This window comes from Mesocricetus auratus, unplaced genomic scaffold (genome assembly GCF_017639785.1).
Source record: "Mesocricetus auratus isolate SY011 unplaced genomic scaffold, BCM_Maur_2.0 Super-Scaffold_3006, whole genome shotgun sequence".
Lineage (NCBI taxonomy): Eukaryota > Metazoa > Chordata > Mammalia > Rodentia > Cricetidae > Mesocricetus > Mesocricetus auratus.
The window spans coordinates 14,814-158,992 of NW_024429181.1; the positions used below are offsets into that span (position 1 = coordinate 14,814).

At 36.7% G+C, this 144,179-nt stretch overlaps 1 protein-coding gene and 1 pseudogene across 1 annotated transcript; both read left to right on the top strand.

The window, feature by feature from the left end:
• The first annotated feature begins 14,647 nt into the window (after positions 1-14,647).
• On the top strand, positions 14,648-39,905 carry LOC121138817 (vomeronasal type-2 receptor 116-like). The gene is made up of 5 exons (XM_040741588.1): positions 14,648-14,941; positions 15,850-16,656; positions 17,354-17,569; positions 25,937-26,060; positions 38,977-39,905. Exons 1-5 carry the CDS (start codon positions 14,816-14,818, stop codon positions 39,903-39,905), a joined length of 2,202 nt encoding a protein of 733 aa, XP_040597522.1. The 5' UTR covers positions 14,648-14,815.
• A 15,129-nt stretch (positions 39,906-55,034) lies between these two features.
• On the top strand, positions 55,035-114,717 carry LOC121138812 (annotated as a pseudogene).
• Positions 114,718-144,179: the final 29,462 nt, after the last annotated feature.

Genomic DNA, 144,179 nt, shown 5'->3' on the forward strand with positions numbered 1-144,179 from the left:
TATTTTTGACCGCCTAAGACAAGTTGCACAAGATACAATGTGTGCTCTGATTATTGGTAAGGCTTGAAGGTCAAAGACTATGACCTAAGACAGACACAGTCATCTGACTTGTTGCAGAAACAACTGTATTATTTCATTAATTTACGAAGAGGGAATGGAAAGGACCCATAAGTGGGAGTTCATTCCATCTTGCCAGTGATAAATTCAAAAGAATGTTGTGTCATAAGTAGAAAATCCCTTACAAGTTATTTACATAGCATTCACATATCCTGTTTGGTTACCTCATTTACTCCTGTTTCTTTGTTCTTGATGTGAAGCTCGAGTGATTTAGGGATTTACTAATTTCACTACCAACTGGATTATTTCAGATTTTTCAGTGTGCCTTCTACTGTACATTAGTCAGAAACAAATAATGATCATTTCAACCCTCATACAAATGTCTGGAGGTTTTTATTCACTCCACTCCTCCATCGTTTCCTTATGGAGATTATTTACAGGTTGGAGCATCCATTCATTGATATAACATGAGACAACATACTTTCACTGCATTACCTTATCTTGTAAACAAGGAAATAGAGCCTTACAAAACACAGCTTAATTCAATGTATTAGGTGAAACATACAGTTAGAGGATTTAAATTTACTGTGCTTTATACAGCAAAGTGAAGAATTTACCACACACCCTGATGTTCTTTGAACAGAGTAAGTAGGTAAATCCACTTTTCTTTTTTTATGAGACAGGGTTTCTCTGTATTGTTTTGGAGGCTATCATTCCAGCCCGGCCTTGAACTCACAGAGATCTGCCTGCCTCTGCCTCCCGAGTGCTGGGATTAAAGGCATGCACCACCACCACCCGGCTTAAATCCACTTTTCTAGATGCAGTTATAGAATAGAACATATACTCAATGATTCACTGAGGAGTAAATATGATAGCAGTGGTGCAGTAGCACAAAGCCCATATTCAAAAGTGGAAACTTCATTTCTCAGTTAGGTGGCATATTAGGAACAAATCATTTCGGCAGGACTATTAATATTCTCAAATTGAGAACTAAGTGGATTGTATTGGGAGTGGACAGTATATTGATCTGTAGAAGTGTGTAGATGTAAACACATATGTAGATAAATCAAAGAAGAAAGAACCTAACGCACAGACTCTAAACAAATTTGAATCCACTGGTTGGAATTCTAGGATTTGAGAAATCATGACATTTCTCTCATTTTGGACAGGTTTTATCCAGCATGGAATTTAGTCCCATTCTTTTTCCTACTACACTTAGGATATCATCCCCTGATGCATTTGTTTATTCCAACCTCAATTTTTTTTCAAATGAAAACTTTTTAACTTTACTCTTGTGGACAAATTATCCATAGAAGACTTCGTCCCTGAGATCTTACTGCCTGCTGTTTTCATTGAAATTTTGGTGCCTCCAGCTACAGAAGCAAACGTACAAAGGTATTTTCTAGCTTGTTTATTCACCTCAGATGCAGAGCCTGAGGGAAGAAAGAGGTCTAGAATTATCCATGGCAATGGATGAGGTATAAGAAACTACTTAAAGTGATTACTTAGACTCCCTCACTCATCAACAACGCTCAAAGTACATGTGGACACAGACGCATAAGCTAAGTATGTACATCCTGGACAGTGTAAGATCGGGATCCATCAAACTTATATCTGGACAGACAAGTATATTAGTAGTATATTTTCTTTTGGTTATTGTTTTCAGGATCTTGCTTAATCCCTGTCATGTATGTGCCTATAGTGCTTCTCAGTGTTACTTTAGAATCAAAGACGATTTTCATCATAAAGGAGATGTGGGCATTGGTGTATTTTCCCCATTCATACTTACTATACAGGCAGCAAAATTCTACACTCGAATGTGCCATACAATTTTAATGACATTTATATACAGTAAGTATCTTTATTCATTTATCTTGTTTCAGACTTCATATTATATATGACACAGGATATAGATATGTAATTTCCATTCTTATTTTTTACATGAAAAATGAACATCTAAATCAAAACCCATTATTTACTTGTGTGTTACTCTTAATTTCAATTTTCTCAAAAAATTCAAATAAGGTGGCTTACAATGTATTGATTATTGCTTTCCAAATATGATATGTGTATTCTTGCAATCTTAGAAAGCCATGCCTTCACAGTCTCATTTCTCATATTAGGTCTTCAGAAGAGGAGTTCTTTTATAAAATTTGACTTGGGTCTTTGTGGCAATCTAGAACTCCATACATATTCCTGTGAAAAGAGGTTATTCTTAGAAATTCTCATCCTACACAGGGATATGATGATAGAGTCCCAAGTATGCATGTGCTAGATGTCACTGATTTAGAAGTAAGCACATCAGATTTAGAAGCTGGATTTTTTCTTTGTTATCAAAACATCTCTGCCTGTCATCAAGATTTTCTCAATTAAATTAATTATATGCTAATCTGTTACTCTCAGACGAATTTTTCTCCTACAAGATTGTTCTGTGCATTTCTAATAAATATTTATCTTCTTTTCATGGGAGTGTTATTTTGATACATTGATGTGATTTCAATTGTCAGAAATAAAATCCAACTAAGTTTGTGGTAAGGAAATATGTTTGTAACTACAAAAGGTTAAGAGTGTATCTTTCCCCCTTTCCTTTCTGTCCTCACAATTTACCATGGTACAACACCATATCAAAATTTTTATCATACAAGTTAGAGTACCAAATCTTTATGTATGTCATGCTAAAATTTTGTAGGTCTTTATTACTGTTTGAAAGTGCATATATGTTTTCAAAGAGGGAATTGCCATCTATATAAGTCTCTGTCCCTTTCCATCTTTTCAATTGTTTCTACAATTTTACATGTTTAAAGATAATCATCTTAATCATGAAGATAAAAAAACTTATAAGCTGTGGGCAGGAATTTTGCTCCACAACGTAGATGTTTGTGTGGTCAAAATTTCTAAATGGAATTAAGATTATTGCTATTGGAAGTGTTCATATAATATGAGGTATGAACATTAAAGATACATCAATTTCAATATTAATGTCAAATATATTTTAGGAGGAACAAGGCTTAGTTTATTAGACTGCACATGGAACAGACTTTACAAAGTGTTTTTACCACATATTTTCCAAAACAGGCATGCACAATCATGCCTGTGTTCACACATGCATGTGAGACAATATCCGTGGAAGGCAATACACACTTCCAACGATATAAGTGCAGGGATCAAACTCAGACCATACACAGCGCTAAGATTCTTCAATGTTTTGTTAGTTTGCATGTTCACACTCTGTTGTTTCGAAAATTTGGTTAAATGTTTGTCTATCATGTTGATTTTCTCAAAGAACCAACTGTTCGTTATATTTATTCTTTGTACGGTTTTCATAGTTTCTACTTAATTGATTTCATTCTTCAATTTGATTAATTCCTGGCATCTACTCCTTCTGGGTCAGTTTGCATCTTTCTGCTCTAGAACTTTCAGTTGTTCTGTTAATTCTCTAGTGTAACTATTCTCCAGTTTCTTCATGGGGGCACGTAATGCTATGAACTTGCCTCTTAGCTATGCTTTCAAAGGGTCCCATAATTTTGCCTATGTTGGCACTTCATTCTCATTGAATTCTAGGAAGCCTTTAATTTCTTTTTTATTTCTTCTTTGAATTGCACCAGGAATGGTGCAATTGCACATTATTCAATTTCCATGAGATTGTAGAGTTTCTGAAATTTGTGTTGTTGAATTCTAATTTTAATGCATTGGGGTCTGATAAGAAGCATGAAGTTATTCCAATGTATTGTACCTGTTGAGGTTTGATATGTTGCCAAGTATGTGGCCGAATTTTGAGAACGTTCCATGACCTCCTTCATAACTTTTTAAGTCTTTTTTATTTTTAAATATAAATTAGAAACACGGTTTCTTTACATGTCAATCCCAGCTCCCTCTTCTTCTCCCTCCTCTCCTCCCATGCCCACTCACCAAACTCACCATCTCCCTCTCCCAATCCCCACTCCTTTCCCCAGGGAGAGTGAGACCCTCCATGGGGGTTGTCCATAGTTTGTCATTTCATCCAAGGCAGGGCTTAGGCCCTGTCCCAACTGTCCAGGCTCCTTCTTATCTTTTAATTTATTTTATTTTAATGTCTAATTTGATAGATATTAGGATTGATACCCCTGTTTGTTTCTTGAGGCCATTTGATTGGAAAATCTTTTCCCATCCTTTAACTCTGATGTAGTGTCTGTATTTGAGGTTGAGTTATGTTTCTTGTATGCAAGAGAAGGATGGGTTCTGTCTTCAAATCCATTCTGTTAGCCTGTGTCTTTTTATGGGTGAATAAAGACCATTAATATTAAGGGATATTAATGACCACTGAATGCTCATTCTTGTTTGTTTTGAATTGTGTTTGGTGGTGGAATTATGTGTGGATTTCCACTTCGTTTATCTTTTGGCTGTTGGTAAGGTGGGACTACCTATTGCCTATGTTTTTTTTGGTTGTAGTTAACTTCCTTGGGTTGGTGTTTTTCTTCCAGAACTTTCTGTAGAGCTGGGTTAGTGAATATGTTGCTTGAATCTGATTTTTGTCAAGGAATATTTGTTTTCTCCATCTATAGTGATTGACATCTTTGCTGGATATAGTAGTTTGGCTAGCATCCATGGTCTCTTAATGTTGATAGAATATCCATCCAGGACCTTCTGTCTTTCAGAGTTTCCATGGAGAAATCAGATGTAATTCTGATAGGTTTGCCGTTATATGTTACTTGACATTTTTTTCTTTGCTGCTCTTAATATTCTTTCTTTATTCTTTATATTTGGGGTCTTGATTATTATGTGACATGGGTTTATGGTACCATATACTTTGTGTTCTATAAGCTTCTTGTACCTTCATTGGCATGTCTTTCTCTAGGTTAGGAAAGCTTCCTTCTATGATTTTGTTGACTATGCTTTTTGTCATTTTGAGATGATTTTCTTCACCTTCTCATATATTTACTAGGTTCAGAATTTCCTATATTTCCTGGACATTTTGTGTTAGGAATTTATTGGAGTTAAGCTTTTCTTTGATCGATGAATCTATTTCCCCTAGTGTATCTTCAACACCTAAAATTCTCTCTTCCATCTCTTTTACTCTGTTAGTTATGTTTGCACCTTTATTACCTGACCATTTGCCCAGCTTTTCTATTTCTAGCATTTCTGCAGACTGTGCATTTTAAATTTAACTTAGGAACAAGCTTGTTTCACATGTTAATCTCAGGCCCTCTCCATCCTCTCCTCCCCAAGCCTCTCGAACAATGTCCCCAGTCCCCCATCCAATCTCCACTCCAATCCCCATGGAGGTTGAGGCCCTCCATGGTGGATCTCCAGAGTCTGTCGTTTCATACAAGGCAGTGCATAGGTTCTCCCCCATGAGTCCAGGATGAGAGGGTATCCTACATTGCGGGATGGGCACTTAAAGTCTATTTGTATACTAGGAATAAATACTACCCAAGGCTCCATAGATTACCTAGACCTCCTAAATGACACCACATTCAGGGGCTCTGGGTCAGTCTCATGCTTTCCACACAGCTATAATTCTGGGAGTCAAGAGCTAACCCTTCTTCAGGTCAACTGTTTCTGTGGGTTAAACCAGACCAGTCTTAATTCATTTTTGGTTTTCTTATTGTCTCTATTTCAGCTTTCAACCCTTCCACTGTTTAAATTGTTTCTTGCAATTTTTGCTTTGTTTTGTGCCTCTCTTTCTTACATTTGTTGGATTTTTTGTTTGTTCTTCTATATGTTGCATTTTTTGGTTAGTTTTATCATCCATTTCTTTAAGGGATTTTCTCATATCATCTTCTAGGGCCTCTATAATTTTCATGAAGTTGCTTTTAAGGTCTTTCTCAGCTGCTTCATCTGCATGGTGCTGTTTAGGTTTGCTGGTGGAGAATCTCTAGACTCAAGCAGTATCATGTTGGTTTTTCTGTTGCTGGGTGTGTCTTTATATTATCTCCTATCCATCTTTTCTTCCAGAGGGTGAAGAAGGAATCTCTTCCTCTCCTGGTGGTTATGTGGCCATGGTTCTTTCTGGTGGGTGTGAGCAGGTCCAATATTGTGGTTGATTTCCTCTTGCATGGATGGAGGCAGTCCTAGTACCAGGGTCTTGGCAATCTTTGGGTATGCTGGACCCTGTAAGTATGCAATCAACAGGGTGTAGTACCAAGGTCTCTGGTGGTTCTGCTTAGGGCATCAGAAGGCAGATTGGAAGCAATCCAATCCTTAACTTACCCGTCCCATTGGTGGAGAGTGGGACTTCGAAGCTGGCAGACTTTGGATGGGCTGACTCAGGCTGGGAAGGGAGCTGCAATGCACAGCACCCTTGCTTGGCTACTTGTACACAGATCACCAGAAGGCAAGCTGTAAACAGGCCCAGGCCTATCTATTCCCTTAGGTGGAGAAAGGGATTATGGTGCTGGCAGTCTCTGTGTGGCCTGATTCCCATCAGGATGGGATCCACCATGAGCAGTGGTTCTTCTGCTGAGAACATTGGAAGCTAGGTTTGCATTTGTGTTTCCTGATCATTTACACAGATTTTACATTTCCATAATTCACTTGATTTGTGTTTTGTTTATTGCCCCTATTTCAGAGTTTGTGTCTTGAATCATTTTCTTCATTTTTGATTAAATTTCTTGGTTTTCCTCATGGTATGTTTTTGATATCTTCCCATATTTTGTTTGTCTATATCCCCATTTCTTTAAAGCATTTTTCATTTCCTCTTTCAGGGAATCAATTATCCTCAGAAAGCTACTCTTTTAAGGTGTTTATTTTCTACTTCATCTGTGTTGGGATGTTCAGGACTTGCTGTTGTATCACCACTACTTTCTAGTGATGCCTTATTGCCACTCTCCAAGGTCCCATAAATTGCCAAGGCCTCTTCTCTGACACCCACGTTCAGGGGTGTGTGTGTCTGAATCAGTCCCATTCCAGGCTCTCAGTCATCAGTCTGGGGTCCATGTGTTTCCCCTTGTTTAAGTAAACTGCCTACGTGGGTTTCAACAACCTGGTCTTGATTCCTTTGCTCATCACTCCTCTTTGCAACTGGGTTCCAGGATTTCAGTTCAGTTTTTTATCTGTGGGTGTCTGCCTCTGCTTCCTTCAGTCACTGGATGAAGATTCTCGGGTGGCATATAAGGTATTTATCAATCTCATTTATGGGGGAGGTCATTTAGGTTAGCCTAAATTCCAGTTGGTGTCATTTTTGTAGATCTATGAAGATCGTACTAGTGCTAGATCTCTCCTTCAACTTATAATGACACCCTCTATTATGGTATTTCTCATTCTTGTCTCCTCTATTCTGCCCTGGCTCAACCTTCTTGCTTCCCCGTGTCCTCCTCTCCCCTTGACTTTCCCCACTCTCTTTCTACCATCAATCTCTCCCCTCCCTTCCCTCCTGCTCCCAATCTAATTAGGAGGACCCTCTCTTAGGGTCCTTCCTGCTTCGCAGACTCTCTGGCAATGGGATTGTAGGCTGACAATGCCCTGCTCCATGTCTAAAATCCATGTGTGAGTGAGTATATACCATGTTTTTCTTTTTGTTACTGGGTTACCTCACTCAGGATGATTTCTTCTAGTGTCATCAATTTGACTGCAAATTTCAAGATACCTATTTTTTCTGCTGTGTAGTACTCCATTGTGTAGTATCACATTTTCTCTATCCACTCTTCAGTTGAGGGGCGTCTAGGTTGCTTCCATATTATGCCTATTACAAATAATGCTGCTATGAACATAGTTGAGCAGATGTCCTTATTGTATGAGTGTACATCTCTTGGGTATATGCCTCTGAATTTTCTCATTCTTGATGTTTTCCTTCTAATTACATCTCTAATCTTCTGTATTCTATCTGTATATGTCCTCAAACATGTTCCAACCAAGCCTTTCTGGAAATATAATTATATTGTGGTTAAATTCTATTCTTCAAATTAATTGTTACAAGGAGACCTAATGAAAAACAGCATGTTTTCCATATACCTTACATTATAAATATTTTTCATATAACATTTCTAAAACACATTGTCCCATGAAACCATGCATATTATTATGCAAGTATCTTGTAAAAGATTAGCAGAGTGTAAACATGCAATGCATTTTTGCAGTCATTAGTTTCTCTGGCAGGCTGAATCTCATTACAAAGACTTTAACAATTATCTTGAAATGGGATCTTATCAGTAATCATAAAGGAATCATAAACCCAAACTATTTTGCATGAAAAACAATCATTAAGTCCTACCTCAAAATTTAGCATGCATGTCTATAAAGGTCACAGATGGGTACAAGGAATTAATGATCATCTTTGATCATCTACCAATGCTCACAAAGAAAATATATCTTAATCTAACAAGAGGTCATTCAAAGGCTTTGTTTCAGCTATGGTATACACCAAAACCTAATAGTGCATATTGCAACACCAATATTAAAAGAATTTGAACCATTTGGGATACTGGGAATCAAATGTTTTTCTTAATCATTAACCTGAACTGCCATCTTTACAGCTCCTTTGAAGAAAATCTTAGGCCTAGCTGTATAACTTTCCTAAATTTATTTTCAATCATTAACCTATAATTAAACCAACATTTTTCTTATCAATTTGACTGTATAGCTTAGGAAGAAAACATCTTCATAATAATCCACAAATAAAAATGCTCACTAGAACAGAATGTTTGCATTAAATAAAAACAATATATTAGAGTAATTGGGATCTCCCCATAACCATTCACACTATGATAGATGCCAGGAAAAGATGGCAATTACAACATGTGATGATATAGCAGAAACAAAAGGCATGTGAAGTCTGTAGTCTTAAGGCCATTTCTATTCAAAATTGACTCAAGAGGGATACAGTTCTTGGTAGGTTGATCTTGAAATTCATTTACCACCTACTGCTCTTCTGACAAGGCCACTGGCACCCAATTTTGGAGTTAAAATCCCGTTTGTCTTTTGTGTCATGTGCAAACAGATGAAAATGTTTGGAGGCATCTAAAAGTTTGGGGACTCGACCAAATTCAGACTTTTAAAGACTTGAATGACTTTTCTATTGCCTTAGTCCTGATTAGGGGCTTAATTCTCCTATTTTGTGTGTGTGTATGGATGCACTGCAATTTCTGCAAACTCTGGTATTCAGAGTTTGGAATAAGTAGCTCCACCTAGCAATTTTAAAACATTTCTGTTTGCCTCTGTAATTGGAATCTGAAGAATGGCAGCAATCCTACTGAGACAGGCTAGTGGACAGAACTCTCACCCAGGGGAACTATTCCACCCTCCCTAAGTGCATTCTTAGATTCAGTAGGCTGTTGATGGAGGGCTGACTCCTCAGAAACTCCACATAAGGATCAAGCCTGTCTGAGAAGGTGTCAAGCGACAAATCAAGATGCACTACTTAGTGAGATGGGTGGAGGTAATTATTAGAATGTTTGTTCTCTGAGAGACCCTGAAAAGGAAACAGGAGATGGTTTGGGGACTGTGCCACAAGAAACATTCCACTTTGATTCCTTTGGGGATGGAGATGTCAGATTCCACCAACTCCTAGGCAGAAATTGATCAACGGACATCCTGGTGACATGGACCTTTTGGTTACACACCCCCTATGATATACTTCATCACTGCATTCTTCCTTTCTCTGAAGAAATTGGAGAATGCTTGTATCTTGAGGACAAGTTCTAAGATGTCAGAGGAACCACCAGAAAGTTGTGGGTATTAATCAGAAAATACTGCTTGGATGTGAATTTAAAGCCACAAAAAGTCTCTATTAGTTGGCGTGTGACTGTATTGCATGCTCAGGATCTAAGTCTAGCACTGAGACTCCTCAGAATGAGGTTGTAAGCACAAAATAATCATCTTGGTTGACATATTTTCATTTAAAAAGACAAGCTAGCAAGAAGTAGAACTACAGAAGTCAAAAGCAAGTTAGTATCTTTAGAGACTCTTCCAGGACTATGGACTTAATGGATACAGTCTTTGTTTTCATTCAGGCAGGTGGAGTTATATAGTTGTTGAGTTTGACAATCTGAATGGCACTTCTGTAATGGAATCATTTCCACTAAAATCTGGAGGATACTAAGTTCTGGAATCCAGTTAGACTAGGAGTACCCTAGAAGTTAGTAAGGATGTAGCTTCCAGTCAAATACCAGCTTGATATGTCCATGAATCACCTACATATTGTTTTTACTAATACCATCTTTCCATCAAGTTCTAGAACAAAGAACATATTTCAAAAATAATTTAAATTAAACATTTTATTAATACTTGGAAATTTTGAATAAATATGTCTCAGTCTTATTAATACTTGTCTCTTCCAAACAAATCCTCCATTTTCACAAATTCACCAACTCTCATGTCTTCTTTCTTAATTTGAAGAGAGTATCTTGCAACAGTTGCCATCATCCTCTGGCTAAAGACAATCTTTTGATTCCTCTTCCACAGTTTTCTGATCTTTAAGTGGACAGACTTTATTGTATTTGTGTAAATTGGAGATAGACACCCTGGCTTTGATTAATTCCAATCTTTTTATCAGTTAGGGCATCTTGTATTGAACTTTTTCTGCTACATAAAAAGTATCCTTAAACAGGAGCAGAGCTATATTTATCTGTGGGTATGAGGTTAATTTTAGTTTAAATTTAAAGATTTACTAGTTTAGAAAACTGGCAACGGAAGGTTCTCCTCCAAAATTCATAGTTCCTTCTACAGGTATTTTTCTAAATGTACAGGTACAGTCACAGACATGGCTTCTTTCCTATCCCAACATGACTTAATTCCAGTTAGGTAACAGTGAATTATCCAAGGCTATAAGTTTCATGATTATACCTTTCAGAATTATTTCGCGTTCAGTTTAAATGTGTTGTGATTTATTTCCCTTAAAAATGAATAGACTTTACTCCATTGTGGAACTGGTATGAATTCTGTAAGTGTCAGGGCCAGGCAAATTTAGGAAGGCTTCCTGGTAAATCCAGATTGATCCTTTCATATAATTTCTAACGTGTGTGTCATCTTCAGCAATGGTATGTTACCTCTTTTACTGGAAGGCATGCATGGCATGGGTAGTAGCCTATATCTTAAAGGGAGGTCTCTACACATTCTCTAAGACAAAATTTCAAAATGGATTACATGCCTGACATTAGGTTTGTTTGATTCTTTATACTTTTATGATATTTGGATGAAACCTTCTTTTATATTTTGAGACTTTGACATTAAAATGAGAAATCTCAGAGGGCAAAAATGTTTCAGGTACATATGTGATTACATGAATTCAAACCCCCAGAAAGTTTATTAGTACACAACTGTAACCTAGAAATAATGTGGAGGAGAGAAGTCGGATACACAAGAATTCTTTGAAATAGTAAACAGAGAATATCCATGCATATGCTATGGAAATGATACAGAATTTTTGGAAGGAAAAGTAAAGCCAGAACTGAATGTGGAGGTTTCCTTCTGTCTTGCACTCATAACATTTAATATTCAAATATTTTAACGGACAGTGCCACACACACAGTGAAACACACACACAGTAACACACACACACAAACACACATGATACACAAGTAACATAAAATCACATAGGGAAAATATTGTCAAATATTAAGAACCAAAGTCACCCAGTGATATTCTTTCATTAAAATATTACCTTGTAATGCAGATTAATTTAATTAAGGAATATTTAATTTCCTCTAAATGTAGAAAGCAAAAAGGAAGAGCAATGCAACAGGAAATGTGTTACTTTATGAGATTGTTTTCTTTATTTTCAAAGTCTGATGGGGGAAGTCCTTCAGTGTATATGTAAATAACGCACTATTGGCCAATAGGGAAGCAAGATAGGTGGAACTGGGTATCAAGGAGGATTCTGGGAGGAGAAAGTCACAGTGCAGGAGAAGTAAGAGGTCTGAACTCCTTTATACCGTAAGAGAAGACCACATGGGAATACTCAAATCAGCAGTTATGGGTTAATAATTAAGTCAGAGTTAGCCAAATGAGAAATAAGCAATGGCCAACAGCTTCATAATATAGTGTTCTGTGTGTTCATTTGGGACTTTTCTGCTCTGGGACCAGGCTGGCAGAAAAAAAGGAACGTTACACAATGGCTCCCAGCATTGCTTTCAAGAATTTCCTTGCATATCTAACAAAAGTTTAAAGAGTATTTTAGAAACAAAAGGACAGTAACAAGCACGGCTTCTTGGTAGCAGCATGTTCTCAGGTGGGCTCTGTTTTGCTAGAGACAAGCAAAGACTTGCATGATCAGTGCTGGTGGTAAACTTATGGCTGCCTTCTTGGAAAGACAGCAGTTAAAACAGCCACAGTTGTTAGCAGATAACAGACATATGGCCAAAAACACATACAGATTTATAGTAAAGTCAGATTCAGATGACGTAAAACTTTTAAAAGGTTTACAGTGTGTTTAAGAATATACATACATAGGCTTGAGAGAGGAAATGTAACAGGACCATGGCTGGGCTGTGGTAGCAGACACTCCTTTAATCCCAGTACTCCAGAGGAAGGTGGATTTCCACAGAGAAACCCTGTCTCAGAGATAAAATAAATAAATACATGTAAAAGAAATAGAGTAATAAAAAAGCAATGTAAAGATGAAAAGTACAAAGAGAGTCTAGATACTTTATACTATTGTGTTGCTTTTGAATTGTTTGACTTCTAAGGAAATAGTAACAACTACTAAAACAAATGCTACTAAATTAATCCAGCTTATATATTTTGAAAATGCTTTGACTTCTAAATTTAAATATAAGGACAGGTTAGTTAGGAAATAGTTTTTGTGTTTGAAAAGAAAATGAGAGCTGCGGATTTCTTCCAGACTTCTATGGTTTCATGAAGTAAAATCCTCCTGAAGCAGTGTCTCCCACAGTCCAAAATCTGAAACAGTTGGGACAATACAACCATATACTTCATAAAAACAAAGACTTAGCCTGGTTTCTGTGTTTTGTCATAATCCCCATGGTAAGGACAGTGCCTCCAACTAGCAGGAAACATTTTGGAATGAATGACACACAAATTCACAAATATTGTTTATAAATTATTGTTTCCATTTAAATGGGGTTGCCTATAAATGGTTAATGATCACAACCAATCTCTTTTTAAGGTAGCAGGTTGATTATAATACAGAAATTAGTACTTTGCATTAGAATAGATTTTCATTTATTAATACAAATTTACAGTCAATTTTGTGATATGTACATTTCTCCTCTTGTTTAAGTGTTGTGTTTATACTGGCCTTTTAAAATGTAATGCATAATTAAATACAGATTGTATATAGTCACCTATAATAGTTAGAGCTTATAGTTATGTTTTCTAGATATACAGAGATGTACTTGAGATGAGTAGATATGCTTCAAACCTTTCAAAGACCTAGAGAATATGTGGTTTTTAAACAGTTTAGTGTTTTTCATGATAGTGAGACACCAGTACTATTGGTACAGCAATTATAACTGAGAGGATGATGGACATTGAAGAATTTTATTAAGGAGTTTGCTTTCAACCTGGCAAGTTTTGCCAATTGGGCATGAAACTGCTCTTACCTGGACTGTTTGACTGTTGCTCTATGAGCTGGACATAAAGCACCCACAGGAAAGTGACTTCTGATCCTGGACAGTAGCACATGTCTCCTGACTCATGACAGAGAATGACAGACATTTTGCAGGAAACAGAGAAATGACTGAGAAAATGCCAATGCAGATGGACAGTTTAAAATTTGTTGCTTTGCTGAGAAATCTCACAGATACACGGTGGTCTATGGGCTGAAAACAGATGCGCCAATATTACAGAGTAACTTCAGGTGACTATCCAAGTATCGACATGTCTCTGTCAATTTTAGTGATTATATATTATCTTTCTATGGTCTTTGATGGAGTTGAGGACAGATAGTAATAATCTTAGTTAGGATCAAAGATAAGTTATATATAAGACATTAAACTCACAAAGATTCGATAGATATTTTCTTTAAATCTTGCTAAATATTAATGAACTACATATTGCATTTGTAGATCTTGCTTATATATTGTACTCTATTAAAGTGAAAAAAATTTTATTCATACAGATAATAGAAGACGAAGGGGGAAGTCGTTCTTTGTATACATAAATAAAACACTGTTGGCCAATGGGGAAGTAAGTTGGGTGGGAGTAGAAATCAAGGAGGATTCTGGGAAATATAGTCAAAAAGCGACAGTCTCTATGTAAGAAGTGAGAGAAGAGGTCTGGACTCTTTTCTCTGGTAAGAGAACACCATGTAGCTATACTCAGATCAGCAGTTTTGGGTTAATAATTATGTCAGTGCTAGTCACATGAGAAATATAATTAATATAGCATCCTGTGTGTTCATTTGGGCCTGACGTGGCTCTGGGACCAGACTGGCAAAAGGAATGCACCTTACAATGGTCAAAACCTTCATAGTGGTTAAATACAAATGAAAATAAAGTGAGCTGTCATGGAACTTTCAATGTGAGAATACTAACTATAGGATTTTATTTAATTCTAACAAGGTACCCTAATTCATTGAATTCCAGTATTTATGTGAGAAAGTATAAATGTGGACTGTACATAAACACTAATATTTAAACTTGAAAAAAACATTGGTTTGAGCTGCAGATTTGAGTGATCTATGACATTCTCTAGTGTAAGTTTATTTTATTTATTCAGGTATAATTTTAAAAACTACCAGTTCATCTTAGCCCTGGTATTTGCCATAGAGGAGATCAACAGGAATCCCCATCTTTTGCCAAACATATCTCTGGGATTTGATTTTTATAATGTCCCTTATGGTGAGAAAGACGTTCTTGGAAATGCCCTGATTTGGTTCACAGGCATGCATTATCCATACACTAACTATAACTGTGTAAAGGAGAGGAAGTCAGCTGCAGCACTAACAGGACCATCATGGACAAAATCTGCTCATATTGCAACACTTCTTCAACTCTACAAATTCCCACAGGTGAGGCATCATATTTGAGTTACAGGCAGAACACTTTGCTGACAATTCAGAGGTTAGCTAAGTAAAAATGAGACACATGGATTACTTAGCTATCTGTGAGAAGTGTCTAGACCATTGGAGATGGATGCATAATTCAGTCACTATGAAAAGAAAGAATCGAATGGTTGGAAGAGACAAAGAGGATTGTGTAAAATGGAAGACAATTCATTAATTCACCAGAAATTCTGTCAGAGAGATTTCCCACTAAAATCATGATAAACCAAACTCCAGAATGATCACTTCCTTTTGAAGGGCATTGGGTGTGATGCCATTGTTTGAATCTTTGAATTAGTTGAGGACATATAGTTATCTTTGGGATTTGATTTTTATTATGTCCCAGACGGTGAGAAAAACATTCTGGGGAAACCTTTCATTTGGATCACAGGCCGCTTTAAACCATTCTCTAACTATATGTGTGTAAGGGAGAAAATTTCACCTGCTACACTAAAGGACCACCATGGGGAAGTCTGCCCATATTGGGATACTGCTTCAACGGTACAAATTCCCACAGGTGAGATAAAATATTTAAGTTATAGTCAGATCTCCATGCTGAAAGTTCAGAGTTATGCTAAGGTAAAAAAAGAGACATATGGATTGCTTAGCTATCTGTGGCAAATGTCTTCACAAATGGAGATTGGTCCATATTTTAGTCACTAAGAAAAGAAGAAAGGGAATAATGGAGGATAGAATGAGGATGAATTAAAAATAGAGAGGAATTTAGTAATTCAGTGGAGATTCTGTCACCGATATTTACCATTGAATTTGGGATGAACCAATCATCATGCTGATCATTTCCTTCTGTTCCTTTAGAATGGGCATTGTGTGTGATGCATTATTTTGACTCTTGTTCCTAACTGATTTCTCTTCAGCTTACCATTGGTCCATTTGATCCTATCTTGAGTGATCGAACTCAGTTTAATTCTCTTTATCAGATGGCCCACAAAGGCTCATCCCTGTCTCTTGCCATGGTCTCTTTAATGGATCATTTTGACTGGAACTGGGTTGGTCTGCTTCTTCCAGATGACCACAGAGGGACTGAGTTTCTGTCAGATTTCAGAAAAAATGTGGAGAAAACTGCAGTCTGTATAGCTTTTGTCGAAATGATCTCAAGCACATGGACTTCATTTTCCTACAGATTCTGGGGAAATTTAGGGAAGATCCAGGAATCATTGGCCAATGTCATCATCATTTTTGGGGACAGTGATTCACTACAAGGTTTGATGTTGAACCTAGGAAAACAAGTTTTGACATGGAAAGTGTGGGTTATGAGTTCTCAATGGGATGTTACCGACCATGATGATTATTTCTTGCTAGATTCATTCCATGGAAGTCTCATCTTTTCACTTCAACATGAGGAGATTGTGGAGTTTCCAAATTTTATCAAAACAGTTAATCCTTTTAATTACCCAGAAGACAATTACCTTCCTAAGTTATGGTTTTTGTTCTTCGAATGTTCATTTTCAGAGCTTAATTGTCAACTTTTGGAGAGATGTCAACCAAATGCTTCCTTGGAATTCCTGCCTAGACACATTTTTGATATGTCAATGAGTGAAGAGAGTTATAATACATACAAGGCTGTATATATTGTTGCCCACAGTCTCCATGAGATGAGTCTTCAACAAGTGCAAATGCAACCATTTAAAAATGGGAATGAAATGATGTTCTTTCCCTGGCAGGTAACCCCCAATCAATTGTATTATTGTTTGGGGAGATGTGACATTCTTGAAGAATTTGAAAATTCCCCATATTAGGTATTGCATATTTGAGCATTGTAATAAAAATCTAAGGAGAATCTTAATTTGTTATCTTATCTTGCAAGGAAATGCAGCTTTTTGTGTGCAAGTTGCTGTGGAATGGGATGGTAGTAGCAAATAGAAAATAATGTTAAGAATATTTAAATTGTGTCACAAATAGCCTTACAACATTCTCATCTTGTGAGATTTCATTAGAAAAATAAACATTCTCTCACTAACTGAACCAATGATGGCTCATTAGTACAAGGTACTAGTACATAAATGACTTATTTTCACTATTTAGTCATCAGTGTCCACCGTTTATTCATGGAACTTTGGGATCACCTATGCATGTAAGTAAAAGTGTATAACTTTTAAAAACAGGAAGTTGATATTTACTTCAATCAATACTCATTACTTCCTTTCCTGAGTTTATTCAGAAGAACATCTTGAGGTTGGATTTCTCTAGAGAGATAGAATGGCATCACCTTCACCCAGGAAACCCTTACTCATCCTCAGTGATACCTACATTAGAATGTTGACTGACACCAGAAATTATAAACAACAAGAATCACTCTGTTATCCATTTGTTGTCAACTGCTCACAACTACTTTAAAATATGTTCTTGCATCCCTTTCAGATTCACTCTTTCTTGAGGAATAATCTTGTCAGAAGCAACATGACTTTAGATTGGAAACAGGAGTTAGATGATAAGTATGACATTCTAAACTTTTGGAATTTTCCAAAGGGTCTTGGACTAAAAGTGAAAGTGGGAACATATTTACCCATTGCTCTCCAGGGTCAACAGTTATCTTTAGCAGAACAGTTGATACAATGGCCAAAAATATATTCAAAGGTGAGTTATGATTTATTTTGAAGGATTAAAATTGTTATATTAACACAGTATATCAGTAAGTAAAATGAAACCTGGTTTCTAATTCAAAACCCCATACTACAAAAGTACAAGTAGAGAAGAATGAAAAATCACTAGCAGTATTTTATTGTTCTCTGACTCCAAAAGATGATTTTTTAGGTTTAAATGTCTGATAATATTCAGTCATTCATGGGTTATTATTGACTGCTTGACACAAATTAGGTGTATCTGAGAAATGGGATGTTCAATCTCCATAGTTTGTCATAGGATAATGTGCTGGAGAAGTCTCTTAATTTACAATTTAATCCAGAAAACTATATAAAAATTACCTTTTCTTGCAATGAGCAAACAACTCATCAAACTGACTTTTGTAAAAAGAGTTTATTTTCAGTCATAATACTTGCCATACTATAGTCCTTTTTAGTCAGGAGAGATGGGAAGGATTCTGAAACAAGATGTGTCAATCAATACACTAGTAGTACAGAGAGAAAACTGGAATTGTGGTGAAGTTTATAAACGTTTAGAGATTCCCACGAGTGAAATAATTCTGCCATAAGACTGCAACTACTAAATTGTTCACAACTCTGTCTACAGTACCATTATTGGTGATACATGTAGTCGAATACCAGTATCTATATTTACCACTTTTCATTCGACCCAACACACAATGTCTATATTAGAATTCTATCTATATCATGGCCTTGACCCCTTTTTTCATCACTCCTCCATCTCTGAAACTAAATTCCAGGACTTTGGCTTTGTGCTTGGCTATGGATCTCTGTTTCTGCTTCAATCAGCTACTGGATGAAGGCTTTAGGATGGCATTTAAGGTAGCCATCATTTACATTAAAGGGGAAAGACATTTAAGGTAGCCTCTCAACTATTGCTTAGGGTACAGGTGGGAAAATTCATTTGGATCTCTGTATAATTACCTATATTTTTCTTTTAACCTTTAGTGAATCCCTCTATTGATGTGTCTCTTTTCATGCTCTCCTTTATTCCTCTCTGCACTTAATATTCCTGATCCCTCATATTCTACTCTCTCCTTCCTATTCTCCCCTCTGGCTTCTCCTACCTTATTCCACCTCCCTCCATACCCGCATTTGTTGTGGGGCTCTTGTCCATTTCTGCTTCAATGGGAGACCATTTATGTCTCCGTTATGGTCCTCCTTTATTCCCAGCTTCTCTGGATTATAGGCTAGTAATACTTTTCACCTGGTCTAGAAAACATACATGAGTGAGTACATACCATGTTTTGATTTTCTTAATATGCATGCTCTCTCTCTTCTTTAGGATAAAGACTTGTCTATATTGATTATTTTCTCAAGAATCAACTCTTTGTTTCATTGATTCTTTGTATTGTTTTCTTTTTTCTATATTTTTCCAGTTCAGCTCTCAGTTTGACTATTTCCTGGAATCTAATCCTCGTGGATGAGTTTGCTCCTTTGTGTTCTAGAGCTTCCAGGAGTCCTGTAAATTATCTAGTGTGGTTATTCTCCAGTTTATTCATGTGGTCACTTAATGCTATGAACTTTCCTCTTAGAATTGATTTCAGAGTGTCTCATAGGTGTGGTTATTTTGTGCCTTCATTTTCATTGAATTCCATGAAGTGATTGATTTCTTTTTTATTTCTTCCTCTTCCAGGAGTGATGCATTTGAGCATTGTTCAATTTCCATGAGTTTGTGGAGTTTCTGCAGTTTGTGTTGTTGTTGAATTCTAATTTTAAGCCATGGTGGTCTGATAAGATCCAGGGGGTTATTACAATTTTTTCGTATCTGTTGAGGCTTGATTTATTGACTAGTATGTGGTTGATTTTAGAGAATGTTCCATGCGGGGATGTGAAAAAATTATATTCTTTTGTGTTTAGATGGAATGTGTTATATATGTCTGTTAAATCCTATTGAGTCATAAATTCTTTTAGTTCCTTCATTTCTTTCTTAAGTCTCTGTCTCATAGTCCTGTCCAGTGGTGAGAGTTGGGTATTGAAGTCTCCTGATATAAGTGTGTGTGTGTGTGTGAGTGTGTGTGTGATTTAATGTGTGATTGGAGTTTTAGTAATATTTCATTTACCAATGTGAGGACCTTTATATTTGGTGCATAAATGTTCAGAATTTTTACTTCATGCTGATGGATGTTTCTGTGATGAATATGAAATGACCTTCTTCATGTCTTTTGATTAATTTAACTTTGAAGTCTAATTTGCTTTATATTAGGATGGCCATACCTGTTTGCTTCTTAGCTCCATTTGATTGGATATTATTTTCCCAACCCTTAATTCTGAGGTAACATCTGTCTTTGAAGGTAGGTGTTTTTCTTCGATGCAACTGAAGGATGGGTTCTGTCTTCATATTCACTCTCTTATGTTGTGTCCATTTATAGGTGAGATAAGATAATTGATATTGATGGATATTAATGACCATGGATTGTTGATTATTGTTTGCTTTGAATTTGTTTTTGGTGGTAGTATTATTGTGTGTGAGTCTTTCCCCAATTTCTGGCTTTTGTTAAGGTGAGATTATCTATTGCCTATGTTTGTGTGGGTGTACTTGACATCCTTGGATTGGGGTTTTCCTTTCAGAACTTTCTGTAAAGGTTGGATTTGTGCATATATATTGTGTAAATATGGATTTGTCATGGAATATTTTGCTTTCTGCAAATTTAGTGATTGAGAATTTTGCTGGCTATAGTATTCTGGGATGGAATCAGTCCTCTCTTAGTGTTTGTAGAACATGCATCCAGGACCTTCTGGCTTTCAGAGTTTCCATGAAGACAGGTATAATTCTGGTATATCTGCCTTTATATGTTACTTGTACAGTACCTTTGCTACTCTTAATATTCTCTTTATTCTGTATGTTTCCTTTTTTGATTATTTTGTTGTGAGGTAACTTTTTTTGGTCCAGTCTATTTGGTGTTCAGTAAGCTTCTTGTACTTTCATAGATATGTTCTCCTTCAGCTTGGGAAAGTTTTCTTTTATCATTTTGTTCAATTTGTTTTCTGCAACTTTAAGCTGGGCTTTTTCATCTTCTTATATACCTATAATGCTTAGGTTTGGTCTTTACACAGTGTCACATATTTCCTGGATAATTTGTGTTAAAATTTTTTTGTATTTAAGATTTTTGTTGTTCGATGAATCTATTTCCTTTAGTTTATCTTCAGCACCTGAGATTCTGTATTCTGTCTCTTGTATTCTGTTGGTTATGATTGCATCTGTAGTTTCTGTTCATTTATTCAGCTTTTCTATTTCCACCATTCCCTCAGTTTGTGTTTTCCTTATTGTCTCTGTTTCTGTTTTCAGGACTTGAACTGTTTGAATTGTCTCCTTCATTTGTTTGATTGTTTTTCTTGGCTTTCCATGCTGTCTTTATGAGATTCTTTTATTTCTTTGATTTTTGTTTGATTTTTCTTCCATTTCCCTAAGGGATTTTTCTCTTGTCTTCTTTGAGGGCCTCTATCATTTTCACGAGGTTGTTTTAATGTCATTCTCTTGTATTTTATCTGCGTTGGAATAATCCCTAGACTCTAGTGGTGTCATGTAAGTCTTTCTGTTGTTAGATGTGTTTTTATACAGTTGTACTCCAAGGTTCACAGCTGTCGACCACCTGTGATGGGCCTTGTTTGGTCCCATGGAGTCACTACAGTTGTAGATCTAGAGTAAATGAGTGTCCATGAGCTTGGATAAACTGCCTCTGTATATTTTTCCATTATGAATTACACCTCCATTTTCATATACACCTCTAACCTTCATCTTCTGGATTCCAAAAGCTTGTAAAATTTTTGGTTGTGGATTTCTGTGTCTGGATCCATCAGTTACTGAATGAGGAATCTATGATGATAGTTGATCTATTCATCAACCTGATTACAGAGTTAGGCCAATTTAGGAATCCTCTCTACTATTGCTAGTGGTTTTACTGGGGCCATCTCTCTGGATTCCTGGGTGATACACTAACACCAGTTTTCTCCCTAAACCCATTGTGGCTATCTCTGACAATATACTATTTCATTGCTCTTCACTCTATCCTTCCCTACCAGAGCCATCTCATTCCCTCATGTTCTCATCCTTCCTCCCCTACTACTTACCACCACAAGTTTTCTCTGTGTATATTATCTAATTTTCCTTGGCCGGGTATTTAGTGTATGTGTCCTTCAAAGGGTCTGCCTTGTTACAGAGCTTCTGTGGAGCTGAGAGTATTAGTCTGGTTATACTTTGCTTTCATTTAGTATCCACTTATGAATAAATACATGCCATGTTTGTCTTTTGGAATCTGGGTTACCTCACTCAGGAGGTTTTTTTTATAGTTCCATCCATTTGCCTGATAATTTCATGAGGTCATTATTTTATACCACTGAGTGGTACTCCATGGTGTAAATGAACCACATTTTCTTCGACCATTCTTTGGTTGAGGGGCATCCATGTGCCTGAAAATTTCATAAGGTCATCATCTTTTTACAGGTCAGTAGTAGTCACTTAAGAGAATGTACCACATTTTCCTTATCCATTCTTCATCACAGGGGCATCTGAGTTGATTCCTGATTCTGACTAATTTGAATATTGTTGCTATAAATGTTATTTAGAAAATGTCGTAATGCCATGATGGAGTGTCCTATGTTTAAATGCCCTAAAGTGGTACTGCTTGGTCTTGATCTAGGTTAATTACCAATTTTCATAGAAACTGCCATACAGATTTTTAAAATGACTTTAAAATTTTACACTCCCACAAGCAGTGGAGTGTTACACTGATTCCACATTCTTTCCAGTGTCGACTGTTATCAGTATGTTTAATCTTAGCCATATGAAAGGTATAAGATGGTATTCCCTGATAATTAAGGATGGTGAGCACTTCCCTATATGTCTTTTGGGCATTTGATATTTTTCTATTGAGTATTCTCTGTTATCTCTGTACCCTGCATTTAAATTGGTATATTTTTTTACTATATGATGTCTAGCTTCTTGAGTTCTTTATGAATTGTGCAGATCAAAATTCTGCCAAACACAAATATAGACAGGTAGACCAATGGAATTGAATTAAAAACCCTGATATTAACCCATACATGTATGAACACCTTATTTTCAACAAAGAAGCTAAAATATACAATGGAAAAAATAAACCATCTTAAACAAATTGTGCTGGCATAACTGGATGCTGGCATGTAGAAGAATGAGGATAGACCCATGTCTATCGCCATGTACAAAACTTAAATCCAAGTGGATCAAAGACCTCAACATAAATCCAGAAACACTGAACCTCTTAGAAGAGAAAGTGGGTGGCACCCTTGAAAAATTGATACAGGGGACAGCTTCCGGAAGATAACACCAGTAGGACAGACAGTGAGGTCAACGATTAATAAATGGTACCTCCTGAAACTGAAAGGCTTCTTTAAGGCAAAGGACACAGTCAGCAAGACAAAAAGGCAGCCCACATCTGACAGAGGGCTGATCTCCAAAATTTACTAAGAACTCAAGAAGCAAGTATCCAAAATACAAAGGGATCCAATTACAAAATGGGATACAGAAGTAAATAGAGAATTATCAATAGAGGACTCTAAAATGGCTAAGAGGCACTTGACAAAGTGCTCAACATCCCTAGCCATCAGGGAAATGCATATCAAAACAACTCTGAGATACCATCTTACTGCTGTCAGAATGGCTAAAATCAAAAACACCAAAAGCAAGACAGTTTAAGCTGGAGAGTTTGTGGTCAAAGGAGAACACTCCTCTGCTGCTGGTGGGAGTGCCAACTCGTACACCCACTTTGGGAATCAGTATGGAGTTTCCTCAGGAAAATGGGAATAAACTTAGCACAAGACCCAGAAACTCCACTCTTAGGTATATATCCAAAGTATTCACAATCATACAACAAGGTCATCTGTTCGACTATGTTCATAGCAGCATTATTTGTAATAGCCAGAATTTGAAGCAACCTAGATGCCCCTCAACCAAAGAGTGGATAGAGAAAATGTGGTATATTCACACAATGAAGTACTATACAGCAAAAAAAAAACCAATGGAATCCCAAAATTTGCAGGCAAATGGATGACACTAGAAGAAACCATCCTGAGCGAGGTAACCCAGTCACAAAAAGAGAAACATGGCATGTACTCTCTAATATTTGGATGTCAGACATATATCTGGGGAGTGCCAGTCTACAATCCCATGACAAGAGAATCTGCGAAACAGAACCTTCATTCAGTGGCTGATGGAAGCAGAGGCAGACTCCCCCAGCTAAACACTGAACTGAATTCAAGGAATCCAGTGACAGAGATGGAGGACTGCTGATAAAAGGGGTTAAGATTGGGCTGGTTTAATCAACTAACCTGACAAGGGATAGCTCTTGAATCCCAGACTGATGGCTGAGATTCCAACATGGGACTGATCAAGACCCCCTGAACGTGGGTTTCAGTGAGGAGGCCTAGGTAATCTATTGAGCTTTGGGTAGTAGAGTAGTGCTTATCCTTGGTATACAAATGGACTTTGGGTGCCCATCCAACAATGAGATGTGCACTCTCACCCTAGACTCACAGGGGAGTGTCTAGGCCCTTCCCTTGATGAAATGATAGAATATGGACACCCCCATGGATGGCCTCATCCTCCCTGGAAAAATAAAAATTAAAAAAATAAAAAATATTCTGCCAGATATGGATTGGGGAAGATCTTTTCCCATTCGTAGGCTGATTTTTTTTCTTGGTAATATCCTTTGCCTTATAGAAGCTTTTCGTTTTCAGGAGGTCCCATTTATTGATTATAGTGCTCAGTGTCTTTGCTACTGGTCTTATATTTAAGAGGTAGTCTCCTGTATCAATGTTTTCCAGCCCAATTTATCTTTTATCAGATTCAATGTGCCTGTATATACCTTGAGGCTCTTGACATAATTGGACTTGAGTTTTGTGCACGGCAATATATATAACTGCCTGTTAACATACAGTTATTCCAGCATCATTTGTGAAAGAGGTTTACCATTTTCGATTGTACAGTGTTGGCTTCTTTCTTAAATGTCAGGTATTCATAGGTGTGTAGTTTGATATAAAGGACTTTTACTCAATTCTATTAAATCACCTGTCTGTCTTGGTGACAAATCCAAGCTGATCTGATTATTATAGCTCTATAGTACACTTTGAAGCCTGTTTAGTTCTAACTTTAAACCATGGTAATAGCATATGACACAGTGGGTTATTCCAATTTTTCTGTATCTATTGAGATTTGCTTTGTAATTGAGTACATGGTCAATTTTGGAGAAGGTTCCATGGTGTGCAGTAGATGTCTGTGTCCTAAGCTGCAGCTCTCATTCCTCTCTCTGTTTCGTCTTTCTCAATTCTCTCTCTCTCAGTAGTATGTGCACTAGGTACCTGTGTCTCAGAGAGCTGTTGAACTCACTGTGCATGGGTGGGTTTGGGGAAAAGTGTATCTCATTGGAGAGCTGTTGGTCTAGCCTGCCTTCAGGAGTGTTTCCTGATGACATGGAAGTGTGGAAGACAGCTGTGGGCACTGGAGTCAGGTTTTTGCCCTGGGACTGAGGTCCTGGTGGATGTACGTACCCAGAGGGAAGTGGGTCCATCACTTCTCAGTCCTGTTTACAGTAGAATAGTTAATTTTTTAGTCCATGTTTTACAGTTTCAGTACATAATCAAATAACATTTCCTTTTTCTATGTATTTAAAGGGAAACTACTATATCGTACAGTTTCTATAAAGAAACAGTATATGTTTCTTTCAAGTCGTGACACAAATAAGTACATAGATAAAATAATCGAAAAAAGTATTTCTTTTACTGAAAGTGTTTAGATGCAGCACTTATCTTTGAAAATTTATTCCTTTGGAATCATGATGTTCCTAATGACACAATATTTAAACCAAAAAGAACCAAAATAGCATTTTTTACACTTTCCCATTCCTTCTGAGACAACTATCAATCAATAGTGACACTCACTTTTAGAGTGAAAACTTTAAATTTCTCTTTAATTTTACTGATAGAAATACCTGAAAATCGGCCTCCATGATGATTGTAAGTCCTGTCAAGGTAGTAAGTATGATTCACAATGATGGTGGACTTAAAAGTTTATCAGCACGTTATTCAGTACATAGAGACAGGAACTGTCTGAAAGGAGCAGTTGCCCTTCTAAGTCATGTTTTCATTGACATACCTGCTTCAAACTTGTCCCTACCTCATTATGCTCCAAAATCTCTAACACTGTAAAACTCTCAAATTAATCTTGTATAAGACATGGCCTTTTAAAATCCTTTCCTGCATTTGTAGTTATAAAGCTTTCAAATAAGTTATGTAATATACATATCCAGTATTATAAGGGTTTTCAATAAACACAGAGTATTTTTAACAGTGCTTCCCTTATTCTTAGATTCCCCGATCCGTATGTAGCAATAACTGTGCACCTGGATTCAGGAAAGTTTCCATTGAAGGCAAGGCTGTTTGCTGTTATGATTGCATTCTTTGTCCTGACAATGAGATTACTAATGAGACAGGTAAGCAGAAATCTTTTCTTTTTGGAATAAGTCTTCATTTTAAACAATTACCACATGTTGCTTCCCACAAACAAAGCTATCAAGACCTTTCTAACATAAAGGAAATGAGTTGTGAATGTTTTTCTTTCTTTTTTTACTTTATTACTTTAATTTTAAATACATTGCTTCACATATCAATCTCATTTCCCACTCCCTCTCCTCCTTCCACACAACCCCACCATTTCACACAGCCTCGCACGCTATCCCCATTTCCTTCCATATAGGTGATATCCAGATTCTGTCATTTCTCTCAGGCCAGGGTACAGTCACACCCCTAATAATCCAGGCTGAAAGATCATCTCTCTTTGTACTATGGACACACAAAGTACATTTGTATGCCAGGGATAAATGCTACTGCCCAGGGTCCCATAGGTTGCCCAGGCGTCCTCACTGACTCTCACACTCAGGGGGCCTGGATCTGTCCCATGCTGTCATCCCAGCTGTCAGTCTTGGGTCCAAGAGCTCCCCCTTGTCCAGATCAGCTGCCTCTGTTGGTTGACCAGCCCATTCTTTGCCAATTTGCTCATCACTCCTCTCTCTATGTCACTGGGTTCCATGGGTTCACTTCAGTGTTTAATTGTGGGTGTTTGCCTCTGCTTCCATCAGTCACTGGATAAAGGATCAAGGATGGCATATAAGGTAGACGTCAAGTTCATTATTAAGAATGGGTATTTTTATTTAGTCTCTCCACTATTGCTTACCTTGCCAGTTGGTGTCATTATTTTAGATTGCTTGAGGTCTCATTGGTGCCAGAACTCTCTTCCATCCTATAACTCCCTCTATTATGTTATTTCTCATCCTGTTCTCCCACTATTCTACCCCCATTCAACCTTCCTTTTCCCCCATGAGCTACTATCTCCTCCTCTTCTCCCCCTCTCTTCTTCCCACATCCCACCCCCTAAGCCTCCTGCCATGTTCCCAATCTGTTTAGGAGAACTTGACTCATTCCTCTTCTCGGGGTTACCATGCATATCTCTCTTAGTTTTTTCCTGTTTTCCAGACTCTCTGTCAGTGGAATTGCAGACTGTAACTATCCTGATCCATGTCTAAAATCCATATATGAGTGAGTAAATACCAAGTTTATATTTTTGTAACTAGGTTACCTCACTCAGTGTGGTTTCTTCTAGAGACTTCCATTTACTTGTGAATTTCTAGGTTCTATTGATGTTTTCACTGGGTAGTAGTCCAATGTGTAAATGTAACACAATTTCTCTATCCACTCTTCAGATGAGGGGCTTCGAGGTTGCTTCCAGATTCTAGCTATTACAAATAATGCTCCTATGAACATAGTGGAACAGATGACCTTGCTGTAAGAATTTGCATCTTTTGGATATATGCCTAAGAGTGGAATTGCTGGGTCTTTTGGTATATTGATTCCCATTTTCCTGAGGAATCTCCTTACTTATTTCCAAACTGGGTGTATGAGTTGGCACTCCCAACAGCAGTGGAGGAATGTTCCCCTCTCTCCACATCCTTTCCAGCATAAATTGTCTTTGGTGTTCTTGATTTTATCCATTCTGACAGGAATAAGATGTTATCTCAGAGTTGTTTTGATTTTTTTGATGGCTAAGGATGTTGAGAAAATTTATAAGTGTTTTTCAGGCATTTTATTCTTCCCTATTGAGAATTCTCTATTTAGTTCTGTGCACCAACTTTCAATATTTTGTGTTTTGGAGATTTGCTTCTTGAGTTCTCTGTAAATTTTGGACATCAGCCCTTTGTCAGATGTGGGGTTAGTGAATACCTTTTCCCATTCTGTGGGCTGCCCTTTTGTCTTGTTGACTGTGCCCTTTGCTTACAGAAGCTTCTTAGTTTCAGGAGGTCCCATTTGTGAATTGTCAATTACAGTGTCTGTGCTACTGGTGTTATATTCAGGAAGTGGTCTGTACCAATTCATTGAAGAGTATCTCCCAATTTCCCTTCTCAGACTTTCAGTGTGGTTATATTTATGTTGAGGTCTTTAATCCATTTATACTAAAGTTTTGTGTAAGGCAATAGACAGGGATCTATCTACAGTCCTCTGCATGTCAGTATCCAGTTATGCCAGCACCATTTGTTGAGATGCTTCCTTTTTTCTATTGTATAATTTTAGCTTCTTTGTCAAAAATCAAGTGTTCATATGTGTGTGGGTTAAAATCAGGGTTTTCAATTCTATTTGATATGTCTTCCTGTCTATTTTGGTGCCAATACCAAGCTGTTTTCAGGACCACAGCTCTGTAATAGAGCTTGAATTCACATATGGTGATGCCTTGTGAAGTTCCTTTATTTTATTGGGTTGTTTTGGCTATCCTGGGTTTTTGTTTTTCCATATAAAGTTGATTATTGTTCTTTCAAGGCCTGTGAAGTAGTGTGCCGGAATTTTGCTAGGAATTGCATTGAATTGTGATGAGTTTCTCTCGTTTCTCTCCATTTAGATTGATGTTAGCTGTTGGTTTACTGTATATTGCTTTTATTATGTTCAGCCATGTTCCTGTTATCCCTGATCCCTCTAGGACCTTTATCATGAAGGGGTGCTGATTTTTTCAAAGGCTTTTTCAGAACCTAGTTAGATGATCATGTGTTTTTTTGCAGTTTGTTTATATGCTGGATTGCATTGGTAGATTTTCTTGGATCTGATTTGCCAGTATTTCATTTAGTATTTTTGCATTAATATTCATGAGGGAAATTGGTATGTAGTTCTCTTTCTTAGTCGTGTCTTTGTGTAGCTTGGATACCAAAGTAATTGTATCAATCATATAAAGAATGTGGCAGTGAGCCTCGCATTTCTGTTGTGTGGAACGTTTTGAGGAGTATTGGAATTAGCTGTTCTTTGTATTTCTGTAGAATTCTGCACAACAGCCATCTAGGTCTGTGATTCTTTTGGTCGTGAGACTTTTGAAGATTGCGGAAATTTCATTAAGGCTTATAGGTCTGTTTAGACTTTTTATCTGTTATTGATTTAGTTTTAGCAAATGATATCTATCTAGGAAATTGTCCATTTCCTGTAAATTTTTGAATTTTGTGGATTACAGATTTTCAAAGTATGCCCTGTGGATTCGCTGGATTTCCTCAGTGTCCCTTGTTACATCTCCCATTTCATTTCTGATATTGTTAATTAGCATGCTCTCTCTCTCTGCCTTTTGCTTATTTTGGACAAAGGTTTGTCTATCTTGTTGACTTCCTCAAAGAACCAACTCCTTGTTTCAATGATTCTTTGCAATGTTTTCCTGCTTTCTACTTGATTGGTTTCAGCCCTCAACTTGATTATTTTCAGGCATCTACTCTACCTTGGTGAATTTTCTTCTTGTTCTAGAGATTCAGGTCAGCTATTAATTCTCTAGTGTGACTGTTCTCCAGTTTCCTCATGTAGGCACTTAGTGCTGTGACCTTTCCACTCAACACTGCATTCAGAGTGTCTCATAAGTTTGAACATGCTGTGTCTTCATTCTCATTGAATTCCAGAAAGGCTTTAATTTCTTTTTTATTTCTTCCTTTACCCAGGGATGGGACAATTGTGCATTGTTTAATTTCCTTGAGTTTGTAGGGTTTCTGCCACTTGTGTTATTCTAATTTTAATGCATGGTGGTCTGATAAGATACAGGGGGTTATTCCAATTCTTTGTATCTGTCGAGGTTTGCTATGTTTCCTATTATGTGGTTGATTTTAGTGAAGCTTCCATGTGGCATTGAGAAGAAAGTGTTTAGTTGGAATGTTCGATAGACTTCTGTTCAGCCCAGTTGGGTCATAACATCTATTAATTCTTTTGTTTCTTTGTTAAGCCTCCGTCTGGAGGTCCTGGCTAATGGTGAGAGCATAGTGTTGAAGTCTCCTACTACTAGTTTCTGAGATTTTATGTGCAATTTCATCTTTAGTAATGCTTATTTCACGAATGTGGGTGTCATTGTATTTGGGGCACAGATGTTCAAAATTGAGACTTCCTCTTCATGGACCTTTCCTATGATAAATATGAAATGTTGTGCTTCATCTCTTTTGATTGATTTTAATGTGAAGTCTAATTTGATAGATATTAGCAATGTTACACCAGCTTGCTTCTTGTGTCCATTTAATAGGAAAATATTTTAGCAACAATTTACTCTGAGGTAACATCTGTCTTTGATGTTGAAATATGCTTCTTGTTTGCAGCAGAAGGATGTGTTCTGTCTTTCCACCCTTTATGCTAGTCTGTGTCTTTTTATAGGCAAGTTGAGACCATTGACATTGAGGCATATTAGTGACCATCGATTGACGATTCTTGTTTGTCCTTGATATATTGCTAGTGCTGTTATTGTGTGTAGGTTCTCCTCTATTTTTCTTTTGGTGTTTCGAAAAGTGGGAATATCAATTGCCTATGTCTTTGTGACTGTAGTCATCTTGGTTGGGCCTAGGTTGTCCTTGCAGCACTTTCTTCACAGCTGGATTCATGGATAAATCTGGCTTTGTCATGGAATAATTTGTTTTCTCCATCTATGGTAATTGAAAGCTTTTTTTAGATATAGTAGTCTGGGCTGGATTCCTTGTTTCCTTAGCGTTTGTAAGACATCTATCCAGGATCGTCTGGCTTTCATAGTTTCCATTTAGAAGTTGGGTATAATTTGGATAGGTCTGCCTTCATAAGTTACTTTGCCATTCTCTTTACCTGCTCTTAATGTTTTCTCTTTATTCTGTTGGTTAATGTTTTCAATATTGTATGGCGAGGTGACTTCTATTTCTGTCGAGCATACTTTGTGTTTTGTAAGATTCTTGTATTTTCATAGGCATATCCTTCTTATATCCTACTTTATTTTAGGGAAGTTTAATTCTATGATTTTGTTGTACATGTTTTCTGTACATTTGAGCTGTATTTCTTTATATATATGTATATATATATGTATGTATATATATTATATTTAAATTTAAATTAGAAACAAGGTTGCTTCCAATGTGAATTCCAGATCCCTCTCCCTTTCCCTCCCCTCCTCCAGTGATCTCACACCAACGCCCCCAATATCCCTTATTTCCTCAGGGAGGGAGAGACCTCTATGGGGGTGTGCATAGTCTGTCATTTCATCCAGGGCAAGGCCTAGAACTTCCCCCAAGATTTCAGGGTGAGAGTGCACCTCTGATTGTTGTATGGGAGTCAAAAATCCATTTGTATACACAGGATAAATACTGATCTACTACCCAAGGCTCAATATATTACCTAGGCATCCTCACTGACACCCACATTCAGGGAGACTTGACCATGTTGGATACCCGGGCATCAGGCTGGGATCCAAGAGCTAACTCTTGTCAGTTCAGCTGTGGCTGGGTGTTCAAATATCCCAGTTTTAACCCCATTGGTCATCAGTGCTCCCTCTCTGTCACTGGATTCCTTGAGTTCAGCTCAGTGCTTAGCCGTGGGAGTCTGCCTCTGCTTCCATCAGCCGCTGAATGAAGGTTTAGTTTCCCAGACTCACTGGCCATGGGATTGTAGGCTGGCACTACCCAAATATATGTCTGAAATCCAAATATTAGAGAGTACATGTCATGTTTTCTTTTGTGACAGGGTTACATTGCTCAGGATGGTTTCTTCTAGTGTCATCCATTTGCCTTCGAATTTCAGGATTCCATTGTTTTTCTGCTGAATAATACTCCATTGAGTAAAAGTACCACATTTTCTCTATGCAATCTTCGGTTGAGTGGCATCTAGGTTGCTTCCAAGTTCTGGATATTGCAAATAATGCTGCTATGAACCTAGTGGAACAGACATCCTTCCTGTATAAATGGGTATCATTTTGAGTTGCTGGGTGTTGTGGTAGGTTTATTTGCATTTTTCTGAAGAATCTCCATACTGATTTCCAAGTGGCTGTATGAGTTGGCACTCACACCAGCAGTGGAGGATTGTTCCCCATACACCACAACCTCTCCAGCATAAATTGTCATTGGTGTATTTTATTTTTTACCCATTCTGACAGGAGTTAGATGGTATCTCAGAGTTGTTTTGATTTTCATTTCCTGGATGGCTAAGGATGTTGAGAACGTTCTCAAGTACTTCTCAGCCATTTTACACTTCTCCATTGAGAATTCTCAATTTACTTCTGTAGACCACTTTTTAATTGGATCCTTTGGTGTTTTGGAGAACTGCTTCTTGTGTTCTTTGTAAATTTTGGATAAATCTGGCTTTGTCACAGAATATTTTGTTTTCCCCATTTATAGTAATTGAAAGCTTTGCTGGATATAATAGTCGGAGCTGGATCCCTTCTTCCCTTAGCATTTGTAAGACATCTATAAAGAGTGTCAGATGTGGGGTTAGTGAATATTTTTCCAATTATGTGGGCTGCCTTTCTGTCTTGCTGACTGTGTCATTTGTCTTACAGAAGCTTCTCAGTTTCAGGAGGTACCATTTATTAATTGTTGACCTCACTGTCTGTGCTACTGGTATTATGTTCAGGAAGCTATCTCCTGTACAAGTTTGTTCAAGGGTACCACCCAATTTCACTTCTAAGAGGTTCAGTGTGGCTGGATGTATGTTGAGGTCTTTGATCCACTTGGATTTAAGTTTTGTGCATGGCAATAGACATGGATCTATCCACATTTTTCTACATTCCAGCATCCAGTTATATCAGCACCACTTGGTAAAGATGCTTTCTTTTTTCCATTGTGTATTTTTAGCTTCTTCGTCAAAGACCTGACATTCATACATGTTTGGGTTAATATCAGGGTTTTCAATTCGATTCCATTGGTCTACCTGTCTAATTTTGTGCCAATTCCAAATTGTTTTCAGGACTTCAGCTCTATAATAAAGATTGATGTCGGGGATAGTGATGCCTCCAGTAATTGCTTTGTTGAGTAAGGTTGTTTGGGCTATCCTGGGTCTTTTTCATACAAAATTGACTATTGTTCTTTCAAAGTCTGTGAAGAGTTGTGATGGTAGTTGTGTGGCAATTGCACTGAATCTGTAGATTGCTTTTAGAAGAATTGCCCTTTTTACTACATTAATCCTACCTATCCAAGAGCATGGGAGATCTTTCCATTTTCTGATGCTTCTTTAATTTCTTTCTTTAAAGAATCAAAGTTTTTGCAATACAGGCCTTTAACTTGTTTGGTTAGCATTACCCAAAGGTATTTTATGTTGTTGTGGGAATTGTAAAGGGTGATGTTTCTCTGATTTCTTTTTCAGCCTTTTATCATCTGTATAAAGTAGGGCTACTGATTTTCTTGAGTTGATCTTGTAGCCTGCCAATTTGCTGAAGGTGTTAATCAGCTGTAAGAGTTCCCTGGTAGAGTTCTTTGGGTCATTTATGTAAACTACCATATCATCTGCAAATAGTGAAAGTTTGACATCTTCCTTTCCAATTTGTATCCCCTTGATCTGCTTTTGTTTTCATATGGCCCTTGCTGGAACTTCAAGTACAATTTAAAAGGTAAGAAGAGAGTGGACAGCCTTGTCTTGTTCCTGATTTTAGCAGAATTGCATTCATATTCTGTACATTTAGTTTAAATTTGGCTGTTGGTTTGCTTTATATAGCTGTAATTATGTTTTGGTATGTTACTGTCATCCCAGATTACTCCAATTCCTTTATCATGAAGGGGTGTTGGATTTTATCAAAGGCTTTTTCTGTATGTAGTGAGATGATCATGGGATTTTTGTTTTTCTGCTTGTTTATATGGTGGAATACGTTGTTGGATTTTCATATGTTGAAACATCCCTGCATCCCTGGGATGAAACCTACTTGATTGTGTTGAATGATTGTTTTCATTCGTTCTTGGATCAGATTTGCCTGTATTTTATTGAATATTTTTGCATCTAATTTCATGAGAGATATTGTTCTTATGTTCTCTTTCTTAGTAGTGTCTTTGTGTGGCTTTGGTGTCAAGGTTATTGAAGCCTCTTAGAAAAAGGTTGGCAATGACCCTTCGACTTCTATTGCATGGAATACATTGAGAAGAATACTTTGAATTTCTGGTAGAATTCTGCACTGAAGCAGTCTGGACCTGGGCTTTTTTTGGTTGGGAGACTTTTGATTACTGCTTCTATTTCCATAGTTGTTATAGATTTATTTAAATTGCTTATTTTCTCTTGATTAAATTTTGGCAAGTGGCAGTTATCCAGAAAAGTGTCCATTTCCTTTAAATATTCAAATTTTGTGGAGTACAGGTTTTCAAAGTACGACCTGCTCAGGGTCCGTTTTTATGCCACTCCTTTTATTTCTGATTTGTTAATTTGAATGTTCACACTCCGCTGTTTGGTAGGTTTGGACAATGGTTTGTCTATCTTGTTGATTTTATTAAAGAATCGACTCTTTGTTGCATTGATTCTTTGTATTGTTTTCTTAGTTTCTAATTTATTGATTTCAGCCCTCAGTTTGATGTTTTTCTGGCATCTACTCCTCCTGGGGGAGTTTGCTTCTTTTTGTTCTAGAGCTTTCAGCTGTGCTGTTAGTTCTCTATTATAACAATTCTCCAGTTTCTTCATGTGTGCACTTAGTGCTATGATCTTCCCTAGTAGAACTGCTTTCAAACTGTCCCATATGTTAGGATATGACATGTCTTTATTCTTACTGAATTCAAGGAAGTCTTTAATTTCTTTTTTATTTCTTCTTTTACACAGGAATGGTGCATGTGTGCATTATTCTATTTCCATGAGTTTGTAGGGTTGCTGCAATTTCTGTTAATGTTGAATTCTAATTTTAATTCATGGTGGTCTGATAAGATGCATGGAGTTATTGCAACTTTTGTAACTGCTGAGGTTTGACTTGTTGCCAAGCATGTGGTCGATTATAGAGAAGTTTCCATGTGGTGGTGAGAAGAAGGTATAATCTTGTTTATGTAGATGGAATGTTCTATAGATGTCTGTTAATCGCAATTGGATCATAACTTCTATTAGACCCTTTGCTTCTTTTTAAAGTGTTTGTCTATTATTCCTGTCTCATGGTGAGAGTGTTGTTGCAGCAGGAGTGTATAGTGTGTTGGTTCCTGTCACTGGGATGGAAGATGCAGCAGTATACCCTATGCATACACATCTGTTCTAGTCCTAGTTCCATGGGTGGAGCAGGAAACTATGGTGGTATCTTGTATCCTGCCACCTCTACTTGGATGGAAGCCTCAGTGGCAGAACCCAGGTCCAGTCAGGTGGTCCGGAAATGGAACCTGGTTTACTTGGTCCAGTGGCTGGAGGAGGAGACTATGGTGCATTGGTTCCCAACACTAGGATGGAAGCCCCAGTGGTATACTCCAAGCAGAGGCACAGGCCTACATCCGTGGTTGGAGCTGGAGATTAGGCTGCTGGGGTCCCTTGCCATCTGCCTCTGCGATGGAAGCCAGCATGGCAGCCCCCAACCATCAGCTATCTTCTCTTATTTACAATGCAGAATGTTTATTACCATTTCTGGAATTAATCACACAAGGCATACAATTTTGTAATTCATTTTTATTTATGGACAACTGCAAGATAATCCTGTACTTTTTGTCTCATCAACATGTTTTACTTCCCCTCAAAATTTAGCACAAGGTAACAGGGTACCAAACTTTAATAATTTACTAACTCTATTTCAAAATTATTAGGATGCAGATAAGTGTACGATAAGTTAAACTGATGAGTATTCCTCCCATGCACCATTTTTCATATTGAGCAGAAGATTAGAAATTTGTGCTTCATGACTTCAGTCCACGGGTTTTTGACTGTACACCATAAATAAATTTCAAAGTTACCAGTTTAATGGCAATGCTTATGTATATCTCTATTGTTCTGCTCCATGTAACACAACAATAGCCTCAAGACAATTTCAACAATCTGTTATGTAGATCTCGATCATGAGCTAAGAGCTACTGTGGAATATAGAACCTCAACTTCAATGAAAAGGCATCTTTCTATGGGAAGAAATATCTTTAAAAATCAGTATTTATGCCAGGTGGTTTTGGCACACACCTTTAATCCCAGCACTCGGGAGGCAGAGGCAGGCGGATCTCTGTGAGTTCGAGGCCAGGCTGGACTGACAACCTCCAAAACAATACAGAGAAACCCTGTCTCGTAAAACCAAAAAAAAAAAAAGAATCAGTATTTTCATACCTAGTAATTTATAAAGAACCAGAGCTATAAAAATTTTGAATGTATATTTATTTTTGTATCTTTTGACCATTTCATATTATGTATTTTGATTATGCCTATGCCTTGATAAATGTTCCTAACTTTCATCTAGCTCATTTCTTGTTCTATTAAAACATGAAATAAATCTTTATTGAATCCTGTTTATGCTACCCAAATGTTCTTTGTTATGGAGAATCTGATGCATATGAACTAATTATTAGCAAAAGCCAAATACTTTTTTATATTTATTTTTAAATTTACATTTAGATTAGAAACAAGGTTGCTTCGCAAGTCAGTTCCAGGTCCTTCTCTGTTTCCCTTCCTCACGTGCTCACCCCCCAAACCTCCTAATGTCCCCTCATTTCCCCAGGGAGGGTGAGGCCCTCCATGGGGGTGTCCATAGTCTGTCATTTCATCCAGGGCAGGGCCTAGACCCTCCCCCAAGAGTTCAGGGTGAGAGTGCATTTCCCATTGTTGAATGGGAGTCCAAAGTCTATGTGTATATTCGGGATAAATACCGAATATTGCCCAAGGCCCAATAGATTACCTGGCCTTCTCACAGACACCCCCATTCAGGGGATCTTGATCAGTCCTATGCTGCATTCTCAGGCAGGCCACACTCTTAAATACAGAGGAATCTTCCTCTTTTTTGGTTTTTTTCAAGACAGGGTTTCTCCGTATTGTTTTGGAGGCTGTCATGGAACTTGCTCTGTAGACCATGCTGGTCTGGAACTCACAGAAATCCACCTGCCTCTGCCTCCTGAGTGTGGGAGTAAAGGAGTGTACCACCAAAGCCCAGCTGAATCTTCCTCTTATAACAGTAATGAAATAAATAGCTCGTTATGCAAGGGGAGTTATTACACAAATATTCCATACATGATATTTGATCGGGTCTAAGCTTTCCCAGGTAATATGTATGATGTCATACCTGAGAATTTATAAGTGCAAATGTGATCCAATATCTGTTATTGATTCTTCCTTTACAGTATTTCATTACATTTGACTTCCTATGTTGTTTCTGAAATTCTTCCATGAATTTTCCATGTTGAGATATTATAACTGTGCCCTCAAGCTGTCTGCCAAAAGTAACCCCACTTAAGGAATATACATATAAATAAAAAGGCATATATATGAACATATGGACATTACATATATATATATTATATAAATGAATAATATCTATGGATGTATATATTATGTGTTTATGTGCTATGTCCTTGTGTGTGTGTGTGTGTGTGTGTGTGTGTGTGTGTGAGAGAGAGAGAGAGAGAGGAAGATGTTGAGTGAAAGAGGGAGAGACAGAGAAAGAGAGATAGAGGGAGAGACAGACAGAGAGAGAGAGAGAGAGACGAGAGAGAGAGAGAGAGAGTTAATGCCCAAACAGATGTACACATGTATAATGGCACTTTTGTTTGTGGCAGTTTCATGAATATTTTTCATGTGTATTTAATAAGAGAGTTTCACTTACCCATACAATTTCCTTCTAATAAGTATACATAATAAAATTATTGGACCTAATTCTACATTGAAGCTGAAAAGATTACTGATTGTATTTTATGTAAAAATTAACCAGATCTTGAAACATAGATCCTCATTCTATATAATACATTTTGTGTTAACACATATCATATTTGTTTATTAAGGGATGGAACTATACATGTTGCTCATTCATTAGAAATTAGAAAACCAAAAGGAAATCAAAAATTCCATATGAAAGAAAGGAAATTACCGACCTTGAGGTATCTTAAAATTTTGTCCTGAGAAAAGTCATCTCAATGTGTCTCAATAGTGCCAGGAAGATGTAGAGAATTATATTTTATTCTGCTAAAGTGTATTTAAACCTTTGAGTTACTTTTAAGAAACGCAGGAGAAATTGACAGTGGAAATATAATATGTATAAATAAGTGTGCCTGAATTTCAAACAAAAGATGAATTTTCCAAACTAACAAGAGTTACATGTTATAGGACTCTTTTATTAGATTCTCTAGAAAAGTTCCAATATTTGTGACATTTCCTCAATAGTAATGACAAGTGTTCACCAGTGCACCTTTCAAATATTTGACAATGTAGTTATGATTATTCAGTAAAGATTCAACACAGAAGAAACAATATTTTAAACACAAAAATTATGAAGCTCAGAAAAATTTGAATCCTCACTTAAGAATTACACTTATGAAAATTATTTCAAAAGAAATTCTCCCTCTTTTATATATACATCTCCTGTGAGAATATAACATATGATGGGTATCCAAAATGAAGTCACTTTGTGCAATATAATGCAGTATTCAATTCAATTTTACCACAAATACACCAATAGAACAAAAGGAAGGGGAAATTCATAAGTGATAATGACATAGTATTAGTTTGATTAATATCACTATAAAGTAGATGGGTTTATAAGAAACTACCGAACATGTGATGACTTAAAAAAGGGACATCAATTTTCCTTAAAGTTGTGGACTCTGAAATTCTACACATGTTTCTGTAGATGCCTCCACAGCATAAATAGACTAGCGTAACTGAATAGACTCAGTGTGTATTAATATGTAAAAATCAAGATATAAAGAGCACATTGACTTGGGAAAGAATAGTGAGAGAAGTTTAGAGTAAAGCAGGAGAAATGAGGGCTGGGTTGTGTTCATACACCTGTATGTGCATATAAATAACAAGTGAAATATCTAACAAGGAAGACAGGTTGCATGAATTTGGAATTATTCCCTGCAGAATATTTATTACTTTGTTGCTAAGTAAAAAGGAAGGTAACAGGTAAAAAAGTCAAGTAACAGGGACTGTAAAATGACTTAGGACAAAAATGATCAACATTGAGTCATTATCACATTCATTTCTGAACAGATATGGATCACTGCAGGAAGTGTCCAGAAAGTCATTATGCAAACCCAGAGAGGACAATCTGCCTCGAGAAAGTTGTAAGTTTTCTTGACTATAACGAGCCCCTGGGGATGTCTCTCACAACTGTAGCTCTTTGCTTCTCTGTACTTTCAGCTACAGTTCTTGGACTATTTGTAAAGAACAGAGACACTCCAATTGTCAAGGCTAATAATAGAAGCCTCAGTTATACCTTGCTCATCACACTCATCATCTGTTTCCTCTGTACCTTTCTCTTCATTGGCTGTCTTACTACTACCTGCTGTATATTGCAGCAGATCTCTTTTGGAGGTGCTTTCACTGTGGCTCTTGCAACTGTGTTGGCCAAAGCTATCACAGTGGTTATTGCCTTCAAGGTCACTTTTCCAAACAGAATGATGAGGTGGTTAATGATATCAAAGGCCCCAAACTTTATCATTCCCATATGTACTATGAACTATCTTGTCCTCTGTGCAATCTGGCTAGGAACCTCTCCCCCCTTCCTTGACCAAGATGATCATTCTGAACACGAACTTACCATCATTATGTGCAACAAGGGCTCAGCTTTTGCCTTCCATGGTGTCCTGGGATACCTCTGCTCCTTGGCACTTGGGAGCTATACTATGGCTTTCTTGTCCCGGAATCTCCCAGACACATTCAATGAAGCCAAGTTCCTGTCATTCAGCATGCTGGTGTTCTTCTGTGTCTGGATCACATTTCTCCCTGTCTACCACAGCACCAAGGGGAAGGTCATGGTGGCTATGGAAGTATTCTCTATCTTGGCTTCTAGTGCAGCACTCCTTGGCTTCATTTTTGCTCCAAAATGCTACATTATCTTGAGAAGGCCACATATGAACACTCTTTGTCATATCAGGAATAGGCAATGTTCCAGAATGAATAACCTTCTCAAAACCTAGTTCATACTAGTCATAGTTCTTATTTAAGAGGTGAATTTGAAAGAATATTCCAGTTGATCTCTACTAGAGAATTGTGCTACACAATTATAGTATGGGTTTTATTTTGGAGCTATTAATTTTTCTTCCATTTGTTTGAGAACCTCTTAATAAGGGAGTTATTAAAGGCCTGAAATCCATATAACATTTTTGTACGAGTAGGACCTCATTGTTTTTCTGGACTTGTCCGAAAGCTTGCGAGAAGACCATGCTTTGAGCTCATCGAGATTTGCCTATATTTGCAACTGTTATTTTAAAGAATAAAGATGAACAACCGAAGGCCTGGATCATGATGGGAGTTTATATTCTTCTGTAATATAGAGTGTTAATATTCATTGTGTTGATTTAAAAAGCTTGAGATCTTAATGCACTCTCTCCTCCACTTGCAATAATCACATGTTTTAAATTGGGTAAAGTTTTATCTTTTAATCACTGCACTGAATTGTAGATTACAATTTTCTTTTTATTCAACTTTTAATATAACAGATTTTTACAAGAATATCTTGTTTTTCTTAAAACATCAATGCTCTTTACTAAATTATCATATTTCATTTGTGTTGTGTTATTATACAGAATACCAGATTTTCAAAATATAAATTTAATCTTTTATGAACATAATATTAATTCAATCCTTGAAAAATATGTTGCATCCTATGCTGTAATGTAGACTTCTAAGAGTTGTTTTTTATTACTCAATGCAAATGTAAATCAGAAAAAGTCATTCCTATATGGACCCCTTATTAAATTCCTGATGACATATATGACATTTACATCTGGTTTTCGTCTTGCTGATTACCCTCATTTATAGAAATTTAGAGATATTTTATCTGGGTGATTCTTCCAATTCTCTTGAAATCTTATGTATTGTCCATTTAAAGTCATGAATTTGTTACAACCTGCAATTTATTATTGCATGATAATCCAGAATTCATCATATTTTCATAAAAACTACTATATATTGATTGAAAGATTGTCAATTTTCACACAATTAAACAAAAGAACAATAAATTTTTGTACTGTGACTATAATTAATATTGTCCTTATTATTGTAACTCCTTTGCTTTTATGTGTATCTATTAGAGAAGGAACTTTCAAAAATAGTGTTGGTATTTGAATTTGAACATAATTCCTGACAACTGACTGGAAAGAGATTAATCATGTCTAGTTCTAGAAAACAAACATAATACTATGATCCACTGCAGTCTTGGATCTCAGAGGAGAAGCTTTAACTGTAAATTAAAAAAACTACACAATACTCCAAACAAGAGTAGAAATATACATATATAGTATAACCCAAATATCTTTTAATGAAGAGTAAGATATCCTAGCTTGTTGGCATGTCAAGCTATAATTATAATTGTTGCCGAGCTGAAGGAAATGTATCTTGACTTTTCATGAAGCCAGTCTGTAACTGAGGCTGTGAAGGGAAGGTTTTCTGTCTATCTACAACTCTTAATGGAAAGGTATCCGGACTTGTTGGGAAGTCAGGCTATACCTAGAGCTTTGAAGGGAAAATATCTTGGATAACTATCAGTGTGAGAGAAAACAACCTGACTTCACAGGAAGCCAGGATGTACCTGATGCTGGGGTCTGTTGGGGAAAGGTCTCAACACAGGATGTGGAAAACCTGATCAACTTTAACACAGGCATTGGTGCTGAGCTCTTCTCCACGCCCCTAAGACAGGTTCCTAGCATATATATTCATTTTCTCTCAAATCTGTTTCACCTGCCAAGGAAGAAATCATGCAGAAATGAAACAATATGCTCTGAATTGTTTAAAATTTTGTTACTTCTACTCTGCTCGCATAAGGGAGTTTCTCAGCAGAGATTCTGCCTCCTGTCTTTGAAAGAATGTCTCCACTAAAACCTTTTTCAAGACATTTATTTGGGAGGGATCAGTCCAGGAAAGGGGCTGCCTCTGTGTGCATAGAGAGGACAGCTGCCAACTGAACAGCTATAGAGCATTTATAGTGCATGTTGGTTAGGAGTTTTCCCAGGCTTGAGATTTTGAAGCAGGGAATTGATCAGATTCTGATACTCTTGATGATAGACATGGTCAAATTGACTATATTTCATTCTCAGGGCTCGTTCAATTTTCTTGTTCAGGGATTGGCTCGTTTTCCTGCTCAGGGATTGTTTAGTTTATGCACAGTTGGTCAGGAGAAGATTTGGCTCTGGTTTCAGGACTAAAGTATAAATATATCACGGACACTTTGTTTTTTGGCTGTATTCTAATGGTCAGCTTGGATTTCTTTCACTGACTATGGTTCCAGGAATAGGATGGCTTTCTTTCACTGCATTTGGTTTAAGGGTCAAGGTGAGTTTCTTTGCCTAGCCCCTCTATCATACATGGAACACAATTCCAAATGTTATGTTGACACTAAATACCCTCCTAAGGTTCAGGTTTCATTGACAAAGAAGAATCAGAAAGAATATAAGAGCCTGAGGACCATGGGTTTTACTATGAGATTATTTCTCTAAGGAATGTTATGCATTGTCCTTGAAAATGCATGAAATTGCACCAAGGTGACTTCATAAAATATGAGCTGGATGAACCAGGACCAAAATATGCATACTGGAGGGAATGGGAAAAATCTCATGAGACCTCAATATTATAAACATTACAGGGGGAAAAAGTAAGGCACATGGAGGAAGAAAAAGTATTCCATGGGCCAGAACATAATGTTCATGTATCATATGTTGTATATTATAATGGGAATTACATGCATACCTTATGTATATATCATATGTATACAAGTATTACTATATACATTTATATTCCAGAAATTAACTCAAAAACACCCTTATAAGTATTCATTCATGTATTAACAATTTTAAAAAACAGTCCAGGAGTTTACAAGAAGGAAAAATGGAAGAAAATGGAAGGGGATAATGATGTAATTACAAATAATATTTTCCATTAGTTGGCATTTAAAGTTGGTTTATCAATGCTGTACAATAAAGGAACTTCTGGAGGCATCACCATCTCTAATCTCAGGCTCTATTATACCATTACACTCCTGAAATCAGCTTGGCACAAAAATAGAAAGGTAGACCAAAGGAATCAAACTCAAAACCCCAATATTAAGACACACATATATGAACCCTTGATTATTGACAAAGAAGCTAAAATTATACAATGGAAAATATAAAGCATCTTCAAGAAATGGTGCTGGCATAACTACATACTGGAATTGACAAGACTGCAGTTAGACCAATGTCTATTAAAATTCACAAAACTTAAGTCCAAATGGAACAAAGAACTCAAAATAAATCTAGCAACACTGAACTTCTTAGAAGAGATAGTGGGAGGTACACTAGAACAAACTGGTACAGGAGATTGCTTCCTGAACATAACAGCCGTAGCACAAATACTGAAAATAACAATTGATAAATGGAACTCCTGATACTGAGAAGCTTCTGTAAGGCAAAGGATGGAGTCAATAAGACAAACAGCCACCCACAGAATGTCAAAAGCTATTTACTAAACCCACAACTGACAGAGAACTGATGTTATCCCCATTCCTCACTGTCTGTCATTTTCAAAGCCACATTGCCCTCAAAGGCCTCGTATGGATTTGCTAAACATCCATTTAAATACATCTTCCTTGTTATTTTGCCCAATTGCAATCAGGGCTACCTTGAGTCTTACACCATTGAGATGTGGGTAAGAAGAGGCTCAAACTTTTGCGGGAAATAATCACTAAATACCTGTGCTGACCCTCAATAGAAAATGCAATTACTTTTACATAATTTATGTGCTAAGCCTCTTGGTTTTCTACATGAAAGAGTAATAATAACCATGAAAATAGTGAAATTTATGTGGTCATGGTGGGAATACTCAGTTCACTGGTCTTCTAACTGCCCAGAAACAATGGTGTTAATTCATAAGATTAAATTTCTAAGATGTCTTGAAATAACTTCTGACACACACAGTCACAGAAAGCCATCCTACATGTAAAATGTATCATGACCCTCTAGATTGTTATAATGACATGAGGAAAGTCCTTATAGACATGCTTAATCAAGTTTTTCCTCAGTTATTTTTATGCTCAGGGACAAAAGTCACCATGACTGTTGTATTTCTACGATCATCAGCTTTGAATGTTATTTGTCCTATGTACATGAGCTGGAGATGAAACTTGGACTTTGTTGGTAATATATAAGGAAGGTAGCTTCTTGATAGTGACAAATGGAAGCATGGTGTGGAAAAAGTATGAAGTCCATAGTGAATGCACATTACTTACATAAGCATGATAATGTCATGTACCTCAATGCCTCAGGCACACAGGAAAGGCAAGCTCATCCCCTGTTTTTAAGATGGACATTGAATCTGTGTAGAAATTATCAGTCTGCACATTTTTATATAATTATTGTACATTGAGACTGTTATCCATAGAAGTCCCTTGTGAAAAGAAACTGTGCTCCTACTCTGAATTACATATAATAAATATGCTGAGGTTTGGGTTGCAGGTAACTCCATCAGATCACTTTTTCTCAGTGTTACTGTATCTGTGTTCATGGTTTCCCGCTTTCACCAACACATCAGTGAGATCAATCTCAACAATTTTTAGCCCATGGGTACAATGGGACTCAGGACAAATACTTTCACACAATATCCAACATACTGAAAAGAAAGTGGTATGCAGTGTGCTCAGATCAAAGAGACTGAGGTGGACATAGAGAGCAATGGATGAGGGGACAGGTATCATTGGGAGTCACAAAAAACTATTGTGGACTCTAAATACTTTGGTGTCAGAGAGAGATTATGTGTTTTCTTCAGAGTGGTAGTTGTTAAGGAACAATCAAAGAGTATACACCTCACTGAGAACTTTTGGGTGTCCACACCAGTCACTAAATTGTTTACCAGGTTCCCAGATTCAAGGTCAGAATGTTCCTGTGACTTGAGGAGTTGAAACCTACAGAACAATTTCATTGATATTTATATTTAAATTTGATTCATATTTCTTATTTACATTGTATTTTCTACTCAATGCAGCCTAGTGTGAGCTGAAAGCTTGTGTCCTCCTAGTAATGTTGCAGAGGAATGCAATGTTTTTTCTTACTTCTGAGGGTATTTGGGTCCATAAAAATGACTTAAGTTCAGAGAGCTCAAACTATCCTTGCTCTTTCAAGATTAAAGTGCTAAAAGCTCATATTTGTGAATGAAAATTCTCTTTATATGTGTCAACTTCTGATAGAAAGGTGAATTATGAGACATATGTATCATTTTAATGGAAAGCAATATTCTGTTTACATGATTGCCCACATAAAATATTTACTTAAATTCTATGTCATCCACAAAAGTTCTACTCTCTATGTTTTCTTTCTTTTCAGTTATCTTTGATGGGACCACAAAGAATCTATCATGAATACCCTGGATTGTAATTCCATGTCACCCCAAAATCTCCTTTCTTGAAGTAAAGTCTGTCTTATCATAATGGGATTGAGGAATTTTTGCCAACTTTTAACTACTCAGGCACAAAAGCAAGATGAATCAGAGGGCTAGGCTTGGGAAACTTGAAGGGAGTATTTGTATTACTCAAAAATCATTTAACACAAAAAGTGTTCTTTGCCTCCAGCCACATCAATGAAATTGTTCAAAATATAATTTAAAGGAAACTTCAGATGGATACACACTGACAATTTTTTATTTTAATGTGTGCAAATGCTTAAATAATTTCTTTAACAATGATTTTATTTATAAAATAAAAATTAAACAAAAGAATTTGAATAGTGTTCCCACAACTTTTGTTTTATTGAGAAGCCATATACATGGGATAAGAGACAGAAATTGAAAATACAGCTATCAATTGTATTTTACAGAGATTTAAATTATAACACAGGACACAGAAAGAACCAAGGAATGCAAACTGGTTCCTTTTCTCTGGATAACACAGGAGAACAACTCCAAACATTTTAAAAGTTGACACAGTATAAAGAGTATAGATATACTTGGGCTTCATTATCCCATGAACTCAATGGAAGGGTAAGGAAAATAACAGTCAATGTTTGTCTTCTACAAATTTTTTCATTCTCTCTCTGGCAATTTAGATCCTCGGTTTCTGTTTGTACAAACCTCGCCCAGATCTGAGTCCTCTCAATAACCTCCCTAAATTTCTTTGGATATCTTTTATTTCATTTTATGTGCAAGATTGTTTGCCTGTATCTGTATCTATGCATGTTCCATGGAAGCCAGAAGAGACTTTCATGTCTTCTGAAATTGGACATAAGAAAATTATGAACTACCTAGTTGATACATGGAATTGAACCAGGATATTTTGAGAGACCAGTCCTAATTCTTTTTTATTGTTTGTTTATCAAGACAAAGTTTCTCTATAAAACTATACTGGTACTTTCTGTGTAGACCAAGCTGGCCTAGAATTCACTGAGATCCTCCTGCAATTTACTTTCATGTGGTGAGATTAAAGACATGTGCCCCTGTCATCCAGCCAACCAAATTTCTTAATAATAACAAAACTCAGGAGCCCCAACCTCTTCATTCATACAAGAATTTTTTTAGAATACATAGTGAAAGAACTTCTCAAATGGTAATGCTGTGTTTACAGAAGTTAATTGCATTTTCTCCTCTTTCATCCATGACACAGCACAATGAATGACCATGTTGAAAGATGTTTTATCTTGACCCCCTGAATGTAGGTGTCAGTGAGGAGGCCTAGGAAATTTACTGAGCCTTGGGCAGTAGATCAGAATGCATCCTGAGTATACACACGGACTTTGGACTCCCATCCAACAATGTGAGATGCACTCTCACCCTGAAATCTTGGGGAAGGTTCTAGGCCCTGCCCTGGATGAAATGACAGACATGGACACCCCCATGGAGGGCCTCACCCTCCCTGGGGAAATGAGGGGATAATGGGGATGTTGGGGTGAGGGCACGGGAGGAGGGGAGGGAAAGGGAGAGGGACCTGGAACTGACGTGTGAAACAACCTTGTTTCTAATCTAAATTTAAACTTAAAAATAAATAATAAAAAAGAAAGAAAGAAAAAAAGAAAGATGTTTTTAATTTCAAACTGGTATCATATCTAAGAATCAAAAGAGGAAAGTATTCTTCTGTCAACAGTTAGATGAATACATTTTAATTAAAGTCATTTTTCACTCCTCTTAGTGATACTGTCCGAATGAAACTTTCTTATAGAATCCACAAATGGACTGTTTTATTCAAATGTAGTTGTGAGTAACAAATTCACAGAGTTCAGGGCATTTGATGCTGTGTTAATTCTACAAAAACAGGAGTATATAAAATTAAGAATGGCTGTCTGGTTCAAGTGTCAGTTTTCAGCATTATAGCATTTCCTGTGTTTGGAAAAGTATATTTAATTCAAGATTTACATTTTCACAAGCACCTTAGTTGATGTGCACTGTCCATGATTCAAACCTAGGGTAAAGGATTCAGGTGCAAAATCTTGGAGTACAGAAGACTAAACTATTATAGTGCTTTAAAAAAGTTAACACACAAGAAGGTTCTTTTTACCCAAACATAAACATTGGAAGTCTTTGTTATGTGCAGTCTTCATATTATTTGCTCTTTGTATTTTGACTCCCAAACTCCATTGGATGCATTCCAAGTGTCATTCCTCTTTTCATTACTGCAATCTCACATTCATGGTCTTATGGCCCCTAACAAGAACTAATGGGAGCCACCAGTGCTGAAGCTACGGGTATATGATTCTATGACATCACATCTCCAAATACATGAAATTAATTTTTCACTTTCAGTATCAGGGAGTACAAAACTTTTCATGAGGCAAGGGAAAATTTTCTGAGGATCTCTTCCCCAAGCTAAAATTCAACCTCTAATTGCTTTTTTATTTCACTTGAATTTATCTTTGGAGGAGAAGTAAAGCAGCAGCAAAGATGCAGTTATATTGTATCTGTGATAAGATTCACCATTGGTAACTTAATAAATGCCTCTCAGCAAAATCAGATATGAAAATTCAATCTAATGAGGTCATAGCTGCCAAAACATGTAAACATAGTGTAACTATTAATTTCAGTCACACTGTTTTTTTCTTTAATTTGGCTAGAATTACACAATAGAAATATTGTGATATGGTGCATTAAGGAGTAATTTCTCTTCTAGACTACTCTAATGTAACAAAGATAATGCTGAAGAACTGCTTGCTGGAAAAACTGCCCTAGATGTGGTACTCTCAGGTCTACAGCAAATCCTGCAGTCCTGTATTAGCAGTTCATCCTGACACTCACATCATAAACCCACAGTAATTATGGATGCAACCCTATCATGGAAGTGTTAATCTAAACAAAGTAGAGGGGTCATATGACATTTTATTGAGGAAGAAGTCACTTACATGAGAAGCCAAGAAAGTGGAGAATCAAAGGTCCCCATACTGCTCTCCAAGACACAACAGGAACACAAAAGGAGAGAGCATCTCATAATAGTCATCAACTCTGAGAGGTGTGTAGTAACAGAATCAGCCTTTTCAGAACAAAGAGCATTAGCCCATTGGAAAACTGGAAATGTGTCAATGGTATTGTACACATATTTTAAACTTCCAGTATCTGGAAAGTGAAACACATTCATTTGTGAAATTACATTTCTATGAATACTTTTGGGAATACTTCCTGCTTGTAAAATACACAGGTGGGGCAGTTTCTTGCTACTTCCTTGGCTTGTTGCCAAGTGATAGAAAAATCATTTTTTAAACCTTTGCTATTAACATAGTGTTTTTATGTCACTCTGAAGCATCTAGTACATTTTCTTTTAATAATCAATCAGTCTCATCATTACCTTTGCTATACATGTGAGTTCTATTTCTGATAGTTTCCTACAGTTGTATAAACAATGAAGTTATTTTCATATTGTCAGGAATAAATTCAGTAGTCTCAATGTGTAAGTCAACTCTCTCTGCATATTGAGAGTCAGTAACTAAATTGGGAGGCTCTGTAAAATCCATAAGTGCCATGAGAATGATGCACAAGTCTGACTTTTGTACAGAGTTTTAAGGGCTTTGAACTAATTTACTTATATTTCCTGGTTTATAATATGTTCTACCTGACTTGCTTGCATCAGTGTAGAACATGGGAACTTCAGAGATTGGCATTTCTCTTACAATATTGTTTTCTTTATTAATTTGATTCTCTCTGTTTTGGGATAATTGCTTTTAGTTGTTCCCAAAAAAATGTTACAGCAAGCCCTTTGTCAATATTCATTATCCTTCCATAAGGAGGAAATCTGTTCATTAGAAAAAGGTACTATAATATTTGTTGTGTCCCATAGAGTTAGTTGATGAAGCCTTAATTTTCCTTTAAAAATCAAATCACAGATCTTTTCTATACATATCTTCAGGTGGCAGAAATATCCAGTCTAGTATGATATCTTCCCTTTACATCAAAATCACTGAGGAGTATTCTCTAGATGGTAAAATATCCGGAATATTGTCTAGTTTTGGATCCATACCATCCACATGTGATTCTAGTAATCACTTTTCTACCAATCCAAATTATTTTTCAGCCTCATCTGATAAAACTCATGGACTATTTATTATTGTACAGTGTTGACTTGGCTATCCTGGGTCTTTTGTTTTTCCTTATAAAGTTGAGGATTGTTCTTTCGATGTCAGTGAAATATTGTGTTTGTGTTTTGATAGGGATCGCATTGAATCTGTAGAATGCTTTTGGTAAGATTGCCAGTTTGATCCTACCTATCTAAATGGGAGATCTTTCCATTTTCTGGTTTCTTTTATGATTTCTGTCTTTAAAGATGCAAAGTTCTTTCACCTGTTTGGTTAGAGTTAAGCCAAGATATTTTATGTTGTTAGTGGCTATTGTAATGAGTGATGTTTCTATGATTCCTTTCTCATCCCCTTTTTTGTCTATATATAGTAGGGCTACTATATTTATAGTTAATTTCATATCCTGCCACTTTGCTGAAGGTGTTTATCAGCTGTACATGCTTCCTGGTAAAATTCTTTCAGTCGCTTACATAGACTATCATGTCATTTGCAAATAGTGAAGGTTTGACGTCTTCCTTTCCAATTTGTATTCCCCTAATCTCCTTTTGTTGTCTTATTACTCTAGCTAGAACTTCAAGTACAATGTTAAAGAGATAAGGAGAGAGTAGACATCTTTGTCTTGCTCCTAATTTTAGAGGAATCAACTTTAGTTTCTCTCCATTTAGTTTGATTCTACCTGTTAGTATGCTATATATACCATTTATTATGTTTAGGTATGTTCCTGTTATCCCTGATCTCTCCAAAGCCTTTATTATGAAGGAGTGTTGGATTTTGTCCAAGTGTTTTTCAGCATTTAGCGAGATGATCATCTTGTATTTCTGTTTCAGATTTTTTTATATAGTGGATTACATCGATGGATTTTTGTATGATGAACCATCAGTGCATCCCTGGGATGAAGCCACCTTGATCATGGTGTATGAGTTTTCTGTTGTGTTCTTGGATTCAATTTGTCAGCATTTTATTGAGTGTTTTTGCATTAATGTTCATAAGGGGGATTGGGCTGTAATTCCCTATCGTGGTTGTGTCTTTGTGTAGTTTTTCTACTAATATAATTGTAGACTTTTAAAAAGAATTTGGCAGTGATCCTTCTGCTTCTTTGTGTGGAACAATTTGAAGATTATTGGAATTAGCTCTTCCTTGAAGTTTTGGTAGAATTCCACACTGAATCCATCTGGCCCCGGACTTTTCTTGTTTGGAAGCATTTTTATGGATGATTCTATTTCTTGAGGGGATATAGATCTGTTTACATCGTTTATCTATTCTTAATTTAATTTTGGTAAGTGATATCTATCCTGAAAATCATCCATTTCCTTTAAATTTTCCAATATAGTGGAGTACAAATTTTCAAAGTATGACCTGGTGATTCCTTGGATTTCCCAAGTGTCTGTTGTTATGTCCCCTTTTTCATTTCTGATTTTGTTAATTAGCATGTTCTCTCTCTATCCTTTGAATAGTTTTCATAATGGTTTGTCTATTTTGTTGATTTTCTCAAAGAACCAGCTCTTTGTTTCATTGATTCTTTGTATTGTTTTCTTTGTTTCTACTTTATTGATTTCAGCTCTCAATTTGATTATTTTCTGGGATCTACTCCACCTGGGTGAGTTTGATTCTTCTTTTTATAGACCTTTCAGGTGTTCTGTTAATTCTCTAGTGTGGCATTTCTCCAGTTTTTTAATGTGGGCACTTATTGTTATGAATTTTCTTCTTAGAACTGCTTTCAAAGTATCCCAAAGTTTTGGGTATCTTGTGCCTTTGTTTTATTGAATTCTAATATCTCTTTATCTCTTTATTTCTTCCTTTACACAGAGGTGATGAAATTGAGAATTGTTCAATTTCGATGATTTTGTGAGTTTTCTGCAATTTGTGTTGATGATGAATTATAATTTTATGCCGTGGTGGTCAGTCCGATAGGATACAGGGGGTTATTCGAATTTTTTGTATCTGTTGAGGTTTGCTTTACTGCCAAGTATGTGGACAACTTTAGAATTTTCCGTGCGGTTCTTAGGAGAATGCATATTCTTTTTTGTTTGGGTGGAATGTTCAATATATGTCTGTTAAACCCAATTGTGTGGTAACTTTTGTTAATTCTATTGTTTCTTTTTAAGTTTCTCTCTGGTGGACCTACCTGTCCAGTGGTGAAAGTGGGGTTTTGAAATCTCCCAGTATAATTGTGTGGGAGAAGCTCACAGAACAGGACTTCCTTTAATCAGATTAGTCATTACCCTAATTTTCATCATAAACATCAGTTGAAGAGAGGGAGGAGGGTTTATATAAATAAATAGTGTCAAAAGTATGAAGCTGAAAGCCATGGAAACAGTTCACCCAAGCTAATGGGAGTTCAAGGACTATTAATTGACAGATCTGGAAAAATCATGGCACTGTACTAGGCCCTATGAACATTCGTGACAATTATATGGTTCCTGGCAGGGTCACAAAACCTATCCCAGGTGCATGTACTGGCTTTTTATAGCACATTCCCTATGGTGGGATACAATGCTGTGCCTTGATAATGGATGGTGTGTCTGAGTCCTACTTATGTTAGCAGGCCACACTTTGTTGGCTCCCCAATGAAGAATTTCTTCCCTATGAGGAGTAGATAGAGGTGAGAAGTGGGAAGGTGGGATGCTTGAGAAGAGGAGGGAGAAGAAATGGCCTTGGTATGCAAAATTTTAAAAAATAAAAAAATAAAAATATAGTTCTAAATTATATACATAATTAAAATAACATGTAAAACTTGCATTGCAATATTTATTTCTCTTTCTTATTTCATCTCTCTGTTTCTGTCTTTGTCTCTACGTTTCTTTCTGTTTGTGTCTCTGTCAATCTCTTTCACCATTCATTTGCATCCCTTGCACCAAAAGATATTTGTAACAAGCATTTCTTTGACACTACAATGTTGCTTGAATGCACACAATATAAATATATTAAATAAATTCACATCTTTCCAGTGTATACCTGCAGTTCAAACATTTCATGAATACAATGGAATTTTATAAATGCATCAGTTCATGGACCCAAAGAGATACAAGGATATCCTACAGGAAAACAATTTTGTCATTTGCTTCATATACTTTGCTTTTATTTATGAACAATCACAGGACTGAATTTTATAAAAACAGACTGCACTTATTTCTTTTCTGTTTCAGAGAGATTTCAGACCATCATTTCAAAGAGCAAGCAGTAATAGCTCTATTGAGTAGGCTGATGAGAACTTACAATTTCCACTATTTATGTACTTAAAGATGAGGGTACAGAAAATGCATTGTATTAGTCTGGATTCTTTAAAGTAATAGAACAAAGAGAATTATTACAGATACATGCATATATTTATGGGATATAGGAGAGTGGTTTTCTTGGTGTGTTCCTGGCAGTAAAGCAATGGTTTTCTCGCACTGGAGGGGCTGAAAATGCATTCACAAGTGCAGCTCAGTAGGATCAGTGTCTAAGCAGTCAAAGGTTAGTGATGGAGTTTTTGAATAGTCCTGGAGAGTTGATGATATTGATTTGTGATGAAATTGTAAAGAATCTGATACTAATATGAGTGAATTTATTTCACAAGAGCAGTAGAGATTGACATGGTAGAAAGATATGGCCTGTCTTAAAATTGAATATTTTTGTTGATGTTTTGTTTTGTTTTGTTTTGTCCTATGCCCTAAGTCTGATGTGTTGCCAAAAATTGATTCATACATTTATGGCACATCTTTCTGAATTCAGCTGTCTGACTGAAAAAAGGTGTTGCAAATCTACCTCAAAATACAGCAGTTCCACTTTTATGCATATACCCAAAGGATGCACATTCATACAACTATGATATCTGTCCACTTATGTTCATAGAATCATTATTTGTAATAGCCAGAATCTGGCATGCAAATGGAGTTAGGAAGCACATTCCACATGGAGGAATGTACATGTCGGGTAGGGCCTAGGCCCTGCCTGGGATAATATTACAGACATTGCAGATCCCATATGTAGGGCCTTACCCTCTCTGGAGTCGAGTGGGGATTGGATGAGGGTTGGGGGGTTGGGGGAGGAGGGGAGGGAGAGGGAGTTGGTATTGACATGTGAAGCAAAATTGTGTCTAATTTAACTATAAAAAGGAAATAAAAACAAACCATCCTTAGTGAGGTAACATAGTACGCAAAAGACAAATGTGGTGTATACTGACTCATATATGGTTTTTAGGCATAGAGAAATGGATTACCAGCCTACAATCTGTACTGCCAGAAGATCTAGGAAACAAGGAGGACCCCAAGAGAAAAAATCATGTTCCCTCGAAGAACGCAAGAGTTACAAGGACCACTTAGCAAATTGGGAGCATAGCTTTGGGGAGGGATGGAGAGGAGGGAGATGGAAAGAGGAGAAGGGTAAAAGGAAGGAGAAGAACTGAGACAGGGGAGGAATATAAGTGGGCAAGAAAGGTGATGCCTTGTTAAAGGGGGACATTATAAGTTTGGAGAGATGTCTGGCACAGAGGAAAGTGTAGGGAATCTACAGGGATAACCACAACTAAGAATCTAAACATTGGTGGAGAGGCTGCCTTTGATGCCTTTCCCCAGTTATGAGATTGACAATTACCTTGATTACCATTCCTAGAGCCTTGATCCAGTACCTGATCAAAGCAGAAACAGGCACCTACAGCTGATCACTAAGCCATACTCCCAGGATCCAGTTGCAGAGTGGGAGGAGAGATGACCAAATGAACCAAGACAGAACTGGAGATGCCTGCAGAAAAAGTTGACCTGACCTAATGAGAGCAGGAACACCCTAGTTGTAAAGCAAGGAAACCATCATTGGATCAAACCAAACACTCTGTATGTGAGTACAAAGAAGGAGGCCAAGGTAGTCTTTGGAACCTCTAACAGTGGAGCCAGGCTTTATTGCTAGGTCACAAATGGACTTTGGGAGCCCTTTCCCTATGGATGGATACTATTACAGCCCAGTCACAGAAAGGAGGATATGGGCCCTCCCACAAATAATGTGATGGATTTTGATGATCACCCTTGGAGGGTTCACTATCGCTGGGGAACAAGTGGTAGGTGAGATAAGGGGTTAGTGGGAAGCATAGGAAGACAGAAGGGCAAGAGATTTGTGGTATCTATATGTAAATAAGAGTGCTTCTAAAAATAAAAAGGGGAAAATTAAGAGCTCATTCTGACAGGAATTTTATGGGATGCTTATGAGTCTTTGGATACAATGTGTTTAAAAAGCCTTATTTAGACTTTGATATAGCCAATTCCACATGATTCATCCTCTCCTTTTGCAAGAGATGCTGTAGTTGAAATGCATATGGATTGCTTAGCATTATCAGGCTTGCTCATAAACTCTTAATAAAGAGTTAGCTCAGAAGTGCATGGCATTGAGCCATGCACAACCATCTAATGCTCTTTGTTACAGAGGCTGGTGGCCAAGGACAGCTAAGGTCTTTTTGCCTTCAGATGAACTAAGACGGGTCACACAAGATATAATGTGTGTTTCAATGATGGGTAAGCATGGAATGTCAAAGAAGATCACCTAGACAGACATAGTCATCTGTCTTGTTCCAGAAATATAGGTATTATTTTATTAATTTAAGAAGGGGGAATGGACAGGTCATAAATGGGAATCCATTCCAAGTTGCCAGGAATTCAGGGAGCTGAAATCACATTCATTGTTCTTAAGACATTAGCTTACTCTCTGCACGATGTCCTTGCCTTGGTGATCAATGTCTCCTATATAAATAACAATAGACTTGGGTCCATGTGAGTTTCTTCTCATCCTGAAGACTGAATGGTACATGGATTACAGAGTACCTAAATGTTTAAGGGAAGTAATGACACTTTGCTGCTTATACATAATAATAGAAGTCTTCTGTCTTTTGTTCACACTATTGGTTGAATATATAAGATGGTATATGAATAAAAAATATGCATTCAAAACAAAAGAAAATATGTTGCAAGTATTCCTAATAGCTTTTTAGATTGCACATTTTGCAGTCTTGATTTATACAGAGCTTAACCACCAGAAGTCCATCATATGTCAACATGACACACAAATGAATCTCCTCTGTCGTGATTAATTTTTTATAAAAAGAAATAACAGGCTATGATCTTGAGCTAATATGATACAACAATCTTACATACAATGTCAAATTAATTATACATTTAAAAATAGATGGTGATGTCCCTTGAACAATACTTAGCCTTTTTTCATAAGTTTAGTACCTACTGATACATCAATAATTCCTATGACTCATGATAAATGCTCATGTATATGAGAATAACTGATATATATATATATATATATATATATGTGTGTATATACAAAGGGGTTCATTAAAAATCTCATCATTTCTGCGAATGTTCATGTAGATTTAGCTTGTGTTAATATACATATTATTGTCAAATTCATTATTTATTTCGCTCCAAAATAACCAAACACCTAAAATGGTCTTGTTCCTTTCTCTGCGGCTGTGATCTCTACTTCATCCCTAAAGTCATGGGGTCTGTATCATCCTGGATGGTTAGGTCTTAGTTTAAGTTTACCATAAGCATTAAGCTCAGAACATGGTAACACAGACAAATGTTCTAAAGGATCTCCTGTAATCTAGAGATAATCTTGCATAACTTCATTGAAGAAACTGAAATATTCCTCAGTAGTTTGGACCAATCAACTCTCTTATCGTAGCCTGTTCTCATAAGGCAATGCAATATCAAATTGTCTAGAGTGAAATATAAGATTCTAATTTAAATAAATATTTTCTGTGTCTCCAGGCAATAATACTAAAGACTTCTGAAAACAAATTTCTAGGACAGTAAACCATAAAGCAACTTCATCAATGTGTAATTTTTCTCTGGATCATTAGAGGTGATATTGAGTGTAAACATCCCAATTTCCATCCCATAATTTTTGATCCTTTTAAGATGGCTAAGAAAGAAAGCATAAGATATACTAGATGGCCATGCAAAGAGTATACTGCCTTCTGGAGACCACAGTCACAGCCCTCCATGTGAGTACCACTTAAATAGCATTTTATCTTTGAAAGGCCATTTTAACAATATAACAAGCTGACTGATAAAGAATAGTGGAGACCACATTAAGACTAATGGATTCCATTAATGATGGAGAAGTCCTGTGCATATGTCAATAAAGCACTGTTGGCCAATAGAGAAGCAAGATAAGTGGGACTAAGAGTTGAGGAGGATTGTGGGAAAGGAAGACACAGGCAGATATCATGTAGATGCCATAGAAGAAAGAGGTCCTGGACTTTTCTCTGATAAGAGAAATACTTAGATGGGTTAAATAATTAAGTCAGAGATAGCCAGTAAGAAACAAGCAAATGGACAACAGCTTCATAATTAATAAAGTGTCCTGTGTATTATTTCGGGACTGCAAGCATGGCAGAACACAGTCGGTTGGCAGGGCAAAACCAAAGCGGCTGACAAGGAATAAAACTATCTTCAAAAGAATAATAAAGGACTATTGTTGGAATATCTACCTGTTAATAGATTTAATTGCTAGGAAATGATGCTCTGGTAAAGTAAATGACTGCTTTAGTTTTCACATTGCCTACATCTAATAGCCATATGCAGGGTAACCCGCAGAGATTACTGGGAGTTTCCATTGCTCTAGGTTTCTAACTCATCATAGAAATGCCCACAGATTTGAGTTGTCCCTTCCCCAAGTACAGTCTGCATGAGATGGACATAATGCCTCTGCACATATGTTAGAGTTGTGTTGCTCAGTCTTCTTGTAGGATTCCTAAGAGTGGGATGAGGGACTGTCTCTGATTCTGTTACCTGATTTTGAGAACCATCTCTTACCAGTTTTCTTTATCTAGGTTTAAGATAAAAATGTACTACAGCTTACTGTAACTTGATGTAACATAGCTGGCTAATATTCATGGGAGGCTCACCTATATCTAAAGAGAAACAAGGTAGCGGTAGCAGAGAGATGTGTTGTGGAAGTGTGGAGGAAGGGAGAGCTAGAGAAAAGTAAAAGGGGGGAAACAGATTGGAATTGAAAAACAAAAGATAAATAATCCTTTAAACACATTAAGAAACGAGGTTGCGTTATCATAACGTGCATATGTTAGGTTTCATGAAGGTTTTAGAAGTTAGGTTTGAAATTTGCACTATGTTCATGACAGGACAATTCATAAATAGAATAATTATCTAGTCCATTGTGGTGAAACCATTTTTTTACTCTTTTAACTTTCCTCCTTTTATTAAAATAGATTCTTTTCTCATCCAATATAACCCAATTACAAATTTCACTCCCTCAACCCATACCCATCCCTTCCAATTTCCCTTCATATGATGATCCAGTTTATTTCTATCTCTCATTAGAAAATAATGAGTTTTCTATTAGAAAACTAAATAAAATTTAATGAGCTAAAACATCAAACAGAACATTGTAGGATTTTAGTGAAAAAGTCCAAAGAGTGTTGTGTCATAACTAGTATATCCCTTACTGTATACTTACACATTATTCACATACACTGTTTGATTACCTCAGTTCCTCTTGTTTCTCTGTTCTTGATATGAAGCACAAGTGATGTATGGATTTGCTAATTAAACTACCAGCTGGATTATTTCAGATGTTTCAGTGTGTCTTTGCAGCACATTAAGCAGAAAGATATAATAATCATTTTAATGCTCTGATAATTATCTGTGGATTTTTGTTCACTCAACTCTTCCATCCTTTCCTCAAGAAGCTTATATATAGGTTGGAGTATCCATTCATTGATATAACATGGGACAAATTACTTTCCCTGCATTAATTTACCCTGTAAAGTAGGAAATAGCACCCTACTAAATACAGACAGCTTCATTCTGTGTATTAGTGAAGCATACATTAAGAGGATTTAAGCTTATTTTGCCTTATACAGCAAAGAGAAGGATTTCCCTCATGTTCTCTGAAGAGAGGAAGGAGTTTAATTCAGTTTTCTAGATGCAGGTATGGATTAGAACATCTGCTCTATGATCGACTGAGTAGTAACTAGGAGAGCAGTTGTGCAGTAGCACAAAGCCCAGGATCTAACTAGAAAGTTCATTTCTCAATTAGTTGGCCCATTTCAATCTAAACAACTATTAATTTTCTCAAAGTGAGAACTTAATGTATGTATTGTGTACGAACATTTGATATTTATCAGTATATACAGGTAGAAGTAGGTACATATGTAGATGTGTCACAGAAGAAAGGAATACAAGACACAAACACTAAGCAAGGTAGAATCCAATGACTTTCTTTGGTTTAAGAAAGCATTATATTCCAAATAGTTGTTGGGTTTCAATCTAGTTTGTTGGGTATCACACAGCATGGGACTTTGTCACTTTCTTTTTCCCACTACACTTAGAATATCTACCTCTGGTGTCGCTTGTTTATATGAACCTAAGTTGTTTTTATATGAAAACATTTTAACCTCATATTTGTGGCCAAATTAGCCCAAGATGTCTTCATCCCTGAGCTCTTAATGTCTGTTGTAATCATGTATTGTGAAATCATTGTGCCTCCAGGTACAGAAGAAAATCTACAAATGTATTTTCCAGCTTGTTTTTTCACCTGAATACAGGGCCTCAGATGCAGTGCCTAAGAGAAAAAAGAATTCCAGAATTTTCAAAGGCAACCGATTAGGTATAAGAAAGTACTTAAAGTGAACACTGTGATAGCCACACTCATCAACATAGATAGAAGCGCATGTGGACACAGACACATTAGCTAAGTAGATACATGCTGGACAGTATAAGATCAGTATCCATCAAACTTATGTCTGGGAAGACATGTGTGTTAGTTGTGTATTCTTTTCGTTATTGTTATCAGAATTTTGCTTATTCCCTGTTATGTATGTGCATATAACTCTACTGAATGTTATTATAGAATCAAAGAAGATTTTCATCATAAAGGAGATGTGGACATTGGTGTATTTTTCCCAATTCATACTTACATCACTGGCAGCAAAATTCCACACCCATATGCATCATACTATTTCAATGACATTTACTTACAGTCAGTAATATTATTCAGTTATTCTTTTCAGATTTCATATGATATATGACCCTGGTAATATTTATATTCAAACTTCCATACTTCTTATTTTTATCATGAAAAACACTTCTAACCTAAAATACCTTGTTTAATTGTATGTTATTGTTCATTTCTTTTCTCAACAATGATAGAATAATGTTGCTTACTTTGTATTGATTATTGCTTTCCAAATATGATATTACTATTCTTGTGATCTTTGTTGGATTCCTTTGCAGCCATGTTTCTAATATTACATCTTCAGGGGAAGAGTGGTTTTATGACATTCTGATTTGTGTCTTTGGGGCAATCAAGAAGTGCATATGTACTCTTGTGAAAAGAGATTATACCACCAAGGACTCATCTTATTGTGGGATGTGATTGTAGAGTCATGAAGTCACATGTGCTAGATGCCACTGATTTAGAAGGAAGCAGGTCAGACTTAGCAATTGGGAATATTCTTTGTTGTCAAAACCACTCTGCCTGAAAAAAACCGCTCTGTCTGTCTTCAAGGTTTTGTAAATTGAATTATTTATTTGATGATCTGTTACTCTCAGACACATCTTTCCTTCTACAACTTTGTATGGTTGATTACTAAGACATTTTTACCTTACTTTCATGGGAGTGTTCATATGAAACATTGATATGATTTTGGTTGTCAGAAATAAAATCAAGCTAAGTTTGTGGTAGGGAAATATGTTTATTACTACAAAAGACTAAGAGTGTGCCTGTTCCCCTTTCATTTCTGCCCTCCAAATAATCCATGGTGCAACACCTCTATCAAATTTTTATCATATTTGGGTTCAAATATATATATATATATATATATATACCTAAAAGCTAAAAATTTTGTAGAGATTCTAACCACATAATTTCATACACACTTTTGAAAGTGTGTATATATTCATGAAGGGAATGTTCCCTCTCTCTACATGTCTGTCTTTTGCCTCTTTTCAGTTGTATCTGCATTTTTACATGTCTAGAGCTAGTCATGTTAATTATCAAGATTACAAGACATACATGCTGTGGGCAGGAAATTTGCCCAACTATATTTTTGTTTGTGTAGTCCAAATTTCTAAATGGAATTTATATTAATACTAACATAACTTTTCACATAAAATGATATATGAACATTAAAATATACATCAATTTCCATATTAACATAATTTTTAGGAGCAACATTACTTAATCTATTGGACTGAACATGGCATAGCCTTTACAAAGTACTTTTACCACAACATTTTTCTGTGCACAATCATGTCTCAGTTCACATCTGCAGGTAAGAGGCCATCTGTGGGAGGATGTACTCAACTCCAACCACCTATATGCAGGGATCAAATTCACACAATACACAGTTCTAGGATTCTTCCCTGACTGAGCCATATTTTTTCATGTGACAAATTGTGTTGTACATGTTGGCTGTTATCCATCCAAATTTAAATAGGCATTTTCTCTAGAAATGTATGAGAGGAAGAACATGTAACTCGCATTTACTCATAAATGTGGTTGGCTTTATATGTCAAATTAGAATAACCAACTCCACAAACATTTCTTATCTTAGTAATGTGATATAAATTCATGTTTCATATGAATGTTATTTTTCACAATTTGGATTTTAATGTTTTTTCTCTTCTATTTAAAACATATGCCCTTTGTGTGCAGTTTCATGCTTCAGAAGCAAGAGCATTTTCTGGCAGCTTATTTTAAATAATTTTGTAGTAGTATCCTTTTTAAAAAATATTGCTACCTTAATTATTGAAATTATAGTGTAATTGGGGCAGTTCTCTTTCCCTTCCTTAACTCTAAACCTTCCCACACAACTGCTTTCTACTTTTCAAATCAAGGCATCTTTTAAAATTGTTGTTACAAGAATGCATGTGTGTACATTTCCATGTATGTTACTAAAGAAAAATTTGTCAATACTATATAAAACTATTGCTGTGTATAACTTTGAGCATGACGATTTGCTATTGGATATTCAAGGCTTTTATTTTCCATTTAACACTGTTGACATTAACCTTGACATTAATTTTTTACCAATAGTTCATATTACAGGATTATGATCTTTCTCCCAGCCAGGTTGGTACATCTATCATTGTCTTCCTCAATCATATAAGTTTTAGACATTCACATTCATGAAACTTTCAGGAAAAATATCAATATTTGAACAAATACTGTGACTTTTGCTGATCAAGATCTATCAACATTGCTTTTAAATAATAAAAAAGAAGGGCTTAGTAACATTTTGAGAAAGATGAATATGTAAGCAATACATGTATTACATATATTTTCACATAAATATGTACTCTGAATTTTTCAGGAATTTTAAAATATAGAGAATAGAGATATAGAGCTATTAATTTTCCGGGGTGCAACTCATACATAGAAGGTAACCTTGCATGCTTTCCTGCATGTGTCCTCTTTCTGTGTACTAGCAGTGAAAATGGCTGCACCACAAAAATTTCATGATTCTGAGCTCTTACCTCCACTATTGCTTATGGCCACAAAACTGATCGGTTTCTTTTCTTAAATTGAAAGTCTGTGTGCCTTTCTTTTCATATTAATAGAGTTATCCTTGAATTCTCTCTGCATCCTTTTACGACGGTCTATGTGGACTGCATTAATATATTTCAAAAGTCCTGCTTTGGTGTCTATTACATTGTAGCCACTGTGGTTTGTTTGTGGTATGCTTGTAATCATCATTAGCACTAAGATCATATTTCTTACAGCTACTAATATTAGAATCTCTCGAAGAATTATAATGGGTGAGGGTATATTACAACACAGGCAGCTAATCAGACATAAACTAACTTTCCTACTGTAGGAATGTTTGGGGGGCTCTCACAGCAGTTAGTTCTGATGGCTGTTATTTTAAAATATCTTTTAAAATGAATCTCCATGTGTGACTTCCAGAAATTAAAGGTGTCTATTTACCACTGCATTCACATTCACTAATAATTCAAACACATTAGATTGATTTTATCTGATGAGATGACACATATTAAACTAACCAGTGTCACACTTTTAACTAGTATAATTGAATAAATAAATAATGGAATCTCTGATTTCCATTGGAAATTAGTTGAGAAAGTGCTAATAATTCCTATAAGACATTCGGAGATTTCTATGCCTTCCAATATATTAGTCCATCTTCTATATTTTCATCCACTGAAAATAATATAAATTATGAATTACAAAAATATATTCCTGAAGAGTCACAACTTGTAGTATTATTTCTTACCATTTTTGTCAATTTCTCAAGGTTTTCAAATTTGTGAAAATTCTTAAATATGTATGAAATATATTAAAATTCTAAATCAAGCCGGGTGGTGGTGACCCATGCCTTTAATCCCAGAACTAGGAGGCAGAGGTAGGCAGATCTCTGTGAGTTCGAGGCTGGGCTGGACCGATGGCCTCCAAAACAATACAGAGAAACCCTGTCTAGTAAAACCAAAAAAAATACTAAATCAGTTTTAACTAATATATAGGAGCTAGGAGTAAACTTTCTTGTGTATACAGAACGTGAAATGTTCATATCACAACATTTATGTATTTCGGTGTCTCATTACTTTCCTTGGCTTTGAACACAACTGAGTGATCATTCAGAAAATCTTTTCTTTAATTATTTTTACTATTTATTTTTTAATTAAAATTTAGATGAGAAACAAGGTTGCTTCACAAGTCAGTTCCAGGTCCCTAAAACTTTCCCTCCCCTCCTCTCGTGCCTTCCCCCCCAAGGACTCTCAATATCCCCTCATTTCCCCAGGGAGGGTGAGGCCATCCATGGGGATGTCCACAGTCTGTCATTTCATCCAAGGCAGGCCCTAGACCCTCCCACAAGAGTTCAGGGTGACAGTGCATCTCACATTGTTGAATGGGAGTCCAAAGACCATGTATATACTCAGGATGAATACTGATCTACTGCCCAAGGTTCAGTAGATTACCTAGGCTTCCTCACTGACACCCACATTCAGGGGGTCTTGATCAGTCCCATGGTGGACTGCCAGGCATCAGCCTGGAATTCAAGATTTAACACTTGTCAGGTCAGCTGTTTCTGGGAGTTAAACCAGATGAGTCTTAATCACTTTGGTCATCAGTCCTCCCTCTCTGTTACTGGCTTTCTAGGGTTAAGCTCAGTGCTTAGCAGTGGGAGTCTGCCTCTTCTTCCATCAGCTGCTGAATGAAGGTTCTGTTTCCCAGATTCTCTGACCTTGGGATTGTTGGCTGGCACTCCCCAGATCTATGCCTAAAATCCATATATGAGAGAGTACAAGCCATGTTTCTCTTTTTGTGACTGCGTTACCTCACTTAGCATGATTTCTTCTAGTGTTATCCATTTGCCTGCAAATCTCAGGATTCCATTTTTTTCTGCTGAATCATACTCCATTTTGTAAATGTACCAGATTTTCTCTATCCTCTTATTGGTTGAGGGGCATCTAGGTTGCTTCCAAATTCTGGCTATTACAAATAATGCTTCTATGAACATAGTGGAACAGATGACCTAGTTGTATGAACGGGCATCTTTTGGATGCCTAAGAGTGGAGTTGCTGGGTCTTGTGGTAGGTTTATTCCCATTTTTCTGAGGAATATCCATACTGATTTCCAAAGTGGATTAACAAGTTGGCACTTCCACCAGCAAAGGAGGAGTGTTCACCTTTCAACACATCCTCTCCAGCATAAATTGTCATCGGTGTTTTTGATTTTAGCCATTCTCACAGTAGTGAGATGGTATCTCAGAGTTGTTTTGATTTTCATTTCCCGGATGGCTAAGGATGTTGAACACTTTCTCAAGTCTCTCTCAGCAATTTTAGATTCCTCTTTTGAAAATTCTCTATTTAGTTCTGCAGCACACTTTTTAATTGGATCCTTTAGTATTTGACACTTGCTTCTTTAGTTCTTTGTAAATTTTAGAGATCAACCCTCTGTCAGATGTGAGGTTAGTGAATATTTTTTACCATTCCTGGGGCTGCCTTTTTGTCTTGCTGAATGTGTCCTTTGCCTTAAAGAAGCTTCTCAGTTTCAAGAGGGCCCATTTATTTTTTATTTTATTTTTTTAGATTTTACGAGAGAGGGTTTCTCTGTATTGTTTTCGAGGCTGTCGGTCGAGCCCAGCCTCGAACTCACAGAGAATGGCCTGCCTCTGCCTCCTGAGTGCTGGTATTAAAGGTGTGCACCACCACGGCCTACCGAGGTCACATTTATGCATTGTTGATCTCACTGTCTGTGCTAATGGTGTTAGGTTCAGGAAGCTGTCTCCTGTACCAATTTGTTAAAGGGTACCACCCACTTTCTCTTCTAAGAGATTCAGTGTGGCGGGATTTATATTGAGGTCTTTGATCCATTTGGACTTAAGTTTTGTGCATGGCGATAAACATGGATCGATCCGCGTTCTTCTACATGCCAAACTCCAGTTATGCCAGCACCATTTGTTGAAGATGCTTTCTTTATTCCATTATATATTGTTAACTTTTTTGTCAAAGATCAGATGTTCATACATGTGTGGGTTAAAATCAGGGTTTTCAATTCCATTCCATTGGTATACCTGCCTATTTTTGTGCCAATACCAAGCTGTTTTCAGGACTATAGCACTATAATAGAGCTTGAAGTCAGGGATGGTGATGCCTCTGGACGTTGCCTTGTGGAACAGGGTTGTTTTGGCTATAATCCGTCTTTTGTTTTTCCATACAAAATTGATTATTTTTCTCTCAAGGTCTGTGAAGGATTGTACTGGAATTTTAATGGGGATTGCATTGATCTGTAGATTGCTTTTGGTAGGATTGCTATTTTTACTACATTGATCCTACCTATCCAAGAGCATGGGAGGTCTTTCCATCTTCTGAGGGCTTCTTTAATTTCTTTCTTTAAAGGTTCAAAGTTCTACTTGTTTGTTTAGTATTACCCCAAGGTATTTTATGTTGTTTGTGGCAATTGTAAAGGGTGATGTTACTCTGATTTCCTTCTCAGCCCCTTTATCATCTGTATATAGTAGGGCTACTGATTTTCTTGTAGCCTGACCCTTTGCTGAATGTGTTATTCAGCAGTAAGAGTTCCCTGGTAGAGTTCTTTGGGTCATTTATGCAAACTACCATATCATCTGCAAACAGTGAAAGTTTGACCTCTTCCTTCCCAAATTGTATCCCCTTGATCCCCTTTTGTTGTCATATGGCTCTGGCTAGAACTGCAATACAATGTTGAAAAGGTATGGAAAGACTGGACAGTCGTGTCTTGTTCCTTATTTTAGAGGAATTGCGTTGAGTTTCTGTCCAATTAGTCTGTTGGTTTACTGTATATAGCTTTTATTATGTTTAAGTAAGTTCCTGTTATCCCATATCTCTCCAATACCTTTATCATGAAGGGGTGTTGTATTTTGTCAAAGGCTTTTTCAACATCTAATGAGATGATCATGTGATTTTGGTTTTTCAGATTGTTTATATGGTGGATTACATTGATGGATTTTCATATGTTGAACCATGCTTGCATCCCTGGTATGAAACCTAGTTGATCGTGGTGGATGTTTGTTTTGATGTGTTCCTTGATCCGATTTGCCCGTATTTTATTGAGTATTGTTGCATCAATGTTCATGAGGGACATTGGTCTGAAGTTCTCTTTCTTAGTTGTGCCTTTGTGTGGCTTGAGGATCAAGGTTATTGAAGACTCATCGAAAGAGTTTGGCAACGACCCTTCTGCTTCTATTGCATGGAATAATTTGAGAAGAATTGGTATAAGCTGTTCTTTGACTTTCTGGTAGAATTCTGCACTGAGGCCATCTGGACCTGGGCTTTTTTGGTTGTGAGATTTTGCTGACTGTTTCTATTTCCATAGGGGTTATAGGTCTATTTAAATTGCTTATCTGTTCTTGATTTAATTTTGCCAAGTAATAGCTATCCAAGAAGTCATCCATTTCCTTTACATTTTCAAATTTTGTGGAGTACAGGTTTTCAAATATGACCTGATGATTCTCTGAATTTCCTCAGAGTCCGTTGTTATGTCCCCTTTTCATTTCTGTATTTGTTCATTTGAATGTGCACTCTGTGCTGTTTGGTAAGTTTGGACAAAGGTTTGTCTATCTTGTTGATTTTCTCAAAAAACAAACTCTTCTTTGCATTGATTCTTTGTATTCTTTTCCTAGTTTCTACATTTTTTATTTCACCCCTCCATTTGATTATTTCCTGGTGTCTACTCCTCCTGGGGGAGTTTGCTTCTTTGTGTTTAGAAATTTCAGCTGTGCTGTGAATTCTCTAGTATAACTATTTTCGAGTTTCTTCATGTGGGCACTTATTGCTATGAACTTTCCCCGTAGCACTGCTTTCAAAGTGTCCCATAGGTTTGTGTATGTACTGGTTTCATTCTCATTCAATTCTAGGAAGTCTTCAATTTCTTTTTTTTTTCTTCTTTGACCCAGGAACGGTGCTTTTGCACATTATTCATTTTCCATGGTTTGTATGTTTTTTTTCCCATTCGTGTTGTTGTAGAATTCTCATTATAAATCATGATGGTCTGATAAGATGCATGGAGTTATTCCAATTTTTTTTGAAGCTGCTGAGTTTGGATATGTTGCCAAGTATGTGGTTGATTTTTGAGAAGGTTTCATGTGGTTGTGAGAAGAAGTTACATTCTTTTTTATGTGGATGAAATGTTCTATAGATGTCTGTTAATCCCATTTTGGCCATTATTTCTATTAGACCCTTTGCTTCTTTGTTGATTTTCCGTCTGATATTGCTGTCTAGTCATGAGAGTGGTGTGTTAAAATCTCCCACTATAAGTGTGTGGGGCTTTATATGTGATTTAAGTTTTAGTAATGTTTCTTTTATGAATGTGCATGCCTTTGTATTTGAGGCAAAGATGTTCAGGATAGACACTTCATCTGGTTGGATTTTGCCTGTGATGTCATCCTTCATCTCTTTTGATTGATTTTATTTTAAAGTCCGGTTTGTTAGATATTAGGATTGCTACCCCTGCTTGTTTCTTGGGTCCATTTGATTGGAAAAATTTTCCCAACCTTTAACTCTCAGGTAATGTGTGTCTTTTAGTGTGAGGTGTGTTTCTTGCATGCAGCAGAAGGATGGGTTCTGTTTTCGAATCCATTCTGCTAGCCTCTGTCTTTTTATGGGTTAGGTAAGGCCATTAATATTGAGGGCTATTAATGACTATTGATTGCTCATTCTTTGAGGTGGAATGGTTGTTTGTGGTGGAATTATGTGTGGAATTTCACCCCTTTGTTCTTTTGGCTGTTGGTAGAGAGGGATTCTCTAATGTATATGCTTTTCTGGTTGTAGTTAGCTTTCTTGGGTTGGATTTTTCCTTCCAAATCTTTCTGTAAGGCAGGGTTAGTGGATACGTATTGCTTGAATTAAGTTATGTCATGCAATATCTTGGTTTCTCCATCCATAGTGATTGAGAGCTTTGCTGGGTATAGTAGTCAAGGTTGGCATCCATGGTATCTTAGTGTTGATAGAATATCTATCCAGGACCTTCTGGCTTTCAGAGTTTCCATGGAGAAGTCAGGTGTATTTCTCATAGGTCTGCCTTTATATGTTACTTGGCCAATTTCCTTAGGTGCTCTCAATATTCTTTCTTTATCTGTATATTTGGTTTCTTGATTATTATGTGGTGAGGGAACATTTTTTGTGATCCACTCTATTTGGTGTTCTGTAAGCTTCTTCTACCTTCATTGGCATGTTTTTCTTTAGTTTGGGCAAGTTTTCTTCTATGATTTTGTTGAATATATTTTCAGTCCCTTTGAGGTTGTTTTCTTCTCCTTCTTCTACACCTACTATTCTTATGTTTGGAAGAGAAGACCTGGAGTCTGGCATGTTTGGCTCCCGCCAGTTTTGGAAGCTCTGTGCAGTTGCCAGGAGATCACCTGGTACTGGAACACAGGCCCAGATGCAGGGCTTGTTGTACTTAGTCCTGACAGAACAGCTGGTCCCCTGGTCTCCCTGGTTCCTCGGGTTTCCTGGTCTCGTTGGTAGGAGATAAAACCTGGAATCTGGAGTGCTTGGCTCCCACTGGGACTGGAAGCACTGTGCAGATTTTAGGCAATCCCCAGGCACTGGAACAAAGGCCCCTATGCTGGGCCTGTTGTAACTGGTCATGCCAGAGCAGCTGGTCCCCTGGTCTCCCTGGATCCACTAGTTTCCTGGTCTCATTGGTGGGAGAGAAGACCTGGAATCTGGCTGCTGCCAGGATTGGAAGCTCTGGGCAGTTCCCAGGCAATCCCCAAGTCCCAGAACACAGGCTCTGATGCAGGGCTTGTTGTACCAAGTCCTGCCTGAACACCTGGTTCCCTGGTCTCCCTGGCTCTTCTGGTTTCCTGGTCTCATTGGTGGGAGGGAAACCTGGAGTCTGGGGTGTTTGACTCCTACCAGTATTGGAAGCTCTGGGCAGTTCCCAGGCAATCCCCAGGCAGGAACACAGGCCCGGATGCCGAATCTGTTTCAGCTGGTCCCGCCGGAACTGCTGGTCCATTCAGAAAATCTTAATTTGATTGTTTTTCTCTTCTGTTTTTTACTTTTGGATTCTGACCAGAACCTAATTATTCTATGTGATGTCTTGGGTTTCATTTCTTTCTCTGAATTCATCTTTTTGGCTATGTGACATTTTCTCCATCTGTGTTCTACCTCCATGTTTGCTTGTGCCAAGCAGCATAAGCATGGCTTTCTTCTCTACTCCATTATCTTCTTCCATGCAAAATGTATGGCTTAATCCATACCAAACTTAATTTTTTAATTTTTAAACTCAAATATTATACAGTTAAAGCTGCAAAAATATTTCAGTATCATATGAACTGTATATAATTTTATGTACTGTATACTGGAAAAACAGAGATAAAATATAAACTGATCAAATTTCGTGATTAATGTTTCCATCTGCTTAGTATTTGGAAGCTTTGAATATATCTGTTGAATTTCCATGGATATGATAAAAGGGATCATGAACTATGAAGTCATATATATATATATATATATACATATATACATATATTATAATAGGAGAGAAAACCTGGTTTCCCATCCAATTTCTTGGTTTACACTATTGATTGCTTTTGTGTCAGTGTACCTTCCAGTACATGAAATTCTTGTATTTATCATTTTCTTGTTTCTGGCTGGTTTCTTGTTGATATCAATGTTTTTCTTAATTAATTAAGAACTTGAAAGCAGTTTGGTTTGATTATATTCACTCCTACCCTTAGTCCTTCCATATGTAGTCCTCCACACTAACCTTCTTATTCACTCAAGTTTCAAATTATTTCTTCTTTCCCCAAAGAGTTCTATTTATATATTTGAATTACACATAAGATGGCAGCCTATATGGTAGACCTACTACAGGTCAAACCGTTGAAATTAACTAACTGTAACAAAACCTATCCAATTCAAAATCTCCTCATCTAGTGGTAAGGTGTCACACATATCTTTTCTCCGTGCTAGTGGTTTTCCCTAACACGAACTTTTGCGGGTCTGAAGTCACAAGATGTGCATTCATATCTACTACTGCTTTGTGCTTTCCAGAAAATATTTTTCTTGTATTTATCTACAACCTCGGGAAGGTCACAGAGATTTCTGTGGCTGAATATGATACATATGCCACATCTTAAGCTCAGCAATACCTAGTGCCTTATTCTCTCCAAAGTTACCAGTTGAAGGTCTCTGTTAATTTATATGTGCTAAGAGAAGTTTCTTTGACAAGTGCGAATCAATGCTTTGATCTATGGCTTGAAAAATAATTAAAAATCACTATAATCCTATGTCAATTTAGTAAAATAAATCACACATTTGGTGATGATATAGGTAACTATTTATTTTGGAAGGTACTCACAAGACAAACTGGCAACCCAGGTGAGTCAGCAGCATTCTGAGACCAGACCAGAAGCCCAAAAGTGAACTTGCCTCTCCCATGCAGAGCCTTTTATTCCCAATTCCTTTTGTTCATGTAGTCACACCAAAATCAGCCATGATCAGTGGCACAGGAATCTAAAATCTCTCCCTACAATTCCACTTTTACTATCAAGAAACGATTTAGTCTTGAGACAAAACTAAATTGTGTCAACATATAAAATGTCTCAATCATGTATAAAGCATATATACATAGAAGATGATAAGGATATTTATGCAAAGAAAGAAGACTTTCAACAGCATGACAATTTTTATAAACAAATTATAAATTACCAGAAGATAAAATAATCTACCTATATCACATCCTAAGCATAACCTAAGCATCTAAACCTGAATTTATCTGAAAGAGATGACCAAGTCTGAACACCTCCTTCAAATCCCAAAGCTAAGCAATTGAAAACTACCTCTAAAGAGGCGTGAATTATCCTGTAAGATAAAAAGCAGGGAAAGGGACCATATATAGACAGAATTACTTCCTGCTGAAATTGGTTGACACTAACCTCGTGAGATCCTGTAGGAAGAAAATGTTAGTGTAGAGAAAGTCTTAAATGGACTGGCTACAACATTTGTACCCAGTCTCTGTTTGGCAGAAGATGCCTAAGTTGAAATTCTTGAATGAATTTCTTATCTTGATTGAAGCACTCTGGCCAAAGTGAAGATGCCGCACCACATCAGTTAATTAGTCTGGAGTTGTGTAGAGTGATGTAGTCCCATGTCAGATCTGGTGGAGTTGATGAAGTGGGGCCTGATTGTCTTTCCAAATTTTTTGAAGATTGCTGTTGGGAAATTTCTTGTTCTCTTTGGAAAACTAAAACATTACTGTCAATAAAGAAATTACAACTTTTATGTGTATGCATACAATGTCCCGCGCTACCGTCTCGCCAGCAAGAACGACGCGGCACACTTAGGATCCTTCTGCAGAACAGCTTTAATGCGTCTTGAGAGGGAGACCATAAGCTTACAGAGCGGAGACCCGGGGAGCGGAAAGCCCAACCCTTATATAGCTCAGCAGTCCCCGCCTCGGACGTGTCATCTCCTGACAGGCTCCTGCTCGACAGCCCATATGACGTCACGGGAGAGGCAGAGAGTAAGGGATAGAAAAGTAGCAGGCACATGAGCACCAAGGTTGTTTACTCCAACCGACAACAGATGTCAGCGCCATCTTGTAACAGAGAATGTGGGGGGCGGCTCCCTACAATACAAGGCAATAATAAGGAAGATAGTAAATGTGAGGGATATTTGACTTTCAGATAATAATGAGTATAAACAGATGACTAGATTTTGTTTTCTTCTGTATTACATCAATTGGCTCCTTGATATAATACAGAAACTCTGAATTTTATTTTAACATCGTACTTGGAATTAGAGGAGGAGAGCCAAATGCTTCTCAAACCAGCATTGGTTTAAGTGAATTGAACAAAAAGAGTATCAGGAAGTAAAGAGAAACAGACATTATAAGGACAAAGTTAAGAGAATTAGACACTGATACCAAAAGTAGAGTCTTCTTTGTTTGATGTTCCTTTGGATAGCCATCCTCTCTTCTTTTGGTAGCCAAATATTCAGTATGTTTTCCCCATTTGGAGATGATTTTCCTGCGAAGATAAAAAGAAAACACTTCCCTTTCCATTTGTGAGGTCTCCATACACCTCATGAATATGACCTTGTGGACGAGCTGTCATCTTACCTCCTCCTGAGATTTCTTCTGTTCAGATCGAATATTGACCAATTATGATGAAATACAAAGCTTTTCTCCTCCTACAGAAACAATGGCAAAACCCCTTCCCCAATGTAACACATATCCTGGTTTCCAAATTGAGATCATTGCATCCTTGAAATACACTGTCTGATTTAGATCAGATTTTTTTCTATGCTCCAGTGTCTTTCTGCACATCTTTTTTCTCCTCTATGGCCCCAAGTCCCTTTCTCATTTATGATGATTAGACAGATCTGTAGCTCTTGATCAACTGATATCATTGTTGACCAAATACACCTATATTTTACCCCAATTTCAAAAAAAATGACATCAAATAATAAAATTTCTTAGGGGTTGGATCATTGTTTTTTTGTCTTTAATTTTTATATTTTTTATTTATTTTTAAGTTTAAATTTAGATTAGAAACAAGGTTGCTTCACAGTCAGTTGCAGGTCCCTCTCCGTTTCCCTCCCCTCCTGCTGAGCCCTCCTCCTAATCTCCCCTATTCCCTCATTTCACCAGCGAAGGTGAGGCCCTCCATGGGGGTATCCATAGTCTGTCATTTCATTCAGGGAAGGGCCTAGACCCTCCTGCAAGAGTTCAGGATGAGGGTGCATCTCTCATTGTTGCATGGGAGTCCAAAGTTAATGTATATACTCGGGATAAATAATGATTTACTGCCCAAGTCTCAATAGATTACCTAGGCCTCCTCACTGACACCCCCATTCCCAGGCATGAGCCTGGGATTCAAGAGTTAACCCTTGGCAGGTCAGCTATTTCTAGGGGTTAAACCAGACCGGTCTTAATCCCTTTGGTCATCAGTCCTCGCTCTCTGTTACTAGCTTTCTTGAGTTCAGCTCAGTACTTAACTGAGGGAGCCTGCCTCTTCTTCCATCAGCCACTGAATGAAGGTTCTGTTTCCCAGACTCTCTGGCCATGGGATTGTAGGCTGTCACTCCCCAGGTCTATGTCTATAATTCATATATGAGAGTGTATATGCAGTGTTTCTCTTTTTGTGACTGAGTTACCTCATTCAGGATGGTTTGTTCTAGTGTAATCCATTTGCCTGTGAATCTCAGAATTCCTTTTTTTTCTATGAATAGTACTCCATTGTGTAAATCTACCACATTTTCTCTATCCACTATTTCGTTGAGGGGCAACTAGGTGGCTTCCAAGTTCTGGCTATTGCAAATAATGCTTCTATTAACATAGTGGAAGAGACAGCCTTGTATGAATGGGCATCTTTTGGATATATGCCTAAGAGAGGAGTTGCTGGGTCTTGTGGTAGGTTTATTCCAATTTTCTTAGGAATCTCCATACTGATATCCAAAGTGGCAAAACAAACTGGCAATCCCATCAGCAATGGAGTAATGTTCCCCTTTTACCACATCCTCTACAGCATAAATTGTCGTAGGTGTTTTTGATTTTAGCCATTCTCACAAGAGTAAGATTGCATCTCAGAGTTGTTTTGATTTGCATTTCCCGGATGGCTAAGGATGTTGAACACTTTCTCAAATGCTTCTCAGGCATTTTAGACTCCACTATTGAAAATTCTCTATTTAGTTGTGCAGCCTACTTTTTAGTTGGATCCTTTGGTGTTTTGGAGACTTGCTTCATGTGCTCTTTGTAAATTTTGAGAATCAACCCTCTGTCAGATGTGGGTTTAGTGAATATTTTTTCCCATTCTGTGTACTGCCTTTCTGTGTCCTTTGCCTTACAGAAGACTCTCAGTTTCAGGAGGTCCCATTTATTGATTGTTGATCTCACTGTCTGTGCTACTGGTGTTAGGTTCAGGAAGCTGTCTCCTGTACCAATTTGTTCAAGGGTACCACCCACTTTCTCTTCTAAGAGGTTCAGTGTCGCTGGATTTATGTTTATGTCATTGATCTATTTGGACTTATGTTTTGTGCATGACGATAAACATGGATCGATCTGCATTCTTCTACATGCCAAACTCCAGTTATACCATCACCATTTTTTGAAGATGCTTTCTTTATTCCATTGTATATTTTTAGCTTCTTTATGAAAGATCAGATGTTCATATATGTGTGGGTTAATATCAGTGTTTTCAATTCGATTCCATTGGTATACCTGTCAATTTTTGTGCCAATACCAAGCTGTTTTCAGGACTATAGCTCTATAATAGAGCTTGAAGTCAGGGATGGTGGTGCCTCCGGATATTGCCTTCTTGAACAGAGATTTTTTTGGCTATCCTGAGTCTTTTGTTTTTCCATACACTATTGATTATTGTCCTTTCAAGGTCTGAGAAGAATCGTGCTGGGATTTTAATGGGGATTGCATGGAATCAGTAGATTTCTTTTGGCAAGATTGCCATTTTTACTACATTGATCCTACCTATCAAAGAGCATGGGAGATCTTTCCAATTTCTGAGGGATTCTTTCTTTAAAGATTCAAAGTTCTTGCGATACAGTTCTTTCACTTGTTCGCTTAGCATTACCTCAAGGTATTTTATGTTGTTTTTTGGCAATTTTAAAGGGTGATGTTTCTCTGATTTCTGTCTCAGCCATTTTATCATCAGTATATAGTAGGGCTACTGACTTTCTTGAGTTGATATTGTAGCCTGGATATTGCTGAAGGTGTTAATCAGCTGTAAGTATTCCCTGGTAGAGTTCTTTGGGTCATTTATGTAAACTATCATATCATCTGCAAACAGTGAAAGTTTGACCTCTTCTTTCCCAATTTGTGTCCCCTTGATCCCCTTTTGTTGTTGTATGGCTCTGGCTAGAACTGCAATACAATGTTGAGAAGGTATGGAGAGAGTGGACAGCCTTTCTTGTTCCTGGTTTTAGAGGAATTGTATTGAGCTTCTGTCCATTTAGTTTGATGTTGTCTGTTGGTTTACTGTATATAGCTTTTATTATGTTTAAGTATGTTATCCTGTTATCCCAGATCTCTCCACGACATTTATCATGAAGGAGTGTTGGATCTTGTCAGAGGCTTTTTCAGCATTTAGTGAGATAATCATGTGATTTATTCTTTGCTTGTTTATATGGTGGATTACTTGATGGATTTTCATATGTTGAACCATCCCTGTATCCCTGGGATTAAACCTAGTTGATCTTGGAGAATGTTTGTTTTGATGTGTTCCTTGATCTGATTTGCCAGTATTTTATTGAGTATTTTTGCATCAAGGTTCATGAGGGATATTATTCCGAAGTTCTCTTTCTTAGTTGTGTCTTTGTGTGGCTTGGGTATCAAGGATATTGAAGCCTCATAGAAAATGTTTGGTAAAGACCCTGCTGCTTCCTTTGTGTGGAATATTTTGAGAAGAATTGGTATAAGCTGTTATTTGAATATCTGGTAGAATTCTGCACTGAGGCAATCTGGGCCTGGCCTATTTTTGGTTGGGAGACTTTTGATGCCTGCTTCTAATTCCATAGGGGTTATAGGCATATTTACATTAGTTATCTGTTCCTTATTTTATTTTGGCAAGTGATAGCTATCCAGGAAGTCGTCCATTTCCTTTAAATTTTAAAATTTTGTGGAGTACAGATTTTCAAAGTATGACCTGATGATTCTTTGAAATTCCTCAGAGTCTGTTGTTATGTCCCCCTTTTCATTTCTGATTTTGTTAATTTGCATGTTCACTATCTGCTGTTTGGTAAGTTTGAACAAAGTTTTGCCTATCTTGTTGATTTTCTCAAAGAACCAACTCTTCGTTGCATTGATTCTTTGTATTGTTTTCCTAGTTTCTACTTTATTGATTTCAGCCTTCAATTTGATTATTTCCTGGCGTCTACTCTTCCTGGGGAAGTTTACTTCTTTGTGTTCTAGAGCTTTCAGCTGTGCTGTGAATTCTCTAGTATAACCATTCTCCAGTTTCTTCATGTGGGCACTTAGTGCTATGACCTTCCCCCGTAGCACTGATTTCAATATGTCCCATAGTTTTGGCTATGTTGTGTCATCATTCTCATTGAATTCTAGGAAGTCATTTATTTCTTTTTTTATTTCTTCATTGACCCAGGAATGGTGCAGTTTTGCATTATTCAATTTCCATGAGCTTGTAGGTTTTCTGCAATTTGTGTTTTTGTTCAATTCTAATTTTAAAGCATGGTGGTCTTATAAGATGCATGAGGTTATTCCAATTTTTTTAAGCTGCTGAGGTTTGATATGTTGCCAAGTATGTGTTTGATTTTTGAGAAAGTTCCATGTGGATGAAATGTTCTATAGATGTCTGTTAATCCCAGGTGGGTCATTACTTCTATTAGAATCTTACCTTCTTCGTTGAGTTTCTGTCTAGTATTCCTGTCTATTGGTGAGAATGCTGTGTTGAAATCTCCAAATATAATTGTGTGGGGCTTTATATGTGATGGGAATTTTAATAATGTTTCTTTTACGAATGTGGATGCCTTTGTATTTGGGGCATAGATGTTCAGGATAGACACTTCATCTTGATGTATTTTGCCTTTTTTGAGTATGTAAGGACCTCCTTCATCTCCTTTGATTGATTTCATTTTACAGTCTAGTTTGTTGGATAGTAGAATTTCTACCCCTGCTTGTTTCTTGGATCCATTTGATTGGAAAAATTTTCCCAACCTTTAACTCTCAGGTAATGTGCGTCTTTGAGGCTGAATTGTGTTTCTTGTATGCAGCACAAGGATGGGTTCTCTCTTCAAAACCATTCTGCCAGCCTGTGTCTTTTTATGGGTGTTTTGAGGCCATTAATGTTGTGGGATATTAATGACCTTTGATTGCTCATTCTTCTTTGATTTGGAATGGCTGTTGTTGGTGGAATTATGTGTGGAATTTAACCCCTTTGTTCTTTAGGCTGTTGGTAGAGAGGGATTCTCTAATGCCTATGTTTTTCTGGTTGTAATTAACTTCCTTGGGTTAGAGTTTTCCTTCCAAAACTGTCTGTAGGGCTGGGTTAGTAGATATGTAATGCTTGAGTCTAGGTTTGTCATGGAATATCTTGTTTTCTCCTTCTATAGTGATTGAGAACGTTGCCGTGTATAGTAGTCTGGGCTGGCATCCATTGTCTCTTAGTGTTGGTAGAATATCTATCTCTGACCTTCTGGCTTTCAGTGCTTCCATCGAGAAGTCAGATGTAATTCTGATAGGTTTCCTTTATATTTTACTTGGCCTTTTCCCTTAGGTGCTCTTTATATTCTTTCTTTATTCTGTATATTTGGAGTCTTTATTATTATGTGGCGAGGGGACTTTTTTGTGATCCACTCTATTTGGTGTTCTGTGAGCTTCTTGTACCTTCATTGGTATGTCTTTCTTAAAGTTGATAATATTTTCTTCTATGATTTTGTTGAATATGTCTTCTGCCCCTTTGAGGTGGTTTTCTTCTCCTTCTTCTATACCTATTATTCTTAGGTTTGGTCTTTTCATGGTGTCCCATATTTCCTGGATGTTTTGTGTTAAGGTTTTGTTGCACTTAAGATTTTCTTTGGTTGATGAATCCATTTCCCCTAGTGTATCTTCAACACCTGAGATTCTCTCTTCCATCTCTTGTATTCTGTTGGTAATGTTTGTATCCGTAGTTCCTGACAGTTTGCCCAGCTTTTCTATTTCCAGCCTTTAGTCAGATTGTGATTTTTTATTGTCTCTATTTCAGTTTTCAAGCCTTGCACTGTTTCCTTTGTTTCTTGCCATGTTCGGTTTATCTTTTCGTCCATATTTTGCCTTTTATGAATTTTTTGGTTTGTTATTTCTTCCATTTATTGCACTTTTTATTTGCTTTTGCTTTCATCTCTTGAATTTTTGGGGGGTTTATTTTTCTTCAATTTCTTAAATTTTTTGGTTTGCTTTTTCTTCCAGTTCTTGTATTTTTTGGTTTGTTTCTTCTTCCATTTCTTGAAATTTTTGCTCTGTTTTTCTTCCATTTGTTGCATTTTTGCCTTCTTTCACCTTCCATTTAATGCCTTTTTTTGTTTGTTTTTTTCATCCATTTCTTTGAGGGATTTTCCTATATCCTCTTTTATGGCCTCTATTATTTTCATGAAAGTGGTTTTAAAGTCTTTCTCTTCTGCTTCATTTGCATTGGAATGTTGGATTCTTGCTGGTATGGAGTATCTAGAATCTGGCGGTGTCATATTTGTTTTTCTGTTGCTGAGTGTGTTTTGTATTGTCACTTTCCCATCTCTTCTTCTAGTGGGTGCAGTGAGAGCCCCATACTGGTCTGGAGGTTAGCGACTAGAGTTCTGTTTTGGTGGGTGCTAGCAAGTCCAATAATCTGGTAGTATTTCTATTCCTTGTCCTCGTTCTGGTCCCGTGGTTGGAGAAGAAGACCAGGGATCTGGTGTGCTTAGCCTCCCACCTGGTCCCCTGGTCACTTTGCTGGGTCCGCTGGTTTCCTCTTCTGGTTGGTGGGAGAAAAGACCTGGTGTCTGTGGTGTTTGTCTCCTGCCGGGATTGTAAGCTCTGTGTAGTTCCCAGGAGATCGCCAGGCACTGGAACACAAGCCCGGGTATAGGTCCTGTTGCACCTGGTCCTGCTGGAACACCTGGTCCTCTGGTCTCCCTGGATCTGCTAGTTTCCTGGTCTCGTTGGTGGGAGTGAAGACCTGGAATCTTGGGTGCTTGGTTCTTGCTGTGATTGGAAGCACTGTGCAGTTCCCAGGCTATCTCCAGGCTTGGGAACACAGGCCGGGATGCAGGACCAGTTTTACCTGGTCCCACCGGAACAGCTGGTCCCGTGGTCTGCCCTTTTTCTGCAGCTTTTTATCCTTTCTCATTAGCTTTAAAAGTTGAATGTCAATAAAACTTTATGTAATCTTTGTACGGTGGTCTTTGTTTGCCTGCCTGTTTATGTAGCATATTTTAAGTGCTTATCCCATGGGATTGTATGGTATGCGATTTCTTTGTTTTATGTTATAATATTTGCAAAACTGTTCCAATTTGCTGGATACATATGCTGGAGTATTGACAGTTTTTATTTCTGCAGGAATACCCATAGTGGCCATCACCTCTAAGAGGTCTGTGATAACAGAATCAACATTTTCAGAGCTAAGGACAGTAGCCCATTGGAAACCTCAAAATGGTATGTATGGTGTTATGCATATAATTTCAACTTCCAATATCTGGAAAGCAAGCACCTGATTTGTCTAATTTCATTTCTGTTTATATCTTTATTATTATAGCCTGCTGATGGAGTTTTATTGTAGAATGAACAGGTAGGTAAGTTTCTTATTATTTCCTTGGCTTTTTGCCAAGTGATTAAAAAATCCTTGTTCAAACTTTTACTATTAGCATGGTGTTTTTTATGGAATTCTGAAGGTTTTACCACATTTCCTATTAATAAACAATCAATTTCATCATTACCTTGTGCTATAGGGCCTGGCAGATTTCTGATTTTCTGAGAGATAGCCAAACTGATTTTCACATTTGCTGTACACATTTACACCCCATGGGCAATAGAGGAGTTTTATCTTTTCTCCACTCCTCTCCAGCATGTGCTGTCATTGGTGGTTTTGATCTTAACCCTTCTGGTCAGTATAATATGGAATCACAGAGCTGCTATGATTTTCATTTTCCTGATTGTAAGAGTGTTGAGCATTTCCTTAAGTATCATTCTGACATTTGAGATTGTTCTGATGAGAATTCTCTGTTTATATCTATACCTCATTTTTTAAATTTTATTATGTAATAGTTTCATTTCCAGTCTATAATTATTTGTATATTTCAGAGATCAACTCTCTGTCAGATGTGGGGTTCATAAAGATCTTTCCCTATTCTGTAGGGAGCTGTTTGTCTTGGTGACTGTTCTTTCATTTACAGAAGCTTCTCAGTTTCAGAAGGTCCATATTAATTGTTTCTCTCAGCGTCTGTGCTCCTGATATTTAGGAAGTGGTCTCTTGTGCCTATCCATTGAATGTATTTCCCACTTTCTCTTCTATGAGGTTCAGTGTAAATGGATATATATTGAGGTCCCTGAAACATTTGGACTTCAGTTTTGTCCATGGTGATAGATATGGATCTATTTTATTTGCATTCTTCTACATGGTTATGGCCAGTTATACCAGCACCATTTGTTGAATATATTATTTTTTCTATCTAATATTTTTAGCTCTTTGTCAAATGTTAAGTTTTCATAGGTGTGTGGGTTGTCCACCGCCTTAGGTTTTAATATTGTGGAGTACAGGTTTTTGAAGTATGTCCTGTTGATTTTCTTGATTTCCTCAGTGTCTATTATTATGTCTCCCTTTTAATTTCTCATTTTGTTAATTTGGATATTCTCTCTCTGTCTTTTAATTAATTTGGATAAAGTTTTGTCTATTGTGTTGACTTTCTCAAAGAAGCAACTCTTCATCTCATTGATTTGATGCATTACATTTTTTGTAGTTATAATTTACATTTTATTGATTTCAGCTCTCAATTTGACTGTTTCTTGCTGTCTGTTAGTTCTGGATGAGTTTACTTCTTTCTGTTCTAGTGCTTTCAGTTGTTCTGTTAATTCACTAGTGTTCAATTTTTTCAGCATTTTTATATAGGCATTTATTGATATGAATTTTCCTCTAAGCACAGTTTTGTGCATTGTGTCACATAAGTTTGGGTATGTTACAAAGTCATTTCCATTAAATTTTATGATTTATTTCGTTCTTTCTTTATGTCATCCTTGACCCAAGGGTGACTCAGTTAATCTTTGTTCAATATCTGTGTGTTTGTGTACTTCATGAAATTAATGTTGCTTTTGAATTCTGACTTTAAGATTTAGTCATATGATAGCGTACAGGGTTTTATTCCTATTTTTTGTATCTGTTGAAGTTTGCTTTGTTGTTGAGTATGTGGTCAATTTTGGAAAATTCCATAAGGTGCTGGAAGGTTAGTGTATGAATTTGTGTTTGAGTAGAATATCCTATAGATGTCTCACAAGTCCATTTAAGTCACAATCTCTGTTAATATCCTTATTTCTCTTAAATTTCTGTCTGGAAGGTATGCAGAGTGGTGAGAGTGGGATATTGCTGTCTCCCACCAGTGTGGGTGGTTTATTTGTGATTTAAACTATAGTGATTCTTTTACAAAGGGAGAACCTCTTGTGTTTGGGGCATAGATGTTCAGAATTGACATTTACTCCTGATAGATTTTTCCTGTGATGAATATGAAATTTCCTACTTTATCATTTTGATTGATATTAACTTGAAGTATATTTTGTTAGATATTAGGATAACTACACCAGGTTGCTTCTTAGGTCCATTTGATTGGAAATTATTTTCCCAACCCTTATTTCTGAGGTAATGACTTTCTCTGAGTTTGAGGTATGTTTCTTGTATGCAGCACAATGAAGGAATCAGGTTTTTTTTATCCAATATGTTAGTCTTTGTCTTTCTTAGGTGAATTGAGATGTTTTACATTAAGGAATATTAATGACAACTGATTACCACTTTCCATTATTATATTTCCTTATTATTTTTTATATAATTAGAGTCAAACATGTTTTACATATCTATCCCCATTCCCTCTCCATCCCTATCTCCCATGTGCCCCACCTCCACTGTTTCCCAACTCCTTTTGGCTGCCAAGGGAGGGTGAGGCCTCCCTCATGTATGTAGACTGAGAGAATATTGCTCCATGAGGAATGGGCTCACAAAGTCCATTCACATACTTGGAATAAGTAGTGATCCACTACTAGAGTTCCTATAGATTTTCCATGCCTCCTAACTGATATCCATGTTCAGGGGCTCTGAGTCAGTCAAATAATGGCTTCACAGCTATCACTCTGTCGTTCTTGAGTTCCTCCTTGTTCTGGTCAGTTGTTTCTGTGGGTTTCTCCAGTCTAGTCTTCACCCCTTTTGTCATCACTCCTCCCTCTGTAGATTCCAGGGCTTGCTTTGCTCTTTTAGCTGTGGGATGAAGGCTACAGGATCACGTACAAGATAGTCATAAATTGCATGATAGGGGAAGAACATTTAATGTAGCCTGTCTATCATTGCTTAGAATGTTTGTTGGAGTCATCCTTGTATATCTCTGTACATTTCCCTAGTGCTGGATTTTTCTTTGAACCTAAAATTGCTCCTTCTACTATGGTATATATTTTCTTTCTCTCCTCTATTCCCGGGACTCAATTTTCAAGTTCCCTAATGACAATTTCTCCCCTCCTCTTCTAACCTTCTCTTTATCCTAACTCCTTCTTCGCTGCCCCCATGCTCTCAATTTTCTCAGGAGATCTTGTTGATTTCACCCTCTCTGGGGGACCATGTATGACACTCTTAGGGTACTCCTGGTATCCTACCTTCTCTGGCAGTGTGAATTGTAGGCTGGTAATACTTTGGACTATGTCTAAAATCCATATATGAGTGAGTACATACCGTGTTTGTCTTTTTGTTATCTCAATCAGGATGGTTTTATCTGGTTTTATCCATCCACTTGTCTTGAAATTTAAAGAATCTGTTTTTTTCCACTGAGTAGTACTCCATTGTGTAAATGTACCACATTTTCTTTATACATTCTTCAGTTTAGGGGTATCTAGGTTGCTTCCAGATTTTGGCCACTACAAATGATACTGCTATGTACAGATGTCCATGTTGTATGAATGTGCAACCTTTGGGCATATGCCTAAGACTGGAATTGCTGGATCTTGTAGTAGAGTGATTCCTATTTTTCTGAGGAATCACAAAATGATTTCCAAAGTGGATGTACAAGCTTCCACCCCCAATAAACAATGGAGGATTGTTCCCATTTGTCCACATCCTCTATAGCATCAACTGCCATTGGAGTTTTTGATATTAGCCATTCTGACAGGAGCAAGATAGTATCTCATAGATGTTTTGATTTGCATTTCCCTGATGGCTAAGGATGTTGAACACATTCTTATGTGTCTTCACTTATTTTAGATTCGTTTATTTAGAATTCTCTATTTAGTTCTATACCCCAGTTTTAAATTGTACTGCTTGTTGTTTTGGTTACCAGGTTTTTGAGGTCTTTGTATATTTTAGAAAGCAGCCTTCTATCAGATGTGGGGCTGTTGAATATTTTTTACTATGCCATGTGCTGCTGTTTTGTCTTGTTGACAATGTCCTTTGCCTTACAGAACTGTTTCAGTTTCATTTATTAATTGTCGATCTCAGTATCTGTGCTACTGGTGTTAGTTTTGGAAAGAGTCCAATGTAAAAATTCATTCAAGGTTACCTCCCAATTTCTGTTCTATTTAGTTATTGTGGCTGGATGTATGATGAGGTCTTTGATCCATTTGATCTTGAAGTTAGTGCATGGTGATAGATAATGATCTCTTTGTACTTTTCTACACATCAGCATCAAGTTATGCCAGCACCGTTTGTTGAAGATGAATTATTTTTTCATTATGAAAAATCACCTATTTGTAGGAGTGTGGATTTGCAGCAGGGTTTTCAGTTTGATTGCATTGGTCAACCTGTGTATTTTTGTGACAATACCAAACTCTTTTCAGAACTATGGCTCTATAATAGATCTTGAATTTAGGAATGGTGATACCACTGGAAGTTCCTTTACTGAAGAGGGTTCTTTTCTATGCCCTGGGTTTTTTGTTTTTCTATATAAAGTTGGGTACAGTATTTCAAGGTCTGTGAGGAATTGTGCCCGTATTTTGCTGGGGATTGCATTGAAGCTGTAGACTGCTTTTGGCAAGATTATCATTTTTACTATGTTGATCCCATCTATTACAGAGTATGGAAGATCATTCCATTTTCAGGGATCTTCTTAAACTTCTTTTTTAAAGACTAACATTTCTGGGTATACATGTCTTTCACTTCTTTTTGGCATTACCCATGTTATTTTATGTTGTTTGTGGCTATTGTTGAGAGAGATGTTTCTCTGATTTCATTCTCAGCCCATTTATCTGTAAATAGTAGGGCTACTGCTTTTCTTTTAGTTAATCTTTTATCCTGCTGTAGGTGTTCCCTGGTAGAAGTCTTTGGGTCACTTATGAAAACTATCATATCATCTTTAAATAGTGAAAGCTTGACTTTTTCCTTTCCAACTTGTTTCACCTTGATATTCTTTGCTCTCCTTGCTCTATCTAGAACTTCAAGTACAATATTGAAGAAATATAAAGAAAGTGGACAGGGATGGCTTGTTCCTGATATTAGAGGAAACACACTGAGATACTCTCCCTTTAGTATGATGCTGGCTGTACGTTTGCTGTATATTGCTTTTACTATGTTTAGGCATGTTTCTGTTGTGTCTAATCTCTCCAAGACTTTCATCATGAAGAAGGGGTTTTGGATTTTGTCAAAGGTTTTTTCAGCATCTAGTGAGATAATCATGTGATTTTTATTTCTATTTTGTTAATATTGATGACGAAATTGATGGGTTTTCCTATATTGAACCATCCCTGCATCCCTGGGATGACACCTACTTGATCATGGTGGATGATTTTTGTGATGTTTTGTGGATTGGGTTTGCCAGTGTTTTATTTAACATTTTGGCATTAGTGTTCTTGAGGGATATTGGTCTGTAAGTCTTTCATAGTTATGCCTTTGTTTTTCTTAGTTACCAAGGTACTTGTATCCCCATAAAAAGAGTTTGGCAATGACCATTCTTTTATTTTTTTAGAAATAGTCTTATTTTACATATCAATACAACCATTCCCTTGCATTCCCATCCTGAAATTCTCTACATAGAATCTGCCATGCCACCCCAACAACTCCCCAATCATAGTGAGACTGACCACAAACATCAAAATCTGTCACATTGTTTGGGGGAGGGACTTGGACGTCTTTCTTTCTTTTGGGCTGCAATAGTTTCCCTCCAGAGTGAATGGGATAGGGATAAATATAGGCTACACTGTTTGAACTCCCATAGACTTCCCAGGCCTCTTAGCTTTTTTTCTTTTTTTATGACAGAATTTCTCTGTATTGTTTCAGAGGCTGTCCTGGAGCTCACTCTGTAGACCAGGCTGGCCTCAAACTCACAGAGATTCACATGCCTCTGCCTCCCTAGTCCTGAGGGTAAAGGCATGTGCTACCAGCACCAGGCAAACCAGACCTCTTAGCATTAACCCACATTCAGATGGCTTGGTTCGATGCAACACTCATTCCCCAGCTTTACTTCTAGTGTCTTTGTGCTCTCACTAGGTCAGAGCAACTGTTCCTGTGGATTTCTCCAACATAGTATCATCTCCTTTGCTCATCCCTTCTATTCTACAACTAGAATACATGAGTAGAGCTCAGTATTTAGCTGTGAGTGCCTGCCTCTGCTTTGATCAAATACTGGATGAAGGCTCTAGGATGGCAATCGATGTCGTCATTAATCTAGATATAGGAGAAGGAATAGGGGAAGGGCATCAAACAGTCTCTATTCTACTGCCTAGATTCTTGGTTAGGGTAATTCCTATTGATCCCTGAACATTTCCCTAGTGTCAGACCTCTCTCTAATCATATACTCACTCCCATTGTCAAGGTATCTCCTTTCTTGATCCTTTCTATTCCTCTTCCTTATACCTCTTGATCTCTCCTTTTTCTCTTTTTCCTACCTCCCACATCTTTCCCACCATGCTCTCAGGGGTTCTTGTCCCTTTCCCCTTCTTCAGGGTACCATGAGATTTTTCTCTTGTGGTACTTCTCATCTTTTAATTTCTCTTCTGGCATGGATTGTGACCTGGTTGTCCTTTTCTTTATGTCTAATTTCCATATATAAGTGTGTACATACCATACATGTCTTTCTGTGGTTGGGTTACTTACTTAGGATGTTTTCTTCCAGTCATTTTTTTGCCAATTTCAAAATTTCATTTTTTTTTCTTATGAGTAGTACTCTCTTGTATAAATGTACCATGTTTCCTCCATCCATTCTTCAGTTTCGGGGCATCTAGGTTGCTTCCACATTCTGGCTATTACAACAACGCTGCTATAAACCATAGTTGAACATATGTGCTTGTATGAATGTGAATTCTTTGGGTATATGAGCAAGAGTGGAATTGCTGGATTGTGAGTTAGACTGATTCCCATTTTCCTGAGAAACTGCCATTCTGATTTCCAAAGTGGCTATATATGTTTTCACTCCCACCAGCAATGGAGGAGTGTTCCTAAATCTTGACACCCTCTCTAGCATAGATTCTCATTGGTGTTTCTGATGTTAGCCATTCTGACCAGAGTAAGATGATAATTCAGAGATTTTTTTTGAGTTGCATTCCCTTATGGTTAAGGATTTTGAGCACTTACTTAAGTGTCTTTAAGTAATTTTAGATTTCTCTATTTAGAATTCTCTGTTTAGTTATATACGCTAATTTTTAATTTAATTTTTTTATATTTTGGTGCCTCTTTTCTTGGGTTCATTGTATATTTGGAAATCAGCCCTCTGTAAGATATGATATTGATAAAGATCCTATCCCATTCTTTGGGTTACTATGTTGTCATGTTGGTTGTGTCCTTGGCCTTACTGGAACTTCTAAGCTTCAGGAGGTCCCATTTATTAATGACCAATCTCAATATCTGTCCTGCGGTATAAGGATCTCAAAGCAGTCATATATACCATTTCATTCAAGGGTACTTCCTACTTTCCCAATTTCTCTTCTAAGAGATTCAGTGTAGATAGATTTATGTTGAAGTATTTGATGCATTTGGACTCATGCTTTGTGCATGGTGATAGATTTGGATCTATCTGCAATCTTCTATGTCAGCATCCAGTTTTGCTGGCAACATTTGTTGAAAATAGATTTTCTTTTTTCTACTGCATAATTCTAAATGCTTTGTCAAAAATCAGGTGTTTGTAGATGTGTGGGTCCATATCACAGTTTTCAGTTTCAGTCCATTAGTCTACTGGTCTATTTTAGGGTCAATACCAAGCTGATTTCTGCATTATTGTTCTATAATAAATCTTGAAGTCAGGAATGGTGATGCCTCTGGAAATTCTTTTATTGTACAGGAATTTTTTGGCTGCTCTGGGTCTTTTATTTTTTCCATATAATGTTTAGTATGATTCTTTCAAGGTTTGTAAAGAAGTGTGTTGGGATTTTGATGAGGATTGCATTGAATCTATCGATTGCCTTTGGCAAGACACCATTTTACTACATTGATCCTACCTATCTAAGAGCATGGGAGATCTTTGCATTTTCTGGTATCCTCTTTAATTTCTTTCTTTAAGGACTCAAAGGTCTTTCTCTAGAGTTATTTCACTTGTTTGGTTAGCATTACCCCAAGATATTTTATGCTGTTTGTGGCTATTGTAATGAGTGCTGTTTCTCTGATTTCTTTCTCAGCCCATTTATCAGATGATATAGTAAGCCTACTGATTTTTTGAGTTAATCTTGTATCCTGCCACTTTTCTGGAGTTGTTTATCAGCTGTAGTAGTTCCCTTGTAGAGTTTTATTCCAGTAATTTATATAAACTATAATATCATCTGCAAATTGGGAAAGTATAAATTCTTTGTTTCCAATTTGTATCCTCTTGATCTCCTGTTTTTCACTTATGGCTCTGACTAGAACTTCGATGACAATATTGAGGAGATATGGAGTGGACAACTGCTCTTGTTCCTGATTTCAGAGGCATTGTGTTGTGTTTCTCTCCTTTTATATTGAAATAGGCTTTCGATTTGCTGTATATTGATTTTATTATTTTTAAGTATGCTTGTGTTATCCCTGATCTATCCAAGACCTTCAAAATGAAGGGGTGTTGGATTTTGTGAAAGACTTCAGCACCTAGTAAAATTATCATGCTTTTTTTTCTATTTCATTTTTTGTATCGTTGATTATATTGATGGATTTTCATTTCCTGAACCATCTCTGCATCCGTGGGATGAAGGTTACTTTATCACAGTGGATGATTTTTCTGATGTGTTCTTGGATTCAATTGGCCATTATTTTGTTGAGTGTTTTTCCATCAGTGTTCGTGGTGGATGTTAGTCTGTAGTTCTATTTATTAATTGTGTCTTAGTTTGGCTTGGGTAACAAGGTAATTCTAGCATCATAAAAAGTATTTGATATGATCCTTACGCTTCTATTGTGTGGAATACTTTGAAGAGAATTGGTTTATTATATTTCTGATGGAATTCTACACTGAAGCTATATATCCCTGGGCTTTATTTGTTTGGGAGAAATTTGATGACTGCTTAAATTTCATTATGGGTTTTAGGTATATTTAAATTGCATATCTGCGATTCATTTAATTAGGTAAGTGATATCTATCCAGAAAATTTTCCATTTCCTTTACATGTTTGAATTTTCTGCAGTAGTGTTTTTTAATGGATGATCTGATGATTCTGTGGATTTCCTCACTGTTCATTGTTATTTCCTGCTTTACCTTTCTGATTTGGTTAATTCATAACTTCTCTCTCTTCCTTTTGGTTAGTCTGGGTAAAAGTTTGTCTGTCTTGTTGATTTATTTGAAGAACCAACTGTTTATTACTTACATTCTTTGTACAGTTTTCCAATTTATACTGTATTAATTTCAGAAATCAATTTTATTAATTCCTGCTGACTCCTTCTCCAGGATGAGCTGAGTTTGCTTCTTTTTGTTCCAAAGCTTTCAATTGTGTTGTTAATTTTCTAGTGTGACTGGTACCCAGTTTTTTCATATGGGCACATTGTTCTAGGAATTTCCTCCTAGCACTGTTTCCAAATTATAACCTATTTTTGGGTATGTTGTGCATTCCTTCTCATTGAATTCTAGTAGGCCTTTAACATGGCTTTTATTTCTTCCTTGACACAGAAATTGTGCAACTATGCATTGATAAATTTCCATTTGTTGGTAGGATATCTGAAGTTTGTGTTGGTTTTGAATTTTAACTTTAAAGCATGGTGGTCCAATGACATTAAGGGGGTTATTCCAATTATTTTTAACTATTGAGGTTTGCTGCATTGGTGAACATGTGATTGATTTAGGGCAGCTTCCATGTGGTACTGAGAAGAGGGTATATGCTTTTGTTTGTGAATGGTACATTCTATAGATATATGTTAAACCAAATTGTGCCATATCTTCTGTTTGTTCCTTTGTTTCTTTGTTAAGTTTCTGTCTGTTGTCATGTCTAGTGATGAGAGTAGGGTGTTTAAATCTCCTACTATAAGTGTGAGGTTTTATGTGTGATTTGCTTTTTAGTAATGTTTCTTTTACAAATATGGATTTCTTTGTATTTGGGGGATAGATGTGGAGAATTGAGACTTCATCCTAATGTATTTCTCCTTTGATGTATATAAAATGACCTTCTTCATCTCTTTTGATTGATTTTAGTTTATAGTCTAAGTTGTTAGATATTAAAATTGCTACCCACACTTGTTTGATTGGAAAATCTTTTCCCAACCCTTAACTCTGAGGTACTGTCTTTCTTTGATATTTAGGTCTATTTGGATGGATTCTGTCTTCCTAGCCAGTCTGTTAGCCTGTGTCTTTCTTTAGGTGAGTTGTGGCCCTTAATATTGAGGGATATTAGTGACCATTCATTGTTAATTCTTGTTTGTCTTGGATTTGGTGGTGGTTGTGTTGGTATTGTGTGTGAATTTCCATTCCTTTTTTCTTTTGGCTCTTGGTACCATGAGATTATCTATTATATATATTTTTGTGGGTGCAGTTAACTTCCTTGGGCTGGAGTTTTCCTTCTAGTGCTTTCTGTATGGCCGAGTTTGTGGATAGATATTGTTTAAATTTTGTTTTATCATGGAGTATTTACTTTGTCCATTTATGGTTATTGAAAACTTTGGTGGGCAGAGTAGTCTGGTCTGGCATCCATGATCCTCTCCCATCTTCAGAAATTCTGAACAGGACCTTTTGTCTTTCATTGTTTCCTCTGAGAAGTCAGGTGTTATTCTGAGAGGTCTGCCTTTATATGACCCGGGCCTTTTCCTTTAGAGTTGTTAATACTCTGCTGTTTATTAATTTATTGTTTTGAATATTATGTGATGAATGAACATTTGTTTTTTTCTGCTCCAATGTATTCATTATTCTGCACAGCTCTTGAATTTTCAAACATATCTTTCATTGGGTTGGGGAAGTTTTCTTCTATGATTTTGTTGAATATAATTTTTGACTTTAGGGTCTTACCTCCTTTTTATGCCCTATTGTTTTAACTTCATGTTCATCTTGCTCATGCTGTACCAGATTTTCTACATGTTTTCTGTTAAGGGTTTGTTGATTAAAAATTTTCTTTCACCAATTAATCTACTTCATTCAATTTATCTTCAATGCCTGAAATTCTCGCTTTCATCTCTTTTATTCTGCTATGTAAGCTTGCATTTGTTGTTCCTGATTATTTATACAGATTCTCATTTCCAGATTTCCTTTTGTTTGTGTTTCCTTTATTACCTTTATTTCCAAATTCATATCTTGAGTCACTTCTTTCACTTGCTTGATTAATATTCTTGTTTTACCTCATGTGATTTGTTGTTCTCTTCCAAAATTTTGCTTGCCTTTTGCTCTACTCTTTCAGAGAATTTTTTATTTCCTCTTCAATGGCCTCAGTCATCATTATGAAGTTTCTTTTTAGGTTATTTTTTATTCTACTTCATATGTGTTGGGATGCTAAGGGATTGCTATGTTAGCACCATGAGTTTCTTGTGGTCCTTATTGCTGTTTATATTGTTGAGTGTGCTCTTAGATTGTTGTCTTAGCGTCTCTTCCGCTAATTGGTATAATTGGAGCTTGTGCTTCAGGTATTCTCATTTCTCCAATTGTTATGGTTATTGTCTGTGGCTCCATTTACTTCTCAGTAGGGCACAACTAGAACAGACATTCCAGTGAACATTACTGCTTCATCACTGCTCCCACGTTTGAACCTGGGGCCTCCCTCTGACACTGCTTCCAGTTCTAAGGTGCCTGGACCCCTTTATTGTACTCTGGACCTGAAGCTCAAGACTTCCTCTGATGCTTCTTCCAGGCTGGGATTTGGGACTCTCACTGATGCAGTTCCGGATCTGTATCTTAAACTTATCTCTATCATTGCTCCTGGATTTGATGTTTAGACCTTACTCTGACACTACTTCTGGTTTTCCAAAGTTTTTTTTTGACATTCTTTTCCCAGCAGTGAGAAACCCTCCTTGTCTATAGATCATAGAATTGGCTTACCAGTTGCAAAAGCACACCAACTGATTGCTCATGTTTATGATGGTAGAATTAGTTTTTCCCCATATGATATGCTCTGTCAGATCGATCTGTTCTTCTCACTGTGATGAAGTACCTGCTTGAGCACAAATCCTTTTAATTAAGTAGCTAGTACAGCTTCTATGTACCTGGTTTAGTTTTCATCTAGTGATAACATTTTGGTGATACCCAGAAAGTTTTCCCCATGCAAGAAGATAGTAGGATTGATGAGAGTTGATTTCTCAAACTGAACTCAAAGGGTGGGGCAGGTGTTAGAAGAGTAGTGTCTTATATAAGTAGTGTTCTTGTGTATTCCTCAGATCAAAACCCCATCTTTGTTTGATGCTAATAATAGAAGATCTTGACAAAGTTAAACTACTTGCTTTCTTTTATTAAGCAACTTGAAGCCTCCACAGATATTTCACGTATCCTTTTGGTTACAGACTCCAATTATTTGGAATAGTGTGCCACAGGGAATTTCTATAGCACCAACTATTGTTACATAGATACTTGCCTCCAGAAGCACAGGGATCAAAACTAATCCAAAGACTCTGCAAACTGTGACATTTTATTGCAGGGTAAGGGAAAAGTTACTCACATACTTTCTTAATGGATACCTTCTGACTTTTTGTTACTTCGTCTCTGTTTTAATTACTTGTTGCTTTTCGTCTCTCTATCCAGAAATGTTCCTTCTGTTTTGCTACATGTTTTCCTTCTAACTCTTTTAATATTTATCTCTGAATTTATTCATTCTTGATGTTTTTCTTCTAGTTGTCTTTAATCTGCCTTATTCTCAATTTATATTTCCTCTACTGCTTAAATATTCCAACAAAATCTTTCTGGTAACATAGCAAATAAATTGTGGCAACATTCTTTTATTCAAGTTAATGATTACAAGGATTACAAGTAAAAGGCAGCTTGTTTTCTGTATGCCTTACATTATGAAATATTTTCCATAACATATTTGAAAAATATCTTGTCCCACAAACTCATTATTATCCAAGCAACTTCTAAAATTTTAACAGAGTGTAAGCATGCAATTTATTTTTTGCAATCAGTACATTCACTAGCACACTGAAATTTTTGATTACAAAGAAAGGAGCAATTACTTAATTTTTCTTGAAATGAAATCTTATGAGGAATCATAAAGGAATCACAAATCTAAACTCTTTTATATGAAAACAAGTCAGTCAGCTCTACATTAAAACTTTAGAGTGCATGCACAATATGTACCAAGATGTTAAGTAAACAAATGAGCATAATGAATTAATGACAATCTTTGATCATTAACCAATGGTCACCTTATAAAAATTGACCTGCTTTTTTTCATTTGTAACCTCAAACTGTTTTCAGAATATAATAATTTAACATGAGGTCATTCTAATGCTTTGTTTCAGCTTTAGTACACATAGAAACATATTAATGCATCTTTGAACATCACTATTAAAGGAATTTAAGGCACCTTGGATCCTTGGACTGAAGTTTTTTTCTTAATCGTTAAACTGAACTGTCACCTATGTATCTCCTTAGATGAAATACATAGGCCCTAGCTGTATGACATTTTCTTATATTCATTTTCAGTACAAAATTCTGTTGAAATTACCATTATTCTAATCAATTACACAATACAGTTTAGCGAGAAAGAATCTTCATAATAATCCATGGGTAAAAGTGTCTACTAAAACAGGATGTCTGTATTAGATAAACACACTATAGTACAGTCTTTGGGATCTCCCCACAACCATTCACACTATGATTGCATGTAAATACACATCCAAAGCATAAGACATTGTGAAGTCTATAGTCTTAAGGCTTTTCTACCCAATATTGAGTCAAGAAGGATTCACCTCTTTATGGGTTGACACCATGAAATTCAATAGCTGCATACTGCTCCTCTGACAAGGCCACTGGCACTCAACATTTGGGTTAAAACCCCCTTTGTTTTTGTGTCATTGTCATACACATGAAATTGTTTGGACGCAACTGAAATTTCCAAGGCTAGAACCAAATTCAGAGCTATTGTCAAAGACTTGAGTATCTTTTTATAGTCTTAGTCCAGATTAGGGTCTTACTTCTCTTATTTTGAGCTTGTGTATGGAGGCATTGTAAGTTGAAATAACTCTGCTACCCAGAGGCTGCAATTAGCAGCTACATCTGGGAATTCTAAAATATTTCTCTTTGTCTCTTCAGTTGTAATCTGAAGGATGCCAGCAATCCTAATGAGACAGGCTCCTTTTTCCAACCTTCAGCTTGCAGTCATGATAGGTAGCCTTCTAAAAAGATGGCATCATGAAAGAGAAATGACAATACATTTCTTTTCTTTTAGTGTCAACCCAGAGTTACTTCCTCCCTCTTTGGGGTTGCTTACAGTAGGCCAATAGTGGAGAGATTCTCACCCAGGGAAAGTCTTACACACTCCCTGAATGCATTCTGCTTAGATGCAATAAGCCATGGATGGAGGAATGGTTCTTTAGCACCTCAACATAAGGCCCAAGCATGACCAAGGAGGACTCAAATAACAAAACAAAATGTACTCCATAGTGAGATGGGTGGAGATAATTATTAGTTTGTTCTCTGAGAGACCTTGCAGAGCAAAAAGAAGAATGTTTGGAGAAGGTGTCACAGGAGAAAAAGCCACAGGTGAATACAGCTAATCAAAACTGACAGAAAAGCTTAGAAAGACACACAGAAACACAATAAAAAAACTGGGAGAGGCCGCCACACATTCGTATGCCTGAACAGACAGAGGAATCTAGTATACTGTCAAATGGCTTCTGAACACTAAACCAAAAGATATTTCTTACGTGTCTCTTATGTATTCAAATTATACTTAGCTGCAAAGGTGACAGACAAGGAAACATTTTACTTTGTTTCCTTTGGGGGTGCACATGTAAGATTCCTCAAATTCCTAGGCACAAATTGATCAAAGGACAACATGGACACATGGACCCTTGGTTATACACCCCCTTTGAGCTCCTTGATCACTGATTTCTTCATTTATCTGAGGAACTTGGAGAACTCTTGTGTCCTGAAGACTTGCTTTGAGGTATCTGTGGAACAATCTCAAATATTATGGGTATTCACCAGAAAACACTGCTTAGATGTGAGTTTAAAGCAACAGAAAGTCACCATTAGCTGGTTTGTGACTATACTGTGTCCGTGGTATCACAGACTAGCACTGAGGTTCTTCAGGATGAGGTTTTGAGGAAAAAATACTATCCATGTTGACTTATTTTCATTTAAAAAGACAAGAAAGCAATTAGCAGAACTACAGAAACCTAAAACAAGTTACTACATTGAGAGATACTGACAGCACAATAGACATCGATGGATTCAGTCCTTGTCTTCAGTGTATACAGTGTATACAGTGTATACAGGTACACTTACAGACTAAATGAGAGGTACAATTCTTTGCTATCTTAACATGACTAAGTCCCATTATGTAACTGTGAATTATCCAAGGGTATAAGTGTCATGATTATACCTTTCAGAAAATAGTGTTCTGCTTCCAAGTGCTGTGATTTATTACCCTTACCAACGAATAGGATTTTCTCTATTTTGAGCTTGTATGACTCCTACAATTGGGACAGCCAGTTCTAAGTAGGGAGGCATCCAGGCAAACCCAGATTGATTCTTTCATATAATTTCTTAAGTTTTGGCGTCTTCAGTAATAGTATGCTCTCTCTTTTTCTGGAAGTCATGAATGGCATGGGGAGGAGCCTGTATCTTAGGAGGAGTTTTCTTGGACTTCCCTAAGACAAAAACTGAAAATGTTTTTCATGCATGACTTCAAGGGATTCCTTTCATTTTTTTACTTTTTATGGTATTTGAATGAAACCTACTTGTAACATGAATGTTGCTGGTTCAGCTATGTCTCACTGCCCTTCTCTGACACAAAGAAGCATGCAGACACTATATGATTTATAAAGATATTGGGTGGTGAATTGGGCTTTGTATTGGCTAGCTCTGTCTAAATTAACCACTTCAAAACAATATAATTATTTCTGTGAGTTTTAATATTACCTGAGAAAAGCTTCAGGCCTTATAATTCCTTAGGGTCCACATGTTGTCTCCCCAAAGAATAGAAGCAATGAGAAAAGAAGATAAGGGAAGGTAAGGAAAGGGAAAGGAAGGGAAGAGAAGAGAACTGAAGACAAGAGAAGAGACTGATTTCCTGCTTGTCTCTGGTTATATACAGATTCTGCCTTGATATGTCACTTCATGCCTGGATAACATGGGGACTTTCTTTACTATATTTCCCAGAATCCTCCTCAACTCGAAGTCATACCTATATTGCTTCCCTACTTTTCTAAATTTAAGACGTTGACACTAAAATGAGGAATGTCTCAAAAGTCAAAAGTGTTTATGGCACAAGTTATATGGCCTGAATTCAGAACCCCAGAAAATTTATAAGTGTACGTGTGTAATCTAGGGATCATGTGGAGGATAGATGTCTGATACATAAGAAGCCCTGGGAGTAGTAAATGGAGATATCAGACATATACTGTGGGAAAAGTACAGACTTGTTGGAAGGGAAAATAAAGGCAGAACTGTATTTGGAGGTTTTCCTGTCTTGCACTCATAAAATTTAAAACACGAAAATTTTGACACACACTTACACACACACACAGTGACACACACACACACAAAATAGAGTAACATAAAATCACATAGAGAAAATATTGTCAAATATGTTAACTGTGTACATAGTTGAATCAAATTAATTCAGTGATATTCTTTGATTAAAATATTACCTTGTAAAGCTGAGTAATTTAATTAAGGAATGTTTAATTTCCACTAAATATAGCTGGTAACAACAAGAAACATGATGCTTTATGAGGTAAATTTTTTCATATTCATGTTAAAAAATTTTAGTATTATACTACATAAAATTGAAGATTAAGTGAGCTTCATGGGACTGTCGATATTAAGGTTACTAACTGAAGGATTTTATTTCCTTATAACAAGGTAACATGATAAATTGAATTCCAGTCATTTAGTGCGAGATATTAAATGTCGACTATGTAAAAACATCAATATTTGACTAGAATGATTAGATTGAACTGTAGTTCTGTGTGATCTATCACATTCTCTAGTGTGTGTTTAATTTTATTTACTCAGGTGTAATTTTAAAAACTATGATTTTATTCTTGCCCTGGAGTTTGCCATTGAAGAGATAACAGGAATCCCCATCTTTTACCAAACTCATCTCTCAGATTTGATTTTCATAATTTGCCTCACAGTGAGCAAATATCCTTGGGCATGTACTCCATTGGTTCACAGACATGGGTTATCCCATCTCTAACTATAACTGAGTAAAGGAGAGAAAGTCACTGGCTGCAATAACAGGACCATCATGGGCAAAGTCTGTCCATATTGCAACACTGATTCAACTCTACAAATTACCACAAGTGAGACATCATATTTGAATTATAGTCAAATCTCCTTGCTGACAATTCAGACATATGCTGAGACAAAACAGAGACATGTGAATTATTTATCTATCTATGACACATGTCAAGACAATTGGATGCATATTTCTGTCACTTGGAAAAGAAAGAAATGAAAGATGGAGGTGACAAGGAAGATTGTTTAAAAATGAAGGAGAGTTCAGTAATTCACTGGAAATGCTGTCAAAGAATTTTTCCTTTAATGTCTTTATAAATAAATCATCATCCTGATCATTTCTATCTGTTCCTTTAGAGTAGATATTGTGTTTGATGCTGTTGTTTGACACTTGTTCCTTGTTGATTTCTCTTCAGCTTACCATTGTTCTATTTGATCCTAACTTGACTTACCGAAACCAGTATAATTCTCTTTATCAGATAGCATCCAAAGGCACATCTCTGTCTCTTGCCATGGTTTCTTTGTTGGTTCATTTTGGCTGCAACTGGGTTTGTCTGCTTCTTTAAGTTGACCACAGAGGGACTGAGTTTCTGTCTGACTTAAGAAAATATATGGAGAAACATACAGTTTGTATAGCTTTGGTTGAAATGATCTCCAGCACATGGAATTCATATTCCTATAAATTGTGGTCAAATTTGGGGAAGATCCAGGAATCATTGGCAAACATAATAATCATTTATGGTGACAGTGATTCACTACAAGTTTAATACTGAGTCTTGGAAAACAGTTTTTTACATGGAAATTCTGGGTCATGAACTCTCAGTGTGATGTTACCAATCATGCTGATTATTTCTTGGTAGATCCATTCCATGGAAGTCTCATTTTTTCACTTCAGCATGAGGAAATAGCTGAATTTCCAAATTTTATCAAAACAGTTAATCCTTTCAATTACACAGAAGACATTTACCTTCCTAAGTTATGGTTTTTGTTCTTCAATTGCTCATTTTCAGAGCGTGATTGTCAACTTTTGGAGAGACTCCTTGGAATCCCTGTCTAGACATATTTTTGACATGAAAATGAGTGAAGAGTGTTACAATATATATAAAGCTGTATATACTGTTGCTCACAGTCTCCATGAGATGAGACTTCAACAAGTGGAAATGCAACAATTTGCAAATGGTAATGAAATGATTTTCTTTCTCTGGCAGGTAGTACTCATCCCATTGTATTAGAACTTCAGAAATGTGACATTTTCCAAGAATTTCAATATTTTCAATATTTGGTATTGCATATTTCATCAATATCTTAAAATCAAAGGAGAATATTTACTTGTTATCCTATCATACAATATAGTACAGCTATTTTATGGAAACTAATGAAGAATGTGGTGCTAGTAGCAAAGAAGATATATTGGTAGTTATTTCATTAACTCTGTGTCACAAATAACTTCACAACCTTCTCATGGTAAGAGATTACATTAAATAACTAAGCATTTTCTCTCTAACTGAAGAAATGATGGGACATTAGTACAATGTATTAGTACATAAATTATTTCTCTGACTAATATTTAGACATCAGTGTACACAGTTTTCTCATGGAACTTTGGGATATGCTATTTGTGTAAGTTTAGAAGATCTCCTTGAAGTTGAGCGTTCTTACAGTAGTAGAATGGTATCACATTAACCCAGGTAACAATTTCTCAGGATCAGTGATACATGCATAAGTGTGTTGTTCTACATCAGAGATTATAAACAATTAGAGTCGTTCTATATTACATTTGTGGTCAACTGTTGATACATAGTTTAAAATGTGTTGTTGCTTCTCTTTCAGCTTCACCCTTTCTTGAGGAATAACCATGTCAGTGACAACATGGATTTAGATTGGAAGCAGGGGTTAGAGGATAAGTATGACATTCTCAACTTTTGGAATTTTCCAAAGGGTCTTGGACTAAAAGTTAAAGTAGGATCATTTTTACCCAATACACCAAAGGACCAACAATTATCTTTATATGAACAGTTGATACATTGGCAAAAATATATTCAAAGTGTGTTATAATTTATTATGAAGCTTTAAAGTTGTTATAATAACACAACTATATCACCCAGTGCACTACAAACCTCCCCATAGTGAAGAATGAAAAATAACTATCAGTATACAGTGTGTATTTGTTCACCGATTCTTAAAGATGAAGTTTTTTAGGTTTAAATGTTTGTTTATATTCAGTCACTCATGGGTTAGTTTTTGTCTACTCGACACAGTTAGGTGTTCCTGAGAAGTGGCATGCTCAGTCACTGTAATGTCTCCTAGAATATTCTGCTGGTTACAGTCTTATTATTTATGATTGAATCTACAAGACTACATATCGGTTACATTTTTTTTGCTATGATCAAATATCATCACCAAAAATGACTTTGGGAAAAGTTTACATTGACTCATAGTACTTAAGATGTGAGAGTCCTTTATATTTGAGAGGCATGTAGGGGTGTTACATACATGGAGAGATATACAGGGCCTAAAACAAGACGTTTTAGTCAACACACTAGAAGTAGAGAGAAAAAACTGGTATTGGATGAGATTCATGAATATACAAATGTCCCCACCACTGAAATAATCTGCCAAAATCTGCAACACTTAAATTTTAATTACTCTCCCTATAGTCCCATTATTGTGGATATATGTAGTCACATGTCTGTATTTATAATTGCCACTTTTCATTCAACCCAACACACAATGTCTCTATTAGAATTCCTCACTTTATCTGAAAGGTGAGTAGTTTTTTGCTTTTTATATTTTGGATTTTTCCAGTTTTAATTTATTTTCATTTAATTCCTAACAGCTGATCTACTTCCCATCACATCTCCCACACCTTCACATACTCCCATCCTCACAAACTCCCCTGCAAGCTGAATACCAGTCTACTCCTACTGCTAGGAAGAACTCCAATGAGGAGTCAACATAATTTGAAATAACAGATGGAGACTGGGCCAGGTGACACTCTTTTGGATTAAGATTGAGCGTGACATCCTAACACAAAAAAATGGGTTGCAAAAAGCTAACTCATGTGCTGGGATTACATCCTGGTCCTACTACCAGTAATATGGAATCTCACCCGAGGAAATATTCTCCAACACACTAGGTCATATACAATGTTTGCATCATTGTCAGACTGCCAGGGGCCCCTCAGATACTCAAAGCTTCAGAAATCTATACCACTTATGGAGAGCGATCATTTGCCCCATGGTATGACTACAGTTGTAGATCTAGAGTCCATGAGTTTCTATGAGTTTGGTTCAGCTGTGTGTGTAGATTTCTCCATTATGAACTTCACCTCACTTGTTCATAAGTTCCCACCTTCTTTCTTCTGGATTCCCAAAGCATGTCAGATTCTTGATTGTAGATTTCTGTGTCTGCTTCCATCAATTGCTGGATGATAACTGAGGTATACACCAAACTTATTACAGAGGTAGGGCAGTTCAGGCATCCTCTCTATTACTAGAATTCCTATTGGAGCCCTACTTGAGGATTCCTGGAAGTTACCCTGACACCAGATTTCTTCCTAAACCCATTGTGGTTCTCTGATGCTGTAACAATAAACGGCAGAGTTACTGAAAGTAAAACTAATTATTTATTGTAGAAATTACCCACAAGATACCAAGCAAGTAACCCAGATGAGCCAAGTAGTGTTCTGCTGCCGAACCGGAAGCCGAAATCGGGGAAAAGAGACCAAGACTTCCTGTATGCTGTCTTTTATGCCTTCCCCCATAATGCCCCCTAACCATGCACAAAAGTGGGCCTGGCTAGTGACGTAATTCACCGCCTACGTACGTATACATCTTTACATCCGTCCGTATACCAAAGTGGATGTGGTAAGCCATGTGGTAAATCGCTCTTTTATTACCTCATCTGTATGCGCCTCTAGTAAGTCACATGGTTAATGGCAGCATACAGGCTTCCTCCTACAATTCCCCTTTTAGACTAAAAAGGACACCTAACTTTTGTCAATGAACAAAATGTATCAAACATCTATTCTATCTAAACCTAAATTTATCTGAAAGAAACAAACTCCCAAATCTGAACACCTCCTTCCAATCCCAACTCTAAAATAATTGAAAACTAATACTAACAGGTGTAAAATATCCTATAATGTCAATAGTAGGGAGAGGGGGCGTGGAATTCTCAAAACTACTTCCTGCTGAGATGGGACGATGATAATCTCATGGGGACCTGTGAGAAGAAAAATGTTAGTATAAAAAAATCTCAGTAGATCAGACAGTCTCTGTAAGGCAGGAGATGCTTGATTGATGTTCCTGACTGGGGTTCTAGTGTTGATTGAAGCTCTCATGTGAAGCTCTGGCCAGATTGTAGAAGATGTGCTGTTTCAGTTTCTTGATCTGGAGTTGTGTAGAGTGATGTAGTTTCAAGCCAGTTTCAGGATAGTGCTTGTCAGGTGGAGTCAATGATGTGGGGCAGTTCAGATGGCTCCAGTCGAATCAGTTGAAATCAAGGAAGTGGATCCTCATTCTCTTACTGAAGCAGTTGAAGATTGCTGTCAGGAAATCCCTTGTTCTCTGGAAAAATAAAACATTAATGTTAACAAAGAAATAATTTAACTTTTATATGTATGCATAATGGAAGAGGTGACAATAAGAAAAATGGTAAACCTGAAGGAAATTAGACTTTTCAGAAAAAGAAATCCACAGATAACAGTCCCTAATTTTATTTTCTTCTGTCTTATATCAATGGCTGTTTGCTATAATACAGAAATTCTGAATTTTATTTAAATAATATGCTTGAATTTAGAGTAGGAGAGCCAATCCAACTCCAAAGCCAGCTTCAGTTAAATGAATGGGGACTGAGGTATGTGAAGAAATAAAGATAAAAGGGTACTATGAAATAAAAAATATAGAGAGATTTAGACTTTGATACCACACAGTGAGTTACTGTATGTTTGATGGTCCTCAGGGTAGCTACTCATTCTTCTTCAGGAATCCGTATGTCCGGTATTCTTTGCTGAGTTAACCTGTGAAGACAAAAGACAAAACACTTCTCTTTCCTTTTAGGAGGTCACTTTACCCATGGCAGAATATGAATTTGCAGATGAGCTGTTATCTTCCTCCTCCTGAGATGTCTTCTGTTCTGATTGAATCTTAATTAATTTTGATGGAACCGACACATTTTCTTCTCCTGTGGAAACAAAAGCATAACCCCATCCCCAACGTAACACATATCCTGGATTCCAGACTGACATCATAACATCCTTAAAATAGACCGGTTGGTTCAGTTCGGATGTCTTCTCTGTAGTCTAGTGTCTTTCTGCTGCAGTTTGTACTTTTTCATCAGCATTAAGAAAATTCAATGTTAGTAAAGCATTATGTAACCTGTGTTTAGGTGTCTTTGTTTTCCCTGGCTGTTTATGAAGCATCTCTTTTAAGGTTCGGTTAGATCTTTCAATTATTGCTTGTCCTGTGGGATTGTAAGGTATACCAGTTACATGTTTTATATTATAATATTTGAAAAATTGTTCCAATTTACTGGAGACATATGCTGGAGCATTGTCAGTTTTTATTGTTTTAGGTATACCCGTAACAGCCATCACCTCCAAGAGGTGTGTAATACCAGAATCAGCTTTTCAGAGCTGAGGGCAGTAGCCCAATGGAAGACTGAGAATGTGTCTATGGTATGGTGTACATATTTCAAACTGCCAAATACTGGGAAGTGAAATACATGCATTTTCAAAAGTTCATTTCTGTTAATACCTTTAGGATTACAACCTGCTGGTAATGGAGTTTGATTGTAGAATGAGCAACTGGGAAAATTTCTTACTATTTGTTTGGCTTATTGCCAGGTGATAGAAAAATCCTTCTTTAAGCCTTTGCTGTTAACATGGTGTTTCTTATGAAATTCTGAAGCTTCCAACACATTACCTACTAATAAACGATCAATTTCAACATTGCCTTGTGCCAGAGGACCTGGCAGACCTGTATGGGATCTGATGTGTGTTATATATTTAGGATGAGTCCTGTTTATGATGATTCCCTGCAATTGTAAAACAATGAGGTCAATTCTATATTATCAGGAACAAATTCTGCAGTGTCAATTTGCAAGACAACTCTTTCTGCATACTGAGAATCCGTGACTATATTGAGAGGCTCTGTAAAGTCTTTAAGTACAATGAGAATGGCATATAACTCTGCCTTTTGTACGGAGTTGTAAGGGCTTTGAACTACTTTACTTATATTTCTTGATTTATACCCTGCCTTACCTGATTTGTTTGCATGTGTGTATGAGGTAAGAACTCCAGAAATAGGTTTTTGCCTCACGATAGACGGAAGAATCCAAATTGTTTTCTATATGAAGTTGATTCTCTCTGTTTTGGGATAGTTATTACTAATACTTCCCAAAAACTCACTGCAAGCTATTTGCCAATACTCATTATCCTTCCATAAGGAGGAAATTTCCTCATTCTTTAAATGTACAATAATTTTAGCTGGGTCTTTCACAGTCAGTTGACGAAGCCTTAACTTACCTTTTATATTTAATCAGAGATCTTTTCTATATATGTTTTCAACTTTTTATTCTGTTTATGTGGCAGAAATACCCATTCAAGTATGATGTCTTCCCTCTGCATTAATATTCCTGAGGGGTATTCTCTAGATGGTAAAATAACCAGAATACAGTCCAGCTTTGGATCCATACGGTCCACATGTGCTTCTAATATTCTCTTGTCTACCCATTCTATTTCTTTTTCAGCCTCAGCTGATAGTACTCATGGGCTGTTTAGGTCTTTATCTCTTTTTAAAGCCATTTTCAGGTGTTTTAAATCATGCCCTTCTACACCGATAATTGTCTGTAATTAAGAGATTTCTCATAATAGTTTTTGAAGATCATTAAGAGTCCGGTAACAAACTCTTCTGATCTGTCCTTTCTGCGGTCTAATCTTCTGAGCATCTATTTTATAAACTAATCAGTTAATAGAATCTCCTCTTTGTATTTTTTCTGGGGCAATTTGTAATCCCCAGAGAGGCAAACTTTCCTTTACTGCTTCAAACATCTTTTCCAAATTATCCTTATTTGACAGTAATATGTCATCCATATAATGATATGTTAACTAATGTGGAAATTTTTTCGAATTATTTCTAGAGGTTTATTCACAAAATATTTACACAAAGTTGGGCTATTTAACATACCAAGAGGTAGTACCTTCCACTGGAATCTCTGTACCGGACGGGATTTTTTATAAGTAGATTTATTATAGGTAGGTACCGTGAAGGCGAACTTTTCTCTGTCGTTTTCTTCCTCTCTGTCCTTCTGGCCCAATAAAGTCAACCCTTCTAATGCTCTGTTTAACTACAGATAGGGTTCCAATACCTAAGAATTGAACGTTAACCTCTTTTAAAGCCCAATTTGGGAACCAGAACTTCGGATTAATGATAGTGACGTCACTTATGGTGTCTAAAATGCCAATAATCACCATATTATTTACTTTAACTGGTAACTTGTGTCTATAATATTGTATAGAAGTTTACCAAAATATATGTTTTGTATCTCCTCCTGATATAATTGATTAATCCTCTGGAGCTAATGTATTATCCAGTGCTGTATTATTTACAATGGGCAGTGGATCTTCTAATTGTCCTGGGAGAGGCTGTCCTCCACTGTCACTGTGAATGGCCAGATAATCTTCCTTTCTGGGGGCTTGCTTGAGCCCCCGATCCCTGTTTCCCAGCTTTAAAGATCTACCTTGTCTATCTCTGTGGCTCAGCATTCATCAGTCCAATGGCGGCCCTTTCCACACCTCCTGCAGAGACCAGGAGGCTGAGGCCTTAGTAGGAACTGTAGACAATGCATTCCTGGTAAAAGCATTATTTCTAGGAATGCATTGTCTACAGTTCCTACTAAGATGTACTATATTACCACAGTTAAAACATGTGGCATCTTTATGTCTGTTAAAATTCTTGGAGATTGCCTTCCCTACTCAGGGCCCTATATCATCACAGGTAGGGTATTTGGCATCCTGTTGCCTCCTCAAGCCTGTAGAAATAGCATCACCTCCCCAAGCTCCTATATCCTGACTTTTACATTCCAGGTTCGCTGTATGTAGGACCCATTCCTCCAATGGTGGTGATCTTATTTTTAATGGCCAAATTACTTGCCTGCATGGAGGATTCGCGTTCTCATATGCCAAAGATTCTATAAGGAGTCGCCTAGATTCTGGATTTGCTACTTGTACTATTATTGCTCTGGATAATCTCTCTAAAAATTCAGTGAACCTTTCCCATGGGCCCTGTAATACCTTGATATAGGGTTGCATTATCTCTCCTGTTTCACAAACCTTATCTAAGGCATTTAAAGCAGCTGTACGGCATAAAGACAACATGTGCTCGTCATATGCAGATTGAACCTACATGTCAGCATAAGGAACCTCCCCAAGAATATTGTCTTGGGGTACTTCATGACCGTTCTTTAATTCCTGAATCTCTACGGCTTTTGCTTCTTGTCTACATAAAGCTCTCCATTGAATTTGACAAGAATTTTTGAGCACTGCCAAGGCTAATTGGGCCCAGGCTTTTGGGGTTTACTTTATTTACAGTGGCCCATGAGGTGAGGAGCCCTCTGACAAAGGGAAAATGAAGACCATATGAAACAATGGCCTCCTTGATTCTCTTTTAGATCCTTCATCTCTATAGGTTCCCAGTGATAAGCAATGGGACCATTTGATTGTTTTTTCGTTGCTGGTTTTTCTGTTACAGGTACTGGTGAACGCATAGCATCCTTAGGGAGATCTTTCCGGCATTTGAGAGGTGTTGGGAAACTCCTGTCCTGACCTGTTGCCTGTATGTCTGATTCTGAAGTACCAGAATGATCGTCTTCTAAATCCTGCAGTCTATTCATCATTGTTTCTCTGAGATATTGAATTTCTTGGGACAAATAATTTTCTAAGGACGTCATGGAATCTTTCATTCTTTTACATTCATCATTTACACGTGACTCCAAATGTTTAATATTCTCATCCTTAGAAAGTACCTCAATGGCATGTAAACTGCCTTCCACAAATGACATTCTATCAGTTAGTTTGGCATTGCTCTCTGACATGGAACAATTCTTTTCTGTTAGCATTTCAATCTTATGTTCCAGTCATTGTAGTTTGTTAGTGAAATCATCAAATATGGAACAGTTTTGTTGGTTAAATATTTCAACATTATGTTCCACTTTTTCTATTCTATCTGTTGAACACATTTTTCCTGAAAATAATTCAATTTTGTGTTCCGTCTCTTTAAACCTGTTTGTCAGACCTACATTATCATTTATAATAACCTGAATATTTTCTACCAACCCTTTCTTACTATCCTGCAAGGCATTTTGCATTTCCTGAATTCTTTGTATTAGGATTTGAAACTATCCTGAAATGACCGTATGACCTGTATAAGTTTATTCCTATTTTTGAGCCATTTCTTTAGCAAAATTATATTGATTATGAAACTAACAATCACCATCGTGGGTAGGAAGTACCTTTCAGGTAGATCCTCAACCATGTCTACAATCCCATCCATACAAAAAACAAGAAAATTCTTAATATCCTGCATCGTAATGTTAGCTGACATTGTATAAAGCAGTTAAGTTTGTTACCAGAGGAGTTCTATTCAGGCTGAAATCAGCAGGCCACCAGCAAAAGATCACATGGCTGAAGTCAGCAGGCCGCCAGTAAAAAAGCACGTGGTCACAAGAGTTATCTCGGAATACCACCTAATCTTACCGGCAGATCGAAGGAGCTGGTTCCCGGTGGCAGGAATCATGCCTTGCCGAGCAAAGTGGTGAGTAACTTAGCGAAAGAAAGAGTCCACGTGTGCCAGGTCGGCCCGAGGAGCAGCCGCTTTTCTGGGCATCTGGATCCAGATTCCAAAACTTCCGACACCAAACTGATGCTGTAACAATAAACGGCTCAGTTACTGAAAGTAACACTAAGTATTTATTGTAGAAATTACTCACAAGATACCAAACAAGTAGCCCAGATGAGCCAAGTAGTTTTCTGCTGCCGAACCGGAAGCCGAAATCCAGGAAAAGAGACCAAGACTTCCTGTGTGCTGTCTTTTATGCCTTCCCCCGTAATGCCCCCTAGCCATGCCCAAAAGTGGGCCTGGCTAGTGATGTAGTTCACCGCCTAAGTATGTACACGTCTTTACGTCCATCCATATATGCCTTTAGTCATGCCTAAAGTGGGTGTGGTTAGCGGTGTGGTAAAACGCTCATCTGTATGTGCCTCTAGTAAGTCACATTGTTAATGGTGGCATACAGGATTCCTCCTACAGTTCTCTCTATTAATATATATTTTCCAGTGCTCTTCACTACATCCTTCGCTAACAGAATCATCTCATTGCCTCCTGTTCTCATCCATCCTCCCCTAATATTTAGTGCTACAAGTTTTTCCTCTAAATATAATGTAATTTTTCTGCCCAGGATGGTAAATGTGTCCCTTTCCAGGTCCTACTTGTTACAGAGCATCTCTTGACCTGAGGCCTTTAGTTTGGTTAACCTTTGCTTTACATCTAATATCCACTTATGGATGAATACATACCATGTTTGTCTTTTTGAGTCTAAGTTACATCTCTCAGGATGACTTTTCTCTAGTTCCCTCCATTTGTCTGAAAATTTCATAAGGACACTTTTTTTTCTGCAGCTCAGTAGTACTCCAATGATTGAACGTACAACATTGCCCCATCCCTTCTTCAGATCCCACATGAGCATCTAAGTTGATTACATTTTCTTGATATTATGAACAATGATGTTATGGAAGTTGCTGAGCATATGTTTTAGTAATATATTTGTGTCCTTAGATTAAATGCCCAAGCGTGGTATCGCTAGGTCTTGAGGTGGATTGATTCACAATTTTATTAGAAACTGACATACTGATTTCCAAAATAGCTGTAAATGTTTGCACTCCCAACAACAGGAGAGGAGTGTGACCCTGACACCACATCCTTTCCAGTATAAAGTATCCTGAGTACTTTTATACTTAGCCATTCTGTCAGGTATAAGATGGTATCTCAGAATCATTTTGATTTGCATTTCCCTGATAATTAAGAATGGTGAGCACTCCCTTAAATATAATTTGGGCATTTGATATTTTCTGGTGAGAATTCTGTATGCTGTTTTTCAATTGGTTTATTTTGTACTATGGTGTCTAGCATCTGGAGGTCTTCATAAATTTTGCAGATCAAACTCTGCCAGGTGAGTATTGTTGAAGATCTTTTCCCATTCTATAGGCTGATGTGTTTTCTTCTTCACAGTGTACTTTGCATTACAAAAGCTTTTCTGTTTCAGGAGGTCCCAGTTATTTATTGTTGTTTTAAATGTCTCTGCTACTGGTGTTACAACTTAGTGGTGGTCTTCTATAACAATGTGCTCCAGCCTACTTCCCAATATATCTTCTATCAGGCTCAATGTACCTGTATATATGTTGAGGCCCTTGATTCAGATGGATTTACGTTTTCTTCATGGCAGTAGATATGGATTGATTTGCAATCAAATGCATGTTCACATCCTGTTAGGCCAGAACCATTTTTAAAGAGGTTTACATCTTTCTTTCCATTGTACCATTTTGGATTCTTTCTCAGAAATTAGATTTTCATAGGTGTGTGGATTGATATCAGTGACAATGACTGAATTCTATTTATCCACTTGTATATTTAGGTAACAAAACCAAGTTGATTCTATTGCTACAGCTCTGTAAGACAGTATGGAGTCTGGGGTGTCAATGGCTCTGGAAGTTTCTTTATTTCACAGGATTGTTTAAGAAATTCTGTATGTTTTGTTTTTTCATATGGACTTGAATATTGTTCTTTCAAGGTCTATGAAGAACTTTATTGTAATATATACGGGAGCTCTTCTATTTTCCAATATCCTATTCAATTTCTTTCTTTACTAACATAGTTCTTGTTGTACAGGCCTTTCACTTGTTTTGTTAGTGTTAGGTAAAATTATTTTATATTTGTGGGTATTTTGAAAGGTGATGCTTCTCAGATTTCTTTCCCAGCCCCATTTTAATCTATATATGGGAAGGCTGCTGATTTTTTGAGTTAATATTTTATTCTTCCACATTACTGAAAAGGGTTTCTCAGCTCTAGGAGTTTCCAGATAGAATTTTGGGGGTCACATATATATATTATCACATCATCTACAAATACTGATAGTTTGACCTCTTCCTTTCCAATGTGTATGCCCTTGTTTGTCATGAGTTACTGTCATCTATTTGATGTTGGATATTGGCTTGTTATATGTTGCATTGATTGTGGATAGCTTTGTTCCTGCTATGCCTGATCTCCCCAGGACATCAATCATAAAGTGGTGTTGAATTTTGGAAAGGTTTTTTCAGCATCTAATACCTAATGATGATCATATGGCTTTTTCTTTCAACTTGTTTATATGTTGAACTACCTCAGCAGATTTCTGTATGTCAAACTTATATAACCAACCATATTAAACAAACCCTGCATCTCTGGCATGAAGCCTAGTTGATCATGGTGGATTTTTTTACTGATGTGATTTTGTATTTATGTTGCTAGTACATTAGTGAGTATTTATTCATCCATGCTAATGAGTAAGATAGCTCTGTATTTCACTTTCTTTGTTGCATTATGTTTTGCTTGGATATCTTGGTTACTGTAGCTTCATGAAAGGATGTTGGCAATGTTTCTTTTGTTTTCCTTGTGTGTAACAGTTTGCACAGTGTGGGTATTAGTTTTTCTTTGAATTTCTGCTAGAATTCTGTGCTGTAGCCATTCAGATCTAGGCTTCCGTTTGGTTATCTTAGGTTTGATTTTGGTAGGTTTGTTTGGGAGAATTTTGATGACTGCTTCTATTTCTATAGGGTTTATAGGTCTATTTAAGTTATTTGTCTGGCCTGGATTTTATATTGGTATGTGGTACTGATCCAAAACCTTGTCATTTTTTTTTATATGTTCCTGTTTTGTGGAATACAGGTTTTCAAAGTATGAACTGATGATATCCTCAGTATCTATTCTCATGCCCTCCTTTTTATTTCTGATTTTGTCAGTTTGGATATTCTCTCTCCACCTTTTGCTTAAGTTCTATAAGGAAATCTCTATATTGCTTATTTTCTCAAAAAAAACATTTCATTGATTTCTGCCCTCAATTTGTTTACTTTCTGGAGCCTACTGCTTGTGCTTCTTGTTCTAGAGCTGTCATGGATTTTCTTAATAAAAAATGTGTGGTTTCTTTAGCTTCTTTATTTGGGCAGTTAGTGATGTGAGAAGTCTTCTTAGAACTGCTTTCACATTTTCTCATAAGATTGAATATGTAGAACATTCTTTTTCACTGAATTCTAGGAAGTCTTTAATTTCTGTCCTTATTTCTACATTGACTTAAAGGGGATTATGTTGTCCATTATTCAGATTCCATGAGTTTTTAGTCTTTCTAGAATTTGTGTTGTTTAAATCTAACCTTAAGCTATGGTGATCCCATATGATTCAGGGGGTTATTCCAGTTTTTCTGCATCTGTTGAGATTTGCTTTTTAACTGATTATGTGGTCAATTTTAGAGAAAATTCCATGGGTGCTGAAAAGTTGTATTTTTTGACCTGTTGTGGAATATTATAAAAATGTCTGTTAAGTCCATTTGATTCATACCCCCTCTTAGGTACATCATATCTTGTTTACGTTTCTGTTTGTTAAGAGTGGGGTGTTAATGTCTCCTGATATTAGTGTGATTGGTTTGTTGTGTGATTTAATATTTAGTAGTGTTTCTTTTACGAATATTGTTGCCTATGTCTTGGGGGCATATATATTCACAATTAAGACTTATTCTTGTTCTATTTTGCCTGTGAAAAGTATGAAATGTCCTTCATCATGTCTTTTGATTACCTTTAGATTGAAATCCATTTTGTTAGTTATTAGGATGGCTATGCCAGCTTGTTTCTCAAGTCTATTTGATTGGACATTCTTTTCCCATGCCTTTATGTTGTGATAATATATGATTTTGAAGTTGAGGTGGGTTTCTTGTATGCAGCAGAAGGATGGAACATGTTTTCCTCTTCACTCCATAGCCTGTGTCTTTTTTATTGGTGAGTTGAGTCCTCTGACAATAAAGGATTCCAGTGACAAGCAATTCTTGTTTCTTGTTATTTTTTGGTGGGAGTGGTGTGATATGTGGAGGATTTGATGGTGTGGGATTTTTAAATGCCTGTGTTTTCCTGGTTATTGCTAACTTGCTTTGATTGGACTTTTACTTCTAGGGATTTCTTTAGGGAAGGATTTTTAGATAGGCATTTTTTAAATTTGGTTTTATCATGGAATATTTTGCTTTTTCCATTTATGGTAATTGAGAGTTTTGATGGATATAGTAATCTGGGTTGGCACCTGTGTTCTGTTAGAGTTTATATAATGTGTATTTGGGACCTTCTTGCTTTGAGAATAACCATTGATAATTTGGGAGTTATACTGATGTGTTAGCCTTCATATGTTTCTTTACATATTCCATTTGTGGTTATCAATAGTTTTTCTTTTTTCTGTGCATACTGTGTTTTCGTTGTCATCTGGCAGAAGCACTTTTTTGATCAAACTCAATTTCATGATCATGTACTCCTTATAATTTCATAGGAATTTGCTCCTGTACATAGGGAGAGTATTATTCTATGATTTTGTAGAATATGTATTTTTGTGCCTTTGATGTGGTATTCTTCTACTCCTAATACTATTTTGGTTTGGTCTTTTCATGGTGTTCCAGATTTCTTGGACGTTTTGTGTTAGGACTTTGTTAGACATAGCGTTTTCTTTGAACAATGCATGCATTTGTTCTATCGTGTTTTCAACACCTGAGATTCTTGCTTTCACCTCTTGCATTCTGTTTTTAAATCTTGTGTCTGTAGTTCCTGTTCATTTGACCAAATTTACGTTTTCCAAAATTCCCTCCATTTGTGTTTTCATTATTGCCTCTATTTTAATTTTTAAATCTTGGACTAGTGTTTGTTCTCGGTTTTCTTGAATTACTTTAATAGAATTATTGATTTCTTTCAATTTTGTGAGACTTTCCCTCCATTTTTTTCATGGGAGTTCTTCATTTCTACTTTAAGGAAGAGCTCTCAGTCCTCTCTATGTCTCTTCTTTCTCATTCCTCTCTCTTAGTACTCTGCTTAGTAGGTAGGTATCTGTGTCCCAGGGAACTGTTGAACTCATTGTGGATGGATGGGGCAGAATCGGCCCCATGGGGAATAGTTGGTCTACCCTGCCTGAAGTAGACTTTTCTACTGACATTGTGGTGTGGCTGAGGGTAGTGGGGACAGACCTCAGGGTTTTTTCCTGGGACAGAGGTCTTGGTGGATGAGTGCCCAAAAGGGGTAGTCAATCACTCACTTCTCAGACCTCTGAACAGACAAATAGTTGAGTTGTGTAACCATTCATTCTCTGTAAGTAAATCTTATATACAGCACAGTGTTTTAAAATTATTTTCTGCTTTTGTGAGTATTAAGCTTTCAAATAAATTAAGCAGTATACAAAACCAGCATTATTGGAGTTTTCAATAAACTCTGCATATTTGTTAACAGTTTTTTCATTATTCTCAGATTCCTCAGTCTATGTGCAGTGAGAGTTGTGCTCCTGTGTTCAGGAAAGTTTCCATTGAGATCAAGGCTGTGTGCTGCTATGATTGCATTCCTTGTCCTGACAATGAGATTACTAATGAGACAGGTAAGCAGATATCTTACAGAGAATGAATGGTTACAAAACTCAACAGGATCTCACATTACATTAACAACTGAAAAATAAATGCATATCAGTAAAACAATGTTATTCCTTCTCTTATATAGGATGTAAAATGTAAATTAACATTTCTCGAATTAATCACATGAGGCATAGAAATTTATAATTGATTTATAGTTATATGGAACAGTAAGAAAGTCCTGTATTGTTTTCTGTTCCACATGTTTTATTTATCCACAATATTTTACACAAAGTAACAGAGTGGCAAATTTTATGTGTTTACTAACTGTTTTTCAAAATGATTAGGAATCGCCTAAGCTTAGGATAGATTATAATCACAATGACTCTTCCCAAATATCTTGTCTCATACAGACCAGATTAGAAATTTGTGTTTGATATTTTCAGAACACAGGTTTTTGACTGTGCAGCCTCAATACATGTTTATGTTTGTCTCCATTGTTTTGCTCCATGTAGCATAAATAATATCCTCATGACAATTAAAACAATCTGTTATGTAGAGTTACATCATGAGCTAGGAGCTACAATGAAATATAGATTCTCAATTTCAAGGAATAGGTCATGAACATATGCACAGGATCTTCGGGAAGAAAAATCTTTAAAATCAGTATTTACATACCTAATAATAAAGTAAGAAACATGTCTATACCAATTTTGAAATTTAATTTATCTTTCTAGCTTTTGAGTATTCCATATTATGCATTTTGATCATACCTATGCCTTGTGAAATTTTCGAAAACTTTTGTCTAGCTTGTTTGTTGTTCTATAAAAAACATGAGATAAATCTTTATTGAATCATGTTTGCAATAACCAAATGCTCTTTGTTATGAAGGATCTGATGGGATATGAACTAACTATTAGTACAGGACACATTCTTAAAGACAAATGAGTACTCTTCTTATAACCACAATGGAATAAATAGCTTCTCAGGAAAGGGTAGTTATTTAAGCAAATATTGCATTTATGGAAATTGATCTGACCGCAGATTTCACAGGACATATGCATGATGCCTCAGCTGAGAATGTATAAATGCAAGTGTGATCATATGTCTGTTATTGATTTTTCATTTACAATATTTCATACCTTGTGACTCTTATGTTCTTTCTTAAATTTCTTCATGGATTTCCCATGTTGAGATATAATAAAGGTGCCCTCAAAATGTCAGCCAAAATAACCCCATATAATGAATATATATGCATATTTGCATAGGTATGTATCTATATATAGAGAGATATATAGATATGAGATAAGATTTGCTTGATTAATATAACTATAAGGAAAATAGATTATATGAGAAGCTAGAAAGCAACTGATGATTAACAAAACACACATCAGATTTCCTTAAGGTTGTAGATTAAGAAATGCTGCCCATATTCAAGTAGATGCTCGCAAAATATGTATAGACTAGCAGAACTGAATACTCGGTGTATATTTAAATGTAAAACCAAGAGCTAGAGATCACATTGAGTTGAGATAGAAAATCAAGAGAAGGTGAGTAGAGCAGGAGAAAATAGGGCTGTGTTTGGTTCACTTATATTTATGTTCATATAAAAGCAAATGAAATATCTAATCAGGAATTCAGATTACATAAATATGGAATTATTCAATACAGAGTAGATATTCCTTTGTTTCTGAGGAAATAGAAAAGTCAATAAGGTGATAATCCAAAGAGCAGTCACTGAAGAATGTCTTAGGATAACAATTATCAGCTCAACATGGACTCATGATCACCTTCATTTCTGAACAGTTATGGAATAATGCATGAAGTGTCCAGAAAGTCATTATGCAAACACAGAAAAGAAGCACTGCCTCCAGAAAGTTCTGAGTTTTCTTGACTAAAAGGACCCCCTGTGGATATCTCTCACTACTGTAGCTCTTTGCTTCTCTGTTCTCACAGCTGTGGTTCTTGAACTCTTTGTGAAGAACATAGACACACCAATTGTCAAGGCAAATAATAGGACACTCAGTTACACATTGCTCCTCACACTCATAATCTGTTTACTCTGTACCTTTCTTTCCATTGGCTGTCCTAACACTACCACCTGTATCTTGCAGCAGATTGTCTTTGGAGGTGCTTTCACTGTGGCTCTTGCCACTGTGTTAGCCAAAGCTATCACAGTGGTTATTGCCTTCAAGGTCACTTTTCCAAGCAGAGTGGTGAGGTGATTAATGATATCAAAGGCCACAAACTTTATCATCCCCATATGTACACTGAGCTACCTTGTCCTCTGTGCAATCTGTCTGGGAAACTCTCATCCGTTCCTTGACCAAGATGTTCATGTAGATCATGGACATATCATCCTTATGTGCAATAAGGGCTCAGCTTTTGCTTTCCATGCTGTCTTGGGATATCTCTGCTCCTTGGCACTTGGGAATTATCCTATGGCTTTCTTGTTCCAGAATCTACCAGACACCTTCAATAAAGCCATGTTGCTGTCACTCAGCATGCTGGTGTTCTTCTGTGTCTGGGTCACATTCCACCCTGTCTACTACAGCACCAAGGGGAAGGTCATGGTGGTTATGGAAATCTCTATCTTGGCGGCTTCTAGTGCAGCCCTCCTTGGCTTCATATTTGCCCCAAAATGCTACATTATCTTGAAAAGTCCAGATAAAAAGAGTCTTCATCATATCAGGAATAAGCCATATTACAGAAGGAAGAACTTTCTCAAAACCTAGTTCAAATCTAAACATGCTACTTATATTAAGAGAGGAATTTGTAAGATGAAGCCAAGTTGACATCTATTGCAAATGTGTGTTACACAATTATAGTATGGGCTTGATTTGGGGGCTATTGATTGTTCTTCCAATTGTTTTAGAACCTATTTATATAGGAGATATTAAAGGTTTACATGCCTGAAATCTAGATAATATTCTCATATGAGCAGGTTCTTATTTTTTATTGCAGATTTGTCTGAGACGTCATGTGAGGACCATGTTCTCTCTTCCATTTACAACAATCACATGTTGGTAAAATTTCCTCTTATCTCGCAATCACTGCACTAAAATGTAGACTACAGTTTTATTTTCTATTTACCTTTCACTATAACAAATTATTACAAGAATATCATCTTTTTGTTGAAACTTCAAAACACTTGACAAAATTATCATATTTCATTAGTGATTTCATTCAGTGATTATACAAAAGAATACCAGATTTTAGAAATGTAAGTGTAATCTTTTATGAACATAATATTAGGTCAATCCTGGCAAAATATGTTGCATCCTATGTTGGAATGTAGGATTTCTAAGAAATGCATTTTATTACCCAATGTCAAATGACAATAAGAACAAGTCATTATTACATGGACCTCTTATTTACACCCTGAAGACATATATCACATTTCCATATGATTTTATGCTTGTTTAGTACTCTCACTTATGGATATATAGATATTTTATCAGGGTGATTATTACAATTCACTGCTTTTTCTTGAATTCATATGTATTGTTAATTTAAAATCATGAGTTGCTTACAACCTGCAATTTAAATATTACATGGTTCTCCATAATTCATCATCATTTCATAAAAACATAATATTAATTAAAAGATTTTCCATTGCCACAGAATTAAACAAAAGCACAATAAATTGTTATACTCTTACTACAATGAATGTTGTCCTCATTAAGGTAACTCCTTTGCTTTTATGTCTGTCTATTAGAGAAGGAGATTTCAAAAATAGCATTCGCTAATGAACTTGAAATTAATTCCTGACAACTGACGGGAAATTGGTTAACCATGTCAAGTTCTAGAAAACAAACCTGGTACTTAGATCTAGTCAAGTATTGTATCTCAGCAGAGAAGCTTTAACTGTCAATTACCAAAACTACTCAATATCCCAAACAAAAGTAGTAAGTTACATATAGTATAGCCAAAATATCTTTGGATCATCTCAATAAGCAAAATCTACTCCAATATAAAACATTTTGAGAGTGGTATTTGGGTGTTTTTGTATTAAAGGGAATACAATAATCTATCACATCAGTTCTAGATTGTATCCCATTTATCCTTTAGAAAGTGATACTTGAGTCTAACTCCATTGTTTAGGTTTTTTCCTAACTACCACTAATATCAATTTATAATTAGCCCCCTTTAAATGACGACAAAAATCCATATCCCATTTTGTGGAAGTGAAGCAGAGTTTTCTAGAAACTGTGTTATGTCATTTGGTGGTAGTGGAATTTTTAATGGAACATCTAGAAAATCAGAATAATTGTTGAGTCTTGGTTGGAGTATTTTCTGAGGCTGGGCAATTTCAGACAGCATGTTTGAAGCATATGCTGGAAGGAAGCATAATTCAGATACAATTGTAACAGAGGCCTTATGAATTTTTGGTTCAAGTGTCACAGCCCTGGTGAGTATAATATGCTAACTTGTGGGAAGTCAAGCTATACTAATAATTGTTGCATAGCTTAAGGAAATGTATCTTAACTTGTCATGAAGCCAGACTATAAATGAGGGTGCAAAGGGAAGGTTTTCTATCTATCTACAGCTCTGGATGGAAAAGCATCCTACTTGTTGGGAAGTCAGGCTATACATAAAGGTTTGAGTGGAAGGTATTTTGGATAACTGCCATTGTGAGAGGTCAGATCATGAAGTTAGGCTGTACCTGAATGCTCTTCCCACAGGCTGTGGCAATACTGATTCTCTCCAAGACAGCCATTGCAGCTGAGCTCTGTTCCATTCCCCTGAGTGGAGCAGATCTCAGCTCTGCTTTTAAAGTGGTGAATGCTAGGGTTTTCTCCAGCCATGCTCTCCCTCTAGAAGTCTCAAGGCCCAATACTGCCAGACAATTCCTGCCACAGAATCTCGCATAAGGACATCGAGGCAGTACAAATCAGCCAGTTTCACCTTCTATTCCTGCCTTGTTCCTCCACCCTCCAGTAGAGCAGTGAGTGTCAGGGAACCACAAGCCAACCTCTCCCTCTTTGAGTCCCCTGTCCTGCTGGAGGCCACCAGCCCCTTATTGCCATGGAATTCCACAGATGCACCTGAAGACGACCATTGCTGCTTTGCTTCTCCAGCCTCTGTGGGAGAGAGAGACTCAAAGGCAGAACAAAACATCCAACATTGGCTGCCATTCCTGTCTTTCCCCTGTACCATCTTGGAGAGAGGATTAGATAGACCCTAGATCCCATACCCACCACAAGAGGGAAAGACCCACCTATAACCCCTGGAAGAAGAGTTAGAATGACTTCAGTATAAGGAAATATCCAACAGCATAAGGACTTACATGATACTTAGAGAATCTAGGGACTCTACCCAACCAAGGCCTGATCATGCCAATGCAAATGACACAGAAGAGTATAACCTTAAAACCAACTTCAAGAAAATGATAGAGGCTCTTGAAGATGATATGAAAAAATCCCTGAAACAAATAGAAGAAATAATTAAAAATAAAAGAAATCAACAAATCTGTTAAAGAAAGCAAAAGAAAATCAATTAAACAGTTCAAGACGTGAAAAATAAAGCAAACACAAACTGAGGGGATGCTGAAAATAGAAAATCTGAGTAAATGATCCAAAACTACTGATGCAAGCATAACAAACAGATTACAAAAGGTGGAAGACAAAATTTCAGGTGCTGAGATAAATTATATAGATTCATCAACCAAAGAAAATGTTATATGAAACAAATATTTAACACAAAATATTCAGCAAATATGGAACACTGTGAAACTACCATACATTAGAATAAAAGGTACAGAAGGTGAAAAAGCTTAGCTCAAATGTTCAGAAAACACACAGTGAATCATAGAAAACTCTCATAACCTGAAAAAGGATTTGCCTGTGAAAGTGCAAGAAGCTTACTAAACACTAAATAGAGAGAATCAAAAGAAAAAAATGTCCCTTCACCACATTATAATCCAAACGCCAAAAATACAGTATAAAGAAAGAATACTAAGTGCAGTGAGAGATAAAAGTCAAATAACATATAAGGGCCGACCTATCAGAATTACACCCGATTTCTCCATGGAAACCATGTAAGCCCAAAGGTTCTGGAAAGATGTTTTACAAACACTAAGAGACCACAATCTGGACAGGCCAGACTGCTATATCCAACAAAACTCTCAATAACAATAGATGGAGAACACAAGACATTATATGACAAAACGAGATTTACACAATACATATCCAGAAATCCAGCTCACAGAAAGTTGTGGAAGGAAAACTCCTACTCAAGCAATTAAAAGGCACTTAGAAAAACATAAGCAAGATAACCACAATTTACTGAAAACCAGAAAAAGGGGCAAACACGCACAAAACCACCACCAAAAACAAATCCAAAGCAAACAATAATCAACCACCAACGGTCATCAATATCCATGGTCTTAACACACCTACAAAAAGACACAGACTAACAGAATGGATATGAAGACAGAATCCATTCTTCTGTTGCATACAAAGACAGACTTTACTTCAGAGTCAAGAGCTGGGAAAATTTTCCAACCAAATGGCCCTAAGAAGCAAGCTGTTGTATCTACCCTATTGACTTCAAACTAAAATTAATCAAAAGAGCCGAAGAATGTCATTTCATATTCATCACAGGAAAAAAATCCATCAATTCTGAACATCTATGCACCAAATACAAAGGCACCCACATTCATAAAGGAAACATTACTAAAATTCAAAACATATTAAAACTAAACACTTATAATGGGAGACTGCAACTGTCCATGCTGACCACAAGATAGGACCACAGGACAGAAACTTAACAAAGAAACAGAGGAAGTTATGACCCAATTGTGGTTTACAGACATATATATATATATATATATATATATATATATATATATATATAACATTCCTTTCAAACACAAAATAATATAAAGTCTTCTGATGACCACCTGGGACTTTCCTAATATCAATCACATATTAAGCAACATAACAAACCTCAACAGATACATTGAAATACATTGTTATGTTTTCCTTTTCATTTCTGATTTTGTTAATTTACATGTTCTCTATGTTTTGGTTAATTTGGATAAAGATTTTTCTATTTTGTTGATTTTCTTGAAGAATCAACTCTTTGTTTAGGTATGTTGTACCATCATTTTCATTGAATTCCAGGAAGTTCTTAATTTATTTATTTTTCTTCCTTGACCCAGGAATGGTGAAATTACCCATTGTTTAGTTCCCATGAATTTATAGGGTTTAGGCAATTTGTGTTGTGGTGGCCTGATAAAATATAGGGGCTGTTCTATGTTGGTGGAATTGTTGAAATTTGGTATGTTGCTGAGTAGGTGGTCGATTTTAGAGAAGGTTCCATGTGGCACATAGAAGAAGGTGTATTCTTTTGTGTTTGGATGGAATGTTCTCTTGATATCTGTTAAACCCAATTGGGTCATCTGTTAGTTCCTTTGTTTCTTTGTTAAATTTCTGTCTGATGATTCTACCTAATTATGACAGTGGAATGTTGAAGCATCCCACTGTAACTGTGTGAGGTCTTATATGTGATTTAAGTTATAGTAATGTTTCTTTTATTGACATGGGTGCCTTTGTTTTTGAGGCATACATGATCAGAATTAAGAATTCTTCCTTATGGATTTTCCTGTGATGAATATGAAATGACATTCTTCATAATGCAGTGCAGTTGTCTACAGAGTTTATCCATCAAAAGTCCATCCTATACCAAGGTGACACACAATTTAATCTTTCTGAAATGCTTAATTCCTTATAAAAAAACAATGACAAGTATATATGTTTGAGCTAATATGATACTACAATCTTACAATGTCAAATTCATTATGCATTTAAAATTAGATGGTAATGTCCATTGAGGAATACTTAGTCTTCTTGTAATAACTGCAGTTATGTATATATATATATGTATATATATATGTATATATATATGCTTGTGTGTGTGTGTGTATACTACTATACACATATTAGAGTCGTGCAGTCATGTACCTCAGTTTTCTTGTGGAACTCCTAAGAGTGGGATGAGGATTTAAATTTATTTTGCTTTATACAGAAAAGATAAGGATTTCCCCACACCCTCATGTTATCTGAACAGAGTAAGTAGATAAATCTACATTTCTAGATGCGGATATGTATTGGAACCTCTACTCAATAATTTTCTGAGGAGTAACAAGGATGGTAGTGCTGCATTAGCACAAAGACCTGGATATGACCTGGAAACTTCATTTCTCAATTAGATGGCCCATTTGGAACTAAACAACTATTAATTTTCTCAAAGTGAGAGCTAAACATATTGTATTATGTGTGGACATTATATTGATCTCTAGATGCATGTAGCTGTAGATGCATATGTAGATGTAGAATAGAAGAAAACAATCTAGCATAGAGACACTAAGCAAGGTAGAATCTACTGGATTTCTATGGTTTAGAAATTATGACATTCCAATCGTTTTGATGGGGTTTCAAACAGCTTGGGATATTGTCACTTTCTTTTTCCTACTACACTTAGAATATCATCCTCTGATGGAGCTTGTTTACACCAACCTCTGTTGCTTTCATATGAAAACATTTTTTGCCTCACACTAGAATGACTTCATCCCTAAGCACTTACTACTTGTTTTCACTGAAATCATGGTGCCTCCAGGTACAGAAGAAAATCTACAATGTTATTTTCCAGCTTGTTTTATCACCTGTATACAGGGCCTCAGATGCAGCACCTGAGGGAAGAAAGAAGACCAGAATTCTCATCAGCAATGGATGAAGTATAAGAAAGTACTCAATGTGATTATTATGACAGCCTCATTCATCACAAAGCAACAAGTGTATGTGGACACAGACACATGAACTAAGTATATTCATATGGACACTCTAAGATCTGAAAGCATGAAACTTATGTCTAGGAAGGTATTTTTGTTAGTAGTATATTTTGTCTATAGTTATCAGCATCTTATTTAATCGCTGCATTATATGTACCTATAATTCTTCTGAATGTTATTTTGGAATCAACGAAGATTTTTGTCAGAAAGGAGATGTGGGGGCATTGTTGCAATTTTCCCAATTCATACTTAATGGGCAGCAAATTTCCACATTCATATGTGCCATACTATTTCAAAGACATTTTCTCACAGTACGTATGATTACTCATTTATCCTTTTCAGATTTAATGTTATATATGACCCAGGTATTATATGTATTCATAATTCCATAGTTTTTATTTTTATCATGATAAACTCACATCTTATTCAAAACTTCTTATGTAATTGTAGGTTTCTCTTTATTCATTTTCTTTTCTCAGAGTAGATAAAATGAGGTCACTTCTTGTTCATTGATTTTTATTTCCAAGTATGATAATTGCAATCTTGTAATCTTATTGGCAATTGCTTTAGAGCCCCATGTTTCTCATGTTAGGACTTTAGAGGAAGGATGATTTTATGAAAGTTTGATTTGGCTTTTAGGGCAGTATAGAATTCCATCTGTTTGCCTGTGAAAAGTGTTTATGCCATAAAACAGAATGCCTACTGTATGATGTGATGGGAGAGTCACTAGGTGGTACATGTTAGATGTCACTGATTTAAAAGTACGCGTGTTAGATTTAGTAGTGTGTACACTTCTTTGTCGTCAAAACACCTCTGTCCATCTTCAGTGTTTTTAATTATATTAATTATTTGCTAATCTTTTACTCTCAGAAATATGTTCCCTTTTATAAGTCTGTCCCATACATTTCTAATACATTTTTATCTTATATTCATTAGTGTGTTCATATGACACACTTATGTGATGTTTGTTGTCAGAAATAAAATGCAACTAAGTTTTTGGTAGAGAAATATTTTAGTTACTACAAAACGTTAATAATATGTCTTTCCCCCTTTCCTTACTGTCTTCAAATTTTACCATGATACACATTTCCCAATATTTTTTCATACATTTGGGGTACAAAAATTGTATGTCTCTCAAATTTGAAACATTTTTAGGGCTTTTGATCACATCATTTATTAGAGTATGAAAGTGCATATGTTTTCAAAAAGAGGATGCGCCCAATATACACCTCTGTATATTTGCCTGTTTCCATTTGTATCTACAGTTTTACACATCTAGTGAAATCATCTTAATTATCAAGATTACAAATCTTATAAGTTGTGGGCAGGAATTTTGCCCACTAAATTTTGTCCAAATTTCTAAATGGATTTTACTTTAAAGTTACCATAACTGTTCACATAATATAATACATGAATATTAAAGATATACTTGTATTTCTATATTAATGTAACTTAATTTCTAGGAACAACATAACTTAGTCTATTGAACTGCACATGATACAGACATCCTAAAGCATATATAACCACATTGTTTTCTCTGTGGCTCTGCAAGACGATGCACAGTTCACACATGCACATGAAAGGCCATCTTTGGGAAGATGTACTAACCCACAAGCATATGTATACTGGGCACAAGCTCAGAGTGTACACATTGCTAGTATTCTTCCCTGGCTGAGCCATATTTTATTCATAGAGCAAATCCTATTGTACATGTTGGCTGTTATCATTGCAAATTAAATTTGGTGTTTTCTCTGGAAATGTATGAGAGGAAGGACATGTCCTTCGTATTTATTTATAAATGTTGTTGGTTTGCTATGTCAAAGTAGATTAACCAACTCTATGAGATTTCCCATGTTAATAATATGTTATAAATGCATGTATCCTGTGAATATTGTCTTTCACAAATAGGGTTTTAATGTTTTTTCCCTTCTAGTATAAATATATGCACTTCCTGGGCAGTTTCATACTTCAAAGTCAAAAGTATTTTCTGGAAGCTTATTTTAAATTATTTTGAAGTGGGATACTTCTTTTTAAATTTTTTACTATCTCCTTGATTTTTGAAATTCGAACATAATTAGAGCAGTTCTCTTTCCCTTCCTTATCTCTATAACTTTCCATATATAACTGCTTTGTACCTTTGAATTTCAAGGACGGTTCAAAGTTTTATTTGTTACATGAACATATATATAGATATATGCATACTTGTTCCTAAATAAAAGCTTTATACAAGTCTATATAATGCTTTTCTATGCAGATTTTTGAGGATGATTATTTGTTATGTGGAATTGCTTTGATTTCCCCTTGAGCATTATTTCTACAATTCTTGACATTGGGTAGGGTTATGATTTTTCTCCCAGACAGATTGGTATGTTTATTATTGTCTTCCACCTTCATATCAGGATTAGGCAGTCATGTTCATGACGCTTTCAGGATAAAACACTAACTATAAATGTCAATATTTTTTACAAACACCCTCGTGATTTGCACTGACCAAGGTTTAGCAGCATTGATTATTAGTAATGGAATATAAAATATTAGTAATGGAATATTAAGATTTATTATCAATTTGAATGAGATAAATATGGAAGGAATACACATATTACATATGTATATATATACTCATAAATTTATATACATTGTATTTTTTGATAATTAGAAAAAAGGAATAAAGAGATATAGCTGTTAATTTTATGGAGTGTACCTCAGACAGAGAAAGTCACCTTGTATTTCTGCCTGTGTGACCTCCTTCTGTGTATTAGCAGTGAAAATGACTATACCCCATGTATTTCATGATTATGAGGTCCTCCCTCCAATCTTCCTATGGCCTCATAATTAATTTCCCTCTTTCCTTAAATTGAAGCTAAGTGGCCATGTCTCTTTATTTGGCCAGAATTATCCTTGAATGTTCTCTGCATCCTTTTATGAAGGTATATTTGGACTTCACTAATTCATTTGAAATGTGCTTATTTGATGTCTGTTGTATTGTAGCCACTGTAGTTTGTTTATCCTCAGCTTTAACTTTTCATTAGCACTGAGATCTTATTTATTAGAGATATTTTTCTTAGGGTTTCACAAAGAATGTGTAATCTACCATGTGATATTACAGCACAGGCAGAAACAAAAATATAGACAGCTAATCAGACTCAAACTAACCTACACGATTAGGAATGTTTTCAGAGTCTCGAATAGGTGAGTACTGTGGGGATTCTTTTAAAAGTTATCTCATTGTTTCACTTCCAGAAATACACGTGTCTATATACCACTGCATTCACATTCAGTAATAATTCAGACATTTTTAGATTGTTGTTGTTTGATGAAATTAAAAATATTTAATCATCAACCTTGTTCTTGCATCTAGTGTAATTGAATAAATAAATAATGACATGTCTGTTTCCCAGCAGAAATGACATGTGGCAGGGTCAGTGATTCCGACAATACAACCACAGATTACAAATCTTTCTAATATATCTATGCATCTTCTAATGTTACTGTCCAATAACATCATTGTACATTATGTGTTATGACAATGTATTTCTGAAGAGTCACAACTTATTCTTTTATTTCTCAATACTTTTGCCAATTTCTCTAGGTTTTGACATTAGTGTAAATACATAATAATTAATATGCATGATATATTTTAATATCCAAAATCAATTTTAATAATATAAAGGAGGAAGAATTCAAACTTTTTATTCATAAATTATGTAAAATATTCAGATAACAATTATCTGAGTATGCCATAGGTTTTCTGAAAATATTAATTTGAAATTTTTTCTTATCTGTTTCTTTATTTTAGTTTCTTGCCTGGCCCTAATTATGGTTTGTGATACCTTGGGATTCCTTTATTTCTCTGAAGCCATCTTCCCTGCCCGATGGCCCTTTTCCATTTGTGTCTGACATCCATGTTTGCTTATCTCAAGCAGCTTAGGCATGTCTATGTTACTTGTCTCCCACATTGTCTACTTCCAGGCAAATGGTATGACTTAATCCAGAGCTACCTTGATATTTTTTACATTTTATATACAAATAATGTACAGTTCAAGATACACAAAATATTTTATTTTCACTTATGAGCTGTACATACATTTTGTTGCACATTTTACAAAACAGATATCCAATGTATACTGGCAAAATTTCATGATTAAAGATTCCATCTCCTTTTTGTTGCTTATTATTTGGAGGGTTTAAGTACACCTGCTACATTTCCATGGAAAAATAATAGGGATCATTATCTACAAGGTCCTTACAATACTACAAACATGTGTGAAGTTTCCAAAATTATACATTATACATATGTGTATATGCATAGTAAGTGACATATACATATAAAAACACAGTATGACTACATTGTGATTGGAGAGAATAATTATTTCCACCACTATTCCTTGCTTTCCACTACTTTTTCTTGGATTGCATTACTCTTTCTTGGTTACCACTAAATTTTCTTGGTTTCCACTATTGAGGAATCTTGTGTCTAATTCCATTCAAGTACATGGATTTCTCTATTTATCATTTTGATATGCCTGGCTGTTTTGTTGAAGGTTTTTAAAATATATTCATCAATTAATTAAAAACTTGTATATAGTCTGTTTTGATTATATACACTCCTACCCTAAGTCCTTCTATATGTAGTCCTCCACATTAACCTTGCTTTTCACCCAAGTTTTTCTACCAAAGTGTTCTGTTTATGTTTTCTGTTTCTCATAGTAATAAAAACCGACTTCTCTGGACCATGGCAAATTTATTAGAAGTCTAAATATTGATAATAATTGACTGTCTCAAAACCTATCAAATGGATACTCTTCACAGCAAGTAGTGAGAAGGCATACTTGACTCTTCTCTATACTGTGGGATTTGCTAGCATCTGATTTTGCAGATCTGGTTTCACAAAAAAATATAAATTCATATGTGCAACTCCTCTGTTCTTCCTGGAAAACGATTTTCTTGTAATTATCTACAAGCTGTGGAAGATCACAGAGTTTTCAGTGGCTGAGTATGCTATGTATGCCCCAAGTGGGGCTCAGCATTACCCAGTGCCTTATTCTCTGCAAAGTGATAAGTTGAATATGTTGGTTCATTAATATCTAGCAGAAATTTCTCTGAAAAAGGTGAAACAATGCTGTGATCTATGGCTTCACAAATACTTTCTTAGGAATCATCATAATTCTATGTCCATTTTTCAGAATAATACTACTACATTTGGTCCTTGGACCTATGACTTCCCTACACAAATTTTCTTGTTCCAAATAACAGTGACAGCAATGAGTTTATCCTTGAAGAATGGGTCCTAGATCCAAGCAGAAAATAACTTGAATATTCATGTAGCATTTCTATTGTATTTGCATCAGAGAGTATGTAACCTTAGTCCATTGTTTCTGCATCTTGCTAGGCTCAGAGCTGAATTATATCACCCAATTCTTTTTCTTTCTGGTTTCATGCATAGTGCTAAGTACTCTTAGGTATTCACCAGAGAAGGCTGTGCCAATGTTTTAATATTGACTGTCTGGGTGTCCAGCCTCCAGTACCATGGGACTTTGAAAGGAACCTAATGGAGTCAGAATAAGGTAGACTTTTCTATGGTGGGTTATAGGAAAATAAACACACTATTACTGGCTTCTCTCCTTAGTCTTTGCTCTGTCATATTCTTCTTCTGTACATTCTCTATTCTATCTACTGCGTCATTTTTTTGGTACAGGTTATATATCTCAAAAAAGTTTTTCCAGAAATATAAGAATTACAATGTGGTTACAGTCTGTTTTTCAACTGAATAACTACAATAACTACAGATAAAACAGTAAAATACAGCATCTTTCCATATCTCCCACATTATTTAACATTGTACATATTAGAGGATAAAGATAATCACAAGAACCCACATATATTCATAATCAAGCAACATGTTATAGATTATCTGTGTGGGCAAGCAAGTTCTTTTTGTCAGGTATTTTACTAGCAAGCTACATCTGGCTGTTACAAAGAAATGACAAATCACTTTATTACATACTTGAAAGGCAGTTTAACAATGTAACTTATAGGAATCAAAAACCTAAACATTTACAAGTGAAAAAGAATTAGTCATCACTTCTTTAAAACTTTAAGGTACTTACCAACTCATCAATATATTTTTGAATATCAGGAGATTAAGGGCAGAAATGGGTATAAGGAATTAATCACCAACTTTGTTCTTCAGCCAAACCTGGCAATGAGAGCTATTAACAATTGGACTTTTTTGAACTTTTGTGCCTAGCCTAAATGTGTCAGACAACACAGAGACATGTGCTGGTGAGCCTTAGCTTTTTTCTGGGATTATTTAACTTAAAAGTATTGGTAAGGCTCCTGGTCAAACCTGAAGTTATTTTGAACCTTTTTGAAGCAAATGGTATGTTACTACCACTTTTCAGCATTAAAACAATTCAAGCCAACCTGGCTTTCTGTGAATCATTAACCTGAGCAGCTGGGAAACAAATCCTGGTATTTGTTCTTTTTTCATAAAACTCTGTATAGGCAACCAATTTTATTAACAAATTTGACAATACAATATTGAGCGTGGTCATCTTATTGATAATCCACTGGTAAAAATGCCCAGTTGTTTCCAAGATGTAAACACACTCTATTACAGGCAGTGGATATCTCCCAACATGTACTCACACCATGGGAGATAACAGAGAAAGAGAGTTGCAACTACCAATACCAAGTAAAGCACAGAAGAAGCAAAACACATTTTGGTGTCTGCAGTTTCTGTGGACTTACATAAGCTAGATTGGACCATCAGAGTGTTATCACTCTGGTGAGTTGATACAATTGCAACTCACTGCTTCTTTGGCATGGCTGATGGCAGTTAAGCCAATAGAAAGTATGTCTTAGCCAGTTAATAGCCTCACTGGTTGATCAGGATCCTAGTGTAGCAAAGAAACTTTCTCAGGATGAACTTTTAAATAACAAAAAATATTTTGTGTTAACAAACTTCACGTAAGAAGAACAGTTATCCTGAAGTTGAACTACATGTTACAAAACATGGTTAGTTTGTTTAGAGTCTTTTGAGAATTCAGTTGTTTATGCTCGGGTCTGAAGACCTCTTAAGTTCTGGAGCTCTACACATTCACATCTTGTCTTATTAAATAAATCAAATGACAAGCTATCTGAATATAATTTATGGTGCAAGCTCTGTTCATAATCCAAACAGAAGGAAAATTCGATCTCCAGCCAGTGCTGATAGCAAACTCAGAGGGACCTAGAAAACAGAGATTTGTTCCAAACATTTCCCCAAACATACCACGCTTTTATCTAATTAATTTTGTTCAGTTAGCATAGAAACAAGAAGTTTCTTGCACAGCCATACATACTTTCTTTTATTTCATGAGAACTCTAAGATTAATTTTGTGAGACCATTTATGAAAAGAATAAGAATTGTCCACACATAATAATCAAATCCCAAATTTACAGAATAAAGAAAGACATCAAGAGCAGCTAAGGAAAAAGGCCAATAACATACAAAGGCAAACCTATTAGAATTACAACTTAATTCTCCACGGAAATTCTGAAACTCAGAAGGTCCTTGAAATATATTCTCCAACAATAACAGACCATGAATGCCAGCCCAGACTACTATCGCCAGCAATGCTTTCATTCACTACAGGTGGAGAAAACAATGTCCATTTATCCAGCCCTACAGAAAGTTCTGGAAGAAAAACTCCTATGCAAGGAATTTAACTACAATCAGAAATGCATACGCAATAGATAATCTAACCTTACCAACAGCCAAAAGAAAAAAGGGTGGAAATCCACACAAAATTCCACCAATAACCACAAATCCAAAACAAACAATACTGAACAATCAATGGTCATTACTCTCCCTCAATACTCATGGTCTTAATTAACCTATGAAAAGCCACATGCCAACAGATTGGATGGAAAGACAGAGTCCATTCTTTGCTGCATACAATTAACACACCTCAACTTCCAATACTGATGTACCTCAGAGTTAAGCGTTGGGAAATATTTTCCAATCAAATGGACCAAAGAAACAAGCTGGTGTAGCTATCATAATATCCAACAAATTAGACTTTAAACTAAAATCAATCAAAAGACATCAATGTCATTTCATATTTATCACAGGAGAAAACCATCAAGATGAAGTCTCAATTCTGAACATGCCCAAAATACAAAGGCAATCACATTTGTAAAATAAACATTACTAAACCTCAACTCACATGTAAAACCTCAAACACTTATAGTGGGAGACTTCAACACACCACCCTTACCACTAGAAAAGAGCACCAGACAGAAACTTAACAAAGAAACAAAGGAACTATTAAAATTTATGACCTAATTGGTTTAAACATACAGCTATACAAAATTCCTTCCAAATGAGCAAAAAATTATACCTCCTTTTCAGGGCCACATGGAACACTCTCAAAAATCAAACACATACTAGGTAATATATCAAACCTCAACAGATACAAAAAAATGGAATATACCTGTGTTTCATATCAGATCAGCATGCTTTAAAGTTAAAATTCAACAACAATACAAATTGCAGAAAAGCTACAAATTGAACAATGTGCAATTGCACCATTCCTGGCTCAAGGAAGTAATACAAAAGATACTAAATACTTCAAAATACAAAATTTGAAAATCTGTACTCCTTAAAATTCAAAAATCTAAAGGAAATTGAAAATTTTCTAGATAGATGACACTTACCAAAATTAAACCTTGACTACATAAGAAAATTAAGTAGGCCTACACTCCCAATGAAATAGAAGCTCTCATAAAAGTCTCCCAAACAAAAAAAGCAGTTAGCTTCAGTGCAACATTCTTCCAGAAATTCAAGTAAGAGATTATACCAACTATCCTCAAATTATTCCCCAAAATAGGAGCAGAAGAGTCATTGCCAATATGCACTCTGATGTACCTTGGACTCTGTGCAATCTGGCTAGGACATTGACATATAATCATTATGTGCAACAAGGGCTCAGCTTTTCCCTTCCATGGTTTCCTGGGATACCTCTGCTCCTTGGCACTTGGGAGCTATACTATGGCTATCTTGTCCTGGAATCTATCAGATACATTCAATGAAGCCAAGTTCCTGTCATTCAGAATGCTCGTATTCTTCTGTGGCTGGGTCATTTTTCTCCCTGTCTACTACAGCACCAAGGGCAAGGTCATGGTGGCTATGGAATTCTTCTCTATCTTGGCTTTTAATGCAGCCCTCTTTGGCTTCATTTTTGTCCCAAAGTGCTACATTATCTTGAAAAAGCCAAATAAGGACAGTGTTCATCACATCAGAAACAGGCCACGTTCTAAAAGGGATAAGCTACTTAAAAGCTAATTCAAAGCTAGTCATCGATGGTTCATATATTAAGAGATGAATGTGAACAATGAATTAGAGTTGCTCTCTATTGCAAATGTGTATTATACAGTTATAGTGTGGACTTGATTCTTTGGGCTATTGTTGTTCATCCAATTGCTTTAGAATGTCTTTATACAGGAGATATTGAAGGTTTACATGCCTGAAATCCAGGTAGTATTTTCGCATGAGCAGAACCTTGATTTTTATCAGGACTTGGCAGAAACTTTCTGTGAAGAACATGGAATTTTGAACTCATCTAGATTTGCTTATATCTGCCTATTCTGTTTGGACACTAAAGATTACAAGTCACATACCTGGCTCATGATGAGAATTTATATTCTTCTCTAATATAGACAGTTAATATTCATCTTCTTGATTTAAATGTATTGAGAGCTTAATGCATTCACTCATCCACTTGCAGGAATCACATGCTGTTTTAAAATCCTCTTTTCTCTCAATCACTATGCTAAAATATACATTACAATTTTATATTTTTAATATAACAGATTTTTAATGAATAATATTTGTTTCTTAAAGCATCAAGGTACTTTCCTAAATTATTATATTTTATTAGTGTTGTGTGTTTATACTGAAAAATGCAGATTTTCAAAATATGAATATAATATTTTATAAGCATAATATTAGATCAATTATTGCAAAATACATTGGATGCTATTTGGAATGTAGACTTCTAAGGATTTTGTTTTATTACCCAATGTCAACTGTAAATCAATCAAGTCACCACTACATGGACCTGTTATGTACAGTCTGATGACATATATCACAATTCCATGTGTTTCATGATGCTCTGTGGATAGTGCAACAAGCCTCTTGTTCTCATTTTTATCATGCTACATGTGTTACTTCAATGAGTGTATCTAATGTATCTATGCAATTGCAACTTCTAAATGCTTTCCTGAGTGGATCTTCGAATGATATCTTTGTAAATATTATCACTGTTTTGGGCCATCAAATAGTTACTGTAAATCATACACAGGTTACCCTGGTAATAGAGGAAGTCTGGTAGAATGCTATGGCACAGATCAGATTATGGGTATAGTGATGGGAGGCTGTTTTAGACCACCAAATTATAACTGTAAATCACACACAGGTTACACTTGTGACAGAAGAAGTCTGGTAGAATGCTATGGCCCAGATCAGAGGATGGGTACAGTGATGGGAGGCGCTATGTCAATGGGGATCCTGGGAGTGGTGGCAGCAGCAATAGGCATTCTGGCCTTATGCCGAGTTCAATTGTGCCTTGTCCCTCAGACAACAAATCCTCAACAAGTATTGCTTAGCTTAGCCCATGACCATCACAGTAGCCACGAAGTCTGGTTACAGATGATTCAAGGATGAGGTTCTCTGATGATGAGCAACCTGTGGGGAAGAGACCTCCTGCCTAAGACATGGGCCACCAGGTCCTCAAAAGATTGGTAAGGGAAGGTGACCAACTTGACCTAAGACAAGAGTGCCTCATTAGAAAAAAGGGAGGAATTGTGGGAAGAAGAGACCTTGGCAAGTGGCCTACTTCCCCATCAAGCTGGGAGCAGGAAGCTGTAACCAGAGTTTGCGACTGCAGAGAAAAACATATTTATTAAATACAATCTGGTATCCATAACCACAAACAGAAACATGTTTACCAGAACAATAAGTTCCTGATGTTTTAGGAAGGAATCGCCCACAGGAACACCCTGACCATGACCTTTGTGTTGATTAACCACCTCTTCCTGAACACCCACCCATGCCTCTGGTGTCAGGGTATATACACAGCTGGGGTAACAATAAAGCAAGCCTGCTTTCACCACAGACTGGTCTCTGTGTCATCAATCTCAACATCCTCCACAGATTCTCAGTCCCAGGCTATGTGGGCACGCAGAAGTTTCACATCTTGATGAGTACACTTACTTATAGACATTTACAGATATTTTTCTGGATGATTCTTCCAATTCACTGCTTTTTCTTGAATTGGTATGTATTGCTCATTTGAAATAATGAATTGGTTACAATCTGCCATTTTATTATTACATGGTTTCCAGAATTCAACATCATTTCATAAAAATACAAAACATTGATTCAAAAATTTCCATTTCCACATTATTAAACAACAGCACAATAAATTGTTATACCCATACTAATGTGAATATTGTGGTCATTGTAATTTATTTGTAGGAGCTTTCAAAAATACACTTTGTAACTAAATTTGAACATAATTCCTTATAAAGAGGTTAAACATGCCTAATTTTAAAAAGCAAACCAGCTACTAAGAACTAGTGAAGTCTTGGATCTCAGAGGAAAAGATTTAACTGCAATTAGCAAAATGACATAATACCCCAAACAAGAGTAGAAACATACGTATGTGGTATAGCCAAAACATCTTTGAATTTGTATCAATAAACCAAAATTCATACCAACGTACAATATTCTGAGATCAATAATTGCATTTTTGGATTAAAATAGATTCAGTAAGCTACCCCTTTATCTCATCATTTCTATATTTATCTCTTTTTCATTCAGAAAGAGATCTTTTGTTTACCTTTTTTTGCTAAATATGACTAATATCAACTCGTAATTCACTCACTTTAACAGATGAAAAACATCTATAACCCATTTGGGGGCAATGAGGCAGTGCTTTTTATAGACTGATTATTGTCATTTTTGGGGGGTGGCATCTTTAGGGGAACCTTGAGAAAATCAGCATAATTGTTGAGTCTTGGCTGGAGTAGTCTGTGAGGCTGGATAACTTCAGGCAGTAAATATGAAGCTATTTTGTGTGCAGAATTAAGAGCAGATTCTAACACAGGTGCATTTTGAGTTATTGGTGCAAGTGGCATAGCCCTCGAGAGTAAGATATCCTAGTTTGTTGGAAAGTTGGGCTAGATCCATAATTGTTTCACAGCTGGTAGGATAGGTATCTTTAATGAAGCTGTGAAAGGAAGGTGTCCTGGATACCTAAAACTCTGGAAGGAAATATATCCTGACTTGTTGGGAAGCCAGGCTATACTTAAAACTGTGAAGGGAAGGTAACTTGGATATTTACAACTGTGGCAGAATTGCATTCTGATTTCTCTGAAAGGCATGCTGTAGATGAAGCTGGGTTCTGGTGGGGAATGGTCTCCCCACAAGTTTTGGCAATCCTCACCCTCTCAAAGAGAGCCACTGCAGCTGTCCTTTGGTCCATTCCCCTGTGGGTGGTTCCCAACAGATGTATCCATATCTTGTCAGTTCTGGCCCAAATTGATACTTTTCCTGATTCTCACTGCTAAAGGGAAAACACCTGTAGAAATATATCAATATGATCAGGAACTGGTAAAATGCTGTTAATTCTACTCTGCACCCCTAAGGGAGCTTCCCAGCTAAGTGTCAGTTGCTTCTACTCTGTGCTTCTAGATGAGTTTTTCAGCAGAGATTCTGCTAGATTATTGTAAAAAATGTCTTCACGCACAAATTTTTAATGAGATTGGTTTGGGAGGGAGGAATCCAGGAGAGTTCCTGCTTCTGAAAGTGTAGAGAAGGGCAGGTGGCAACTGAACAGGCACAGAGAATGTATTAGGGTTCTTAGGTGAGAATGTTTATCAGGGATAAGATTTTCAGGGAGGAGATAGAACATACCGATACCCTTGTGCGTGGGTAAGCTCAAATTAGTTAGATTTTATGATTAGGGACTGGCTCTCTTCGGAGAGTGTTTGGTTTTCCTGCTCAGGGATTGGGTGTTTTTGTGCAGGATTGGACAGGAGAATTCAGATTTCATGCCCAAAGTGTGTTTCTTTCACTGGGCCTTTTTAGATTTTTGGCTCTATTGTCAGGGCCGGTATTGATTTCTTTCACTGGCCATGCTTTCAAAGCCAGAGTGGGTTTCTTTGGCTGCACCTTTTATCCTACATGAATCCCACTTTCAAATGATACAGTTACAAAAATTATACTCCTAAAATTTAGCTTTACTAGGGGAAGAAGGATCATAAAGAACAAAAGAGCCTGAGGACCAGGAAGTTTACCATGAGATTATGTGACTTAGAAAAGTTATGCATTGCACATGGAAATGCCTGAATTCATATTTGTGAATTCTTGTTGAATTCACAAATATGAGCTGAACTAAGACCAAAATAGGCATGCCAATGGGATTGGGAAAATCTCAAGAGAACTCAGTCATACAAAAATTAAAGGGAACAAAAAGACTAACAGGAAGTACAAGTCCTCCATGGAGCAGAATATAAAATTTATATAATATATAAAATACATATTGTAACTGAAATTTTATATATAGCCTATGGGTGTATATAATATGTATAGAATTTACATTGTAGATATTTATATTCCTAAAATCAGCTCACATACATTTTTAAGTATTTATGTAATAACAACATTACAAAAGTGTTCATGTGTAAGAGAGAAAAATGGGATAAAACTGAAGGGGAAAATGGTGTAATTCCTTATAATATCAAAAATAGAAATTCTTTTCAATTAATAGGTACTTAAAGTTGATTTATATTATCTATGTTTTTTAAATGACTTCATCTTTTCTTAATAATTAAATGTCTTCTGAAATCATATCATACCTTTTAACTATCTTTTTTCAGTTTTTCCATTTTTATTTCATTTTATATACCCACTGTATTTCTCACTCCCATCTCTCTTCCCACTGAACATCACTTTACTTCTAGTGACCCCCAGTCAACTTCTTCTCACAGGAAAGGGCTCCTATGAGGAGACAACATAGTCTGGTATAATAGGTTGCCTGTCCCCTCTCCCATGAATTAAGATTGAGCATGGCATTCTACCATAAGTAATAGCTCCAAAAAGCTAGTGCATGTACTGGGTTATGTCATAGTACTACTGACTGTTGTCATGGTATCTCACTCTAAATAAGGTGATTCAACAAGGTAGCTCATGTACAAGGTTTGTATCATGGTCCTACTGCCCAGGGCTCTCATGCTACTGCAACCTTCACAACTGTCTCCTACATATGGATGGCCAAATTTGGTCCCCAGAAATCTCCACATTTGTAGGTCTAGAGTCCATCAATTTCCAGGAACTTGGTTCAGCTGTCTGAAGATTTTTCCATTATGATCTTGACCACCCTTACTCATATGTTCCCTTCTCCCTCTCTTCACATAGACTCCTGGATCTCAACCTGGTTCTTGGATATGGATATATGTGTCTTGTTACATCAATAAATGAACAATAGCACTATGTTGATACATTTGGGGTATTCATCAATCTAATTGCAAGGGTAGAGAAGTACAAGCATCCTGTCTTCTAATTTTAGGAAGGTCCTCTTTGTGTATTCTATTATTTTATTTAAATTAGAAGCAAGCATCTTTTACATGTCAATCCCAGTTCCCTTTCCCTTCTCTACTCCCCTGTCCCCAACAACTCTCTATCCCATCTCCTTCCTACTCCACAGGAAGGGGGAGGCCTTCCAATGGGAATCTTCATAGTCGGCAATATCACTTGGAGCATGGTCTAGACCCTTCTCTTTGTGTCTATGATGAAAAAGTATCCCTCTATGTCTAATGGGCTCACAAAATCCATTTGTGTATTAGGGATAAATACTGATCCACTTCCAGAAACCTCATAGATTGGCCAGACATCCAAACTGACATCCTTGTTCAGTATGCCTAGAAGAGTCTTATGCTGCTTTCCCAACTACCAGTCTAGTGTCCATGAGCAACTGCTTGGTCAGTTCACCTGTTTCTGTGGGTTTCTCCAGCCTGATCATGTCCCATCTGCTCATCATTCATCCCTCTCTAAAACTGTATTCCAGAGCTCAGCTCAGTGTTTAGCTGTGGTTGTCTGCATCTCTTTCCATCAGCTACTGGATAAAGGCTTTAGGATGGTGTAAAAGGTAGTCATCAGTCCCATTAACAGAGGAGGGCATTTAAGGTACTGTCTCCACTCTGACTTAGATTGTTAGGGGTGTCAACAATGTAGATATCTTGATATTTCCCTAGTGCCAGATTTCTCTTTAAACCTGTAATGGATCCCTCTATTATGTTATCTCCTTTCTTGCTCTCAATTATTCTTTCACTGATTGGATTTCCCTGCTGTCTCCTGTCCTCCACTACCCTGTTCTTCTCCCCTTCTCTTTATTGTAATTTCCTTTCCATTCCCCCCCTTGCTCCCAGTTGGCTCAGGCATCCTTGTCCCTTTACTCTTCCCCTGAGATCCCCTTGTTTTATAACTTCTCTGGTGTTTTGGTTTGTAGGAAGGTACTCCTTTGCACTATGTCTGAAATCTGTATATAATTGAATACAGACCACTTTTTAATTTTTATTACAGGGTAACCTCAATCAGGATGGTTTCTTCTCATTCCATGCCTTTGCCTTGCAAAGTTTGGGATTCCATCGTTATTTTCCCTCTTAGTACTCCACGGTGTAAATGAACCCCATGTTCTCCAACCAGTCTTCATTTGAGGGGCATCTAGGTTGATTCCAGGTACTAGCCATGGAAAACAATGCTGCTATGAACATGATTGAACAGATGTACTTTTTGTATTAATATACATTTTTGGGTGTGTACCTAAGAGTGGGATTGCTGGATCTTGTAGTAGACTGATTCCTATTTCCTGAGGAACTGACATACTCTATGAGTTTTCACACCCGCCATCAGAGTAGGATTGTTCCCTTTTCTCCACATCCTCTGCAGAACAAACTGTGATTGGAGTATTGGTGTTAGCTAGTCTGACTAGCGTAAGATAGCATTTAAGAGTTATTTTAATTTTCATTTCCCTGATGTCTAAGGACACTGAGCACTTTCTCTATTTTAGATTATAGATTTCTCTATTGAGAATTCTCTATTTAGGTCTGGACCCAAATTTTAAATTAAATTATTTGTTATTTTTGTAAATAACATCTAAATTCTTTTTATAATTTGAAAGTCAGCCTCTGTCAGATATGAGGTTGGTATCTTATCCCATTCTGTGGGCTGCCATTTTATTTTGTTGACTGTGACATTGCCTTTCATAACCGTCTCATTTTCAGGGGTTCAGTATATTAATTGTGCATCTCAGTGTCTGTTCTACTGGTTTTCTTTTCCACATAAGGTTGAGAATTGTTCTTTCAAGGTCTGTGAATAATTGTGCTGGGATTTTAATGGGGATCGCACTGAATTTGTAGATTGCTTTTGGCAAGAATACCATGTTTAGTACAATGATCCTACCTATCCAAAAGCATGGGAGATGTTTCCATTTTTGCTGCCTTCTTTAATTTCTTTCTTTAAAGACTCAAAGTTCTTGCAATACAGGTCTTCAAGTTGTTTGATTAGGATTACCACAAAGTATTTTATGTTGTTTGTGGCAATTGTAAAGGGTGATACTTCTCTGAAATCTTTCTTAATCCTTTTAATTTCTGTATATAGTAGGGATACTGATTTTTTTGAGAATGTCTTGTATCCTGCCACTTTGCTAAAAGTGGTTATCAGTTATAGAAGTTTCCTGGTAGAGTTTTTCAGATCACTTATTAAAACAATCAGATCATTTCCAAATAGTGACAGTTTGACTTACTCTTTTCCAATATGTATCCCCTTGATCTCCTTTTGTTGTGTTGTTGCTCTATCTTGAAATTCAAGTAAAATACTGAAGAGGTGTGCAGAGGTTGGACAGCTTTTGGGAGATGTCATTCGGTGAAAATGAGTCTGATTAGTTTGAACAAAGCACTGTGGGCCAATAAGGAAGCAAGATAGGTGATATTAGGAGTTGAGGAGGATTCTGGGAAAGAGAGAAACAGAGACAACATGTAGCTGCCAGAGGAGTAAGAGGTCCAGGCCCTTTTTCCAGTAAAAGAAATAGTAAGATTAATAATTATGGGTTAAATACTTAAGTTAGAGATAGCCAGTAAAAAACCAAGCAAATTAATATATCCTCCTGTGTGTTCATTTTGGACTGATCAGGCTCTGGAACCAGGCTGTTGGGAAGATAACACTCTACAGACAGCCTTGTCTTTTTGGTGATTTTAGAGGAATCATGTTGAGTTTCTCACCATTTAGCTTTATGTTGGCTGTTGGTTTACTGTATAATGCTTTTATTATGTTCAGGTGTGTTCCTGTTATCCCCGATCTCTCCATACTTTTATCATGAAGAGGTGCTAAATGTTGTCTCAGGATTTTTCAGCATCTATTTTGATGATGACGTTATTTTTTTTCAGTTTGTTTGGATGGTGGATTGCATTGATAGATTTTTTTATTTTGGACTATCCCTGCATATCTCGTGGATGCAATGTTCTGCAGATGTCGGGTAATCCCAAATGGGTTATAAATTCTGTTAGCTCTTTTTTACCACTGGTCATGTGGGCAGTATGGGAAAGGTGCTCATATGAGGATGGCAAGTCATATGAGGAACCTGGCTCCTGAGTAGTGAGCATAGGATAATCAACTTTGACTGATGAAGTTTTACTGCCTCTAGCCATTGGTGAATAAATTGAATCACCATGTTAATCATGCAGGACCCAACAGTAAGGAGAAGAAGAAAGAGGAGGAGAGGCCCAAGCATGCTGGAGAAGGTAGGGCAAGAATTCATGGCAGATTTTTCACAGAGGGCTGCCCTGAATATTCAACTAACTTCTCTCCAAGTCCTCCTGAAGCCTTTTATACTTGTTCTGAATGATTCCTCATATGTTGTCATAAAAACACTATTTTCCTATAAATAAAAGTACATGCCTCTATATTGGCTGTTAATAAATCTAGCCCTCTTTGGTTCTATAACACTACATTAGCCAGGGAATCAAGTTGCTGTTGGAGATTAAGAATAATACTAGAGCCGGGCGGTGGTGGCACACACCTTTAATACCAGGACCCAGGAGTCAGAGGCAAAGGCAGGCGGATCGCTGTGAGTTCAAGGTTAGGCTGGACCAACAGCCTCCTAAACAATAGAGAGAAACCCTGTCTGGTAAAACCAAAAAGCAAAAAAGAAAAATTCTAGACACTGCATTTTATATTATTAATCAATTGGGTGGAGAGCTATCTCTGGAGTTCAAATATCATACCCAACCCTGCAACTCCAGTGGCCATGCCTGCAGATATTTCCGAACCAGCAAGTAAAGGAATCATCTGTATGGCTAACTTCGATCTCCCTCCAATATAATCAAAGGAGGCCCAAGAAGACCCTCATACAAACACATAATATCCCAATGGGGAATCAAGATGGCTGGGGTGCAAAAGCCTGTCCAGTTGGTCTGCAGGAAGTCATATACCACTCCACCTCCACAGAAAAAGACCATTCCAGAGGGTGGGTGATGGGGAATTCCTTATGTGTATATATAAATAAAGCACTGTTGGCCAAAACGGATACAAGATAGGTGGAACTAGGAGTTCAGGGAGATTCTAGGAAATGTAGTGAATAGTAGAGAGTTGCCATGTGATCTCGAGGAAGGGAGGATGCATCAGGATGCTGTCCTTGGAGAGGTAAATACTTATAGAAATATATATGAGTCATGGTTTAATACTTAAAACAGAATTAGCCAATGAGAAGCCCTGGATATTGGCTGACAGCATTGTAACTAATAGTGCTTCTGTGTGTTATTTGGGGTTGATGCCACACTGGGACCAGTCTGATGGGAAAAATACACGTTAAATGCAGGAACCATTGACGATTATATTTGGCTATATTTGACTTACATAAAGAAGTATCACTGTGGTCCACATCTATACTGGAATCACAAGGGGCAGGTGGTACCCAAATGGATGCCACAAAAATAGACATTGGGAGGAGCTAGACATGGATGGGTAATGTGTCCAAGCTATTTTTTATAGCGGCCAGGGCATCTGTGATTGTATCACTGTCAACCCCTTTTATTGCCTGAGGAGTGCTAGAATGGAGGCAAAGCCAGCAATCCCCATAAAGGTAGGGAGTTTCTTGAATCAATAAGGCAAAGGCCATTTGAAAAGGGACTCATAATGGGGGTCAAGGTCTACCATACCAGGATTTTCAGGGAGGGCAACAGGGTGATAGTTGAGGTCTGGGTTCTTTGTCAAAAGCTTGTTGATCTATCCTTTAATGAACTCACGGTTTTCTAACCTTATCTAGAACTCCCCTGCCATCTGAATAACCAAAGTGGGAGCAGGTTCCCAAAAGAGAGCTTCACCTGCCACCCCAAAGCAATGGGCAGAAGCCTGACCTTCATCTCCAATAATCTAACCAATCTTACCTCCAGATGTCAATTTATATTGAACCCCAGTCCAATAGGTCTTTTGAGTGGAATTATCTGTGCTCATTTGGGCAGTGCCATAGCAGACTGTATGCATTGTTGGATGGAAAACAATGTAAGGACATGTCACTGGCTTCCCATCAACATGGGACATACTCTTGGGCGTCTTTTTCATATTCACTTATTGAAATTTGAAAAATTGGATCCTGATGTGTCAAATAGATTGACTTCTCTCTTGGTACCAGAATCAACCTGATGTGTGACCTTTCCACTAACAGGAGATACTGAGTATATTCCACCCAGGCAGTCACAGGTTTTCCCCACCTGGTCAGGCTTGATATCTCTAGCATTGTGTGGGTTTCAAAATCCTCCATCATTGGGTGAGATGAGCATCATTGGAACCAGGGAGAGCAGCATCACCAACACCTTTGTTCATTCTTGGTGTAGGGAGAGAGGCACAGTTCTCAGGGGTAGAGCACTCACTGGAGAAAGGAATGTCGTGGTCCCCTTGTTGGGACAAATATTTTAGTTCTGTCGCTGGAATGTAAGTGTGTGTTTTTCATGTTAAGGGAAGATGTGTTCAAATCCTCTCCCTGCTGTGATGAGTGGATCTGGTACTCTCCAGACCCCTCTAAATGGTTACCTCCATCTGACCCAAATACAACTGTAGGTAACAGATGAGGATCAGTGTTTGTGAAAAGGAGTCAGGTATTTATCTTTTTTATAAAAACTTAAAATATATAGAGTGAATAATGCCCTTTTTGAGTCAATATTTGGGGATAAAGATTCCACCCCTTTTTTATAACTGAGCCTTGACAAGTGGAGTATATCTTTACACAACAGCTTAGCCCTGAGGATTGTATGAATTGCCTGTGGAGTGTGAGATTCTCCAAGTCTTATTAAAGTCCTTTAAGGCCCTGCTTACAAATAATGGGCCATTATCTGTCTTAATCTAAACTGATCTGACAATTCAAGGGAAGGAAACATTGGAGCATATGGCTAAAGCATGTTTAGCTTTTTCCTCAGTTTGTGCCAATGCCCAGCAGGCACAGAAAAAATGCATCAACTGACAGAAAAATATACTTTAATTTTCCAAATCGAGAATAATGTGTAACATCAATTTGCAAAGGTTATTAGGATAAAGCCCTCGAGGGTTGCTTCAGGTAGCTTGGAGGGGAGACATCTGTAGGAAAGCCCAGCAGTACTTAAAACTTCAGACAAACATATAATGGTCCTTGACTGAAACATGTGGATACTTGGGTTTAAGACCACTCCAATTAACATGGGTCAGTAGGTGGAAGCAGCTTCCATAACAGTATAACATTGAGGCATAGAAGCCATTTTATTGGTCAAATTATTTCCTTCAGAAAGAAATATTGGTAATTTTGATGACTACTGAGGTGTTGAAGTAAAATGGTGTTAAGCATATGCTTTTGAAGGGTGTGGACTTGAATCATCAGAAGAGATATAGGGTTGTTGTCCAGCTTAATATAGACCTCAAATAGGATGACAAATTAACAACATAAAGGCTGTCAGAGTGTCTAATTTCAAGAAAGACAGAAAACAGCTACTTAAATTGTACTGACTCCTTAACCTCATGAGAGACTGACTTTATGGGAACTACCTCTTTATCACATGCTAAGGGAGGGTAAATGAATAGGAACACCCCCTGGTATCTCCCATCAATAAACACGGTAAGAAATCTCGGGTTGGAGTGAGGTACAAAAATGTCTGGGTGGTCTTCCATTCTAACTGAGAGAAGGATCTCATCCATTTGTGAGCACCATAATGACAATCAGCTTTGCCTTGAAATCCCTTGAGAGATATAGCAGTCCTTTTATTGTTTCTCTGAAGAAGGTGACATCTGTTATCTTAAAGGGAGTTATAATAGGATAAATTTCTGTGCCAAACAGTCAGACAGAGTTTTTCCTGCCTTTAATAATGCAATCAGCAGGATGATAGGTTATCAAATAAAATTTGTGGACACCACGGATTAAGAGTTGAATCCAATTTATGAGTTCACTCTCTTGTGTTAATAAGGCCGTACATAACGTTTCCCCTTGGAAAACATAAAGACTGAGTGGCAAAACAGGATCATACCTCCTTAAGTTGCTGTGTCTGTGGTCTATTGAACTTTAGATAAAATATGTAAATGACTGGGAAATGGATTATCTGTGAGGAAAGATATCAACCTCTTAGGAGGTCAAACAAAGGAGTCAATTCTTTGTTAGTTTTGGAAATCCAGGTCCAATATATTTTGGAACTAGGGAAAATATAAGAAAATATAAAAAAAAGCTGAAAGTACAGCTCAATGGCAGATTGCATATCTGGAATGCACAATGTTGAGTGTTCACTCCTAATCACTGAAACTATGTGGGGAAATATATATATATATATATATATATATATATATATATATTCATCCCAATTATCTTGATCATCATTTTCTCCAGGGAGTAGAAAGTAGAGAGGTGACCGACCAGTCAGGCATGCAGCCACCATCCATACAAAGTGGTGGAGACGATGACACAGAGGTATATTTACTAATATTAGCAAGTGTTATGGTTGCAACACAGAACCACGTAAGTGTACGAGCAGGAAACAACAGCAGTATGTATCCGCATCACAGTCTCATGAAACATACACTCCAACAGAGAAGACTCTGCTTGCCTTTTAGAAATATACCAGAGCAACTTTTTAAAGACCTTATTAAATGCTTTCCACAAACTCTGAAACCAGACTGAAGACATAGCTCAGTAGTGAAGGGCACATGCTGTTCTCACCACAGGACTTGGGTTTGTTCTCAGCACCCACTAGGTAACTTCTACATCTAGGGGAACTAGCCTTGCCACTACTAGCCTCTGCAGTCATGTGCGTGGTGCAGACATGCAGAAACACACATACACATGAATACATATTTGAAACATGAAAACAGGACTTTGAAAATGAATCATAAAACTGAGTTGAAGTGGCATCTAATAGGAAGATGCATAATGACCCATAATCATGGAATAACACACAGGTGTACATGGATTTAACAATATGTGGACTAGGAAAAATACAGACAGATTTTTGATTTCAGCAGTGAAAGCAGATATGGTGTGACAACGCAGCAGCCATTTAAGAGGTTAGAAATCTAATGTGAAATCTAGAGGGGTAATTTGTGCAACCAATTTATCAGAAACCCTGGTTCAATCACAGTGTAGATTCACAGTGATGAAAATCAAGTCTCATCACTGAAGACTGAGAAGCATGTATATTCATTCACAGAATGTTCCCACGAGGCTGTGAAAAGTTGGGGATGTTAACTCGCTTTTGTAAAACTAGACATCTGGAGCTTAAGACAAAAGGAATTATTCTAACGTCAAGGCCAATCTGGACTACATATAGTTCTAGGACACAAACAAAACACTGTCAAAAAAGATTTGAGTAAGCTAGTAACAGAAGGTAATGCATACCTTTAATCCCAGGAACTGGAAGGCAGAGTCTGGTGGATCTTTGTGAGTTCAAGGTCAGCCTGGTCCACAAAGCAAGTTCCAGGTCAGCTAGGTCCATTACACAGAGAAACCCTGTCTCGAAAAACCAAAAAAGGAGAAGAAAAAAGAGAAAAAAAAGAAAGAAATATCTCTCTTTGGGTCTTTTATTAATTCATGTTATGGAAAACAAGAGAAGGCAAAAAAAACATCTTGTTGGTAAAATACAATACCTACCACCCCTTATTCCATTTTGAGTTCTCTATGAAACAACAACTACTGACTTTATTATCTGCAGTGTAACGGGCTATACAGAATGCAATTTCATAGAAAGGTCTGGTTTCCCCCCATAAATCAGTAAGTGTGTGTGTGCACATTACCATGTGACTTCCAAATATAGCTTCTTTCGTCTACAACTTGGTTGCTAACAGTGCAATTAGAT

Coding starts and splice junctions, on each gene's coding strand:
- LOC121138817 (XM_040741588.1), top strand. CDS start 14,816: ATGCATTATCCATACACTAACTATAACTGTGTAAAGGAGAGGAAGTCA. Junction 14,942..15,849: donor AACTCTACAAATTCCCACAG/GTGAGGCATCAT, acceptor ATTTCTCTTCAG/CTTACCATTGGTCCATTTGA. Junction 16,657..17,353: donor TGATGTTCTTTCCCTGGCAG/GTAACCCCCAAT, acceptor CATCCCTTTCAG/ATTCACTCTTTCTTGAGGAA.